General features: G+C 35.3%; 6 protein-coding genes and 1 long non-coding RNA gene across 12 annotated transcripts; 5 read left to right on the top strand and 2 right to left on the bottom strand.

The window, feature by feature from the left end:
- The first annotated feature begins 671 nt into the window (after positions 1–671).
- LOC144432053 (high mobility group protein 20A-like) lies at positions 672–14,950 on the top strand. Its single transcript, XM_078120072.1, has 7 exons — positions 672–816; positions 4,845–5,063; positions 10,016–10,145; positions 11,333–11,434; positions 12,242–12,457; positions 13,200–13,347; positions 14,515–14,950. Exons 1-7 carry the CDS (start codon positions 673–675, stop codon positions 14,531–14,533), a joined length of 978 nt encoding a protein of 325 aa, XP_077976198.1. The 5' UTR covers position 672; the 3' UTR covers positions 14,534–14,950.
- Positions 14,951–15,585: 635 nt separating this feature from the next.
- On the bottom strand, positions 15,586–26,957 carry LOC144431982 (LHFPL tetraspan subfamily member 2 protein-like). Its single transcript, XM_078119930.1, has 4 exons — positions 26,730–26,957; positions 25,851–26,061; positions 21,070–21,164; positions 15,586–17,962 (listed from the first exon to the last, which is right to left on the bottom strand). The coding sequence occupies exons 1-4, from the start codon at positions 26,940–26,942 to the stop codon at positions 17,801–17,803; spliced, it is 681 nt and encodes a 226-aa protein (XP_077976056.1). The 5' UTR covers positions 26,943–26,957; the 3' UTR covers positions 15,586–17,800.
- Positions 26,958–44,280: 17,323 nt separating this feature from the next.
- LOC120325771 (uncharacterized) lies at positions 44,281–47,890 on the top strand. 4 transcript variants are annotated; one of them, XR_013480430.1, is made up of 6 exons: positions 44,281–44,710; positions 45,441–45,568; positions 45,895–46,058; positions 46,439–46,559; positions 46,637–46,806; positions 47,578–47,890. It is a non-coding gene; the product is annotated as an uncharacterized LOC120325771 (long non-coding RNA). The 4 variants fall into 4 exon arrangements; XR_013480429.1 differs by lacking the exon at positions 47,578–47,890 and having other exon boundaries at positions 46,637–47,557; XR_013480431.1 differs by lacking the exons at positions 44,281–44,710; positions 47,578–47,890 and adding an exon at positions 44,825–45,014 and having other exon boundaries at positions 46,637–47,558.
- A 6,794-nt stretch (positions 47,891–54,684) lies between these two features.
- LOC144431954 (cerebellar degeneration-related protein 2-like) lies at positions 54,685–77,450 on the top strand. Its single transcript, XM_078119816.1, has 8 exons — positions 54,685–55,065; positions 55,767–55,897; positions 69,258–69,406; positions 70,086–70,237; positions 71,128–71,265; positions 72,580–72,734; positions 73,162–73,269; positions 73,616–77,450. Exons 1-8 carry the CDS (start codon positions 54,921–54,923, stop codon positions 74,162–74,164), a joined length of 1,527 nt encoding a protein of 508 aa, XP_077975942.1. The 5' UTR covers positions 54,685–54,920; the 3' UTR covers positions 74,165–77,450.
- On the top strand, positions 60,691–67,481 carry LOC144432103 (uncharacterized). Its single transcript, XM_078120176.1, has one exon. The coding sequence runs from the start codon at positions 63,823–63,825 to the stop codon at positions 64,942–64,944; it is 1,122 nt and encodes a 373-aa protein (XP_077976302.1). The 5' UTR covers positions 60,691–63,822; the 3' UTR covers positions 64,945–67,481.
- Positions 77,451–88,162: 10,712 nt separating the features above from the next.
- Positions 88,163–108,260, top strand: LOC120341455 (DNA excision repair protein ERCC-6-like). 3 transcript variants are annotated; one of them, XM_078119995.1, is made up of 28 exons: positions 88,163–88,387; positions 89,182–89,362; positions 89,799–89,900; positions 90,198–90,271; positions 91,442–91,622; positions 92,307–92,517; positions 93,057–93,187; positions 93,483–93,572; positions 94,853–94,969; positions 95,636–95,820; positions 96,103–96,197; positions 96,419–96,546; positions 97,122–97,226; positions 97,853–97,971; positions 98,480–98,599; positions 98,982–99,130; positions 99,519–99,619; positions 100,282–100,411; positions 101,081–101,137; positions 102,142–102,230; positions 103,028–103,120; positions 103,624–103,716; positions 104,975–105,067; positions 105,839–105,916; positions 106,305–106,384; positions 106,780–106,988; positions 107,318–107,436; positions 108,074–108,260. In XM_078119995.1, the coding sequence occupies exons 1-28, from the start codon at positions 88,320–88,322 to the stop codon at positions 108,158–108,160; spliced, it is 3,285 nt and encodes a 1,094-aa protein (XP_077976121.1). In that variant the 5' UTR covers positions 88,163–88,319; the 3' UTR covers positions 108,161–108,260. The 3 variants fall into 3 exon arrangements, with proteins under 3 accessions (XP_077976121.1, XP_077976122.1, XP_077976123.1); XM_078119996.1 differs by lacking the exon at positions 101,081–101,137 and having other exon boundaries at positions 88,164–88,387; XM_078119997.1 differs by lacking the exon at positions 104,975–105,067 and having other exon boundaries at positions 88,165–88,387.
- Positions 108,261–109,301: 1,041 nt separating this feature from the next.
- Positions 109,302–111,960, bottom strand: LOC120341253 (GDP-fucose protein O-fucosyltransferase 2-like). Its single transcript, XM_039409734.2, has 2 exons — positions 111,845–111,960; positions 109,302–111,341 (listed from the first exon to the last, which is right to left on the bottom strand). The coding sequence occupies exon 2, from the start codon at positions 111,327–111,329 to the stop codon at positions 110,070–110,072; it is 1,260 nt and encodes a 419-aa protein (XP_039265668.2). The 5' UTR covers positions 111,330–111,341; positions 111,845–111,960; the 3' UTR covers positions 109,302–110,069.
- Between the last annotated feature and the right edge of the window lie 276 nt (positions 111,961–112,236).

The following is a 112,236-nucleotide window of genomic DNA, read 5'->3' as shown; positions in this document are numbered from 1 at the left end:
AATTTATTTCTTATTGTTATTTTTATTATTATTACGATGACTGTTATTTTGGTTGACGAAAAAATAAATCTCTCTCTCTCTCTCTCTCTAATCGCCATTCTAATTTTCCATTCTAATTTTCCTGAATTGGAAATTGAGGCTGAAAGTCCGATGTGACGAACACATATCCGCCTGCTTACGGAAAGAGCTGTTCGAACAGTTGAAGACAACATATTTCAATTTCAACAGAAGTATCTCACACCTCACTGCTATGCTGAAAAGTTGTATTTATTCGTTGAAATTACCGGCCGACCCAACTTTGCTTCAATGGCCGTTTTTATTTTCTGGTTAACATTTTTCGTCTTTCAAGCTCCATAATGCCCTACTGTTAGCTCCATGCTGCGCTAGAAAAACATATGACATTGTAGGATTGTTGCGGAGACATTTTATAACCTCAAATTGGCGTATCACTATAAAATCTTTGAAAAAATGACCCAAAATGGTTCCACGCTGTGTTTGTGGTCAAATTTAACGCATTAGATAGATTAGATATCATATATCTTCAAGTTCAAAATCCAACATTCAGTTTCATTCTAGCCCTTATAACAGCGGACTTATTCGATTCGGTACAACAACACGACGAAAATTTCCCATAAGACTCCATTGTTTCTCGTTTCCCAAATATGGCACAAGATGGCGCCCATGAACTTGTTTAACATTAGGCAAGTTGGATGCCTGCCTGCCATTGTTGCTACCATAGTCAATTTTATATTACTGTACGAGTACGTCGTCGGTATCTGCAAGATGTCTGCAACAAATTCGGATGCAGCACAAGAGGTAATTTTAGTTTGGTCAAAATCAAAGGTTCTTGCTTTTTTTTTATGTTATTTTTATATATCTGCATATACAAATATAAGTTAGATCATGCCGACGATCACATGAAAGCATGATAGAGTGTACGGTACCGTACCGTCAGACCGTATTGAATTAGTTGATATTTTTGTAGCCCTGGAGTATCGGTAGCGTAGTGAGGAGAGTATTGGGTCTTCTGTGGTTTTATACCTAACGTACTTCTAGTGGGCGTAACATAACAATTTTTTCATGTGTCAATCCTAGGCTTACCATACGTCCCGCTTTAGGCGGGACAGGGACGGACTAAAAGTAGGCACTTGCAAATTAGGCACTTAGTAAAAAGGGCGTAATACCTTTTAAAACCATCATTAATTAGTTAAAAATGGTCAAATTAAATGTCGAAAACGCAAATTGCAACAGGCAAACTCAATAACAATATTTAAAATGTAGTATTAAAGGCAGTCGCACACGCTTGGTCACCACATATGATAGGCACATATTTAGGCACTTCGAAAAATAAAGAAAATGGCAATTATCACTAATAAAAGACAGAGACATAAACATATTACCCACACTGATTAGCCTGGGTAAATATTCAATAGATGCACTTGAGTCTAGTACTGGAATTTAGAAATAATAAATTGTTACCGGTAGGCACTTATTTAGGCACTTCGGAAAAAAGGTGAAATGGACGTAGTAACTCCTAAAAAGGTAATGAATTAGTTCAAAATATTTAAATTAAATGTTGAACGCGAAAATTGCAACAGTTATATCCAATAACGATTTTTAAAACGTAGTATTAAAGGGAGATGCACGCGCTCTGTCACCACGTATGCTAGGCACATATTTGGGCACTTCGAAAAATAAAGAAAATGGCAATTATCACTAATAAAAGACAGAGAAATAAAAATATTACCCATACTGATTAGCCTGGGTAAATATCCAATAGATGCACTTGAGTCTAGTACTGGAATTTAGAAATAATAAATTGTTACCAGTAGGCACTTTTTTAGGCACATCGAAAAAAAGGTTAAATGGGCGTAATAACTTTAAAAATGCTAATTAATTAGTTGAAAATTGTCAACTTAAATATTGAACACGCAAATTGCAATGGGTGAACCGAATAACAATATTTAAAACGTAGTAGTAAAAGGAATCACACGCGCTCGGTCACCACATATGCTAGGCACATATTTAGGCACTTCGAAAAAAGAAGAAAATCGGAATTATCACCAATAGAAGACAGAGAAATAAAAATAATACCCACACTGAATAGCCTGGGCAAATATCCAATAGATGCACTTGAGTCTAGTACTGGAATTTAGAAATAATAAATTGGTACTGGTAGGCACTTTTTTAGGCACTTCGAAAAAAAGGTGAAATGGACGTAGTAACTCCTAGAAAGATAATGAATTAGTTCAAAATATTTAAATTAAATGTTGAACGCGAAAATTGCAACAGTTAAACCCAATAATGATTTTTAAAACTTAGTACTAAAGGGAGACGCACGCGCTCTGTCACCACATATGCTAGGCACATATTTAGGCACATCGAAAAAAAAAGAAAATGGAAATAATCACCAATAAAAAAAGAAAATAAAAATATTAGTCAAAATGATTAGCCTGGGACTGGGTGAATATCCAATAGATGCACTTGAGTCTAGTAGTGATATTTGAGAATAATAAATTGTTACCGGTAGACACCTTTTCCGTGTTTCCCCGAATAGGCTAAATATTTTGACTAATATTTTTATTTTCTGTATTTTTATTCATGATAATTACCATTTTCTTTATATTTCGAAGTGTCTAAATATGTGCCTAGCATATGTGGGGACAGAGCGCGTGCGTCTCCCTTTAATACTATGTTTTAAAAATCGTTATTGGGTTTACCCGTTGCAATTTCCGCGTTCAAATATTTTGAACTAATTCATTATCTTTTTAGGAGTTACTACGTCCATTTCACCTTTTTTTCGAAGTGCCCACCGGTAACAATTTATTATTTCTAAATTCCAGTACTAGACTCAAGTGCATCTATTGGATATTTGCCCAGGCTAATCAGTGTGGGTAAAATTTTTAATACTCTGTCTTTTATTGGTGATAATTCCGATTTTCTTCTTTTTTCAAAGTGCCTAAATATGTGCCTAGCATATGTGGTGACCGAGCGTGTGTGACTCTTTTTAATACTACGTTTTAAATATTGTTATTCGGTTCACCCATTGCAATTTGCGTGCTATACATTTAATTTGACAATTTTTAACTAATTAATTATCATTTTAAAAGTTATTATGCCCATTTCACCTTTTTTTTCGATGTGCCTAAAAAGTGCCTACCGGTAACAATTTATTATTTCTAAATTTAAGTGCATCTATTGGATATTTACCCAGGCTAATCAGTGTGGGTAATATTTTTATTTCCCTGTCTTTTATTAGTGATAATTGCCATTTTCTTTATTTTTCGAAGTGCCTAAATATGTGCCTAGCATATGTGGTGACAGAGCGCGTGCGTCTCCCTTTAGTACTATGTTTTAAAAATGTGCCTAGCATATATCATTACAGTATTGGGTTTAACTGTTGCAATTTTCGCGTTCAGCATTTAATTTAAATATTTTGAACCAATTCATTATCTTTCTAGGAGTTACTACGTCCATTTCACCTTTTTTTCGATGTGCCTAAAAAAGTGCCCATGGCTAACAATTTATTATTTCTAAATTCCAGTACTAGACTCAAGTGCATCTCTTAGATATTTACTCAGGCTAATCAGTGTGGGTAATATGTTTATTTCTCTGTCTTTTATTAGTGAATATGCCATTTTATTTATTTTTCGAAGTGCCTAAATATGTGCCTAGCATATGTGGTGACCAAGCGCGTGCGACATCCTTTAATACTACGTTTTAAATATTGCTATTGAGTTTGCCCGTTGCAATTTGCGTTTTCAACATTTAATTTGACCATTTTTAACTAATTAATTATGTTTTTAAAAGGTATTACGCCCTTTTTACTTTTTTCCAAAGTGCCTAAATAAGTGCCTAAAAAAGTGCCTAATTTGCAAGTGTCTACTTTTAGTCCGTCCCGGCGGGACAGTCCCGCTTTTCAGCGTTTTGTCCCGCCGTCCCGATAAGTCAGCCAAAAGTCCCGCTTTTCCAGCATAATACACAAACATGTTCTCGTTACTGTTGTTTCTTCTCTAGTGCAGCGCTAGGCTACTTACTGAAGGTGAATGCGTTCGTTTCCCGCTGATTCCCATAGATGGCAGACGTATCGCATGTAAAACCAATACTAATTAGTCTTAAATCAATTCCTTCCTATTTTTCGAACTGAACCCGATATTTGGACAGAATATGCGCATGAAATTTCGATAACAATATGGTCAATAAAGACAGCCGAGACAGCTTTAAATGTAGGAATGTAGGCCTATGTCTGTATGTAGTAAAATCGGAACATGTTAAGTTACAAAATCACAGCTAAGGGGTCGTTGTCTTTTGAGGCGTCGCGATTTGAAGTCACAAAAATATGGTAACCCTAGTCAATCCTATCCCCAACCTACTGACCTAACTACGCCATCCAAAAATTTTGTCACTGTGACCTCACAATCACGTCATAGAGCTTGCCATAGTCAGATAGTATAACTATGATTGCTCGAAATGGCATCTGCTCTATAAAGAACTCACTAACGACAGCGATCTGTCTCATATGGGATCATTGCGACAAGAGAAATAGCTTGCTCGATTTAGGGTGATCTTCTGCGCGCCCTGGATGAGACAGTTTGTATAGTTTGAAGAACTCTATTACATCACGGTGACTTCGTAGTGACGTAATTCTTGGATGACGCAGTCAGGTGGGGGTTAGGATTAACATATGCAAAAATTGTAATAAAATCACTTAATTAGTGTTTTTCTTATTTTGGCTTGTACATTTCGGTATTATTGTATCCTGCTTATATTTCCCACTCAGTTCACAGTGGCATGATATATTTTAAATTCAGTTTAATTTTTCAATCTCTATGTCTACGTTATAGAAGAAAATTGACAGAAGAGGATGGGTCAAAGGAAAGAAAAGGAAGCCGTACACAAAAGAAAAAGATGACAATGCTCCGAGACGACCTGTGAATGGATATGTTAGATATATGACAGAGAAACGCGAGAGCGTCACTTTACAGAATCCTGATCTTAGTTTTGCTGACGTAACAAAACTTCTCGGAAATCAATGGACCAGTCTCCCAATGGAAAGTAAACAAGTGAGTTAATCCAACACTTACTGCTGCTCTGTAATGCAAACAAGTAAACAATATAGAGCTTTCCAAGTGAGATTTTCCTGTATGAAATTTTCTATATTGATCACCTGCTAAACATCTAATTGATTCATAAATTTGAAGGTCTGGGAAAGTTTGCCCATTTGTTCTCAGCTTCCATGAAAGTTCATAGAAAGACAAAAGCTTAATTTTTTCGCAGAAATGATATAGGATACTGGTTTAAATAATAAAGATGCCTACAGTAATCTTTCACAAATATTTTAAGTAAGATTCATTAAATAAGGCTCCGCCAAGTCTCTATGAAAGTCAGCTGATTCAGCCAATATATTTGTGTCTCTCTGACACTAGGGCATGGACTCTGGGAGATAAATGTTTTATGTATTCATAAAAAGTGATAAAATAGCTAGGGATGGGCAATATAGAATACCGAATCCAACGGTATCCGATAGCAGGATTCGGATTCCACCTCTCTGGCACCATATGTCAATTTTGGTGTTTCGGGTTTTTAATTAATCAATTAAAGACGAGCGTTTTTTCTCGCGTTGAAATCTCTCTCATTTAATTAAACTTTCGTCTGCTCGCGTAAAATCGGTAAACATCAAACACTGTAATCTCAATCGCTATATTCAGGACAAAAGTCGGGCGAAGTACACCTCACTACGAAGACTCGGTATTGCCCCATTTTTGCGTTTTCCTGCTTTGCTATCTAGCTATCGTATAATAATAATAATTATTTGTGCCAACTTACTGGCGATATTCGATAATCTGATTGCAAAAATCTTTAATTGTTTACAGACGTGCCTTGCGTCATTTTACATTACCGTAAATGATTTTTCGCAATCTGCTAGATTTCCCAGAAAATGATGCATGTAAACCAAAAGCAAGGCATAAAATGTTATAACTTTGCTTGCGATTAATTAGATCAAATGTTACTTACGAGTAATTTTATTACACCATTTTCCGAAATACAAAGTTATATCGCAAAACACGAAACTTTGTCACATTTAAATTTCGCTTTCATAATATTACACGTTTTTTGGTCCGTTTCTATCGTTCAAGAAATGCGCACGTTTGATCGAGTGTCTGTAATATTTTATTCGCAGATAAATTTTAAAAAAAGTTGCTGCATCTGGCGAAAATATCTCAAGTGAGTTTGAGTATGGCCAAGTCTGGATAGATAATGATATGTAACGATGATCATAGAAAATGAATTCGTCTTTAGATGTTTTACCTAATTAATTAATTACCCAACTACCAGTGAGTACAAAATCGTTATTACGGGAACTTGGTTTTACGAATCTTGCTCGCACAGAATAAAAAGTTGATTTTAATTGATAGTGGTTAAGTTTTACCTAATTAATTAATTACCTAACTACCAGTAAGTACAAAATCTTTATTACGGGAACTTGGTTTTACGAGTCTTGCTCGCACAGAATAAAAAGTTGATTTCAATTGATAGTGGTTAAGTTTAGGGTTGCCACTTCTGGATACATTTTTTTTCGAATCGAATCTCGAATCAAAACTTTTCGAATCGAATCTTTCCGAATCTGATTCCATTAAGCTTTTTTTTTTTTATTACATGCGTATGTTTGGCCAAACTCACAAAAAAGCTCAAATCTAGAAGAAAAAAATTTGAAAATGGAATAGGCTATATAGCAAGGGTGATGAGGGTTTTTCAGTGAATAAGCCACACTTATTTTCATCATGATAAAAAAGATGTAGGTCATAGATATCACTAATAAATGCATTGATGAAAAACTTGCTGTTGCAACTTATCTGTGAGTCTTACAATACTGAGTTATTGTGTTATACTTGTATCAGGGCTGAGGCAATTTGATGGAATTCATATGAGAAAATAAGCAGGGAACAGTTGTACTGTTATGTCGTAAACACAGTAACAGCACTGCTTTCCCTTGTCCCACACCAGTATATGTGACCGTGGTATTTCCCTTCTTGTTATATTGAATTAGGGACGGCCTTATTACCGATTCTTTATCTTCAAAATCTTAGTACAATATTTTATATTTATGCTAGCAGCATAGAGTAATACGACAAAAACATTCTAATTGCATCTGAATTACTATAAATGGGAAATGCTTACAAGAATATGATTGAAGACGATAAAATTAACCACGATTAAATTAAATTAATTTCGATAAAAACAATCGTTCATCCGACTACGATTGCGAACAAAAATTTCCATAAATATTAGAGACAGTATTATTTGTGGCAAACAGCGTTATTGGCTAACTCGGGCTTCATTATTAATGTGGACTACGTTTAATTTCGTAATTCAGAAAGTCCAAATGTGCATAATGGACGCCGCGCTGACGAGCGATAATTGGTTGACGCTTTATCTCGATCAAACATGGTCGCTGGGGCTAAAGTAAGACGACATTCGCACCGTATGCTCGGTCTGGTATGAAATCTGCCACGTGTTGATGTAAAACAGTGCACAAGTTGCCATTCCTCAAGTATTATTTACTCCCACCTGTCCGTTATGACATTTGCTCGAAATAATCCGAAATGTTTTATCCGCTTGTATCGCGCTAACAAAATTAAAAGTAAATACTACTTTTTTTGGTAACAGCTGAAAAAAGACGTGTATGTACTATTACATTATGTCCCCCTAATTTCGTTTACCGCCACTCGAGTGGAAGCCTGACAAACGCAAACAAAATAAAAATATATTTTAGGATGAGATACATTATTGTAAATTAACATTGCCGGCCGATGAACTCATTCAGCAATAGTTCTCTTCAAATGTACGCGAAATATTGCTCTCAGAACAAAGTTTAAATTAAATTTCAATCAAAATTAAACATTATCTAGACGTCGGTAGCCGATTCTTTATCCAATCATGCCAGGGCGTACAATAACTTAGTGGCAGCGCAGGTGTGCTGTTGAAAATTTTCATCAAAATTGTCACGAATTTTCAGGTATACGATCCATTTGAATTCGCGCATAATGGAAACTTCGGCTATTTAGTGGAAAACTGAACTCGCAGTTTGCTGGTAATTACGCCACACATCATCTCGAGTGATGCGTAAAAGAGTGTGTTGTGTCGAACTTGAAACAAATGACGGCAGACAAGTAAAAAAGTCAATCACGAAAAATTCATTTTCATTTATTTACGTCCCGTAATTTGTTGCTATTTGGAGTGCCGCATAAACGCATTCGGCAGTTTAAACGCCACCGAAAACAACGATTAACAAATATTCAATGTTTTTCTTTCGGTCCCGTAATTTGGTGTTATTTGGAGTGCTGCATAAACGCATTCGGTAGTTTTAACACCGCCGAAAACAACGATTAACACACGTTCAATATTTTTTTTTCGGTCCCGTAATTTGGCGTTATTTGGAGTGCCGCATAAACACACTCTGGCAGATTTAAAGCCGCCGAAAACGACGATTTAACAAACGTTCAATGTTTTTTTTTCGCTAAATCGCTCTCTTTTTCCGAATCGCGTAAATCTGATTCGAATCGATTCGGAAAAGATGCGATTCGAATCGATCCGATTCGTAAATCCGAAAGTGGCATCCCTAGTTAAGTTTAATATTTTACAACGGCCGCTTAGGTTGCAGTGGCCACACGCTGGTCCTGTATCTAATTAATTCTCAGCGAGTATGTTTTAGTACACTCGACAGACTAACATTAATAATGATTTAACGCCGTTTCATATCTATTTTTGTATTTTACCGCTTACTATTAACCCTTTCCATGCGATTTTTATTTTTTATTAAATAATCGTATTTGCTACGCCGATTTTATGCATTTGTACCCCCACAAATAATCGATCGACTAACGAAAAACTAATGATCCGCTGCTGCCCACTGACGGCTCGTTGGAAAGCTTATTTAAAGAGCTTGCAATTGGCGATTAAAAAAAAACTTTTTTTAAAAGTGGTGGTCTGAGTCACAAACCGGATAGAAAAAAGACATTTTTTTTTCTTGGGAGTTGAAAATTCAAACCGTGATAAAAAATAGAAATAGTCGCTAAATCCTTTACTGTTACCGCTTCGTGGTTGGCAAACAATAGCATAATATTGCTGTAGCAATTTCGTGATCTAACTCAAAATACTTTGGTAGATGGAAGGGATAATATGTCTTCTATTACCACCCAAAAAACACCGAAATTTGCATAAATTTAAAAAACACTCCCTCGTTCCGCCGCAAATAAAATTCCAGTCGTAAACGAAAGCGAGATTTACCGTCGCTTATGTTATTCTCGAAGAAGACTTCTTATCAATAAACTAAAACCCAGAAAAAATAGACCAACAGTTTGCGACCGATTGCTAAATAAAACAGTGGACAGTGGATAAAACACTTTCGTCGTTGGTACGTATATGTGCCCACCGCACGGGAAGGGTTAAAGTGTGTAAAGCGTGTCTTAATTTAGCATATCATGCAGATGCAGTATTTAGGGATTACATACATTTGGAACAATTGACGGCGAAAATTTTTGTAGTATTTTTATATTTTATTGTCCTGGGAAATTTGCCTGTTTAGTATCATATGAAATCCAATGTTCAGGACATTTCCGAATAAATAATACATTTACAATTTTTTAACATCTAAAACAGCAATGTGGAAATTCCCACTACTTGAATAAGTATGAAAATAGAATAGGATTCGATTCAACTATTCTAGACTAGTAAATTATTCTACATTGCCCTCCCCTAGGAATAGCCATAATCCAAGATTGAGTTATTCAATTTTATTTTATTATCTCGTTGTCATTTGGGGTCATGTTATCATCATTTTGGTCCTAAAGTTTCACACTTTCATAAATGCATCAATGGCAAGTACAATTGTAATCTATATGAATTTGAAAATCTGCCAAATTTTACCAAATATAAAAAAAAATTTTACAGGCAGCTGCCTCGAGCCAATTCAATATAAACATTCTTGTATCTTCTGATTTTGTTTTATTTTCAGAAATATCTTGATGATGCTGAAACTGACAGAGCAGATTATCTTCAAAAGTTAAAGAAATATCAACAAACTAGTCAATACAAAGATCATATGCAAAAACTTGCTGACAAACAGCAGGAAGATTCTGTTGCAGGTAAGATGATGTAAAATCATCATTAATATAAGTGTCTCGACCCACTTGGTATGACCAACGTTTTTCGCAAACCCAGGAACTAAAATAAAAATAAAGTAAAATTTAATAATACAGCAGAAATATAAAAAAAAAAATCAAAATTGGATATACTTTTATGAGACGATGTACTTGCATATTGTCGTACAAAATACCGGTTCTTGGCTCTATTTCGGTGATGGTGAAGTACTGGTTCCAATTCTCCCAAATTTGATCGAAAGTTTGTTTTAATATAATTTAATGTCGAAAGAGATTTTACCACAACCTCCACTGAGCCCTTTTGTGACCCACCAAAGGGTCGGGAGTCGAAACCCCAGTTTGAAGAGCCTTTATATTCGTAAGACTCATAAAACTGACATTTATTTGTGCAGAAAATTTCTGTTTAACAAATACACTAAATATAAACAATTGTATCTCAAAGATGTTGTGTCTCAGTCCCACGTATTTCTCTTGCTTCACACTTGTTCACTTATCAAAATTGTAGGAATATCACTTTATATGCTCCCTCTAACCTTCTGAAGAAAGTATAATATCTATCCTAACCTATAACACAGCTTGAACCCCATTTCATATAGTTTCCATTTGCTGCAGAATATATATCTACTCAGAAAAACTGTAGGGTGCCAAAAACGGGATAAGATGGACAGGAAATAGAATCTTTGTTAAGAAGTGAGATTTACAATGACGGCAACCATTAGTGACAGAATATCTATATATCGACCCAGAAAAACTGTGGCAAAGTGGGACAAGGGTCCTAAAGTGGGAACAAGTGAGACACAACATTTTTGAGGCATTATGAAATAGGAGCTTTAAATTCCGGTATAGCTTTATCAAAATAGAACCAAAGTTTTCAACAAATGAAATTAGTAGTTGTCAATAGCATTATCTATTACAAACTGGGATTAACAATTGTCGTCCGAGACCATATTTTTATTTGGTTGCCACGAGCGGCCTGTCCTCCCTTTGAATATTATCAACAATTAGTAATTTGATTCAGTTTGGTGGGGCCATATCTCCCAGGTTAACTAATATAAACTATTGAGAGAGTCTGTGTAAAAAATTCTTTTCCATTATCTTTATGTTTTTGGCATAGAAATTGTATCTTTGCCAAGTCTGTAGAAAACAGTTCTAGTGAAATAGTATTTTTTCAGGTCCATCAAGGAGTCCAGTACAGCGCAAACAATCAGTGACACCACCAGTTGGTAACAAAGATATTCCAATATTTACAGAAGCCTTTTTGGATCATAACAAAGGTAATGATATAAGTGATACCTCTAATCTAGCTTAACAGTTGATGCCTTGCTCAAGGTATTCAAAATAAGCTGAATTACCTTGTGTGCATTAGCGGGTTCGAATCTTGTGAAGGTAATTATGTGATAGAAGAGGATTGGCGAACCTTTTTACTGAATAGGAAATGTATTTTTATAATTATAAAGAAGAATGTACCATAAGTCATAGATTTAATCAATGTTTCCATCATCAAGAAACTTGCTGTTTCATTTCTGAACATCTCATTGGGTCCACAAAAGGCAGGATAGGCCACTTTGTGACCCGGGGTCAGTGGTTCGCCGTCCTTGTGGCAGAGTATTGCTGGACTCTTTGGTGTTGCAATGTGGTTTTTGTAACCACTAGTTGGCCCAGATTTCGTTTCCTTTGCTATTTAAATCCATTCATTTGGAATATTAACTAGACACATTTATGCACACACTGAAACTATTCGCGATAATATATAGAACGTGCTTTTACATCTCTTGAGATAAATACAAAATAATAATTGAGTACTCCAGTAGTGTGTGTACCAGGCTAGGGTTAAGCCATAATTTTATTCCAATTTTCCTTAATTTAGTTTCATTACTAGTTCGGTGCTTGTCTATGTTAGCCAAGTGAATATCCAACTGCCCAATGTTTCATTGCCTTTATACGACTTGATGTAAAGTAGGCGAACAAAATTAGTTCCCTCAATATTGGTACACACACTTCTGAAGCGCCGAATACTTGTTGTCAATTTCATTATTAATGTTGATTTTTTGGACATTGACTTTATTTTTCTATCATTTCAGCGAAAGATGCAGAGCTTCGACAGCTTCGTAAATCAAATGCAGAATATGAAGAACAGAACACAATATTACAACGTCATATCAAACACCTGCAAAATGCAATTACGAGACTTGATTCTGAGACTCAGATGCAACGACAAAGCAACTTCAAATTGCAGATGAAACTTCACACAATCAGAGAAATGGTCGTCAAAATGTTTAAAGATATGCCTTTGCCAGGTGTGCGAGTCGTTTTTGGGTACTGTCAAGTGGGTACACCCATAGCATGTGTACCAGGTTGGGGTTAGGGCACAATTTTATTCCGATTTTCCTTATTTTAGTTCTATTATGACTACAAGTTCGGGGACCGTCTGTGTTAATCAAGTGAATATACCCCCTGTCCGTAGGTTTCAGTCCCTTTACACAACTTGATGTAAAGTAGGCGAACAAAATTAGTTACCTTCATATCGGTACACACACTTCTGGTGTGCCGTTATGTGTAATAAGTGACTATAGCATAGGATTGTCGATTCTTGGGAGAGGGAAGGTGATAGACAGCTCAATCATATGGTGAACTATGATCTTTCGTCTGGTTACCAGTGCATTTTGGGTATGCGCATAGTTAACCAGTTATTTTTTTCATAAGTGTGGACTTTGTATTTACGGTAGATGCCATTTAAAGTAGCATCTGCTTAGAAAAAAAAATTTATCTTATATTCTTAAACCACCCTGAATAGATTTGTCCATGAATAAGTAATACGGAAAATGAGTTGTAATTTGAATAAACAATTAAAATGAATTATGAGGTATTTGAATAATATAATTTTTCCAGTTGCACCACAACTTAATATATTGGGGTGTGGTGGTGTCGGTGATACCTTTAGTGTTTTCACTTTTCCTTTTTTTAAATGCGAAGTTTGATTCATGTATCATATCAGCCCCTGTGTTTTACTGATTGATTTATCTCATTTCATTGTTTCAGAATCAGGAATGCTTCCAACCATGAAAACTGTTGATACGTATATGAAGCAAGTTCATCAAATATTACTGAATCCTGATGGAAAACACAAAGATTTTGCAGCAAGTGTTAAAGAAATTATGTTAAAAATCAGCAAGAATGATCTGCAATTGTAAGTGATGACTTCGTTGTTTCAATCCTAAAGTAGTTTCTATTGCACAATCTGACATGAAATAACTGTATTGTAGTCTGGGCTGAGTCCGAGAAAATTTACAATAGACTCTGATTCTGGGTCAGAAAAAAATTCTACTTCGGTTAAGAAAAGTTTTGACTCTGTCTCCTGTTTTAAAAAGTTTCGGTTCAAACACCGAATTCTGGGAAAGTCAAATTTTATAAAATTTGGTCAAATATAAGCTGTCTTTAATAGACTTTGGGGATTTCATAATTTCAACTCCCCACAATATGACTTGGCTTCGAATCCCCGGCCAAATTTCAGCAAAATGAACTCAATATGGTTGGATTTGTTACTTATCGATCTTAAGATCAATAAGTATGTTGATAAGATAAGATTGATGATAAGGTTGTCAATAAGGTATTTGTTTGTTTGTTTGTCTGTCTGTTAGATACACGCGATATCTCACGAAAGCGAGGTTGAATATGCTCCAAATTTTGCATATGCATTCATCATATCTCGGATCAGAAGCCTATTGATTTTGGATGAATTATGTCGTATAATTAGCGAGTTATTAATTAATTAGCGATGGGACACAAGGTGTCACTATGGAGTAAGAGCGCTGTTTTGGGGGATCCCCTAACTTTCGATCGATAAGTCTTCGGTCTCTGACCGATATTCTCGTTATTTTCTTGAAAGAGTGAGATACTCCAGATCTAGGAGAAAGTCTGTTTTTGTATTCACACTAGCCAATACCCTTTATCTACCAGTCTTGTCTTTTCAAGAGTTAACCTAGACAAGAGTCTGATTGATAGTCTCTATTTTTTTTGTTCAATGAATGATATAATGTTATGATATTACTGATTGATGTGACATGTTTGAATGCCATGTATATCTGGATGTGGCCTGTGGCATATCATTCATACTTATTTCGCTGGAGGATTGCTGAAAATCCTCGCTGCTGCAGGGTGGTTTACGTAACTGCTGTTCAGTTAAGCCCACCATCAAGTCCATGCATCTGAAACAAATAACTGGCTAACTCATCCCATATCTAACATGGACTGGTTGCCGAAGGAGAGGCTGTTGTTTGACATATGATTAAGCCATCTCCCGGAATAACTTTGTAAATCCTATCCTATGTTAATAATAATATGCTTGTAATTACAGGCTCTTTGTGAAAGTTTGATTCTGAAAAGGAAAGCCTTGGTTGGAACCAATGTTTGGACAACTGTGTCAGTTGGAGTATGGTTTTGAAAATATCGTTACTTGTCTGCAATATGAGGAAGGATGAGGATGATGCTATTGATGGAGGAAGCACTGAAAGAAAAAAAATTGCACATTTTTATTTATTTTCTAAAGTCCTGGGTGCTTGTGAATTGATTTTTGGACACACTAATAATATGAATCTGCTGTATGGCATGATATTCAATAACGATGGGGCACGCCCCACAAGGGGTGACGATTTTTTGAGGGGGCATGAAGCTAAATAAAAATATTTGTTGGATTCGATCTTGCCCGCCCTATTTGTCTTTGAAACTTTTCCTTTATTTCATTATTTACTTTCCATCAACGTATTTCTTGAATAAAACATACTTTCGCCTTACTATCTGGTATTTGTAACTTATTGTTAGCTAGGTATTTTTGAGGAGGGACACGAGTCTTGACAAATTCTAAAAAGGGGCTTAAAAAGTTTAAGAGGTAATGTTCTAGTTTGTTGCACGAGTTTTAAAGGACTGTATGTAATTATTTTTAAAAGACTGTATGTAATTAAACATTATACAAGTATCAATGGGTTGTGACTTCTATTTCAGTAAAGAACTAGTTACATGAGATGCTAGTGTCATTCAAAAAGTAGGTTATATTTTATATTCAGCCAGAAAGACACGCTTCAATCGATGCACGGCTGAATTTTGCTGCCCAATAACCTTTTGGATTTTGCAGGCTTCGATATGCAAATGTTACCCTCAGTGTTTTTTCAACTGCACGCTGATTTCAACGATCCCGGAAGGATAGACAAACACCAATACCTCGTAGAATTTTTGACTTGTCTCCTAAGAATTGCATTTGTTTGCATTCTGCATTTCATTCACACTTGTTATTTCCCCAAGATAAGATAATGATATGATCATATTATGTGAACTGCCTCTCTGCGCACCAGAATCCGAGGCCAGGGTCTTTGTGATATAAAACTGAACTTCTTAGCTCAACCTATCACCCGACTCACAAAAAAAAGAGGTATTTTCGGACACAAAATTGTCTAGTTTAATAATTAGACTCCACAATTGAACAAAAATGAAAAAAAAAACAGGAAGCGGCTAAGAAGCATCTAAAACTATGTGGCAATATTTATAGATAAACCAATGAATCTTCGTTGGCAAAAAATGAACAATTTGATTGCACTCTATATTCAAACCTAAAGTAAGTTTTTTGACCAGACTTTAATAGATCAAGTCAAAGTTATTTACAAAAACAATCGTTCGATGGAGCTATCAATGCACTATGAATCGCTTAAGTATTGGTAGCAACAGCTATATTAATGATTCGTTTTCCATCACCTCCCTGTGAGAGTCTACCCGTAACATATTCGCAAAGCTTTAAAATAGATTTACTTTGCTAAAGAACCAGAGGTGAAGAAATAGACATTTGCTGGAAATAAAACGCAACAAAAACTCTGAAAATTAGTACACATATTGATCACAGATATAATGACACAGCAATGATACAAATTTGGACTGGAAAACTAATTCGGACAGAGTGAAGTTCAGCTGCATATTTGCTATACATCAGTTTCAAACAATGATCATCCAAGCCAGAATTAATTAATTATAATTAATTATTAACCAAAATTTAATGTCCATGCTGGTATGAGAAACCAAGCCAGTTTTTATACTCTAAATCAGTGGTTCCCAAACTTTTTAGAGTTGGGACCCACTATTTATTACCACAGCTTATGGCGACCCACTTAACTTTTTATGACATAATACAGAACACAGCAATAGCTAACCATAGCAAAACTACCGTGTTTCCTCGAAAATAAGACCTAATTTGAATTTTAAAAATGATTTTAATTAAACCCTCCCTAAAACAAGAGAGCTATGCTCAAATATATGGACACGTAGCGCCACCTAATGGAAATAATTTTGATGACGTCATAGCAAAAAAAAAACTAATAGCCTTCTGAAGAAAATTTTTATCTAACCACTGAAAATTTCAAAGCAATTGGTCCAGTAATCAAAGAGATAAGCGACTTTTTAAAAACGTGTCAAAGAACAACAACATAATATTGAAACGATCGCTATGTCCACCACGTGTCCAATAAATTTAAAATGTGTGGGAGAGGGAAGGTTCAATGACCTGAGGTAAGGTGAAGATCACACCACTATTCAAGATTGTGTGATGTCACAACTCACAATTATGATATTTGTCACTTGAATTTGTATAATACAAATAAAAAAATGGATGTAGGTTTTTATATGTTTATTAAAAAATCTCGTGATTTTCTACAATGTGATTTTATTTTTGATAAATGAACACAAAAGACCTCTTCCAAAAAAAAACATAGTGTTATTCTTCAAAAGAAAATAAATCTAAATCTGTCTAAATTTCGGGGAAACACTTTAACAAGTGCTGTACAGTGTACAAAACTGCTATGCGTAAAAAAGCCACATGGTCCTAAAAAAGAAACTTTCACGGATTACATTTTTTCACGACCCACTAAGATTCCTTTTGCGACCCACCATTGGGTCGCGACCCATGGTTTGGGAACCGCTGCTCTATAAATCAATTCATACATAACCATCACACCACAACAGTGGGATGGAAATATACAAGAATTGTAGATACATCCACAAAGCTAACAATCTATCAGGATTCGTTGTAACCTAATGGTGAGCTGCGGTTTGCAATAGTTGCCAAGTAGATAGAAATATCCTAGTGAAAAATCTGCCAAAACATTTCAAACCATACAATTTGCAGTATCATATGAGCACCAAATGCAATGCAAAATGAAAATGCAATATAATAAAACATGATTAAATTAATCATATATTATGTATAGAATCCAAAATATAGCCATGAAATGGGACTTTAATAAATATGGTACCAAAGCAGCTGATTCACATAGGTTCGCATGCTTTCCAAGATTACTGTTGCAATTCCAGCCATAAGTGAGATACTTTATATTTTGCATGTTGCATCACTCTTAACAACCCTATAAAGCCTATTCGACAAGCTGAATTAGAATTCAAATTTGTGCTTTCATTCAATATCAGTTTTGATACTGAAAGTACATTTTATCCATAATATATTCAAAAGATGATAAAGCATTCATGATTAATGTAAGTGTAATAACTTCAGTTATTTTGCACCCAAATAGAAGCAGCACGGCCTGCATAAAGCGTTGTTGTGTTTGCAAGGAACAAGTTCCTAAAGTATTTCTATATTGAACTTCAGATCAGATAGCGCAGACTGGATTCTTTCCGTCGAGAATGTCATTTTCAACTTTATCACTATCTGCAGAAGCTTCAGCTTGGTGGGAGAGAAACGCACATAAAAAACTGCCAACCATTCCTGCTAATGCTGCATAGAACGACCATCCCAAATAGCAAGAACCAGGCTGTTAAAAAGAAAAAATATATTGTTATATGGTTTCTATGTGTTGTACAACAGGCAGTGTTGGGTAGAAGTCTTAAAAACAGGGGTGGGCAAGGTTTTTGGACCAGGGACCATGTGAGTGTGACGTAAAAAGTTGCATTTTATGAACAAAATTTCAATGTTGCAAAAGCAAAAGTGGAAAACAATAAAAATTGTACCCAAACTAAATTTAATCACAATCTCAACAAAGTTCTTGAGCTATTTTTTAGCTAAAACATCAAAATTTGGTTTTAGTTTGGTTGTGGCAACATCAGGCGGGCCAGATTGAATTGGCCCGCTGGCCGTAGTTTGCCCATGTCAGCTCTAATCCCGAATTTGCAAGTTGAGTCGCCGGCCATCCCAGAGTCAAGTCGAATCACCAAACTGGCAGTTTGTTGAGGACGAGTTAGTGTCACTCCATTCAGATGACTTCAGTTTTAGATAACTGGTTACTCATTAACTAAAGCCTGAAGTTTAAAAATTTTAAGATAGTCAATGGATTACATAATTTTTAAACAGTTTAATGTCTGTATAATAGGATTTTATAACACCACCTTGTTGTGTAATGAATTATTTGCAACAAGATCATTCAAATAAGGTGTTTGAATGAAAATAAAGATTCCTATATTAATGTCATGATTATTTAACCAGAATGATTTGATGTGTCATATGGAGATGCACTGACTGATCGTCTCGCACATATTATTAACAAGATTACAGAATGACAACATATTTCAATATGATGTCACATTTGCCAGTATATGAATAATAAAGCCTTATAATTATATTTATATAGGACAATTCTTAAACATCACTGGGTCTAAAACAAAATTAACAGTCAAATAGTATGCAAATAAACATCTGCGCGCTTCAGAATCAAACAAAAGCTTTTGTTTGTATTTCTGAACAAAGTACAGCACGGAAGCTTTTCTGTTTCGTTGTCTCAAGTGGCTTGTTCTAACATGAGGTGATATTGTTTGCACCACCTGCCCAAGTTTTACATATCTTATCATGGGAATAGAATCGCTGTGGTCAAAATAGAAAAATAATAATATTGAAAAGAAGTTTTATTGAAATTTAAAACTACTTTTTTTGAAAGTATAGTTTGGACAAATAACTCTATAGAGAGTAAGAAACTAAAACAACACAAAAAGAACTACCGGTAATTCAAATTCAGATTAAAAAAATGTCTGAAACTATATAATCATGGAATATAGTTAATTAAAAGGGAAGCAAGAACAAAGGCAGTATGGGCAGTATAAATTAGATCCATCGACAAGCTTTCATTCAAACGATAAATTGCATTCATTGTGGGATAATGGCGGACACCACCTGGAATGTTGCCAATGGAACAGACAATAGATCTAATTTTATCTCATTGCAGAAGTCAAATACACAAATAAGCCAGTTGCACTGCTAAAAAAAATATAAATTTACCATGTTTCAGAGGTAAATCGAATCGTTCCTGCATGGAATTTTTATCAGCAATAGATAAATTTTCCCAATACAATATGAATTGGTTAGAGATAATTATTGAAATACTGATTTGTCACAAACTGACTTCCTTAGAAACTTTATTTACAACAAAATTCAAAGTTGTAAATCCTAATTTCTTTAGCAGTATGTCAATCCAAAATCCCCAAAGGCAAAAAATTTGAAATAAAAGAGCAACTGTTGTTTCAGTTGCAAACAATAGAATATTCCCTGGAGGGATTCAACTTGTATTGTATAAAGTTACAAAAAGTGTGACATCTGCTTTTAAGAATGCAGACAATTTAGCATAATAATCTGTATTGATTGATGCCAGATATTGAATAATAGACTATATCTAGCAATAGATTTGAGTTCATCAAGGTTTCAAAATGAATGAGAAGATATTCAAAATCTGGCATGGTAATTTATGCTTATTTTTTTTATGAGCAATTCATCTCTTTTTTCGCGCGACATTTTTTAGTTTCTAAATAAAACGCAGTAAAAAAGCTGGAAGTGCGCAAATTTTCTCGATGCAATAATAAATAGACCAGATACACCGTAATTTATATACCGCTGTTTTTATGCTACGTTTTATCATCAAAAAAGTAGGATGACTCACACCGAATAATGGAGTTATTTTCTGCTTCGTTGCATATAGTAATAAGACTATATTTTGCAGTGAGCAAAGGATTTGTTGGCCAACTAAATTTATGGTTGTGCTTTTGATTCCATGTTGTGGAAAATAGGAATGACTGGACAAATAAATGCTTTGTTTTCATGTCGTCATTAGAGGGAAGAGTATGATAATGTTATGATATAGGGTTTTATAGTGTGAATTATTTTCAAATTACATTCAAATCTTAAGGGTTAATGAATTAATATGCCATGTATATAATATGGAGTATCTGAATATGCTCTCATTTCAAATAAATTCGACTTTCGGGAAAATGAGTGTCTATAAAATCTAAGTGATGTTAAAAGCCAATCTAAATATAAATGGAAGTTCGACAACCCTAAAATTATTATTAGAAATCCACCCGGTGGTGCGATACTATAATTATGGTGCAATTCATTGTGGGCTTACCATAACAAGCCCACACAGGTTGATATGATATTAATAGTAATTATAGTGTCATTTAACATCAGATAAAATGCAATTTGAACTCAGGCGGTTGCCAAGATCCAAACTATAAATATTTCACAATGATAAAATAATTGGTAAATCATATTCCTATGGGAATTTGCTTAGAATGTATTCACTTAAAATTGATGAAAGAAGTATTGTAAAATCAAAATATGAAGTGGTCCAGGTCAATATAACCACAAAAACACATCAACACAATGTTGAAAAATGATGGTTTCATCTGAAAAACCCTCATTTTTAATGCGTCTGATTTTCGCAAAGTCGGCCAGATAATATGGCGTGTAAAATATTGGCATAGCAAGGCGTCACTACATCAAAAGCGTCGTGCAGAAAATATCCAAACAGAAAATATCCAGAATCTATCACCCTAAAAAGTCCTCTACGGCGAAATACTATGTTTTATATTATATAAGTAAAAATGCAAATATCCAAAATCTTTATAAATATAAATGCAAAAATCTAAAAATTCTTACCCCAAAAGGTTGAGCATCAATACCACAGTCATATTTTACTTTATCTGATCCCCATCCAGCAGGAAATAATACAAGGCTTATTAGAAGAAGTAAACCTGAAAAATATTGAAAATATACATAAGTACCCTATATTTTTAACTTATTATAAAGTCAAAGCCGGTTACCCTTACAATTCAATAAATAGAAATTTTGTAGTCAAAAAAAAAGCAGAAATTTCATAAAAAAACAACTGTATGGATTGAAATTGTAGCAGAAACATATCGTCAGAAATAAAGAGATTTACCACATGCACAAATAACTCAATTTCAACTAAATACAGGTTGCAATGGGTCATAATGCAAAATTATATCTCGAAGTGTCTTTTGAAACAGACTCGTACCAGCGCAGCATATTGTTATAATACGTCGTGGCAGGAATATAAATATTGTGAAATTTTACACCAAAAAAGGTACAAATGAATATGTGAGAGGTCACCTAGCATTATAGGTCATACCAACTGTACACAATTACGTCATCAAAAATTTTGATGGCAATAATACTTAATAGTGAGTATTCTGCATTGAAATTTTGAAAATTATAATCTGAATAATACTTTGCCAGCATAAATAGTTTTTTGTGCAGTTAATTGAAGATTTGATAAAAAATAATATGGCATGTCAAAAAGTATTACTGTATATGAAACAGATTTGATAATATTAATTCAATTCGTATTCCAGGATGTAAAATTACTAGAACCTACTAAGCTACCAATCAGATAGCATTTCTAAACGGAACAAAATCTATATAGCACTCCAACCAAGAAATCTGCTTTCCAAGTGAACGATATAAGTAAAAATTAAAACATCGAAAGTGTGAATTTTATGGTTCAATAAATTTTTTCTTCGAGGCATCTATCATAACGCATTATGCTCTGCTGCTACCGTTAAAAAATCAAACAAAACAATTCAAACTGACTCCTACGTATTTTTAAAGCACTTCAGTATTTCCGATGAATTGAAATTCGATACTGTCTGTGTCAACAGTTGAGACTGTCAACACTCAATTTAAATGAAACATATTGAACATTAGCAAAGGCCGTAAGATTAATAATTAAATCAGATATGAATTAGAAAATCACAAATATCCTGTTTTTAAGCGAGTTTACAACAAAGTTATGGGTGTTTGATGTAGTAGAATTTATGTTGATACAAAATTCCATTATATATTTTGGATTACCGCATAATATAAAAGTTACTTCATGAAATATATATATTTTATCTCAATCATTCTATCCAGATTGAATAATAATTGTAACTAGTATTCAACAAAAACATGTTTTCGAGGCAATTTTGCACAAAATAAATCATTTATGATAGCATTTTCATCAACCTGATATGCAGACAGCCAGACACTCACTAAAATAACAAAAACCATAATTTATTCATAGTTATGATCAAATTCTGAATTTTAGAATAATTTCAGTATCCAATAAATATTCACCATATTTAAGTTTTCAAAAGCAAATTTTGAAATACTGTATATGTATATGGAATGAAAGGCTATTTACATCAATGGTTCTGAAATAGTGGGGTGTGCCCCACAAGGGCGGAGTGGTGCTAAATAAAATAAAAATATTTGATCTTGTCTGCATTATTTTTAATATTTACATTTCTTTATTGTTAAACTAAAGATTGCAATTCCATTGATATATTTTTGACTTGACTTTTGAATAAAACATACTTTCGTCTTACTATCTGTTATTTGTAGCTTGGTAATTTTTTAGATTGGGCACGAAACTTGACAAATTCTACAATGGGGGCGCGGCTTAAAAAGTTTTTGAGAACCACTGATTTGGGTGGTTTATTTTCATTGTAACAGAGCAGACTCTTTAACATTTAACTTGACTAGAACAACAATCATAACGATTAGGCAGACTAACAATTTAACTTTCATTATTCAAGTTTGTGTGAATATGATACGCTTCATGAGATAATACAATCATTCTTTGTTAACAATCCTTAAAATCTCATAAGACGAGAAATAATCCCAGGCTAGCATACTTGTGGTTTTAACACGAAATATAATTTACTATAAATCCTATTATTTCTTAAAAGGCATTACGCTTGACTGATTCAGACAACATGTCTATGCATATGATACCGTTTAAAAGTCATCCATCTAACTTGGGTTACATTTTGTACCACAAATGTGAAAATTGATAACGATTAAACGTGTTAAATGAAACATGTTAGCAGGAAATTCATATTTATTGAATTGCATAAAATAAAGCTAGATATATGGATGGCTATGATTGTAGTTCAAGAATAACACTAATTGGAAATATTCTAAAGTGATTCAAATAGGAAATAGGATTTAAAAGTTTGAAAATTGGAAATATGTTCTTATAGAATTTGGATAGTCAAAACAACACATTTTATTTCATGAAAGTTAGCACATATTACTGCATTGATGCATAAATCAAAAATCTTAATGATCTGCAAACATAATTTGAACAAAAATTTCGTTATTGGGTTCCCTGCTCACGACTTCAGCTTTTTCAATTTAACGATTGGTAAACTAACTGTAAGCATCACCATATAAAGCATTGATCATTTGACTACATTTTTAACAAATAAAACACTTTAAAACTCGAGTTCAAAATGTCCTATTATATTCTTCTTTTTGAAATTTATTCAGTTTTTGAAACATAATATTATTCAATTATGATTTCATAGAAAATAGATTAGTAACAAAATAAAATTATATTTCCTAAGTAGGTGTATTGAAACTATCAAGCTGGCCTTTTTTTAACAAGAATAAGATGGGTTTTCCACATACTTAAAATTGAAACTACATTCAATTTAGGGTTATATAGGCGTGTGACTCAAAATGCTCCATCAGACATGAAACGATGGCAGCTATTATTTGTGTCAAAACAACTTTGAAAATGTTCTGACTGATTTCAAATCAAAAGATCAAACCAGACTTGTTAAGAAGTTATTTTAAGTGTGATGATGTAATGCTGAAGTGAAGAAGAAAATTGGCAGCTTCATAATGTTTGATACTTATGCTTTAAAGAGTATAGAGTGGAGTACAAGCATGAAAACCAAAATATAGAAAGTAAAACAACTATCTTGTTCGACTGGCAAGATTCTGATTCCTTAAGAATTGTAACACTTCACATATCAGCGGTTCATTGGAGTGAACAACATAAACACTGTATAGCGATTTATTTTTCAGAGCATTATTTAGAGTTAACAGCATAAAAACGTCGTATACAAAATGTCCAATCATCCGATTCAAAATCCGCCAACTGGGTATGGTAATTTGGTGAGCTTTAATATAAACCAGATAGTTTCCAATCCTTACAAAACATAACAGCTCCCTACAAGCCAGTAGTTGCTGTCTAGAGCCTTGCTCAGAGCACAAATCTGGGACGATCCAAGAAAAGTGTTTTTTAGTTCACCCCTATAACTGTCTACAATTCCCAGCTGACAAAGCCACATGATATTGATGATTCCACCATAAACCAGAATGAGGATATTTAACGGGAAGCAATCAAGTCATCAATTAGGCCATAAAGTGTCATTCATGTTGGCTTATGGCAATAAAGCCTATTCATTGGAAGGTTAATACCTTAATGAGTACTGAGTTCTATTTATGGGTGATTTAATGTCAGGAGCAGTGCAACTTTAAAATATAAATTGCTGGGAATATTTCGTTTATTTCTCACTATCAATTTTCATGACATTGATTTGCGATTTTTTTTATGCAATGATCATTTTCTGTGCAACAACACCATCAGTTATTTGGATTCAATGAGCTCAGTTCGACCAGCCCTAAACATGTACAACATTATGGTACAAATATGAAACAAACTGTCCCATTGCGAGTTGGTTATATGTCATCAATCAGTACAACTAAAATGCAAACATTTTTGAATATGATACTGTGTTAACGACTGATGTTCTACACATCAAAGACATGAAGATCGCCTTGATAAAATACCAATAAATATTGTTTGCACATGGTTTATATAAGCATGAATTACAGGTACTTTCGTAGTGTGTATCAGGTTAGAGTTAGTGCATAATTTTATTCCAATTTTCCCTATTTTAGTTCTATTACGAGTTCGACTGTTTGTGTTAGCCAAGTAAATATACCCCTGCACATAGGCTTCCGTCCCTTTACACAACTTGATGTAAAGTAGGCGGAAATTAGTTACCTCCATATTACAAGCTAGATAAAAATCATAAATATATTCTCCTATGTATATACACTTGTATATATTATGTGGCAAGGTGTACAAAACAAAATCAAGCTGATGCTGCCTTATATGTAAGAAAATATAAATATACCCAGACATTTTGATTACCTAAATCTCATTATAATAGATAAGCTGGCCCTGCAGGCACAAGTGTTACGTACGAATACATATTTGGTCACCAAATCTGATCGACATAATGTGAAAATTGGCTTCAATTTAGATGTGGATAAATGAATAGTTTGTTACTCTAGAAATCAGTTTTTCCATTATATTACATTTTTGTGTGAATATATGCATCTGAAATAAGATGGATGCCACTTTTTGTTTCTTAATATTTGTTACTATTTATTTGCACCATCAGATGGATAGATTGATGTAAATTATGAAAATTATCACAAACCAAATAAGGAACACATCTTTGTATTTTCTATGTATTTGAAAGTAAAGCCAAGCCAGTCTTAGAAGTGTAATAGTGAAAATTTGAAAAAAAAAGCTGTTAATTGAAGAAATTTTCAGGTAATATAAAATATCTTACCTGCGATTCCTTGAAGAAATCCAGATACACTGAAAATACTTTTCTTTCCAAGTGATCGAAAACAAAGTGCCGCAACAGAAAATAAAGCAACTATCGTTAATATAAGAATAGCAAGCCCCATTAAAATCGTTGATATTGCCCAAAACGGAGAAGCGAAATCTGTGAGTCCTCGCGGATATACTCGACAATTCTGTGATGTTGTGTGAATATTCTAAAACAAAAATTTCCCCTTTTTATTCAATTTTTAAACTTCATTTTGATACCTTTGGTTCAGTTCAAACTCCGACAATCATGATTCAGACTCATTCATTTCATGCGTCTATGTTTTATAATTAATGACTATTATCTCACAAAATCCGAATATTGTTTGTAATTTTCATATTGTTGAAACAAAATTTTTCCCTGAACAGTTTCTCAGAATATTTTCTCTGCTCTATTTGGCTTATATGTAACTTTTTTTAGAAGCACAAGATACTTTTTGGCTACCGTTGCCAACCCAATTTAATTCGCCCTACTGGATGAAGTGGTGGGCATGAAAATAGAGACTTATAATCCACAATCAGAAATGTGCTTCTGGGGGTTTGAGAATATTGTGATGTTCAAGAAAACCCCTCTTGTTTAGTGTTGCAGACATTAGATGGCCACAGCAAATGAGTTAGGTGCACCTGCAGCTGATGACTAGAGTTATATTTGGTAGGCTATTTTATAAGATGTGTATTAGATTAATATAAGGCATGTCATTTCAATGCAGATTAGGTAGTACTAGTGACATACCTATATGCCATGAAACAAGAGAACCCGTTGTTAGTGAGCGATGCCCGCAATGCCGAAATAGTAAAGCCCTTCCATAATGATAAATAAGCAACGACATAAATTTACCTCTGGTGTTGTCTCAGTGCATCTGATGATAAGTCCCAAAGCTCTGACATCATTTTCTGAGTATGGTCTTGGATAGGAAGCATTTGCACTATGATACGGAGGTGAAACCAGCCAGTGTGCACTCATCAAAGAAGTGAGAACAACCATACAAACAGAAATACTCAAAAGTGACCATAACAATGTACGACAAGTTACGATAACAAAACAACACATTGTTGTGTTCTATATTTAACTGGTTATGAAAAGAAAAAAACAGGAATTATTGTAGAAAAAAGCCCAAAAACATTTGAACAGCATATAAAAAAATCTTCGGACAAGAGTCTTTAGAGCATTAGTCATGCCTAACGAAACTTGTGTTGATATCTATATTATATAGGTGGCTTTGTGGAATAGGAATAGCTAAAAAAATAGAGACAAGACACTCAATAAACCTTGATACTTCTTTCTCATTATATAATGTTCCTCTAATGACAGTAGGCATTATATATATGAGAAGAATTTAGTTGAAGGTACAAAAATAATAACCAGAGGTTTTGTCCAACAGCTGATGAACTGTATTCAAAATTCTTATTTTATAAAATTAATATTATTGAAATTTTTACTAAAAAAGTCCAGAAAGTAACCACAGCTGAGTCAGCAGGTGCAGAAATAAACTTAAACCCAGCATCTAGAGTACATCTGAAATCCGTGAGAAAATATTCTAAAATGAGCTACCATACTAGTTACGTGAACAACTTTTTGCTCACAATACTTCTTGATTCAGTGATTGCATTCTTCAAAATGTATGAATGTTGTTTGTGGTATACGCAGCTACATAAGTTTTTCTACTGAAATGACCCAAAAATCAAATATTTTCAATCATTACTGAGAATTAGTCCTGTTCATCAAACAATTCTCTATTTTAAATCCATCGACTAAGATTTGTGAATAGTTCTTCACGAGCATAACAAAATATTGACTTGAATTTAAATAATCCCAGAAATTTCTGAATACGCTATCCCACCGCGTACAATCATTTGAATATTACTAATGAAATAAACACCGACACTGTATAATATTTACCACCACCAATTCCGCACCAATTTACCGCCACAATCCCCCTTTCCTTCCTCCGCCGCGTCCGCATATTAAGATCGATAGCTCAAAACAACCAAATATTTCACCTCGGTACTTCCATGTAAAATTAACATTGGTAACAATTCCTATTCAAGCTATAACGATTGAGTGGCTAACTTGTCACTCAACAGCAGATCGAGCGCGCCAACACGCGCGTTAACACTATCGACTGTAGTAAATATAGCAAATACCATGGAAAAAGTAATATCAAAATGCAAAAAACAACTTGAATCTTTAACGCGAATGTATAATATAGTAATCAGTTGCGCAAAGCGCGAGGAACAATAGCAAACATGGGCGAATGAACATACATACATACAAACCGTCTGAAAAAACTATTATGGATATGTTCTTCTGGTGCTCCTGAAGTATACTCACCAAGATGTCGCACAACCTGAACCCTAACCTGGTACACAACCTGTGTTCAGGTTGTGCGCCATCTTGGTGCGCATACTTCAGAAGGTCCGTTCTTTTATAAAAATTCTAAACATTGTTCTTGTCAGCGTTGTCGCCCTATTATTCATTGTTTTTATGACTGTTTTATTCTGGTTGACAAATAATAAATCTATCTATGCCTCTCTAACAATATCACGAGATCCCTTAAAATATATTTCACTGATTTTGTTAGTAATGCATTATAAAAAAAAATTACTGATGGGAGCGTTTCAGACTGAAATGAAGCCCCTAGAACAAGTATCCATTGTTCTGATTATCAAAAATAAAAATAAAATGAAATTAAATACAAACCATACAGGCAACGAGTACGGGAATTTTTTTCTCTTGAATTAGAAAATACATGGAGCTAAAATACATTCTAATCATCACCAAAGTAGTTTTCCGCATAAAATTTTCCTTGCTAGACTCACAAATATTATTAGCAATGAAGTATATGCAACGCAATACCTACAAAATCACCCATTGACTGACATATGGACAATCGTATGTTGTCAAATTTCGTTTGACCAAGAAATTAGGTCAGAGAAAGGAAGGATAATTAATTACAACATAAACAATTAGAAATCGATTAGATGTTTAAACACCAAACATTTGTGGATAATTTGCGTTCGTTGTTTAATTGCCGTGTTATTTAATTTGATCGGATTAGAATGGCTTATGTATGTAACTGGAGTCCGTGTTAGTAAATAATCCCTTTCTCCATCAGCGAAATTTGGATTACGATAAACATATGTACAATGGGCAAACTTGTGTATTCTTGTGAAAGAATCACTGATGGGTGATTCTCGAAAAACAAAACGTCTATTGAAAACGAATTTTTCGCTGTTGCCATCCTACATTTCAAAACTTTTCAATAAATCTTTTAATATCGTTCATATGCTGGACAACAATGGATGCTTTCAGTTTGTTATGCGTAAGTAAGAATCACATTGATAACCCCGGCACTCTCGCCAATATCCTACCACTAAAATATCATTTAAAAACTTAGATTTGATTTAAAACTCTGATCTGGAATTGCGATTTGTATTTTGTACGGTCCAGAAATTAATAAAAATACTTAATATATAATAAATTAATATAACTACAATGAACGCTGCTCTATAATAAAAACTACAAAAAAAACGAAATATCATGTCCTTGCTGGTATAATATGTTACAGGCCAATCGTATGTAACGCATGACTTATCATATTTCCCGTAATAAAATTCCACAATATCGCAACGGCAACTGATCATTTATTGATATATATCGAACTTGGACAAAAACAGCTAGTTCAGTTCAATTAACATCATATAACCAACCTTGAACTTCACCGTTGTAATTTTTGTTTTGACTTTATACAACACTATTCTACACAAAACACTCCCTTTCCTGCTGAGTATTGCACCCACGCTCCAACTTTAAGTTAGAATACGTCATCGTATCGTGTTACACGATGAATCAATTGTGTAAATTGGGAATAGAAGTGTTTAATTTGAAACATCCTACACAAAGCAAACAATCACGAAGGGAACTAAAATCCCATGAGAATCAAAACAGCAAAATATGATCTATAGATTTATAGAACATTCGGATAAAAATGAACGACATATAAATGGCCCATGAAGTCTCGCCAGGTGGTTCACGAAACCGACTGTCATTTTTACGTATTCCGTTATCTTTCTATGTAAAATGCATTTTTTTATTAAACTAAACGCGGATTTCTAACTAAGCTAATTTCTATAAACCACTTTTGGAGGCGCTAACAAGGTTTTATTTCCATATGCACCGAATGGAGCAAACCGTGGTAATAATAACTATGCATTGCTAAAGGATAAACATTCGATAAACACTCAAAATAAAATTAGGTATTTCAGCACCATTTCTTCCGTTTCAATTATAAACACGATGGCCGTCAAGGGTGACAGAACCCATAACTTGGCCATATACTATGTCTAATCGAATTTCTGCTTGTCATTTAAAAATTGGATTTTAATTTCATGTCAGGGTGTGATTGTATCATATACATAGCCAGAAAATGCGACGTAATATATCTACACTTCAAGCAAAAGCAGACATTATACTTTTAGCTTTCGGAACATTTATAGCTAATGCCGGACATAGTATTTCTCACGAAACTCCAAACCCAGCAAAATTTCTGTCTCTATCTATTCAAATGAGCAATGTATTTTGGCATCTAAGACCATACATACACCTCACAGCCTCGAAAGAATGGGTCATATCGCGAACCCTGTGACCGACAGGCCGCCCACATACCAACAGTCTGACGTACACTACAGAAAACTATTGAAATCTTACTTGAATAACTACATAATTGCAACTACCATTGGAATCAAATCGTTAGAACTGGAGGTGGAACAGGAATGTAAATAACTTAGTGTCGTACCTTCCTGTTGCCCTAACGTTCCGCCCAAATTGTGTACTACAATTCTTAATATTACATTTGATTCGCTTCGAAATGGCTGTTAATTTTACAAATTCATTATGTCGTAGCAACTAGAAAGGTTCTGTATTTTAATTCCATTACATAAGTATATTTGCTTCGGGTAAATAATGGGCTGATAATAGCGATTTTTCGAAGTTAACAACTTGGTTAAGTATGGGCAATGACAGGAACGCCATTTTAATATCCGTTCCAGCGTTGGTTACATGTAGCGAGCGACCATTCATGGGGTGTTTCGATATACAGTCGAAATTTGACGCAATCGCTGGTAAACTTCGTACATCAGTCTTCAAGTGGTACCTGTTTTATAGATTTGTCTTAAAGGCGGCTACTTGTTTAAAATTTCGGATACTAATCTAGAACGAATCACTACATAATTTTCTGTTAGAATTGAATTCGACAAGACTCCAATACCGTGTGAAAATAGTCAAATGCAGAATTAGTAGTAGGGAATGAAAATAAATTTATTTTGTGAATATTTCGACTTTTTCAAATTCTTTCAGCGGCGATCTTCCTAGAAAGCGCCAATTAGATATCTCAAACATATAAGAGGAAAGACCCAAATTCTATTCTAGGCTTTTATCACATTTCTGAATTTTAAATGTCATCTTATGTCGATGTTTACCTCGCCAAAAATTATTTACATCGCGGTGGCTTCCCAAATCACAAACCCACCGACCAATTTATACCTACTAATACAAAAAATTGTGCGTACCAATATGGAGGTAACTAATTTTGTTTGCCTACTTTACACCAAGTTGTGTAAAAGGGACTGAAACCTATGGGTAGGAAGTATATTCACTCGGCTAACACAGACAGTCCTCGAACTCGTAATAGAACTAAAATAAGGAAAATCGAAATAAAATTATGGCCTAACGCGAACCTGATACACACACTACGAGAGTACCAAAACCAACATCTATCACCTGTCCAGTCGTGTTGCTCAAGCGACGAACCGTTTAAATCACGTTATGGGATAATCATCTAAATGTCGAGACGAATAACCTGCGACAGCCACAGGGCATATTCGAATGCGACGAAACTTCGTCACAAATCGATAGTAGACGTCGTTACCCGATTTTCTACAGTTATAAATGGTCGTAAGAAGAAAGGGACTTCTCGTTACGCTAGTTAACTGAAGGGATCTTTTGTACAAAGTCCCCGCCAAAAAACTCTACCGCCACCGCTCAAACAAATTAGTAATTATCTAGGTAGGGTTAGAGTAAGGGTTTGGAATGCAGATTGCAATGGAAATTCAAACTGGCTAACTAATCCCATATCGGACATGAACTGATAGCCGGCCGAACGACCAGGATACGTAATATAATTAGGCCGTGTGGCTTTGCTCTCAACTAGGTTAAAAAAATCATATCGTAACTAATTGGTTGACATGATTCTATACCTGATTTATCTGAATCTACCTAGATGAGACTTGAATGATCTAGTATTTTATCACTGATATATGCTTCTGCTCATATACACAATCGTTCTACATATACCAAAAAATTATACCCCAAATGTTTTTTTACAAACAACCCTTGTTTCGTAGAAGTGCTTCCTGCATACCTAATAAAACAGATATCCAATGATATATCAATGCGTAGTGTGCGAGTAGTTGTTTAGTACCGCTCTCGCGTACCATCCAATTTCTCATATAAACTGATAATTCGTACGCAAATAAAAACTACTCACTTAACAAGAATTCTTTCTTTATTTGGCATAAAATTATTCAATAAATCGCAACAGGAGTTCGTTTAATTAATTAAATAGTGAGTGAAACCATATGGCCACACTTTCCCTATAGTATATATAAAAGCGCGATGGCAGTTTTCGCATACGATTTATATATAAAAAAAAATATTGTTTCATAAATATTGTTTGTTCGGGTTTGGCATTACTGCATTATACTGTTATAAATAAAAAAAAATTGTGGAAAACCATTTTTAACGTTGAGCGAATTGAATCAGTCGTACCATCATCACAAAGCAATCTGTAGACTCGATATTTGGTTATTTTATCAATTAGCGCAATATACTATATTATATACTATATTAGCGCAATATACTTTCTCAAGTCCACTATTCGGCGCAAGAGCTCAATGTATAGGTCAGGTGTGGCCGACCTGCTTTCGACCGCGATCCTGCTGCAATGAAACCAAGTTGCGAAAATTGAAATGCGATCGAATAAATGAGTTTGTATAACCTTGAAAAACTCACTTCAACCTTAAAAAACATAGTATGCCGAGCATAAATTAACCAAACAGTATTAACCGTAACAATGACTTCATTTTATGAGAAAAATGTCAATACATGACCTCGAAATCCATATTATGGCGTCATAACAGATTAGTTATGGCGTCTTTGCTCGGAGGACTCTTACAATTAACATAGGCTTTAGAAGTGGTTCTCAACCTTTTTCAGTTCGCGGACCGGTAAAATTTCAAAACAAATTTCGCGGACCGGCGGACGGACCTTCAAAATTAACCAAAAATGTCATGAACACAAAACATAATCAAAAGAATGCAATTACGACAAAAGAAGAAGGTGCAAACGATACAATCCAATCTAATGAGAAATTTGCGGCTGTCTTTTTGATATTATTTTTTTCGTTGGCTTTGCGAGTTTTATTGCATCGTTTGAAAGAATTTTGGCGCAGATTTTGCACATGGGAAGCGGTACTTTTTTGCTGCTGGGAGCAATGGTAAAACCTAGCTCCAAATACTTCTTATCATACCAGATTCATATCAACTTTCCTGAAAGGTCGTTTCGGGGCATGTTGTAAAGTTGATGTAGCAGTCTTCATCTGTCCTGTCAACACCACTAACTTGGTTTTCACCGCTGGGTTTCTTTTGGAAGAAATGAATAATACTTTGTTGGTTATTTGTCTCCATTTTACTATTAAACCTCGCTAAATATAAGCCTACTGTCAAATTACGGAACGTGCGAACTGCAAAGTTTTCAATCAGGTACCGTATTGTGTGCAGGGATTTGTTCAAAAAGAATTTTTTTTAAACAATTGTTTAAATCCATTTTTTTGCCTGTTTTGTTTAAAATGACTGTACTATTTGCAGGCGCTTTCGTAGTATGTGGACCAAGATGGCGGACATTAGGATTAGGGAATAATTTCATTCCATTTTTTCTAGCCAAGTGGCTTCCGTAGTATTTGTACCTAAAATTATGACCTAACCCCAACCTGGTACACATACTACGTTCCGGTGTCCGCTATTTTGGTTCACATACTCCGGGAGTTCCGATTTTTTTGTATTCAATGTGGTAAAGAAAAGATGCCAAGCGCTTCTTATTTGCAATAAATCTTGCGAAACGCTTTAAATATCGACGAAGGCCCATACAAGCCTTCTCAAGCTTTAGTTCAATGCGTCCGCAAACGTGGTTGGCGCAGGAGGACGCAAGCGATAAGACGATATTACGTGATACCGATATTACGTGAACGACCCTGCGACGAGTACGACCTTGCAAAAATTGAAATACGACCGAATAAATGAGTTTGTATAACTTTGAAAAACTCTTATCACTTTAAAGTATGCTAGGCATGAATCAACCGAACAGTTTTAACCGTAATAATGCCTTCATTTTATGAGAAAAATGTCAATACAGAAACTCAAAATCTTTATTATGGGGTCATAACAGATTAGTTTTGACATCATTGCACCAAACGTGTCTTACAATAAGCATAGCCTGACTCATCGTTTAAATCAGGTTGCCACCGATATAAGTATATTATTCCTTATCGTACCGCACTTGTTTTGCCGAAGGCTGTCATTAATTTAATAAATTTCATGATTTTTCTTACTCAAAACGTCTCTCTGGTATCTCGGATAAATATTCCTGTTAAAATCGTATGACTTTGGTATATATACAAACTTGGTGGTAGGTGTACGCAATGAGCATATATACAATGAGTGGAAACTTGCAAAGATTTGCTCATTTTGGTATTGTTCCCTGCATTTTTACGTCGTCCAGCTAAATGGTTCGTTGCATATTAAGAAAACGCATTGCTCGCTGCCAAAATCCCTTGCTTCAGCCGAGTCGGGTGCGAAATTGGCCGTATTGAGGTCTGTAATTCTTCAATACATATTTGGTTTTCGAAGTATGGTACGCTGAAAGCATACAATTATGAGCATATGCTTATTGGGAATGCATATCTATTAGGCAGAAAACGTATCTACAGAACAGAATATGAACCAGTCGCCGAGAGGGGTGCGGTTATTTATGTATTTATTCATTGATATAACATGGGATTTACATATTTATCCATGGGAGAGGAAAGCCGAGAAGAATGCCTAAATATATGGCGAACCACGGCCTCTCACAATCATAGCTCTGTCCTCCATATGAATCACATGGCTCTGCGAGCTATTCGTTTACCTATTAAAAATACTGATTTTAACTATAAATTACTCTGGGATATCTTGCCTTTGAAAACAAAAGCCAGAAATTGGAAGAAAATCAGGGAATGAAATGTGTGTATTATGTAATGGAGAACCTGAGTTTGTTTCACATATTTTCATGTATTGTAAATTACAAAAAATATTTATGAAGAATTTGTTTTAGATATATTAAAATTGATTAGAATACATTTTGTTATCAATATGATTCTTGCATATCATTTAATTTTAATGATCCTTTATATAGTCATATAGATACTGTTGATTTGGATGCAATTATACTTTTGTTATCAATAGTGAGAAATATTTCAGGACTGCTATTAACTATGTGAGCTATTTTTTCTGCAATGCAAAATACATCTTGCGTCTGCTATTTACTATGTGAATTAATTTTTCTGCAATGTAAGTATTTCCATAACTGCTTTTACTATGTGGGCTGTTTTTTCGGTACTCTTGTAGTATGTGTACCAGGTTAGGTTACGATTCTCCTTATTTTTGTTCTATTAAAAGTTCGGGAATTGTCTGTGTTACACAAGTGAATATCCCCTACCAATAGAATTTAGTCCATTTACACAACTTGATATAAAATAGGCGAACAAAATTAGTTACCTTCATATTGGTACACATACTTCTGGAGCACCATTTTTTTTGTAATGTAAAATATTTAATATGTGAACTAATTTTTTTGGAATGCAAAATATTTTCTACAGCTTCTGTATTTTTCATATGTCACTTTTCATTTCATCGATAATACACATGGTCTGGCACATTGTTCATTCTTTGTGGAGATTTTGGTAAATTTACAGATGGAATAAGACCGACATTCAGCTTTTTTCTGTTTTACAACTGTAATACAAATTGAAGTATGTAAACCCAGTTGCCAACCATGTGTACCAGGTTAGGGTCTACTACATACAAGCATTCCCAAACTTTTCAAGCCGCACCCCCTTTTTAGAATTTGTGAAGTCTTCCGCCTCACCTCAAAATAGTTAGCTAACAATAATAAGCTACAAATAACAGTAAGGCATAAGTACGTTTTATTGGAAAAACAGTTGAAAATACATGGATGGAACGAAATAAATGACAAGTTTTGATATGCAAATATTTACAAGTTTTGATATGTATAAAATTAGCCAAGTCCAGAAGTCAGTATTTTAAACTAATAGAGAGAGAGAGAGTTTATTTCGTTCGTCAAACCATGAACATATATAAATTATAATAAAAAAAAAAGATGCTCAGGTGTTTGACTGGGAGACAACGTTACAACATTTGGGGTCATTTAACAGGTTCGGTGTTAAATTCTTCAATAGCTCTCATATACCGTATTCACTATATACATTATTCACAAGAATTTTTGATTTGGAAAGTACTAAATAATCATGTTTTGTCCTAAGATCATCATTTATTCAGCTGATAAGTTGACATGTATTGCATATCAACTGCATAAAAATGGGTTAGCAAGGATACCTATTATTTGGAAAATTTGTCTACTAAAAATTAATGTGATAGGACATGGGTTTTTTATGAGCAAAGATGAGGAAAATTCTATTATTATAGCACTTTAATTATAAACATTTGATAATAGTAATGAAATCATGAGTATATTTCTTTATACACTATAATTTGAACACATCAAATTATAATACTTGATTATGACTGGCAAGTGATTTGGAGGATAGTGACACACATTAATACATGATCAGGATTTGACCCTTCTCCAGCAGATATATATATATATATATGAAATAAAGTGCTCATGTACATATCTATATTCGGCTACAGAGCACGTATCATAGAATGAATTTTAAGGCGAAATATTGATAATATACTGAAATAGCAATGATAAACAATAGGTTATTTTTAAATAAGTATTACCGGTACTAAAAAATAAATAAAGTGCTCATATACATATAGATATTTGGATACAGAGCAAGTATCATAGAATAAAATTCAAGGCAAAAAATTGATTAAATACCAGAATAGCAAGTATAATAAACATTAAGATACTTTTAAACGAAGTATTACTAAAAAATAAATAATGTGGTCATGTACATAGATATTTGGATACAGAGAAAGTGTCATAGAATTTAGGGCGAAATATGGATGCAAGTATGATAAACAATTTGATATTTTTATAAAAAGTGTTACCAACAAATAAAATAATAGATTATGGAGTTCCAGCAAGTGTGCTCATAACAAATAAAAAGATAGCAATTCATTTACCACAGTGAATTAAATTCATTACACATTACTACTTGCTATAACACGGCGGGCACATGATACTCATCGTGTTTTAAACTTTTTTAAAGGTTTTGCTCGCTCTCCAGAACTCTCCATTTTTTATGTGTTTGTATTGTCAGATTGTGGACTTTTCAAAATAAATTATCTATATCAATGAATACAATATCCCAGGTCACCACTTGGCTGGTTCATATTCTGTTCTGTAGTTAAGTTTTCTGCCTAATAAATGGTATGTATTCCCAATAAGCATTACAGTATGCTCATTCGTTCACTCAATGAGTGATTTTAATTACGGTTAATATAAATAAGTTCATATTCCATGTTGCATACATGATTCAGTATTTATTTTGTTCAATTCCAGTAGTAATCCATACCATAATTAGGTTATTTTAATAAATGCATTGATATAAAACAATAAAAATGAAATTAGTAAATATAAAATACATATCATGAACATATAATTTTCTTTTTGAAATAACGCTTTACATAAATTTTTCAATTCCCTCTCAAATGGGTTGTTTATTCTATAATTCTCTATATTTTTCTACATATTATGGCCATTTTTATCTGCTTTTTGAGAAAGGCAAAATGGGGTGTTTTATTTTCGAATATAATAGAATTTCTCATGGTCAAAATTTTATATCTCACTATTGATTACAAAAGTATAATTGCATCCAAATCAACAGTATCTATATGACTATATAAAGGATCGTTGAAATTAAATAATATGCAAGAATCATATTGATAACAAAATGTATTCTAATCAATTTTAATATATCTAAAACAAAATCCTCATAAATATTTTTTGTAAATTTACAATACATGAAAATATGTGAAACAAACTCAGGTTCTTCATTACATAATACACACATTTCATTCTCTGCTATTCTTCCAATTTCTGGCTTTTGTTTTCAATGGCAAGATATCCCAGAGAAATAGTTAAAATCAGTATTTTTAATAAGTAAACGAATAGCTCGCAGAGCCATGTGATTCATATGGAGGACAGAGCTATGATTGAGAGAGGCCGTGGTTTGCCATATATTTAGGCATTCTTCTCGGCTTTCCTCTACCCTTGGATAAATATGTAAATCCCATGCGCGGCGGTGTGGCTCAACGGGCTAAGCGTTAGGAATACGCTCGCCACCGCACCTCTAATTACTCTGCATGGGTCCGCAGGTTCGAATCCCATGCAGGGATGGTTATGTGCAAAAGGATTGCTGGACTCCTCGCCGCCGTTGGGTGATTCACGTAACCGCTGGTCGGTTACGGCTTCCTCCACCAACAAGTCCATGCTCCCGAAAACAAACAATATAACTAATCCCATGCCCGACTTGGAATGGTAACCGGACGAGAGGCCGTGGTTCGCCATATGGATAAGTCGTCTTATCGGCTTTCCTTTCCCCCGGGATAAATATGTAAATCCTTATCCTTATCCTCATTATCCTAATAAATACATAAATAACCGCACCCCACTGGGCGACTGGTTCATATTCTGTACTGTAGCTACGTTTTCTGTCTAATAGATACGCATTCCCAATAAGCATATGCTCATAGTTGTATGCTTTCAGCGTACCATACTTCGAAACCCAAAACCAAATATGTATTGAAGAATTAAAGACCTCAATACGGCCAATTTCGCACCCGACTCGGCTGAAGCAAGGGATTTTGGCAGCGAGCAATGCGTTTTCTTAATATGCAACGAACCATTTAGCCGGACGACGTAAAAAATGCAGGGAACAATACCAAAATGAGCAAATCTTTGCAAGTTTCCACTCATTGTATGTATGCTCATTGGTGTACGCAATTGAAGTGAAAGTCAAAACAAGGATTTTCACTTACATTTTTGAAAATATAATTCTGGCAGCTTATGCGGAACGCAACGTTCTGGAGTAGTTTCACGGCGATGCAAGGGGTATCTCAATAAAAAAAAGCCCTTGTTTTAAAACAGGGTGTTTTTTTATAATTGCTGAAAAACAGAACCCTAGCTGTGTGCTATCAAACTCTCCGATAGGACGTTAGCCGCCGTTATGAGGCCTTAACGAACATCCAACCGTTCAGGGTTTGAAATGGGCAGAGGACCTCTCACCGAGTTTGGTTGTTGGACGAATACCGGTCTACGAATCAGTTTAAAAAAATAACCATAAAACTAACGGACATGACGTCAATACATTGTATTTTGCAATTTTCTTATAATAAATTAATATTGGAAAAATATTTGGCGGACCGGCAGCAAAGTTGCCGGACCGGCGGTTGAGAACCACTGGGCATAGGTTAGGGCAGTGGTCGGCAACCACCGGGCCGCGGCTCATCGCCGGTCCACGGAAAGGTTACTGGCGGTCCGCAGAGAGGTGACACAAAAACGGCTAATTCTATACTCCAGAATCCGGATAATCATAAAGTTAGCACATCGGGTAAAAAAATTGTTTTGGCAAAACAAACATCAAGCAATACAGAGATCAGAGTCAGAATGTTTACAGGCATTGTTACCTTTACCAAAATCCTATTAATGTGAGATCTGGTTTCCAATATTGATTATTAACTTCAAAAACGAAATACCAAAGTAGTCTGGATGTAAGAAACACGTTACGTGTGTCAATGTCGACCATATCTCCAATATGGGAACAGTTGATGGCCAGCAAACAAATACAGATATTGCATTAAACAGCATCACTTTTGTTTATTAGTATATTGTAAACATAAATTTTCTAATGCGTATAATTTATTGCATAGGATTAGTTAGTCCGTTTGTATATAGGTGGTCCGCCAAAAGCTTGGTCATGCTTTGCCGGTCCGTCACTTGAAAAAGGTTGCCGACCACTGGGTTAGGGTGTCTCATCGTTCATGTCAGTATATTACCGCCGATATAAGCATATTCTTCATTATCGCAACCCACTCGTTTTGCCGGGCTGCACTTGATCGAATTGCTTTTGTAGCAGGCTCGTGAGCTAATTTTCATGATTTTTCTTACTCAAAACGTCTCTTTGATATCTCGGCTAAACTTTCCGGGTAAAATCTTATGATTTTGGTGGAGATATAAAGTGGCAATACATGTACGCAATAGTGGTAAAAGTCAAAATAAAAACATTTTTGAAATTATCATTCCGGCTGCGTGTGCAGTTGCCAGAATGCAACGTTTTGGCGTAGTTTCGCGGCTATGCAAGGGGTATTTCAATGAAAAATACAGAAAATTTTTGATTTAAAAAACCCTACGTAGGTCCAATTCTACAACAACAAACTAATTTAATTTTGTATTCTTGGATAGTCTTTCACGATTAACATAACTCGATTTCACGCCTTTTTTATGCATCAACGGGGCTCAAATGACACAAGTTCTTGACTGATGATAGCTCAATAACGCATACAATCAATTATCACCGACGACGTAGCTCTGTGACAGAGATCTACCTCACAGACGCTGAAAGCAACGATCGTCTACATTTACAACAAATTTTTCACTCCTGCTGTTAAGGTCTCGTAACAATTACCATTTGCGAATACTTACATACAGACCTTCGAATTTATCTCGTTTATGAATATCTAAGTAACAGTGTATATATGTTAAATGTATATTATATTTCAGACTCTCAATATCACTGCGAACCCCCTGTGTAGTCGTCACGGATCCCAGTTTAAGAAACCCTGCTCTATCGGACTTGTTCATACCAAATTTTTCGCATGTACAGTAACTATATTCTTCCTGTTTAAAAACACACAACAGGCGCTGTATGAAACTGTTTCAAGGCAATTTTTGGGGGTATTTTATTAAATTTACTCAACATCCGACGCGTTCGACTACTCGAGACGTGATGATCGATCGCGATCGACGTGTTAGCCACCTCTGGTATTGGTATAAGTTTATTTCGATCCATAATCAGCAATAGACGATTAACTAATTGATAAAAATGGACAAGACATTTAGCCTTGATTTCACGTCAGCCGAAGAAAAACTCAGCGATGCTCGGTTTCAGGAAATTATGATAAATTTTTGCTGACAACAAAGTTTTTGAAGGCATTTTGGAAGTTTCCAAAGAAAATTCCGGAGTGAAGTCAACCTATTTGGTTTGGGGACCGGTAACATTTCAAAACTTATTTAGCTGGCCGATGAACCTGCAAATCCAACCCAAAATGTCAATAACACAAAACATAATCAATCAAACGAATGTAATTCCGACAAAAGTAAGCAATTTAAAAACATACAATTCAGTTCAATGAAATATTTTATGCTGTCTTTCCGATATCACGCGTGTCAAACACAGTTCCAATGAAGTTTCTGCAAGGTGAAGTAGAACGTTGAATTTCACACAATTTCTTTGCTTGATATTAATAAGATATAACGATAAAAAGTTTCTCGCATAAGTTAGTTGTACAAAACATCAGCAGTAATATTATGAATTTAATCCAAAATTGTGACAATGGTATCCAACCGATCATAGCTTGAAAAAGAAAAACGTAGAGGTAGGGCTTAGGGGTCTTAATATCTAGGCAAAAATCAACTCGCGATTTTTTTTTTCTTTGCGGCCACATCTTAGTTACCAAGTAATGTTGATCATCAGTTGCATACGTTACCTGAAGAAGATAGTTTGTCTTTCGCAGCTGTGGCAGAAAATGCACCTGATGTTTCAATTTCAATAATTTTCAAGGAATCAAAATCTCAAGTACTAGGCTGCGAGACGAGGCCGTTTATCTTTCAGTTTCGTAGCGCACATATGGAACTAACTACCTAGAATTAATTTAAAAATGATCCTTGGAAATTTAGTAACAAATATTACCTTGTTCCCATTTCCAAAAGTTGCACGTTTTACGAAAAAGACGCTTTTACGACAACAAATACATGCTATACGATCTGTCCTATATATTTAAAATATTTTCAATAATTTTAGAGAAGTTATGCAGTTCAGATCTTCAAAATATTGCGGGAAATAATAAGACCCAAGGGATCATTGAACAGCATTTTGGCCAACTAAAAAATATATATCTACAAGGCCAGAGGATATCAAGAATTTATAAATTCATAAAATTATACAAAGAGGATATAGAAACTAGGAAAAAAATATTTACAGATCAGCTAATTCATTTCGGCTACAATTCGAAAAGAGAAACACACAAGAATCGATTCGAAAATGGGAGAAAAATGAAAACACATTTGGTTAAGGAAAAATTCAAGAAGAGAAAAAGGTGAAATAATGGCATCGGATATTACGGAACGACAGAATCAGCAAAAAGAATACGTTACGCCAATATTCAATCAGAAGAAAGCAATTAGATCTTGCTGAAATACTTTATCCTTACCAGGTCTGTATCGTCAGACTGGTTACTTTTGCGTAGCAGCCTAGGCATTTCCAATCAAAATTTACATCCAGACTTTCCAACAATTTGTATTGCGCCCTGGACATTTCAGAAAAGTTACAATTATCTTACTAATAGGTAAAGATGGCACATATATACATATTTGAAAAGCCACACAGAAAAATTACATACATTCCCCAGTAAATAAAATAACATAGATAAAACAGTAAATGTAATTGATGAATGAGATAAAGAACAAATCCTTAAAACCTGCTTTCATGAATTCTGCATTTTCAAATAAAAACATTAAATTTGACAATATTAGTTGGTCTGCGAGTGGCCGGTTTGCAAGACTCCTCACCTTTTGCCTAGCTTTAGTTATAGGTATTTCGTATTCAAAACCAGAATTTTTTTGTGTGTTTAAGGAGTGTTTCTTGCATTATCCAGTGATATAATGCCCGCAGTTCACGAAGGCCATTCGGGATAATGCTTTATTACAAACAATATATGGAATGCAACGATTATAGGCTAGTTTCTATATAGATGACATTAGAATAGCAATGGTAGAATAGTAAACTGCCACCTCTAGTTGGGCCGCAGTGGCGGCGCGTCAATAGGGCCAACCGGGGCAATGGGCCCCGGTTGTTTTTTCGGTATAATAAAAAATATTCGAAAAATACCTCAATATCGGTTGCACAGACTGTCTACATCTACACTAGCCATATTCTCCCGACATGGTTCATTTTTCGCTCGCAAAGCCTTCGCCGAACGTCGACGGGGCGACGCCGATTTTGCCCCGGTTGCTCATTGTATATCGTATTCTCTCTTTTATCTTCGACTCGCCGCGTTTGTTTTCTGTTTCTTTTACTAAATCATCGGGGCCGATCGGGGCTAGCCCCGAAATTATGACGACACAATGCCGACGTTTCTTACAACAACGTGTTGACATATTCACGCATTCCTTCTCGTTCGTTGGTTGCTTGAAGAGTTGATATTTTCCCGCCTTCGTTTTTGTCGCTTGTTTCGCTATTTGAATCAGTTGGAGATCTTTAGTCCATTTGCTTTCGATTTTCTACATTCCTTTTGAGCTCCTCACTTCTTTCCGGCTTCGCATTTCTTAGCTTTAGACTTCATAATGAATAAGGTTGATGCACTACTTCGCACTCCGTTTTCGCAGCTGCCGCTGGAACAAAAATTAGAGGTACAACGTCTTGGGCCTTATCAACCAAAAAATTGTTCACTGGAACAATCCCATGACGGAGGAAAGCGTCGGCGTACATTCTGCGCAGAAACTTGGTATAAAAACACGAATGGTTGTGTTACAGCGAGGACAAAAATGCAGTTTTTTGTTTTTATTGCCTACTTTTTGCTACCGCACGTTGGTGTAAATTTGGTTTTAGAGATCTTAAACATCTTTCCGAGCGTGCCAGGGATCATCAATCTTCTATGGAGCATCTGGACAATGCAGTAAAATACCGAACATTCGGAAATGTTAATATTGCAGCACAGTTGGATGAAGGACGCGCGGTTTCTATTCGTCGGCACAACCAAAACGTCGAGAAAAACCGCCATGTTCTCGGTCGATTGATAGATGTTTTGAAGTCAAGTCAAGTCAAGTTTATTTTTTCCAACCAGTAAAAAACAAAAAACACATGCAAAAATATATAGAAAAAAATGATATTTAAATTACTGGGGAAGGGAAGCCGCGGGGAACCAAAACTGGTTATCGAGCTGCGACACCCAAGGTTCTAACACCTAGTTTGACAGATCGGGGAGAAGAGTTTCAACGAATAGATACCATATAAATTTTACAAAAGAGCTAACTAATTGCAATTGTTATATATTATTACTAAAAATTACCGTGCATTAAATGTGCCATAATAGCAGCGAATAACGGGGGATTTCCCGTTTGTATAGACCTAGCTGTAGCGAAATGTTGTTCTGTAGAATAACTGGGGAATTTTGAAGGTGACCTGACCACAACGTGGTTGTGCTATGACAGTATGAAGCGATATAGCAATGTACACCGATCAGGTAAATAAATAAAGTGAAATTAGCACGCTGGATGTTAAAATAAATATTCACCTTTGGGGTCCTGACGCGTTATCTCAGTACCGGTACCTAACTGCTTGTAAACTAACAAGAAAAATATTAGGAACAAATATAAATGATTTGATACTGTCAGACTGTGATAAGAATACAATGAAAAAACAATATTGACATTTGTTGAGGTGAAAATAAATGTTGGTATAAAATCACTAGACTATGGAGTCCTTCAATGATAGAAATATCTGAATATAGGAAGCACTGTGATAGGAATACTCCATTGCTTAAACTGGTAAATTGATGTTAACTAATACTAAAATATGAAACATAGTTTGTAATACTTTTTCATGTAACATAGCACAATTAATAGTTTTTGTCCATCCTGAAGTATATATTGAGACACTAAATGTCTTTTTAGATTTGATTTGAATATCTGGTGGGACATGCTTTTTAACTCACTTGGTAAATTGTTCCACATTTTTGCTCCAGTGTACTTTAGGCAATTTTGGGTTATGGAATGTGACAAACGACGTAAATAAAAAGAGTGTGTGGAGGCTGATCTTGTGTTATGTGTGTGTATAGTACTTTGTCGTATAAAATAACCATCAAAAGCACTTGGTAGACAGTGGTTGTGATATTTGTGCATAAGCTTGCAGATCTCTAATTTATAAATATCTGCAAGCTTTAAAACATTAATTTTGTTATAAATTATGTTAAGATTTATGCGAGCAGACGAACGATAAAGGATTTTAACCGCCCTGTTCTGAAGTACATTGATTCGATGTAAAATTGATTGAGATGTGGATCCCCAAGCTACAATAGCATATTGGATATATGTTTGAAAAAGTGAGAAATATACCAATTTAAGGGTTGCTGTATCTATATAGTGTTGAAGTTTACCTAACATACCTACAGTTCGAGAAAGTTTTTTACGAATATCATTAACATGGACATCCCAACGTAAGCAGTTATCTATATTTAGTCCTAGATATTTGTAAGAAGGGACAGATTCTAGCTCTGTTCCATTGATGTTAATAGAAATTGCGGTGACTTGATGACGTTGTTTAGGGCATATATGAACAATTTTAGATTTATTAATATTGATTGTTAGCTTGTTGCTAATCATCCATTCGAATACCTTTGCCATCTCGATATTTACATGTTTTTCTAAGGTCAACACAGATTTCGCACTGTCGAGAAGACCGGTGTCATCTGCGAACAATTTTGTCAAGAGGTCAGAGCAATTTGAGATGTCATTGATATATAAAACGAAAAACAGTGGGCCAAGACAGCTGCCCTGGACAATTCCTGTTTTTATGGGAAGCACTTCAGACCGGTTAGTGCCAATTTCAACATATTGCTGTCTACCCGTGAGGTAGTCTTTGAAAAGGTTGTTGGCACAACCGCGGATTCCGTAATGGTGGAGTTTATCGAGTAGGATATCATGGCTGACAGTATCAAAGGCCTTTTTCAAGTCTAAAAATACGCAACATATATGTTCACCACGTTCAAATTTTTCGTAGATGTATTCAACTAAGTCGATAATAGCATGATTTGTAGAGTGATTATTCTGAAACCCAAATTGGTATTTATTAATAAGGTTGAAATTTTGACAAAAATCCATTAACCTGCGATATAAGAGTTTTTCAAAGACAATAGCAATACTTGATAAAATAGAAATGGGTCTGTAATTTGATGGATCTGTTTTATTCCCAGATTTAAATAATGGAATGACGCGGGCTAGTTTGAGGGCTGATGGGAAGATGCCCATTATTAAAGAAGCATTGAAGAAGTACACAATGATCGGGGAAATAATGTCGGCAATGATCTTGAGAAAGTAAGAGGAAATGTTGTCATCCCCAACCGCTTTTCCCTTTTTCAATGCTAATATTGTGTTAAAAACCTCATTAACAGTGGTAGCTCGGAGGTATATTGATTCCTTGGTGGTGGAGCGAAGAAATTCTTTGAAATTTTTATTAGAAGGTGGCACACTGTCAATAAGATTTTTACCGATGCTTGTGAAAAAATAGTTAAGTTCGTTGGCAATTACAAATGGGTTGGTGCTTTTGGAGCCATTTCTAAGGGTAAGTTCTGGAATTGAAGTACTTGAATTCGATTTTACATTCACAATTTCCTTAATTGTCCGCCAAGTGTGTTTTATGTCCCCCCTATAATTTTGTACTTTAGTAAGGTAATGATTTTGTTTGGATCTTCTGATGATGTGGGTTAAAGTATTCTTATACTTTTTGTAGTTTCTTCGTTGACTTGGGGTGCCTAGTATGTAATGCTTTTTATGCAACAAATTCTTGTTCCTTATCGATATTAAGATACCTTTGGTTATCCATGGTTTGTTTGCCAGTCTAGTCACTTTGCGTGAGCATTTTCCCATGGGTGCGTTCCTGTCAAGTATGCATTTAATTATGCTAATAAAAGTGTTAAACCTCTGATTGAAGTTGGTATTAGATAGTTCTGTGGCCATGAAGTTGTCAAAGGCGTTTTCCGCATCGTGTCTAAAATTTTCTTTATTAAAGTTTGACATTTTACGTTTTGTGCGAGCCGTATCAATTCTATTCGCTACATTAATATTGGGAATGCAACATATTATGGGAAAATGGTCAGAGATATCGTCTAGTAAAATGTAAGACGAGTAATCATGATCTATGATGTTTGTGTAGATGTGGTCTATTAGGGTGTGGGATGTGGGAGTAACTCTTGTGGGGTGAGTAATTATGGGAATAGCCAAGTGAGATAAGAGCATGTCCATGTATTGAATGGTTTGTATATCATGGGCTAGAAGATTAATATTAAAATCACCCATAATTATAAATTTACTATTACGATTCTCTAAATTGCAGAGGCATTGTTCCATCGCTTCAGTGAAGGTCATAATGTCACTACGAGGGTGTTTGTAAACAACGCCAATGATGATGTTTTTCTTGGTATAGGTAAGTGGAGGACTAACCTCAATCCACAGTTCCTCACAGTTTGAGTAACTTAGGTCACATTGGTGAATTTCAGTGAAGTGGATATCTGATCTGATGAACATGCCAACACCTCCAGATTTTGTGGGAGAAGGGTTATGAATAAAGTTGTATCCAGTAATTCTAATGTTGCAGATAGGTGAATTGGACAACTTGGTTTCACTTAATGCGATTATATGGGGGGCCTGATGGAAGCAAGTTAAGAGTTGGATTAGGCTATCAATATGCTTTGAAATTGATCTAACATTCAGGTGAATTATAACTAAATCAGAGGACTTGAATCCCGAAGAAGTATTTTTAATGTTACTGGAATCTAAATAATTACATATGCCTGGGTAAATGTTCGAAGGAATGGTTAGAGTTTTCCAAATGGCGTCGGTCATGGGAGTTTGTTGTTGATGAGAGTTAAATAAACCTGTGTTATCTATAGATGTCATGATCTTTCTATTAATAACATAATATACATTAATAACATAATATACATACAAAGTTTAAGGACTGACGGTAATGAAACAACTCCAATGTTGGAGTAATCTAAATATTTTCTTGCTACAGGGCATATAGATGGAGGTCGGGCTGAGGAGACCTCGGAGGAATTATCTGGACCGGACAGAAGGACGTTTAAATCAATGGATTTATGACGGAAATACCTACAGCTAGAGGGAGGCAAAAGTATACAAGTAAAATGAAATTTAAGATTACACAATTTACAATGCATATAAGAATTGCTACGGCATGGAGAATGAATTACTGAACACAAGTTATCGAATGTCATGGAGACTTATGATAATGTTATAAAATGAAGACCGATAGAAAGAGTCTGACCTATTTGATTTTGTGAAGATCGTCTTCATCTAGTATTTCTAATGTGTCCGTCATTCTATTCTTTTTTATTCGGACTTTTCCGTTTGAAGTCCATAGATACGCATATCCACATTTGTTTTTCAACACTTTCGCTTGAAAAAATAAATCCTTATTCCTGTTTGTTAAATTTTCGGCAATAAAAACCTTGGCGATGTTTTTAATATTTGTGGTGTTAGGAGCAGTCTTTAGGTTCTTGCGATTTTCAAGGATCTTGTTGCGTATTCTTCGATTTGTGAACCGCACGATGATGGGCGGATGATTTTTCGGATTGCGTGTTGGGAATCTGTGGCTGTGGGAAATGTCACTAGGTTCAACATTAACTTTTGCGAGTTTAGTAATTTCCATAACAATTTTGTTAGTGTCTTCATTGGCAAGATATGGAACTCCGTGGAATTCTAGGTTTTCGAGCCGAGATCTCCTTTCCTGGTCTTCCGCGTGCTCAGTAACATACCAGAGATCTTCTTCCAGATTTCGGACTCGTTCCTCCAGACTCAGTATTTTTTTGTTCTGGGTTCTCAGTTCATCATCTACCAATTTCTGGCGACTCAGGAGCTCATCAAACTTTTTTGATTGAAAAGTTTGCGAATCCTTGATGAATGCCAGTTCCTCTTTGATTTCTTTTAGAGACTGTGTTTGGTTATCCATGAACTCTTTGAGACCTGGGCTTAGGGGTATGTAGTCTGATGCACTGCTGCTGGTGAAGTTTTCAGAAATACAACGGGCAATTATACCGGGTAGTTGTATCTCAATATTTTTTTGAATGGTTTCTTGGATTTTTGGCCAACATAGGGAAGCGGATGTTGCTTCTCCAAGCCTGGCCAAGGGGGAAGCAGGTAACGGCACTGGCACTGATGCAAGAATGGGTGATAGTCCGGGATCTGGTGGACATGTCTTGCTTGATTTTTCTGGTGCAGTGTTCTTTACAGAGCTGTCCATTTTTTTTCTTGTGTTTGGCATTTGTAGATGTAAGAATAATGCTAGTTATTTATAAATGTTAGATGAATCTAGAACCTTAATCAAATAGCGAAGTTCATTGGTTGTCACGAGCTGTCCCTCCGTGGGCACGATGAACGGGCTGGCTCTTCTAATAGAGGGGTATTTTTGGATATGGTGGAATACACCGCATCCCTAGATACAGTATTGAAATATCATCTTGATGCCGCAACTGTTTCGAAAGGGACATCTTAGGATATCCAAAATGATTTGCTCGACTCAATGTATAAAATTTATTTACAACATTTGGCTCTGGAAATTGAGAATTGCCAGTTCCTTTCGATTCAGTCTGACGAGACAACTGACATCACGTGCGTTTCCCAACTGGCTGTGATTTTTCGGTTTGTGAAAGATGGTAAACCTACCGAGAGATTTCACAGCTTTGTACCAATCGTTGATCGCAGGGCTTGCGGGATATCGGCTGTACTGAAAGAAGTGTTACAGCCTTACAACGCGAAGTCAAAATTGATAGCTCAAACTTATGACGGCGCGGCAGTCATGAGTGGGTCGAAACATGGTGTTCAAGTTTATATAAAAGAAGATTTTCCTTATGCGCATTTTTACATTGTTATGCACACCAATTTAACCTCGTTATTAAAAATATGTGTCTTGATACCCCTCTCGTCCGTATATTTTTTGCAAATGTTTCGGGGTTTTCTTCATTTTTTTCCGTTTCGCCGAAGCGCTCTGACCTCCTTCGCCAGATATGTAGCCGCCGTCTCCCAGCTTGTGCACCAACACGTTGGAACTTCCAATCACGCGTGGTGCAGGGCGTGTCCGAAATTAGGTCTGAGCTCATTGAGTGTTTCAATGGCATTCAGAGCTCTCCGGTTTGGGACGAACGCCATGTGAGGGAGGCGGCAGGTCTAAAGCGTCTGCTAGAAGATGGTGAGTTTTCTTTTTTTCTCGCTTTTTTCTCCACAATATTCTATCACGTGGATGTATTATACGGCGCATTGCAGTCAAGGCTAATGGATGGAGCGTCTGTGCAGTCGTGTATTTTAGACTTCTGCGATGCTGTATCTCGTATCCGGGAAACAATAAAATACGACGACACATGGAGTGCTTCATTACGCCGCGGCAAACAACGCAGCGTTTGATTTTGTCTGCAAAGGAATGCTGTGACATTCTGGTAAATCAAATAGGCGATCGTCTGCGCACTGAACACCTTGCCGCGTTCTCTTTGATGAACCCCAAAAATTTTTCAAAATTTGCACGTCAATTTCCCATCCATTTGTTGGCTACTGTCTCCAAATTTTACCCCATGATAAACGTGGATAAATTGGAAAATGAATTGCGATGTATATACACCAATCAAACTTTTTTGAACATCACATCAACTTGCGCGCTCTAAGGGTTCCTCATAGATAACACTCTAGTAACTACCTTTGCGGCGTCTGCAAAATTTCTGGACATCATTTTGACGACGCCTGTTTCTTCCGCCGACGCAGAGCGAACATTCAGCACGCTGAAGCGTATTAAAACGTATCTCAGAAACACAATGAAGCAAGATAGATTAAATTCTTTGGCTGTTTTATCCATTCACAGAGACGTTATTTCTGGCATGACTTTAATCAGCGCGTTATTGAGCATTTTGCTTCCAAGAAACCGCGGCGTGTTGCATATAGGTTCAAGCAGTAGAAGTCTAGCAGCATATATATCTATGAGTGAGCGACGCATGTCCTTATCTTTGCATTAACTTTCCTTTCTTCATAGTAACGTTTTAAACCTTATTTTAGGTTTTGTCTGCTTTCCTGAAGTTTCTGTTAATATGTCATTGTATTTATCTGGGTAAATATTGCCTTTCCTTTTGAAAGAGGTTTCAAAATAAACTATGTCTATATTTATTAATCCCTTGACTTGGACCGGTTTTAAAGACACTTTCTTATCGTTAAAAATTGTCGCTTTTGCCGATTGGTTGTTACCGATGGAATGGTTTTTATACTCATAAAATGATGGAAGAACTTACAGCGCTCATCCTGTCCCCGTAGATGGGGGTGACTTGGTCCCGCAGTAGCTTGCCCCGGTTGTCAAAATGACCACGCGCCGCCACTGAGTTGGGGCATATCCAGGGAGAGCAATAGCGGAATAATACACCATTATAAAATAGTGTTTTAGTATATTTTCCAAAATCTGGAAATTTCATCATACGTTCAACGAGGAAATTCACACAGACCATTGTGAATTCATAGAAATTGAATTTGGTAAATGCAGGATGTTTGAGATCAAACTTGTTCATTTTATTTCATACAATATAGAAAAACCAACTTGCCAGTAAGAATAAGTCTATTCCTAGAAACAGCATGAAATACTTCCGTAGTTTTGGAAGGTTGTCTTTCGTCCAATATGATGTAATCCCAGACAAATTCTTGCCGAAATTTTGTTTGACAGTTGCTCTCATTTGGTTTGCACTAATCCATATCTTGTCATTAGCACTGGCGGTCAAGTGCCTGAATGAAATGGAGTATAGTTCATGGTAAAAGTTAAAATAACCATAACTGATATACCGTTACTTATTATCCGTCGCAGCAGAGCCAAATTAGGTTATGTCACATTTTATGTCAAAAGTAGCATTTTTTTTAATAGTTGCGACCCTGCAGGTTTGTTTGATGTGTTGGTTAACTGCAGAAGGATTAATATGAGATCAGTTAACCAACAAAGTATTTGTTATTTTTTAATAAGAACGAGGTGAATGAGTTTCTTCTGGAGAAAGATTTACTTATTTCAACTTTCTGCCGGCGCATTATTCGTTTTTATCCACGTGAAATGTTTTCAAATGCCCACCATTGCGTTACATTTCGCAAATATGTGTTATTATTTTCTATTCCACTCATTTCAATTATTTGCCGGTCCGCGAGTACATTTTTATAATTTTACCGGTCCGTCATAAAGGTTGAGAACCACTGTTTTAAATGATAGTAACCAAAAGTTTTCATTTCATTAATACTCAACATCAGTGTGGAGGCTGTACCTGTATACCGGTATTGCATATAAGTTTTTCAATTCGAGGAGCAAACAACACATTGTCTTTTGAGATTTCCCAGTTTGGCTGCAAAGCTGTGGATTTCACCTTGTTGAGTCACAACAACGCACGATCAGAGAAAAGTCATGCTGAGTTTCAATCGGCACGCATTTTTACTCTGATAGTGAAGGACATTAAAAAATAGCAACACATAAAAACTCAAACGTCATTCAAGTACCCCTGGAAATCTTCTCGTGTCCCCTAGGGATTCGCGAACCCCAGATTGAGAACCCCTGGTCTAGACTCTATATATTTCTGTCGTTGATAAAAAAAAATGGCAAATATCCTGACAGTGTGTAAGGGAATAACTATGAATTTCAGCTAACTTTGTATTAAAACAATATCAATCAGTCAGTCAGTATAGTTTATTTTTTCACATACGGAAAATCAGATACACATTGTACAACCATAATTAAGAAAGGTAGCATAAGGAAAATGCATTTCAGTGTGAAGGGAGACGTGATAAACCAGTGATGGTTATCGAGCAGCGTCACCTATGAGGGAGTGGATCTAACATTAAATCATAATGAGAAAAAAATTAAACATAAAATACTAGCAAAAGCCGGACTTTGAGATACATTTAGGCAATCCGATATCCCGGGGTCACATATATACACAATCATTCGTATGCTTTAACAACAATATCTGTTTTCAAGTATGAATGCCCGCATTATTCGAGAATAAAATTACATTCAACATACATTTCATAGCCTACATTCAAATTTACAGTTAATGCGCATAATAGTGAAATAGATCAGCAGCATTTTACTGGTGGCTAAAATATCGGCAAAGAATTGGGAATAAAAGTTGTTATTATATATACACTCTGGGGGGTGTCAGCCGGCACTTAACAAAAAATAGCACAGTTACTAATGAGCACATATATACATTATTTATGCTACTTTACTATCCGGTTAACCTCACGATAATATCCAGATGTCAGATAGGAAAATACCTTTCGGTTATACGGTTACCCCGGGTCCAGTCCTAATGAACACCTCATCCGTGATGTGCCGCAACAGAAAAAAGTTTGAAAACCACCGGTCTGAGGAAAAAAGCTTGCATACGCCAACTTTGTTTAGGAGCTGGATCGATTTTTTCAACTCTTTGTGAAGTCAAAATTTATCCCAACTCGGGAATAGCGCTAAATTTTTCTATTCAGAATCAAATTTTCTCCCGGCACCTCGGTCCATATCCCAAGCAAAAAAATCACTTTCTGTTTTGCATCAAAATGTGTTATTCTACTTTTTATATATTTTTATTATCGGTGTGCGGCTGCATTTAATATTTCATGTTTTAAATTCCAGTCAAAGTTTTTGCTGTAGGCTATTCCAGAAAACTTCTTATCTGTGTTGTTTAAGCTTATTCTTGTATTATGTGATTCATTGTATTGTAAGTCAACTTTTGTATTGTATTATCGCGGTTGTTTATGCTGATCATACTCAGGTATTTCTGTTGCTTCAATTGACTTGGTAGTTCAACTTGAAGTCAGTCGAAGCATGAATTGTATCTACATTGGAGACAGTTGGAACGTACGATAACTTCGTATCGGTACCGCGATATCATTGCAAATGCAGGTAGTTCATTGAATTCGATTCAGTCAAGGTCAAAATGAGCGATAGTATGTATCTCACGCACAGCTATGTATTAACGATTTCCCATAATATTTGGAATTGCTAAATTTCAAAAGTTGCCATTTGCTTTACATGTCCATATCCACTTCCTTTTTTGGTTCAGACAAAAAAGTTTAGTATTTTGCTTGCTCGAAAATTTGTGCATAAATATTTAATTTTCAATTTAATTTAATAAATGGCGAAATTTCCGTTTATCAGTGAGAAACTGAGAAAGTCCTAAAAATTGTCCCGATCGCAACGAAAATCAGTTAAAGCGCTTGTCTGCTGTACGCGATCGATAAATGAATATCAATGAGAGAAAAACCTTCTAAAATCAGGAAGCATGTCCAAAACTTTGCCCGGTGATAAATATTCATCATGGATGTATAAATTTAAATTTAATTAATTGTATATTTTTGTAAGAAAGGGAGTATTGTGTGCGAACATAAATTCGATTTAATACTTTTGATCACAGGACATATTCTATACCGGTATAATAAATCAACCCAGGTTTGTTTTGCTGGTACCCAAACTGTGCAGTGGGACACGTATAGAAAAGGTTGCGCTGAGATAATATACCTACTAATCGAAGCGGCTTGTTGCTATGATTGCGGGAATCGTCAAAGCGTTAATTTTCAATTTGTTCAAGGTATCGATATCAAACAAATAGTGTGAAAAGTAGGTGTTTATTGTTTTCAAATAAACCAAGACGGACTGAAGATTCAATGTATTCGTTGCCATTGCTAAGTCGAAGCACAGGGATGGAGGGAGAAAGGTCTTTTTCAAGTGCGAGTAACAACAGTGCAAGCAATGAAGAACATGAATATGTGTGGGACGGATTTACACATGGAGATCAATTAGTCACACCAAGTGAGTAATCTTCTTCATTTTTTGGTTCTGAATTTATTGTTTTTTTAGCGGTTTTGTTGTTAACCTTACTGCCTTACATGCTGCCAATGACTGAATAATGCTTACTACCTGTAATATCAGACTATAGTACGGTACTATGATTGGGTCAATATTCAGACATTAGCATGATTTGACCTGTTACAGCTTCCCAATACATGTTATACTCAGTCTTTGCAACTTTTAGTTGATTGTTGTCATGGTTGTTCGATAACCCAAGTTTCCTCATCTAGTCCTATGTCTGTATGTTGTTGGAAGTTAGCGTATACACTTTTTTATGATTTCAAAACTTCATAAGATGCTTTGCTCATTCTCCTGAAATCTACATTTCATATAATGTGTGTTTTATTATGTATGGGAAATTTCAAAATGAACTAACAAATCTGAGGAAAAATACCAGCACTCATACTTTAGAATGAGATTGTTCTGATTACTTATACCCATGACTGGATTGGGCTGTTAGTACTGTCTCACAAAAGTAACTAATTTCACTGATTTATTAAAAACTTTGATTATACAGGTATATGGTTTGAAAAACATTTTGGTATATTTATAGTAGCTTAATAGATTCAATTTGAGGTTAATTAAGTGTGGCCTGAATTTTTTCAATGTAGCTGGCAGTGGATAATTTCCAGAAGCACAATTTCAATTTCGCTTTTTATCAGGTGATGATTATTACGAAGATCTTGAGCTCGCAGCCAGACTTGGTAAAACTTTACTTCAGAAAAACAAGGAGCTCGATACTTTGAATTATCAACTGAGATGTTGCAATGAAGAACAAAGCTTGGAAATTGATGTGAGCATTTTATATTTGACAATGTCAAATTATCATTCAAAGTGAAATATTTGGTTATCTAGTGTAGTTGGTGTTATTGATGGAAGGTTGAAGTCAATCATAGGTTTCTGGCAAGGTCATGTCCTAGACAGATCTTCATGTGTTTCGTAATATTTATTGTAAAAACACATAAAGTGGTGATTTATACCTGTTTTCCATCCTTCACACCGTTGTGTTGTACTTCTTTGTCCTGTGTATTGTACTTGTGCTTATTTGTATATTTCATGTCAGTTGTCCTGCTACAACTTCAGCCACCCCAAACTGCAGTTTCACTTGTTAGGTGTAGCCTACATGTCGCACATCTGTGTCTTAGGCCAGTAAGGTCTTGAACATGTATACTGTCTCTTTAATATAGTTTATTCAATATGCAGTTACTGTTACATTTTTGAGGCAAATAAACATATATACATACATACATGTAAATTTACTGCTGCCCAATATCACAAGTTGTTGAAGAACTGGACCTTGTCTATTTTGCGGTTTGTACTCCATAATGATTACTTTATACCCGGACATTCATATGTAGGCTACTTACTGGTAATGATATGAACTTATGGATGAATATGTAGCGAATGTGTTGCTTTTGAAATAACAAACACAGGGAGAAGTTGCTGAATCATTAGTTTTGTGAGAGTTCACATGATATGTATCGAACACAATGCTATACAATACATTAAAACAAACTTTACAAAAATCAAAATTGAGTGAATAACATTTTAAATATAAATCAAGAACTGAAGCTTTTGCTTTCATTTCTGCCCTTTTTCCAACACTGCTGTTTCCACGGAAAAAGTCTTTTTCTCCAACTTTTAAACGATACAATAACTGCCATAAGTTCAATACACAGGTTGACATCATGCACATATGTCACTATAATGATCATCTCTCGGGAAACGAAACTTTTAACAAGGGTCGTTGCACAATTTGCCATGATACAAATAGAAGAAGTAACAGCTGCTCTCACAATGACTTTATTTATAGATGAATTTGTGTTGGTTGCTGATGTTCTCATATTTTGTTTGTGTTTGATCAGAGGGTATACAAACAGACACAGAAGAATAACTTGCATTATAAATGCAGATCCGAACATTAATCCCCATAATGATGATGCAAATGCTTCCTCTTCAATAAGGCATCCATCTGGTGTTCCATGGTACTTTTGAGTCGTATAAAAAAGAATTTGTGTTCCTACAAACCCTAGAATGAGTACCACTGCAGTTGCACCGCTGAGAAACTTAACAAAAGGCGATGTCAGTTCTTTCAAACTTGGAGATTTATAGAAAATTCTCTGACGAAGCCACAATACCAACCATAGTAGAGTTAGTCCCAGTCCATATGTGAAACCTTTGAATACAACTGTGATGCCACAATTGTAATCAGAATTTAAATCCAAAAATTCTTCAATTGGAATTCCAACTCTCAGAAATACTAGGAAAGAAGCAATAGCACATAGGATATTAGTTGCATTTGTATGTTTATCAGAAGATGTTGCCCTCAGTTTTGAGGCACAGTATAATATTTGTGTTATCATAACATATACGAACACTACAGAGTTTATTCCTGACAAAACCCTCATACTTATCCACGCTGTATGTAAGTCGAAATTTTCAACTTGACTTGTAGCTGTTGATGACACATTGTTACTAATGCTTGTGGTGTCATTGCCCATGTTGTCATCCAATAATTGTTTAATCCTATAATAGCATTGATAAATGAAAAGTATTAAGCTGGAATAATGTATACTATTTTGGTTTTTGTATTACTCTTGGTACAATACCAGTAATCTTGATAGAATGAATAAACTATCAGTAAATAAAAATACTTTACGTTACTATTCTTGGAGTTCGATGTTTAAACATTGTAGTCTTTAATGAGTTATTATGTTTTGAAATGTGATAAATATAATCACTAATTCCACTGAGTACCTACAGCTATACAAATTTTCCGTCGGGGTGAGTTTTCATGAGATTTGTCTATTATGCGTCCCAAACCGATCTAAATCATTGCTTGAAAAACCTATATCTTTAAATACTTTCTGTCTAACCTAGAGAATTTCTTTATTGCTAAGAGTATCATGGAATCAAACCCTAGAAAAATTTCAGATATTATTTCAGAAATATATCCTGTCATCTTTCATATTTGGGTTCAATTTCTTTGATATTTTACGCAGGCATGCAACAAATTGCAAATACTGCCTTATACAGCACAATACCTTACTCTTGTTGTGTGTGTGTACCAGGTTAGGATCAGGGCATAATTTTATACTGATTTTCCTTATTTTAGTTCTATTACGATTTCGTGGACTGACTGTGATAGCCAAGGTTTCCGTCCTTTACACAACTTAATCTAGAGTAGGCGAACAAAATTAGTTCCTATATGTTAGTACACACACTTCTGGTGCGCTCAATACTCTACTCTTACGTCTGTTCTTTACTCTATATTTGAGTTTACTAAGATTGAACAACGAACCATAGATTAGACGCAACCAATGTAAAATATCTTGACGTAAGTGCTCGATCGTCAAAGCCTATTGTTTTCTTGTAAAATATGACGTGACTCAAAATTTCTTTCTCCATCAAAGTTTTTGCAATATTTTAATTCTTGTAAATATTTATGTAGGATTTAGTTGCTGTCAAATTGTAAAGTTTCAAAGAAATATGTACTTTTTGCTTTTGAAAGTTTTTAGTTGATGGAATCATTTATTCATTATTGTCATCGTATATTGTCAATTGTCATTATTGAAATAAAATGAGTGAACAAGAAGATTCTGGATTTTTCAGTCCTAATAGTGTTCTTTGTAAAGGTGTCTATCCAGCAAAAGTCATGTTTTAAGCCAGCTTAGGGAAAAACGGACTTGCATGGAATTGAAACTTCACTGTCTGATGACGATTAACATGATCAGAGCATTTCATTCAAAATTCTTTGAACTTTTTCGAGACACGAATCTTTGAAATTAAATATGGGGAATTGTACACCCAGATGTATTAGTAAATGGGTTTCATATTAGACTCTTGGGTATATTCAATAAACAGCTGATTGTGAAATGTGATATCTAATTGAATTAAGGTTCCTTATTATGTCTGCGCCTGAGATGGCCAGTACTTTAAGTAGGCTAACACTCTTATATATCTCAGATTGAGTCGAATATGGACTATAATAGAAAATGGCTCGATTATCATCAAATCCTTATTCAAAGAATTTAAGTTACTTAGAATTTTCAAAATAATCCAATTCGGGAAAGTTATTTTTACGAATTCAGATGATTCAAAATATTGATTAAAATCTGACTTTTCAACTAAAATTATGTCGTATGCAATAGGAATGGCACAATATATAATTTTGTTGCAAACTAATTCAGATTTATTTGTCAAATTATAATTAATCATTGGCAAATTGACTATACTACTAGTGTACTAGACTACTATTTAAGTCTGGTATCAGTGATTTTATTGCTTCCCTCTCCCAAAGTGTTACCTTCCACCATTAGAAATTGGAACCGAAATCAAGTTGAAGTATGATTCACTGTTAGAAACTGTCAATTACTGTGTCAAATAAATTCTTGTTAATTTATTGCATTGGGCTATTAATATTCTATTTTTTCTAATGACTGTTATATTCAGGAAAGTGTAATGACCTGAGTCACAACGGAGTGCTTCAGTTTCTAATAAAAATTTTCCAACATCTTGTCACTTCCTGGTTGAAAATGTCATTTAATCAGCCTGATGCATGTGACTAATTATATTGGTTGTTTTATCCAAACACAGTGATGCTTATAAAAGGAGAAGCGTTTTCTATTTTTTCATCAGATTTACTATATTTGGTTTTGGATATCAAGGAGATAATATTAGTTGGCGAAGTTCAGTCGCATTTATAGTTTCTTGATAGAAATTCAGGATTGAATTTTAATTAAATAGTTGGCATCATGTAGAGAGAAACTAAATTTAGTTTAAAATTCCATACATTTATGAATACATCTCAAAGCTCTTGAGTGTGAAAGCAAATAATTGTCTAGAGTTTGAGAGGCTTGACGAGACATTGTTGAATTGAGATTACTATAAACAGAGTACTGTGATCTGATGTTCTAAACAGTTTCCTAGATGCCATCTTCTTCAAAAGAAACATCCAGGAATTATATTTCGGAATATTAGAGTTGTTTTTATTGACCTTGAGTAGAAATATAGCCAATTTTAAATATCCGGGATATTAACCTCAACGTCATATCTTTCAATATCAAAATTGCTGACTGTTTTAACATATTCATAACTATTTCAGCAGTATCATTACTAGAGCATTTTCTCTCCATTATTACCATGTTAATTATTAAGAGTCTGTATTTTCCAATAGTCCTATTATATGTTAAGCTTTAAAGAGTGAATAATTCAATTCGGTATACCGGTAGCAGATTTTAAATATCCGGGATATTAACCTCAGAGTCATAACTTTCAATATTTAAAAATGCTTGCTTCTGATTCTGATTGTTGAAATATTCATCCCTGTCTCAGCATTATTACTGAGGAAGTATTATTTTTTCATTACTACCATGTTCAGAGTCTATATTTTCTGAAAGTAATGTTATATGTTGAGCTTTACAGAGTGGATACTTGGGTACCCCCGAAGTATGTGAACCAAGATGTCGGACACCGGAACGTGGTATGTGTGCCAGTTTTCCAATTTTCCTTATTTTAGTTCTATCACAAGTTCGAGGACTAGCCAAGTGACTCCCATGGTATTTGTATGTTAGATTGTGGCCTAACTAACCCTAACCTGGTACACATACTACATTCCGGAGTCCACCATCTTGGCTCACATACTTCTCGAGTACCGATAATTCAACTAAATTTTAATCTAAGAAACACTCTTCCTATCTATCCATTCTGTTTTTGGATTTTTTTAAACCTATTTTTTAAGATGTCTGTACAAAATGTGTATGAAACCATGATTCATAATTTTGTTCATCAAAGGACTTCTAGTTTCTTTATTGTATCTCTGTGGGAGGTAATACTAGGTAGTGAGAGTTTCTCTGGTGGGAAACTGCATTGAAAGACTTGTGTTTCTTATTGTCGATACCCAATTCAATTTTATTTTGATTAGCATTGACTCAAATCATGACTATGCTGCATATCTGAGAATCTAGAATCTTAATAATGATAAATATATTTACGGCAAATTCAAGAGACTCCATGCTTACATTTTAGTTATTTTATAAGTTCATATAAAAGCAATTAAAGAGTATAGGTAGAGTAGGGTTTTAAAAAAATATCCTCTAGTTCAGGGGTGCACAACTTAAATGAGGACACGTGCCAAGTTTTTCAAAATAATCTTGTCGCGGGCCATACACAATCGTTGGTATTGTAAATTAACTCCCATAAAACACACTTCAAACGAATTTCAATAATAATACATAATAACGAATATCTATTTATTGAAACAATTTACCGTAATGTCCTGAAAAACTGCTGATTTTGATAGAAACATGATATTTTAATGCATATCATAAATACAATTTTTATTTTTACAAAACCATTCGCATGCCAGGTTTGAGCGTATGGCGTGCCAAATTTGGCGTTATGCACCCCTGTTCTCATTCATCTTACAGCAATAAGATAGAATTTTTTTTTGCTGCCGGTTTCTCTTGCCTATCAGTTTACAATACAAAAACATTCTCCTTCAAAACAATTCAGTATTGGAACTTTTCATCTATGCTTACGGACAAATTTTTTTGAAACGATTAGGTGATTTTTGTATATGGTTATAAATAAATTTTTCAGCATTGCAAAGTTGTTCTCTGCAGATTTTAAAATTAAAAATAAAATCTATATTTACATTTAATATCATACAGGAATAGATGCCACGGCCCACGGCATTGTAAAAAAACATAAAAAAAAAACACATTTGCATTTTTTTTTTCAAGTCATGTCCAATTCATTGCTCATCATACTCGTCTTTCTTATAAATTATGTTCTCATGTTACTACGGCATTGTCAAAAAAACATGAAAAGAAAACAAATTCCCATTTTTCATTTCCAGTTCAATTCATTGCTCATCATACTCATCTTTCTTATAAATTATGTTCTCATGTTACTATTGGGTGAAATCGATACTCCGAAACTCTCTAATCAATCTTGATTGAACGTATTTTTAAAAATAGCATTCTTGAGAACAAGGTAAATCTTTTAATATTTCATTTTGTTGTCGATTTGGTGGAACGAGAATAAATGACCAGTTATTTTGAGACTGACTGGGAATATAAAATGGTGCAGGTCACATTATTGCGACTATAGTATGCTGTGCTCGTCAGGGAAGCATCCTGTCCAAAGTCTTTTTGCAGGGAAAATGTGACTTTTAAAAAAGTAACAAAGAAATAGGGAATGAAATGAATCAAATACATATGTGGCATGAGACAACCCGATACTCTATTTATGGATAATTTATAAATGTAGATTCGGCTGTGATATGACACATTTTGTGTCCCGATCTGCAAAATCTTAAATTATTTAAGACTTATTTTAAATGACAAAGGATGTCTGCTGTTACATTTTCTAACGTTTCATTGAGTTCGCAAATTCAAGGGAGAAATGCTTGCTCAGGGAATAGACTTGGCATATGGTTTCATATGCTTACTCTGCTGAAATTTGAAGAGCAGATTCAGTTTGTTAGGGCGACATAAGGTGCTTGTGTATGATTTTAAACAGGCAGGCATTTTAAGCTTTTGAAACTAGAAAATTCCATGTTAAATTTTAGTCATAAAAACGAAAAAATGTATATCTACCCTGATTTTATTTTAAGTTATTATGCATTTGTCAGCAAATGATAATGATTGATTGATACGGAATTTCGCTCATACTTGGTAGAGTTTTAACGATACCAAAGATCAGCCGTGAGATCTAAGCCTGTGATCATATTTCTTGATATCTCAGACTGGTTATAATATCAGTTATAAAAAATGTCCGTAAAAAGCATAAAAATGTCATTAAAAAGCAATGCATATGTTATATCAAGAAATTTTAATAATATGGAAATTTTAGCAAAATTCAATTTTTTAGGAATGTGTTACTGTTGCCATCTATCAGAAGCATCAGGTAAAACATTTAGAAATACAAATAAACTCTGTTTTAGCTATTTATTTTATTTAGAGTTATAGCAACTGGACTATGGTTAGCTCAAATAGATGGAATTTTCGTTGACTCAAAATACCACCAAGCTGCGAAAGGGTTAAAATTGTTTTGTATCTATAGCAGTTTTCAAAAAACAATAGAAATATTTTTTAAAATTGAGATTAGTTGGCTTTCTCTTCCTTCTGGAAAGTTTGGTATCTCAGACAATGAATTTAAGATTGAAAAGGCCTTTGACTCATCTAGATACACAAGTGAATCACAAATAAATTATGCACAGTGTGCGTTGGAATATTATTTCCTCATTGTCTCGGTAATTGAACAGAAACCAACTGATGTAATGCAGTGTCTTTCATTTCAGCGGAATTATTTTGTCATTTTTTCGGTCGAGCACGTACGCTAAATGATGCGGTCTTTCAGTAATGTCTATACTACTAATGTTGCGCTCTATAACGATATCCTCATTTCAATTGACTAATGGTTAGATGCAGTATTAGAAAAGCTAGTTCAGGAAGGAAGGAATAGTCTTTAAGTTGTATAGCAATCACTACGGTAGTTTTTTTTATTGCGCGCTTTGTAAAATTAGCCCATGTCAGTTCTTAGAAATTATTAAAAAGAAAATTAGTCAGCTCATGGGAAATAAATGTAAAATTTTAGCGACAGAATCATTAGGAATACGCATTAAAGGAGTTTCTCGTCCACGCAATGTTACCGTTGATTATTTTCTAATTTGTTTGTAACATATTTATTTTATTATTTAATGAAGGTTATTTTATGGTAAACCAGCGTTCATTGATTTATTCAATTGACTATTTTACGGAATTAACAAACAACGAAACTCAAGAAATGGATACATTAACCAAAACATATGGGAGTGGGAATGGTACTACAAACTATTATAAAAACACAAGCCGTATTATGTTTTACGATGAAACAGCTGGTACTATTGTTGATATAATATCAGTATCCATAGCTGTGATTTCATTTTACATTTTCATAGCGCAGGCTTTCTATTGTGCAATGAGAAAAAATGTGAAAAGGGATTCCACAGGAAAATATAGACTTGCATTCCACATTTTGTGCATATTTGCAGCTTTTAGCACATTTTTAAGAGTTGTGATTCCTGTTAATCTCGCGATAAAGAATGTCTCCGACCAAGTCTGTAACTCAATATATGATTTCAAAGTCGTCATGTATTTCTTTGCTTCTTTATCTCTTTGGACAATCCTCTGGGTACGACAAAGATATTTTTATTCGTCATCGGCTCTTATAAAGTTGAATTCAACTTTCATTAAAGTTGTTAGTAATGGAATCGAAGTGATCGTTATTTTGGGAGCATTAGCTGGAACGATTCAATACTTTCCGACGCGAAAATATTTTGGGACTCCTCATGGATGTCTGGAAGATTTAGGGGAAACTGAGTCGTATATTTGGGCCGTAGATTTCGGGTTTATGTTTCTTACACAACTTACTTTGTTAGCTCTGTTTATTTACCCGCTCTGGAAACATAAAAGACGTGCCGGAGATTGTGCATCAAAACGTACTAACAGCTCATTGAACAAAGCAATGACACGAGCAGTCGTTATATTAGGAATATGCATGGTTATTAACTTAGCATGTATTCCGATAATATATGTTTTTTCTGCTGAAGTTGCATTTGTTTTCGACCTTCCTTATGATGTCAGTCTCGTTATGCAACTGCTGGCAGAAGTCGCTCTTTTCAAAAATTGGAGAATTCGTTTTTTTCCTTGGCTGTTACCGTTTCAAGCAAGCCGATTGGCTAGGAGAAGAAGTACTGTCATCACACATGAGTTGGATAGTTCATTGAAAGACACTTATAGTCGTCGAGAGTCTCACGGCAAGCCTCACGTTTCCAGCGTAGATGTTGTCGAATAATAGCTGATATTTGTTGAAAACTGCAAGCCATGAAAATGGAAGCGAACTTTATCTCTGTGCACGTATCTCTGAGGGATATTTCAAATCTTAGACAGATGTGGGCTTGCTAGCAACTGCATTTGTTTAAAAATAATCAAGGCAGTGACGTGTCCATGACATGGGGACTAAAACATTTTGAGTTGGTGGAATAATTCATGAATCCTCTGACCGCACTATGTCAAGATTGCATTACGGTTTTGTGGTTTTGTTTAAATCTATTTTTGAAATCACAATTTCTGCATTCATTTCCGTTGTACATGGCATGGGCGCACTGGAATAGAGACGACTTTAATCTGTGTACTGTTTCATGAATTGTCTCGCTATACACTGTGGCAGAAATGCATTACAAACTTCTAGAATCCCAATTGTACATTCAGTTCCTATTATTAATTCTGTAAACAGCTTTTCTATATTTAAGTTATTTATTTGTTATTTGTGTGTTAATCAATATTCAGTTGAGAGATGGAAAATTTTTATCTTGCTTTTACACTTCTTTTTGTCCATCACTGCTCTTAAGAATATTGGTTTAATAAATATATATTTATTTATGTTTTTGATCATACCCATAGATAAATACATCTTCTCAGTCTGTGGAGAAGTGAACTGTATTATTATAATCATGGATGGAGATCTTGGTATCAAGTCCATACTTTCGAAAACAAATAACTGGCTAACTAATCCCATACCTGAATTGGGCTGGTAGCCGGACGAGAGGTCGTGGTTCGCCATATGATTTGGCAATCTTATCGATTTCCTCTCACCCAGGATAAATATGTAAATTCTATCATATAATTTCGAACGAACTTCACTCAAATTTAATATGCCTATAATGAAATTTGGTAAATCAACATGTATAAAAAAGTTTACATTATCATGGTATAATGCAGTTTTGGTGATAAATCACTTGAGCCCACACACTAACATAGTAGTGATACAATATATTAACCAATTTGCGTTTTGTCGTAATTATGCTCTATATTCACAATATATCTACATTTTTCAAATTTTCCTAATTATTTTGATAAATTGTGTACAGCAAGTTATGTGGTTATGTTTTAATATACCTGTTCTAGTTCATTTCATGAATCAATTGAGAGTCACTGTACAAATTTGAAAATATTGCAACAAATTAGAATTGCTTTTTTTGATATGTAATAAAGGGTACTCCCGTAGTGTATGTGTACCAGGTTAGGTTTAGGCCATAATTTTATTCCGATTTCCTTATTTTAGTTCTATCATAAGTTCGGGGAATGTCTGTGTTAGCCAAGTGAATAGGTTTCAGTCCGTTAACACAACTTGATGTAATTAGTTACCCCCATATTGGTACACATAGCCTACTTGTGAAACGCCTAATAAGGGTTATAATACTCACTCAATCATTTTGGTCTTCAGAATTAATATATGAAGTTTGTTCTGTTGCTAGAACTATTTAAATTGCTTGAATTTGTTTCATTTAGTGGTATTTCAGAACTGCCATTTCTGCTTTTGATTTTTATTTGGGTTTATTAATTTATTATTGGTGTAACAAATTTTTATAAAGTGAAATATAAAGTTATATATAAAAGTTCTGAATTATTAGACGGTTACAAATTTTAATGTGTTTATTCATACACCATTTCTGTTAAATTTTATACAAAATAAAACATTTCAAAGATATTAATTGCTGAAATCTGGAATCAGTTTTTTAAGATTAGTACTATTGATGTGGAAGGGGAATACAGTGATCAGAAACGCGGTTTCTCGAGATGACTTTACTTTTTGTGTGGGATCTCTATCATTCCAGCGACCCCATTTTGTAATTTTCTATTGGCGATTGAAGACATTTTGTTACTTATGGATGCAAAAAGAGTTGTATCATACAAAAGGTTTGATCAGTTGACTGTGTCTGTTAGTAATGACAAATTATGAATGCAAAATTCAACCAAGATTATAGAGTTGTATCATACAAAGGGTTTGATCAATCGACTGCGTTGGGCAGTAATGTCAAATTCTCAGGTCTTTTCTTGTCACTAATTTTCACCTCAAAAAGGTGTCAAATGCCTGTGGAGAGGTCATTAAGTGCTTTGCTATTCATTTTTCATATGTAAATGCTTGGAATTTCCCAATCCTACAAATTCTGCAAGTTAAATTTGTTGAATTTTCTTTTGTTTATGTCAATTTAATTGGGAATTTTTCTCTGAAAAGGACATACAGTTACACAGTGAACCTTTTTGACAGTTTATGCCTAACTTGGAAACATTTCCTGCAGAATGCTGACATGGTATGATCAGTCAATTTTTTATGTGCGTCATTTAGTATTGTTATGCTGAGGTTTGATATTTTTATAAAAACATTGCACTGACCTGACCACTCACTACTAATTGTCATACATACTGGGTTAAAAGGTGAAAAATATGGAAGATGCCAAAACAAATATCTTTACTTTTTCGTTAGTTCAGCAGAATTTTTGTGGATGGTTAGATTGATTGGCCCTTTCAAAATGCGACAAAATGAAGATATCATATTGCCACAATAATATTAGATGCAGATATCCTCTTGAATATGGCAATTTTTGACAATTTGAAAAAGAGAATACCAAAGTTATTTTCCAGTTTTTGCTGCTTCGAGCAAACAATCATTTAACAGTTAACTAATGTTCCCATGGTTAGAAGTTTTATATGCCATTCAAGAATCTCACGATTATATATTATACCACGAAGGTTGGGGTTATACATGAACGCTAGTTTTCTATTTCTTGATTATTTTCATAATTGACGCATATACTGTTGAAATTCAATCATTTTTCTATTATGCCCTGCCAATAGCCTACTCAATAAATTGATAAGGTAAGGCCCATAGGGGGGAAAGCTGAAGCTAAAAACAACTCGAGTGAGCCGAGGCCGCCAGGGCATTCTACGGGGCAAGACCTGAATATTTATCCCTAAATGTTTATATTATTTATACTCTTAGTAGATTTTTTACAGGAACCATTTCAAGTTGGTTAATATTAAAATCATTCTGATGTCAAACTATATAATAATCACACCCAATTATAGCTTTCTTTTTGTCATTTACCATCAGTCATAATTTTTCACCGGATATTGGAATCATTTCCTGTTGACTATATGCATAACTGTTTCCACAATTTGACTTTCCATCCCAAACATTGACTTGCAACCTTCAACTTTATGTCATAGTGAAGATGTTGATAACTTCATTGCCTTCTGTTAACTAGTGCAATGTATTTTTAGTCTTTGTAATCTGAAATTTGGATCATAATCCACGCAAACTCCAATCAGATATGATACATTCTAGCATTATTGGACACGATGTGGACATAACGATCGTTTCAAAATTTTGTTGTTATTGTTATTTGTCTCCGTCTCCATTTTTAAAAAATCGCTTTTGTCTTCGAATACTGAACCAATTGCTTTGAAATTTTCAGTGGTTGAAGATAAAATTTTTCTCCAGAAGGCTATTACTTTTTTTTTCGCTATGACGTCATCAAAATTATTGCCATTGGGTGGCGCTACGTGTCCATATATTTGAGCATAGCTCTCTTGTTAGATAAAGAACTTAATAATACCTTTGACATAAGGCTTGCATAAGTATTTAGTCACAATTAGGGCTGTCCAAAATCGAATATTTTTTTTTATTCGGATTAAACCGAATATTTTCCTCGAATCGAACAGAATTGTCAAATATTATTGTGTGATCATAAAACTGTCTCAATTGCGCAATGAAAACTCACCCCATTCAATCATGCTTAAATTTACACTTTTTTCGATCTGAGTGACTCAAAAGTCAGACAACTCACAATATGAAAGCATTTTGTTTCTTTCAATCTGGTAGGCAAATTAGGTGTGTGGGAAATTGTGTCAGGTCATTTGTGTGTGACTGTGGTCTAAGTTGACCTGTATTCTTTTTGATTGATGATTACCAATACTCATTCTTTGAACTAATGTCCTATGCTTTGTGTAATAACAAGGAAATAGTGGAAACTCGTTTCAGTACAAGATTTACTTGGCTCATATTAAATATAATTCAACTATCGTCTACAAGTCTAACTACATTTTCTTGCTATGTGCGTTTGCACAAATGTAGGAAAAGTCATTAGCTCCATAGGAGAGGTTTTGTTTTGAAAGAAATTGTCACAAAACTGGTTTCAGACAGATTTACTGTCAATTGATTTTGATAACCTAGTGCTCTACAATAATGAATGTTGAAGGTTACAGTAGGTCCGTAAATTACCTTAGTATCCGTAAATTAGTATTTTTATTCCACTTTTCTTTCAGCACTTGAACAAACAGCTGACATGGCTGAGAGAAGTCAATGAATCAAAGACTCGAATGTTTGAACAACTGGACGTTAATTATCAAGAACTTGAATCTGCCAACAGGAAGTTAAAGAATGAGTCAAAAGAATGGAAGGAAAGAGTGACAAAGTGAGATTCAATTACTAGTCTTGCGATTACAAAGCATGTACGGTAGTATGTTAATCCCCATGCTGTTATTATTTTTCTTCATTGCCTTGTTACATTACACTTCTTAATACTCAGTCAGTCAAGGTTGGTTACCTTATTCATACTAAAAAATAAGAGATAAAATCAATGTCAACATGGAGTCAAGCAAAGGCAATTGACTCTTATCCTGCTGCGATTTCGGTCAGGATAACAGGTCGGTATCTTAAAGTTCTGCATAAAAAATTTCATTGTTATTTCATGTATACTTCTCAAGGTTTTTGGACCAGGAGCCAAATACTTTGCCCCCCTAGACTGTCGGACGAAGTGTGATGTAAAAAGTACATTTTATGAATAATATTCACAGTGTTCCAAAAGTTGAAGTGGAGAACATCAAATTTTCTCACAATACCAAATTCCTTTAGCTATTTTTCATCTAAAACATCAACATTTGGTTTTACTTTGGTTGTGGGAGCATTAGGCAGGCCAAATTGAATCATCCAACTGGCCGGATTTGGCCCACAGGTTATAGTTGTCCCATGTCAGTTCTATATACTCATATCTATATGAGAATACTGAAATGTCCATATTTAGTAAACTTGCAAAAACATTCTCAAAAAATTATTTTCAATCTGTTAGTGATTAATACAAACAATGTTTTAAGGTGTATGAGTGTCTGTGAGAGCCAAGAAGATCAAATTCAGACATTGAAATCCGAGATTGAATCAATTCGTAAATTACACGAAGGAAAGAAGGCTAAAGAGAAAATGAGACGACGAACAATACATGGTTGTTTGCCAACATTCCAACAAGAAGGTGAGAGTATTTTTGTTCATCTGCAATATGTGAAAGCAAGAATGCCCGAACCGAATATATTATTCGATTTCGTTTGAAATTGGGGTACTGAGGTACATAATTTTATTCTGATTTTCCTTATTTTAGTTCTATTACGAGTTCTGCGACTGTCTGTGTTAGCCAAGTGAATATACCCCCTATCCATAGGCTTCCTCCGTCCCTTTACACAACTCGATATTGGAACACCAAATTTTATTTTCAAAAACTTCAGAGTTATTTGGCTTTTTAGCTGTTTTTCTGATTATGTTGACAATGAACTGTTTTAGAACTCGTGTCGGTTGGTGTTCACTGATACACACGTCCACTCTGTAATTTGTAATAGTTCTTGGCACTTTGGTGGTCTTCTGTAACGTCGCTCAATGATAAATCTCTATTATTTTTGAGTGAGTTCACTTGAGCTTGCCTTGAGCAAACTTTTGCACTGAGAAAAATAGAAAATCAGGCTTGACGACTATTCTGCATTGACAAATACAAATTCTATCTGTATATTCACCTAAATTTGTGATTTATTTTGATATTACATGTTGAAAAATTTTATTTTGAATGTATTCTAACTAGCGAATTTTTCAATTTTGGCCATTCCTTGTACGATTCGTATGTCATTTTGTAGTGAACTCACATGTATGATAGCCTAGCAGCTAACACATTGACCAGCCTATGTTCCCGTCATGAATAGAATAAATATAGTGATCTGAAGGATACAAATCTTTTCCAAGTAATCTGCTATCTTTGTAAAGATCAGTGTCCGCTTTTCTAAATTTTGTTTCAGGTGAAGATATGAAGCATCCCATTAAATATTTGAATACAGGCATTGGAAAATATATCTCATTAAATATGCATTAATTTCATAGAAGTTGATGTTCAGAAGTTACTAGAGACTTCATCAGAATTCAGTCATTCATTGAATGAGAGAGAAAGGAAAGATTCGACCAATGATGCTGAAATGGCTGCTTTACATGAAGTTATTGGAAATTTGAAAGCACAACAAAGTAAGTCAATAATATCTTAGAATTTTTTTTTTACGGAATTCAAATGCTCTCGAGATCGCGATAAGTGTTGGGTAGTGGTCCTTAAACCCTGAGTAGTCAGTCAAGTCGAGTTATGGATTATCTGTCCATTGAGTCAGAGTTAAATTAATCACTAATATAAAGTCTTACTGGCGGTTGCTTGATTACGAGTCGATGCTCCAGAAGTGTTTGTACCAATATGGAGGTAACTAATTTTGTTCGCCTACTTTACATCAAGTTGTGCAAAGGGACGGAAGCCTATGGACAGAGTGTATATTCACTTGGCTATCACAAACAGTTCCCGGACTCGTAATAGAACTAATAAAATAAGATAAACCGGATTAAAACTATGGCCTAACCTGATACCTGGGATTAGTCTGAGTTTGAGTCATTCCAGGTAAACAACTTGATTCTTCGATAAATGGTGATGCTAGTCCAACTCTAGTTAAGTTGATCATAAAGTTAGGCCTCATTAATGACAGCTTCGAGTTTTTTAATATAGAGGACTCCGGTCACTTCAAGTCTCTGATGAATAATAACTTCAGCCTCCTAACACTGACCGTGATATTTTGCTTCCATATCGAATTTGGAAATTATCATTAAAGGAAATGGAATATATCTATAGCTCCCTATCTATAGTTTATGCTTTCAATTTTTGGACCGGAAGCGTCCTTATTTTGTTGAGTATTCCAGACTTTACTTAAATCGTAAGGAGGTAATATACCATGTTAGATAGCTGGATTGTTGATTGCTAGTATTTGGTATGTGATTTATGGACACGATGGCCCAGTGTGCAGTGGTTCTCAAACTTTTTTGATGCATGGCCCCTCTTGACCTGCCTGACCTGCTCTACATAAAATATCCACAGGTTTCCATCAGTCATTCACCACGTTTATTAAGAAACGCCGCCAAGAAACGGAAGTGAAAAAATAAATGAACTATGGGCAATAAGCAAACAATTTTCTTTGTATTAATGTAATCATTGATAATGGTATCTAGATAAGGCCTTTGCGTATGTCCCCAACAGAACCTGTCATTTGCCCCCTAAGGGCACAGAGGGCCAAATTTTATAAACAATGGTGTAGAGCAGGTGTTGGCATGGTTTTGGAACCAGGGGCCAAAAATTTTGACCACCTAGACTGGCAGGTCATTTAAGTTTGACGTAAAAAGTTACATTTTATGAACAATATTTCCTCACATTCATGAAATTGGTTGGATATCAGTGGTGCTTTTCCAGGGCCCGATACACAGCAAAGACATGAAATTATAATTACGCTTTGATTATTTTTATTTCAGTAATGGACAAAAGAATGGTAAAAGAACTTCGCAAGGAATTAGAATCAGTTGTTCAAGAGAATCAAGAGTGTTCTGAGAAACTACAAGAAGAAAGAGAAATGACGCAAAGATTGAATAGAATTATTGAAGAATATGATAAAGTTGTTTACAGACAGGTAGAAGGGAATTTCAATTGTATTAATTCCATTTTATATGATGTTTAGCTCATCTGTTTTGGCATTGCATATTACCCATCTCAGGGCTCTCCCGTAGTATGTGCAACAAGATGGCGGACATTGGAACGTAGTATGTGTACCAGACTAGGATTAGGCCATAATTTTATTCCAATTTCCCTTATTTTAGTTCTATTACGAGTTCGGGGACTATCCAAATGACACCCACAGTATTTGTACCTGAAATTATGGCCTAACGGTAATCTGATACACATACGACGTTCTGGTGCCCGACATCTTGTTGCACATACTACGGGAAGACCCATCTCAGTTCAAAGCCTAGGGCAGTGCTTCTCAACTTTTTTTTTTAACGTAACACTTTTGATAACATAAATACAATTACATTAAATTGCGTAATTTTTCTTTCTAGGCATTTGTTGCTGAGAGCACACCAAACATTACTGCAGAACTTACTAATAATGAGATTAATTTTTCTGATCACAGTGAAGATGAAGAAAGTATAGAACAACAGAATGGGGTAAGTTTGTTTGACTGTAAAATGTTTTATTACGCTCGTTTTAATACGCTTGCCACCTCACCTCTGATTACCCTGCGTGGGTATGCAGGTTTGAATCCTATGTGGGGATAGTTATGTAAGAGAGGATTGCTGGACCCCTCGCCGCCGTAGGGTGGTAACAGTAACCATTCTTCCACAACTAATAACTGGCCAACTAAACCCATACCTGGCAGGGACTGGTAACCGGACGAGAGGCTGTGATTCGCCATATGAGTAAGCCGTCTTATCGACTTTCCTCTTCCCTTGTGTAAATATAGAAATCCTATATTAGTTCCTCACTTTCATGTATATGATTCTTATTTTTCAGATCAACTTGGTACCTCGTCTGGGTCACAGAAACAAATGTTCTTTTAATTCACCAGGAATTCAAGTTTGCACTCCTATGTCGCAGTATCTACAAATCGCAAACAGCACACCCATGAAAAGCCCAATACTATCTCAAACTTCCAATATCAATATGAATGACTCTTGCACAAACCATGCCACAAAAAGCAACACCAGCGCCATGAATAACTTGTCAAAATGCCACCGTAGTAGAGTAAAATCAGAACCAAAGAATGTATCATTAGTACAAGAGCTGGATACCCAATACAAAACATTGTTGGGAAAATACGAAATGCTTCTACACAGTATTGAATCAGAAAGGGTCGCGACCCCTACATCTGAAGCAGGAAAATCCATCACCGATGATACTTCAAGCTTTTTCACAGAATCTTCTATTGCTTCCGAAGCCGGTACAAGCATAAATACTGCAGATATCAGCAATGTATCAAGGTGCAGCAGTGTGGAGGCGATTCCAGAATATAAGAGGTTATTCAGGGAAATATTCAATATGATCAATGAAGCAAAAGTTTGATCATTTGCTGACGGTTTTAGAATTTATTCAGTTTAGGCAAAGGTATTTCATCTAAAATTAGTTTAATGCTCCTCTAGGATTTATATAACTGTTGTGAATGACACATCTCGTGAACAAACCATCCTTTTTGAAAAATGCAAATTTCATTGGTTATATGGTGTTCGCGTCATTGATAATAATCACAAATTGAGACTGCTCAGTTGGGCATTGGGTGGACATTATTTTAAACATTATAAAACAAAACCAAATTCAAAAAACTTATTGTCAACATCGAACATAAATATTAAATAAAAATTATTGAGTGTGTTACTTGTAAGGTACTTAGCTATAAAAATTGTGTAAATGCAGTTTTTTTGTGTTAAATTTAGTCGTTTTTCCAAGTGTTATTTTTGTTTATAAAAGTATGATGTTTTGCAGTATATATCTGTAGCCTGTATCTTGTCCTTTTTCCTCATTTATATTTTGTGTTTATTCACTGCTTTCCTAGCTGAAATTTTCTTTCTACTCGCCATTCTTGCCAGCTGATATTGTTTCTGTAATCTTCTTTGTGTCAGTAAATAATCCATTCTCTTATTTTTCTTGTGTTCTTCCTATCATGGTATGTATGTTTTCTTCTATTTATAATGGTACTGAATTTTGGGTGCTCCAGTAGTATGTGCATCAAGATGGCGCGCAACCTGAACATAATATGTGTACCAGGGTTAGGATTCAGGTTGTGTGTCATCTTGGTGCATATACTTCCGGAGCGCTGATTTTTGGAGTGCAGTTACTAGGATTGAAAAAGATTTGTTCGTGCTTCTTGTATCTAAACTGCTGCCCTTCAACAGAAAAGTGATTTCTTACCGTTTCTGTTTTGTCACAGAATACGACGCTCCCCAAGTATTGCCGCACGACAGGGCAGGATTCAGGTTGTGCGCCATCTTGGTACACATACTTCCGGAGCGCCCAGAATAAAGCCTTAAAACTGTCAAAATGTAATATTGTGACCTAGTTAAGTATGAAAATAATATTGTAATCGATACGAGTACCTTTATGATAATACATAGTATTCTCTCATTTCTCACATTAGCAGAAAATATTTTGAATATTGTGAATTGCAATCAGTCTTATTCATAGTGAAACATGCAAGCAAGAGCCTGTTACTCAATACTAGTATTCATGGGGTGATATGAAATGGTAAAAGTTAGTTTTGCAATATCAATATGTATTTCACCAGTTTTGTTACATGTTTTATTATTTGAGGTACCTACGCTTTGGGGTATATATATATGATTGCATAACATGCTCTGATTTGAAATACTTTAGGCATAAAATTGAGTCACTTGGACATTTTTTATGGATGGTACCAACCATTTTCTTAGGTTTCTTTTTGTATTGCTGAATTATCCCGGTTCTCAGTCAAACGTTTGCTCAATATTCTTCATTTGTGATATAGGCTATAGCTTTTTTTGTACAACATCATGATCCATTCATGCAAATTTTTCTTCACAATATTCAGTCTTGTTGAGGTAACTGTCCTGCGTTTCCGATACACAGAATGATAGAATCAGGTGACTGATATTCCTATACTTTGGATGAATCACGCCTCTGCCAAAAAAGCTTCAAAATTTGCAATTGCTTCAGATAATTTACCTAGTGGATATTTATGTTTAATATTTTGTATTGATAACTTTATTTACGTGCATATTACCTTCAATAGTATAGAGAACTGTAAAAAAATATATTTTTGCCTTGCGGAATTGTGGTGCAATTAACAAATTAACTCTTTTAGTTACAACTGTTTTTGAGCAACCTTGCCTAATTTAGTTATTTGCTGTATGTAACTATGATGAAATGAGGATAAAAGTGCTAAACAACTTGATTGCTATTTATACCATTTATTCTCAAATCTTCATGATTTATGGCCTTTATCCAAATACTTTCGACACTTATGGTGCCCAGTTTTCCTAGAAATATAGATAGTTTTGCTTTTAACTCTCTTCCATCATTTATTTCATTTGTGACATTTAAGAACAAAAAAGCTTCTAAATGAAAGTAAAAATTAGTTAGTCATTTTCTTTAAATAAATGCACTCATCCCGAATGGCATGTAGTGAAAGTTATTGGTGTGAGGAGCGAGGGGCCAGTTTGAAAAGCCCTAACTTTGTAATGTGTGAATCCTGAATTTGTTAAGATGTGTTCACCATCTCTCCCGTTAGCCAAACCCAATATTCCCAATAAATAAGAAATTTTTTATTATATTTCAGTGCTTTTTCTCAGTTACTTTAAAATTCGAAGTTTTCTGTTTGCAATGTAGGTAGCTAATAATATCAAATAGGGAAATATGCATATTTCCATCTAGCTTTTTTCAATAATTTTCTATTTCTTCCATTTTCCGCCTCTTGCCTTTATAGATTACTATTTTCAGTTTGTGATAGTTGCAATGCTTTAGATGTTTCTGCATACTAACTGCCGAATATTAGTTTGCCTTGAATACCTGAAATGTTTTTGAATCACTATTTAGCACAAAACTGTGTTTCCAAAAGTGCCTCAAAATTGATAACCATCGAATTTTGTTGTTGTTATTAAAAATATTTGACATGCAAATATTTGACATGCAAAAAGTTTTTTTTTCCCCAAATAGACAAATTTCATTGCTTCTTCAACCAAATGTATTGAATTACACTTACAAGTTGTTTCCCTTTTCCTGATTAAATTACCTTGCCAATAATCCCCAATCACGATTAGAAACCAGGTCTTATTTATTCTACAAGATGTAACCAACTTCTTTGTCCCTTTGTTTGATTCATGATTCATGTTTAAATTACAAAAGACTTATTTGGAGTAAAAACATATTAGAAATATTAAGGTGCTTTCATTTAAAAACGATGTCAACATTTTGTCAAGTATTTGCATCTTGAAGTTCAGGCTTTAATTTTACCTGCTCATTATTTATTATCCAATTTATATTATTGTCTGCAGAATATTCCATATTGCAGTTTTCGTATTTAAAATGTTAACTTGCTCTAAAGTAGACAAAATTAATTGACCAATATGAAAAAAATTACAGCTCTGGTTTGTTGCAATTCCCAAACAAATTGAAACATACCGCGTCTTCAAATGGCTTTATATGAATAGCAATTTTCTGACCAACGCCTGTTGTTAATATATTAGTGCACTACTTAGTGTGTTACTTCAGATATTTATTTGTGTTTTTTTTTTTCATAGTGACCTAGAGCAGAGTCGTCCAACCCGTGGTCCGCGCTGTATTTTTCAGAATTGAATAAAAAAAAAATTGAGAAAAACTATTTTTCGAGTGATGTAGTAGTAGTAGTATGTGAAGATGTGATACAAACAATCTGTTTATTTTCCTGAAATGCGCTCTGTCAGCCCTTTCAAACGAGCCATGAGTGCCATTTTGAATCGAAACCAACTAGAAGATATCTATACATAAAGGTGCCGCTTCAAACGAGCCATGAGTGCCATTTTGAATCGAAACCAACTAGAAGATATCTATACATAAAGGTGCCGCTTCAAACGAGCCATGAGTGCCATTTTGAATCGAAACCAACTAGAAGATATCGATACATAAAGGTGCCGCTTCAAACGAGCCATGAGTGCCATTTTGAATCGAAACCAACTAGAAGATATCTATACATAAAGGTGCCGCTTCAAACGAGCCATGAGTGCCATTTTGAATCGAAACCAACTAGAAGATATCGATACATAAAGGTGCCGCTTCAAACGAGCCATGAGTGCCATTTTGAATCGAAACCAACTAGAAGATATCTATACATAAAGGTGCCGCTTCAAACGAGCCATGAGTGCCATTTTGAATCGAAACCAACTAGAAGATATCTATACATAAAGGTGCCGCTTCAAACGAGCCATGAGTGCCATTTTGAATCGAAACCAACTAGAAGATATCTATACATAAAGGTGCCGCTTCAAACGAGCCATGAGTGCCATTTTGAATCGAAACCAACTAGAAGATATCTATACATAAAGGTGCCGCTTCAAACGAGCCATGAGTGCCATTTTGAATCGAAACCAACTAGAAGATATCTATACATAAAGGTGCCGCTTCAAACGAGCCATGAGTGCCATTTTGAATCGAAACCAACTAGAAGATATCTATACATAAAGGTGCCGCTTCAAACGAGCCATGAGTGCCATTTTGAATCGAAACCAACTAGAAGATATCTATACATAAAGGTGCCGCTTCAAACGAGCCATGAGTGCCATTTTGAATCGAAACCAACTAGAAGATATCGATACATAAAGGTGCCGCTTCAAACGAGCCATGAGTGCCATTTTGAATCGAAACCAACTAGGAGATATCGATACATAAAGGTGCCGCTCACACACTTATTTTTTCACCACTATATACGATCGAAGCCATTCTCAGATTGAGTATTCATTTAGCGGTGGGTTATCACGCAAACATTTTTGTAGAATCTACATAATTTTTGACGTTTACCGCTTGCATAAAGTGGCCTTTGATGACGTAGTAGAGAGAACTCGTTCACAAACTTGATTTCGCGAGTAGGGTGTTGATCTTCTGTTTTGACGTTTAATATTAGTTCTTCATCGTGTAGTTTCTTGAAGATTGAAACAATAAAAGAAATTCTAATGCATAAAAAGCTCTGACTGGAGGAGATTAGGAAATGGCGTTTTATGCATTAAGCGTACCGGATCGCATTGAAAAACTGATTATGGAGTACCTAAGAAGTAACGGCTGTTTGATGTACGGTAATATTCAGTTAATGTATAATGCTAGCAAGTTAAATATGCGCTCGCGTTGAAATATGTAGCCCATCTAACTCTCATTCTATTGAGTTTGTAAGAAAGAAAGTTCAAAACTTTTTTGTAGTAAATACATGCGAGAGAGTAAAAAGTGTTATGTCTGCTGTAAATTACGTCACCTTTTTAACAATTCCTAAGTGAAGTACCTGTATTTCAAACCAGATGCTAGTTATTGAATTGAAAATTACGCTGACTGGCTCACTATTTCTTGTAGCACTCGTTGTTGTAGCTTGTAAGTTGCAAAGTGAAATAAAACTTTCACATTGTCAATGTCAAGTATGTAACAGCCGTTCTTTGTGACCTGGACGACACCGACTGCACACTAGATATTTATTAACAGTTCAATAACGCGGTCTTTCAGGCCCCAAGTTTGTATCCTCATTCCAGAAAATCACACAACTCGAAGTATACAGTTGACACGGTTATCTTAATACAAACGTAAAAACAAATCAATACAAAATACTTGCAATAAATAAATAACTATACACAATTCGGCCTTTAGAACAGCGGTTCCCAACCTTTCTACCCTGGCGGACCGGTAAAATTAGATTAAATGTACTCGCGGACCGGCAAAAAATTAAAATGGCCGGAACAGAAGAGAATAACATATATTTGCGTAATATAATGCAATGTCGGGCACTCAATATGCTTCTAGACAAAAAAAGCACACTTCAAAACATTTCACACGGAGAAAAACTATCAAATAATGTGCCGAGCACATATTTAAAATGGGTGAAACATAAAATAATACCATATATTTGCGTTATAAAATGCAGTGCTGGGTACCCATTATGCGTAAGAAAGGCACGCATAAAATATCTCACATTAAAAACATGCACATTTATGGCGATGGGTATTCGTTATCAGGAGATATCTAAAATGGTGATAAGTAATTCTCTTTTAATCTGGACTGTAAAGTAGAATCACCATTTTAATAAAGCCTTTTCTTTTTTATTGGGTTCATCTTAATCCCTCTGATCACTGCGGCCCGTGCTTTTTTTGCGCGTTTCGTGACCACTTGTGGGGTCGCAACAAGTTCATATCTCACTGGAATATTGTACTGTTCTTGACGGTTTTCTGGCTTAAACAAGGAGATATGCATTACGTTTTATATGGGTGGTCATATTAATCAGGAAAAGCACGCAGAACAGAAAAAGCACGCGTGCCGATTTTTAGGCTTCTTAATTTTGCGAGATTTGATGGAGCGCATTCGCGATGAACGGAGCCAAAAAGCGGAAAGTGTGAATGATCGGCGCCAAGATGTCACGTAAGACGACGCCAACATGTCGCGTAAGACGGCGCCAACATGTCGCGAAAGACGTCGCAATATGACGGCGGAAGAGAATTGCGTAATGAGCCAACGCAACTTTGTCTACGGTAAAGCGATTGAGACGGCATAAAAACAACAAAACAACGAAATTTCTCGCGGACCGGCAAAAAAGCTTCGCGGACCGGCACCGGTCCGCGGACCGGCGGTTGGGAACCACTGCTTTAGAAAGCCTACTCAAATTTATGAACACAATTATCAAACATAGTTAATTATTAAGTCGAACCATATTACTATTGAATAACTTGCAGCCTTCAAATCAGAAAGAGTTACAAATTATAACATACCGAATTTGTCTGCTATTCCAGGCTTAAATTATCATAAGTTGAACATGAAATCATTCGTCAATGAAATCCGAACAAATCGATTAAATAAACTATAACTTTAAAAACAATCACAAAAGGCCATTTAATGCTCATAAAATATCCTTAACTAGGCCTATGTGGGCAGCCATAATCTACATTATTTAATCGTCCTACAGTCAAAACAGAAAGCCAAGGTCGCTGAACAAGTTTAACTTATTTACAAATTACAACGAAACGAGCGCCATTCTCTGCAAAAGTAAAGCGCTATCTAAAGCAAATTACCGAAACTATCCATGTCTAAGCGAGACATGTCTGGGCAAGCAATTGCCACGAAGACTCTTTCAATTGTTTTGTAACAAAGTGTGTGGAAGCCCACTGTCAATCAAGGGAAATTACGGCGTCAACAATAACAAATAAATTACTACACAAGTTAAACGGACGCAATGTTTAAGTCAATACAAAAATCAAGTGAATGCGATTCTCGATGTAACAAAGTACATTCAAAAAAATATTAAAGATGACAATAGGGAGTGAACTCTTGTTCCAAACTGCGCTTATCAATTACGCTGGCTGGCTCACTATTTCTTGTAGCACTCAAAACAGTCACAGAGAGAGAGAGCGATTTGTTTCTCGTGAACCATAAAATAAAAATACTGAAATAGCAACAATAAAAATATATACAATAACTAACATCTGCAAAGTTTGTCGGTGTAGACTGGGAGGAGCGATACGACCACTTATTAGGTTAGTGTATGATGTAAAAGGGAATAATCGTTGTAGAGTTGCCCGGTTTTCTACATGATATATATTCTGGTTGTGCTATATAATTGTTTGATCTTTGTACCCAAATTGGTACCGTGTAATATGATACAGAACTAGGTTTCTAATGCAAAAAGGCCCACAATTTTTTTTTTCTATTACAGAAGATTATCTAACAAATACAGAAATTCTGACATCTCAAATAGACATCTAATATTGAGTAAATTGGATTTTCTGTTCAATATGCCAGCTGACAACAAATCAGTGAATATGTGCTTGGGGCTTGGAAGGAGCGACGATGTGGAAAACAGTTACAGAAAAGATTTGAAGAAGACTGGAAACCACTCTTGAAAATCATGATCACGATAATTGGTCCCAAGTCTGGGAATCTATATCTGAGAAATGTGTAAGACTAAGTGCTTCCTGTATATTCGTGGGGCATATATTTATACGGATTGTCATAACCCGAACCCGAACGAATATTTATGTTTGCTGACTCAATGCTGGGAGAAATCTTATTTGCTAATAAAAGCTGAACCCTTGGGTTATGTTATGTATAAGAGTCAGAAAATTGCTGTTTGTGGGGTCTGTATTGAGAAAATAGATTCGAAAGGTGTACTAGGAATCGGTGGCGGCGCGTGGTCATTTTGACAACCGGGGCAAGCTACTGCGGGACCAAGTCACCCCCATCTACGGGGACAGGATGAGCGCTGTAAGTTCTCCCATCATTTTATGAGTATAAAAACCATTCCATCAGTAACAACCAATCGGCAAAAGCGACAATTTTCAACGATAAGAAAGTGTCTTTAAAACCGGTCCAAGTCAAGGGATTAATAAAATAGACATAAGGCCTGATTACATGTCCATCAAAACCAGTCCAGTGAACCGGTTTGATTCGGAAATGTCAAAGTAGTCTCGGAGACCACTTAGCGCCCTCGATTACATGTCTAAACTAACGAGATCAGAGAACAGTTTTAGAGCTGCCGGACTAAAGAAAATGAGTCGTGATTTGCAAACACTGCATATATATTTTTTTCAATACAAATGTTAATTAAAGTATCAAAACTATATGCACGTTCTTGATTGAAGTTCTGTGAAGTTATTTGCAGAATATGATGAGGTGTTGCTTTCCCGTTGAAATTTGCTCATAATCTAAGAACAAAACGTCAAATTAATTAAAGGCATAAAAGGTAGACGAGTTGAATTATTTTGGCCGTCCGTTCAGCGTTCAACGGCACCTTATGTCACACGATCCATTAACAAAAAATTACGGTAGGCCTACAGTTACCAGTAATCTACTGAGAACCAAATTTAAACATTTATAGTTTATCAATCGAACATAATCATAATCATCATATGTAAATAGAAGCACTTTCATTATTTAATATCGCCCTACTACTGCGACGTTACCGACACTGAAGCATTGAATTTGTACCGGTATGTAGGTTACCGGTGCCTGCTAGGATGAGGTATGGCTGTATGGTGGAATTCCTCAATGCAAACTGAAGTTTATCAACATAGGTCGTATTGCGCTCAGTTCCTATCAATGATCTTTAGACATTAAAATTTTATTTTCTATTTCAAAACAACAACCCAGCATGCCGCACCGGGATCCCACCAGTACAGGTACCGGTATTTCACATTTGGATTCAACAGCGACCTAATAGATGCGGAAGATGTTTAAATTAAATTTGCACTATCTGGCTAAATTTTTATTTGTTGAAAAAAGCAACTCACTTACCAGAGATGAAAAGGAAAACAACTTTCATACCCCTTCGATCAACGTACGTAACTGCGATAGGCTCGAGTAGCAGGATGAGGCAACTGAGCAAGACCAGTGCAGCTCACTTCAGACCTCCTCGATAGGTGGTCTGATGTTGTTGACCGATAGCACGGATTTGAATCGCAGGCGAATCACTGAAGCGTGAAATAGTTCCCATATGTGGTCTGCTGGACCGGTCCCAGTGGCCATGTAATCAGGCCTATAGTTTATTTTGAAACCTCTTTCAAAAGGAAAGGCAATATTTACCCAGATAAATACAATGACATATTAACAGAAACTTCGGGAAAGCAGACAAAACCTAAAATAAGGTTTAAAACGTTACTATGAAGAAAGGAAAGTTAATGCAAAGATAAGGACATGCGTCGCTCACTTATAGTTATATATGCTGCTAGACTTCTACTGCTTGAACCTATATGCAACACGCCGCGGTTTCTTGGAAGCAAAATGCTCAATAACGCGCTGATTAAAGTCATGCATCCCAGAAATAACGTCTCTGTGAATGAATAAAACAGCCAAGGAATTTAATCTATCTTGCTTCATTGTGTTTCTGAGATACGTTTTAATACGCTTCAGCGTGCTGAATGTTCGCTCTGCGTCGGCGGAAGAAATAGGCGTCGTCAAAATGATGTCCAGAAATTTTGCAGACGCCGCAAAGGTAGTTAATAGAGTGTTATCTATGAGGAACCCATAGAGCGCGCAAGTTGATGTGATGTTCAAAAAAGTTTGATTGGTGTATATACATCGCAATTCATTTTCCAAATTACCCACGTTTATCATGGGGTAAAATTTGGAGACAGTAGCCAACAAATGGATGGGAAATTGACGTGCAAATTTTGAAAAATTTTTGGGGTTCATCAAAGAGAACGCGGCAAGGTGTTCAGTGCGCAGACGATCGCCTATTTGATTCACCAGAATGTCACAGCATTCCTTTGCAGACAAAATCAAACGCTGCGTTGTTTGCCCGCGGCGTAAAGAAGCACTCAATGTGTCGTCGTATTTTATCGTTTCCCGGATACGAGATACAGCATCGCAGAAGTCTGAAATACACGACTGCACAGACGCTCCATCCATTAGCCTTGACTGCAATGCGCCGTATAATACATCCACGTGATAGAATATTGTGGAGAAAAGGTGAAAACTCACCATCTTCTAGCAGACGCTTTAGACCTGCCGCCTCCCTCACAGAGCGTTCGTCCCAAACCGGAGAGCTCTGAATGCCATTGAAACACTCAATGAGCTCAGACCTAATTTCGGACACGCCCTGCACCACGCTTGATTGGAAGTTCCAACGTGTTGGTGCACAAGCTGGGAGACGGCGGCTACATATCTGGCGAAGGAGGTCAGAGCGCTTCGGCGAAACGGAAAAAAATGAAGAAAACCCCGAAACATTTGCAAAAAATATACGGACGAGAGGGGTATCAAGACACATATTTTTAATAACGAGGTCAAATTGGTGTGCATAACAATGTAAAAAATGCGCATGAGGAAAATCTTCTTTTATATAAACTCGAACACCATGTGTCGACCCACTCATGACTGCCGCGCCGTCATAAGTTTGAGCTATCAATTTTGACTTCGCGTTGTAAGGCTGTAACACTTCTTTCAGTACAGCCGATATCCCGCAAGCCGTGCGATCAACGATTGGTACAAAGCTGTGAAATCTCTCGGTAGGTTTACCATCTTTCACAAACCGAAAAATCACAGCCAGTTGGGAAACGCACGTGATGTCAGTGGTCTCGTCAGACTGAATCGAAAGGAACTGGCAATTCTCAATTTCCAGAGCCAAATGTTGTAAATAAATTTTATACATTATAGAGTCGAGCAAATCATTTTGGATATCCTTAGATGTCCCTTTCGAAACTGTTGCGGCATCAAGATGATCTCTCAATACTGTATCTAGGGATGCGGTGTATTCCACCATATCCAAAAATACCCCTCTATTAGAAGAGCCAGCCCGTTCATCGTGCCCACGGAGGGACAGCTCGTGACAACCAATGAACTTCAAAACATCCATCAATCGACCGAGAACATGGCGGTTTTTCTCGACGTTTTGGTTGTGCCGACGAATAGAAACCGCGCGTCCTTCATCCAACTGTGCTGCAATATTAACATTTCCGAATGTTCGGTATTTTACTGCATTGTCCAGATGCTCCATAGAAGATTGATGATCCCTGGCACGCTCGGAAAGATGTTTAAGATCTCTAAAACCAAATTTACACCAACGTGAGTCACGCGCGGTAGCAAAAAGTAGGCAATAAAAACAAAAAAGTGCATTTTTGTCCTCGCTGTAACACAACCATTCGTGTTTTTTATACCAAGTTTCTGCGCAGAATGTACGCCGACGCTTTCCTCCGTCATGGGATTGTTCCAGTGAACAATTTTTTGGTTGATAAGGCCCAAGACGTCGTACCTCTAATTTTTGTTCCAGCGGCAGCTGCGAAAACGGAGTGCGAAGTAGTGCATCAACCTTATTCATTATGAGGTCTAAGGCTAAGAATGCGAAGCCGGAAAGAAGTGAGAAGCTCAAAAGGAATGTGGAAAATCGAAAGCAAATGGACTAAAGGTCTCTAACTGATTCAAATAGCGAAACAAGCAACAAAAACGAAGGCGAGGAAACTATCAACTCTTCAAGCAACCAACGAACGAGAAGGAATGCGTGAATATGTCAACACGTTGTTGTAAGAAACGTCGGCATTGTGTCGTCATAATTTCGGGGCTAGCCCCGATCGGCCCCGATGATTTAGTAAAAGAAACAGAAAACAAACGAGACAAACGCGGCGAGTGGAAGGTAAAAGAGAGAATACGATGTACAATGAGCAACCGGGGCAAAATCGGCGTCGCCCCGTCGACGTTCGGCGAAGGCTTTGCGAGCGAAAAATGAACCATGTCGGGAGAATATGGCTAGTGTAGACAGTCTGTGCAACCGATATTGAGGTATTTTTCGAATATTTTTTATTATACCGAAAAAACAACCGGGGCATTGCCCCGGTTGTTCCTATTGACGCGCCGCCACTGCTTTTTACTACCTTCTTACAATAACGTGACTAATAATAACTGAAAAAGACTATGGAATAGCTACTCAACTCAACGCAAAAATATCCATTCGACCACGGGGATCCACCTACAGCTGACCAATTTTAATTGTTACGCCATGCAGAAGTCTGCGTTCATTGGCCCATGATACCGGAAAAAAAGAATATAGGACAGATAAAAAGCACATATTTATTGTAGTAAAAGTATTTTCCGTGAAACGTGCAAATTTTGGAAATGGAAAAAGGTCATTATTTGTTACTTAATTTCTGAGAAACATTTTAAAATTATTTCCAAGTAGTCTAGTAACATGTTTTCCTGAAAATAAGACTGGGTTTTCTTTCAAAAAATAACACTAGGGCTTATTTTCGGGGGATGTCTTATATTTTCATTTATCAAAAAACAAAATTACTAAGTAGACAATAACGAGATTTTCAAATATACAAAATATAAAAACCGATTTCCATTTACTTATAAATAACACCTTTTTTATTCAAAATAACTGCAAAACGTAGAGATTTATTGGTAGTTCCCTTATGTGCGCTACGAAACTCATTTTCTAGGCTTTTTTTTTTTTCATCAATAAAAGCATCACTTTTTATCCACACGATAACACATAAACACAATTGCACTTATAAAAATGAGTTTATGATAAGTTTCCACTTCTTAATGTGGTTCAACAGTTTACATTTTCTAGTTGCAATAATTTTTTCACAGTTAAATATACTTTTTATCATATATAAAATTTGATCAAATTGAGGCCTTTCATAACGTAGTTTACATTTATAGATATAATAACTTGCACTCAATAAAACACAGTTTATACCTTGGTTTTGCTCTACCCCCATTAAAATTTCTCTATATGTCAGATTAAGATTTAAACCATATTCAACGGTTAGCCATGCATTAACTTTTTCCCAAAATTGTTGCACAAATTCACAGAAATAAAATAAATGTAACACGGTTTCAACATTCCTTTCACAAAATGTACATTTCGGACTTGATGTTTTATTTATTCTAAATAATAGGTCATTTGTAGGTACTGCTCGCAAAGCAAATTTAACATGGAAAGATCGAAGTCTCGATTCAATAGTGCAATAAAAAACTTTTTCATACTGCGTCAACCAATTATCCAAGTTCTTGCACAGTTCTTTTGACCATTTTTCTATTTTCTCCTTAAGCATCAAGATTTTTACATTACGAAGCTCATCATATATGTATCTGGAAGTTTTATCGATGCTTCTAATATCTTCCAATAGACTAATATGTGGATTGGCTTGAGTGGTTTTCACTAAATTGTTTTTCCATGCTTGGGGTATGGACCTTTCCCCGACCTTTGACCCCCGAAAAATTCTTCCTATACTTTACCATTGCAAAATTTTCGGGGCTATTTTAAGAGTGCTTTTGCGAGTTGGCGCCTGTGAAATGGGGTATGTGTTTCAAACCATAATTATGATTCATCGCATACAACAATCTGTTTTTTAAAAGTATTGTTAAAGAATTTTAGCCTAGTCTATCACAGCTATTTCTACACTAATTTTTATTACTGCAATAAAATTAAAACTCCTAGGAAGACAGGGTGACCATTGAATTATCTGATTTACATTAAAGTTTCCAAAACACAACTGAAAACTAACGAATAGAGTTCAAAAATGCGAAAATGAGGTAATGTTTACGACCATGCTTGAAAATCTGTCTGAGTGAGAAAAGTGTCTGAGCGGATGCGATGCATTGTTACGTCACTTTATGCAATTTGCTGATTGGCCATTGTCACGAAGTAAACAAGGAAGTCGATGCTCGGGGAAAGGTTCATACATGATAAAATTTTTAAATATGATTGCATGTCATTATAAAAATCAGAAAAGCAATAATGATTGGAAACATTGCAATTTGGTGTTTAGCATCACAGATATCTTCAATAAAACAAATACTTTCTAGGCGTTTTTCTAGGGTCGCGTCTCACGGTCCGGAAATCAGCTGAAGACTCCGTGAAGTGATCAAGCGGAACGGCGAAGAAATCAAAATAGTCTCGGCGGGAAATAAATAAAAGGGAATCGGGTTGTTGATCCTTATTGTTTAGTGGCCTACATAACGCTTACATTACAGCGTTAGCGCAGGGTGATTTTGAAGACCGATGAAAATACGTTAGACAATAACAAATAAGGAAATGGATGAAAGACAACCGTTTTCACTTCTGCAGCCATCACTCCACAATGGAAGTGTGATAAAAACAAAGTAAGATAGTCGTTATTCATTTACTAAATTAACATTGTGTGTTGGTTCAGTTGGTAATGTTGATCATGACTCCGTGACTGCATTACCGGTATACCGTATCGGTACAGGTACCGGTACCATATACAGATACGGTATACGGTAGCTAGTGGTGGGATTCAGCCGGTTCTATAGAACCGTCTCACGGAATTTTATGAGATCATTGAACCAGTCTAATTGCTAAAAATATGACTTTTTGTAACAGAACAGCGGAAAAATATGACATGCAGGCATGTGGTACAGTACTTTTTTATGTGACATATTTGAACCTTATGTGAATCTGAAATTAAATTCTGTATGTTTGTCTTACATTCTTACGTGTTTTTGTACCATAGCAGAGTTCACATTTGAATCCTGCTAAGTTTTATTCTACAGCTTAATACATTAGATACAGTTTACAATACAGCATGCTAGGTTATGGACCTCGAATACACTATTAGTTATTGTAAACTTAATTAAATTGGTGAAACTTTATACTGCAGTAGGGCACAGATTCTAAATTCCAAGAATGTCTCGTCATTTTAGTTATTTGCACGAAGCACAGTGCTGGTTTACCAATTTATGTCTATACGGAAGCCCAGATCGTCGCCTAATGGCGGGGCTTGCCCTCACTGTTATATTTGTCTTTTTAATGTGGGGCTTTTCTTGGAATCCGAGAACTGTGCGATTTTGTTATAAAATAACACAAAGAAAACTCTATGAATGATTCGCCTATTTTATATTTTCAATCTTATTATGTCTTTCTGTTTTTGAACAAGGCTAACTCCAATAAAGGGATCCGGAGAGATTTCGGATTTAACAATGGGATATAAAGAGTTACTCGCAAAAGGAAAGTCTGCAGCTTCTGAGGGAAATCTTATGGAATCACTTGATGCGTACAAAAAAGCTTATAAAATGAAACCAACTGATAAAATTGAACAGAGGATAAAGAAAATTGAGGTATTATTTAACAAATGGTCAATGCCCTACTATGTTAAAGTAACAAGTTGAACATTTTAGGTTAAAAGTGATGTTAGTCAATTGTTGACTACGACTATGACCAGGGTGCACTAAATAGATTATAAAGATTTTTTTCTTAGTAAAGTTGCGTAACAAAAATTTTCATATTAATATAAATGACCTCATTCATGATTCACAAAAACTAGAAAAAAACGCAGATTTATGCTCTGGTGTCCACATTCTCCACACGCGCTAATGTTAAAATTGTTTTGTTTATGCAGCTTTAATTTTTTTTCATGTAGGTTTTGAATTATTGTATGTGAGAAGATTGCATGACCATTCCAATTATGTATTCACAATTTCGATATGCTCCATTTATGTGTATGGCCAAACTATTTTTTTGACTGACATTAAATCTCGTGTTTTGTTTTTACAGGACGTGTTGAAGGAGATGGAAGATGACAACGAAGAATTTATTGAATTGAAAAATAATTTAATTATCTACAGAGATCTTGCTGAAAGACTTTATCCTCACCAGGTCTGTATCGACAAACTGGTTTCATATTCTAGTATTCTACCTTGAGTTTGATTTTAAGTGATCTGAATAAATTTTTTTGCATGAAAAGTTCACTACAAAACTAAAAATTTTAATTTAAATCAGTAATTTTGAATTTATATAAATTAAAAAAAACTTTCCCAGCATTACCTTAAAAAGAATTCTAGTGATATGTTCAATGTGATCGTTAATTTTGTATATTTAAGTATTTTGTAGTTTCCTCGAAGAACATTGTAAATGTAATCATGTAAATACCAAATTGGGCTGTTTTTGTCACAGATTGAAGGTGTTCAATGGATGTTTGATTTGATGAAGTTCAAGAAAAAGGGTGGAATTCTCGCTGATGACATGGGGTGAGATTGGTTGATTTTTGTAATAAAAGCTTTTATATTTCCAACTATGTGGTGAGAATCAGATTTTACGAGGCAGTTGTAATTTGTCACACTTTTACTCTGAGCCATCAAAAGGTTCGCAGTTTTCAAAGACATCATTGCATATAAAAAACGAATCCCACAGAATACGCAGAAACTTGAGCAAACAAGGTATCACTGTAGTCAGGAGCGCAGCCAGGGGGGTTACATGGGTTGTAACCAGTAGTGGGATTCAACCGGTTAGAACAGTCTCACAGAATTTTATGAGATCAGCGAATTACATGACTTTTTGTCACAGAACCGCCTGAAAATAATATGACATTTGTATGATGGAACCGGCTGACGAAAAATTTGAATCCCACCGCTGGTCGCAACTCCCCTGTTTGAGAAAAAATTTTGATGCTAAATTTCTTCTACAAAAAATAAAAAGCGACGTTTTACAGTCGCGCATCGTGGTTTTGTGATCGAAACGATATTATTCTGTGTGCTATCAACGTAGCGCTTTTTTCGTCTTCATGATATGTTATCTTTTTAGTTGGCCGTGATAAATAAGAATAAAGAATATAATAAAATAAATAAGAATATGTAATTGTTAATTGCGACTCGGTAAGACGAATTTCCCTTTCTCTCCGCGTAACATACATGAAATGAATTCAACCGCCGCTCTGAAGAAAAAGGGTTATAAGCTAATTAAACTACCTTCGAAAAATCAGAAGTTGTTATCATTAATTTACGAGTTTCGAGTAAGAATTTACATACATGCCTCATGCCTCATTTCTAAATGCGGGTACCCTGACTACTAATTTAATGGTCGATGTTTTGAAATAAGACTTGCAAATATTCACCCAACACCGTCAGGCAAAGAGAGGCGGTGTACACGTATCTGTAGAATTTCGCTATGAATGACGCATAGTTTTTAGTTTATTGAACGCCTTACGTCGTCGTGAATTGCACTTTTGGTGCAATATTTTAATTTCACCATAACCCTCCTGTCGGAAAAATTCTGGCTGCGCCCCTGAATGTAGTATCAAATGGTACCTGGTGAGGGTCTTCGCTCATTCCTTTTATCAAATCCCCCCTGGAGAGACAAGGGCCCAGTTTGTGAAACTGTAAATTTAGGCTTTTAACAGTACTGTAAATTCCTTATTCTAGTCTGGGCAAGACTATCCAGGTTATATCGGTCCTTTCTGCAATGTTTGATATGGAACTCATACAGCATGTTCTCCTGGTTCTTCCACTCTCTCTTATTCCTAACTGGCAGAGAGAATTTGAAAAATGGGCTCCTGGAATTAAAATCAAAGCTTTTCACGGAAGTGTCAGTGAGAGAACAAGAGTAAGAATAATTTTCTCATTTTTAATATTTGGCTCAAAGTGTTTTCATACAAGCATTAGTAAAGGTACTCTCGAAGTATTTCAACCAAGCGGACACCGGAACGTAGTATGTGTACCAACTACCATGTTAGGGTTAGGCCATAATTTCAGTATAATACTATGGGAGTCACTTGGCTAGTCCCCGAACTTGTAATAGAACTAAAATAAGGAAAATTGAAATAAAATTATGGTCCAACCCTAACCTTGTTACACATACTACGTTCAGGTGTCCGCCATCTTGGTTCGCATAATTCCGGAGTACCATCCTGTTCCCTGGTGAAGATTAGTACCAGGCTAGCATTATTAAAATTTCTGCCGTCTAAGTCTCTGTATTTAACTATTACCATCTGGCCAATATAAGGTCCATGCTTTTAAAAACATATGGCTAACTAATCCCATACTCGTCATGAAATTGTAACCGGACAAGAGACCGTTGTTCGTTTAATGGTTGAGCCATCTTATCGGCTTTCCTCTCCCTCGGGATAAATATGTAAATCCTATCAAGTATTACAGTCAGAGATGTACTATCAAGTGATACAGAACCGCAAATCAGAGATGTCTATGATTTTTATTTCTGAATTCGATCGTGGAAGCGTTTACTGCTGTCATTAACCATATCTTCTTCACAAATGACAATATTACCCAGGCACTGGAATACAGTCAGAGGAGGCCATCAGTGCTAATGACAACATATGGATTAGTGCAAACAAAATGGGAACAACTCGGTCAAACTAAATTTCGACAAGAATTCATTTGGGATTATATTATCCTGGATGAAGGACATAAGATTAAAAATCCGTCTAAAACAACCAAAGGGCTGCACGCTATTCCTTCCAAAAATAGGCTGATTCTTACCGGTTAGTTCTTCATTTTGTTGTTATTAATATTTTTAAAATAGTAGCGCATCGTTTTTTCGCATAAAGTATATAATCTGAGTTTCAATGATGTCTGTACTTCCCATTTTTACGGTGAGCTATGCTCTGAAGAAAGCTGTAGACAAAAATCCATATATATGTATGCAATGTATCTACTGGGTTGGAATGGTCATAACGTCTCTTTTTTAGCATAATATGACACCTTGAAAGACAGTGTAAAAAGACTGTAGATTCCAAACTTTAGAATATCAATTTTTTCAAATTACATATTTGAACCTCTGGTGTCGCTGCTCGATAATCAACTTTGGTTCACCACGACTTCCCTTCTCCAGCAAATCTGTGTAAATATTATTTTTTCATAATTTGTGTTTGATTGTTGTTGATACTACTGATTGAACAAAAATGAACTTGACTTGACTCGGTTGAAATGATGACCAATGACATATTCAGTAATTCTGACATGGGCTAAACATCCAATAAGGATATTGATCAAAATTGTTTATGATTTATTATTATTTCAGGCACTCCAATCCAGAACAATCTTCGGGAACTATGGGCATTGTTCGATTGGGTAATGCAAGGAACACTCCTTGGAACACAAAAAACTTTCCGCAATGAATATGCGACACCTATAACCAAAGCTAGGGAAAGGGTGAGTTGCCAACCTGCCATTCGCAGGCCAACTAATTTTGTCCAATTTATTGTTTTTATTTGAAGATGCAGAATTCATCGAAGCAGTAAGTTTCAAGTAATCATTTTTTAACTTATTCATCAATTACATTTCCTGATATACTTTGTTTATGTTGTTTTATTTACTGAGGAATGTACCGGTATGTGATATTTCTGCAGTATTTTCAATGTTGTTTTATAAATATGTGCACATGTGCCATCTCAGATGATTGTAACTTTTTGCTTATTTTATCATAGTTCTTCATTTTGTGTTCTAGGGTGCATCTTCAGCTGAGATACATCTAGGGAATTACATGTCCGAAAGTTTGAGGAAAATAGTTGATCCTTATATTTTAAGAAGAACTAAGGTATCGGTACTTTCTAATTCATAAGTCTTCTAATGTCTGTCAAACTACAGGGAGTCCTTGGGATACGACGGTCGCGACGTACACTGTTTCGAGGTTACGAACGCACTCCATAACGCTGTTTCGAGGTTACGAACTTACTCCATAAAAATATAAAAGATAATAAGCCCTTAAACTGGATCATTGTGATAGAGAAAATCAGTGCTTTGGGCTCATTGGATGTAAATGACATAGACAATTGCAAACTATTACGATTATGAACGAATAATCACTAAGCTTCAGTCACATGGTACACAGTTTCAGTGATACTGTTCACCATTTTGGTTGTTCCTACTTGCACTGAAATTCGGGTTACACCGCGTCTCAAGAACGGAACAACGCCGTAAGTCGAGGACTCCCTGTAGTTTGCCCCTGCTGTCCTGTAACTCAAATAATTAATTTCACATGATGACTCACATCTAACATTTTTTATTCCGTACCTGTACCCCCAGAAAAAAATGCATTATTTTTATGGCACATATTCACGCTGTTTGGCTTGGAACAAGGAACAAGGCACCTAATTGGTAATGTGTGACCTTTGATCCCAATACCGTTAAATTTAATTACTGTGCTCCGGCTTGTTGTACGAATATAATTTATTACTAGGGCTTGGCATTTTTGAAAACCTGATGATTTCAAAATCGAATATTTTTTTCGAATCGAATCTCTAATCTATGTTTGTATGCGACTTTTTTATTGTAATTAGCCCTATCAACAAATGAATTACTGAAAACATAGAATACATCACTCAGACAGATTGCTGAGTGTTCACACACAATAGGAAACACGTTTCATCAATAACTCACTACAGAAAATAGTCATATGTCAGAATTGCGTGGAAAAAATATGGCTTCACTAAAAAAAATTAAAGAATTCACCTCTAACATTGGCGGAAGGAAAAAATAAGATGGCCGTGATTCGAAATTTTGCTCCGAATCGATTCGAATAATTTACTATTTGATTCGAAATGCCCAGCCCTAGTTATTACCAATGATTATATTTACCAATGAAAGGCCCAAAGCTACTAATGATAAATTTTACATTTTTTGTTGAGGGCTAAAGTTTAAACTACAAAGTTTTGTAATATAAATATTGAATATATATCATCTGCATTTTTTAAAATATATGTATCCCCTTCCAACTTCAGCAGTCATTGCTACAAATGAGTCAGTTTTCACAATAATATTCCTAATCCCATCTATTCAATCTATAGCCTTTACCACTTCATACAAACATTATTACAGAGTTCTGTTTCGGTACCAAAACCAAATGAAAATGGCGAAGAAAGTCAAAGCGAGGCTGGAAACAAACTAAAACCAAGTTTTCCAAAACTCAAAAAAAAGAATGATTTTGTTATTTGGGTAAAATTCTTATTTTTTTCCGTATCCATTGTATTGTTATCAAATGGAAAGGAAAGATTCTTGATAATATCTTTTCCAGCCCTGGGGTGGGCCAAATCCGGCCTGTTGGGGTATTCAGTCTGGCCCGCCTGATGCTGCCACGCCCACAACCAAACTAAAACCAAATTTTGATATTTTAGCGTAAAATATATATTAAGGAATTTGTAAAGGTTGCGTTTAAATTCAGTTTTGGCATGAGGCTTATTGTTTTCCACTTTGCTTTTGTAACACTGTATAAACATTGTTCATTTTTAACTTTTACATCACCCTCACATGGCCCGCCAGTCTAGGTGGGCAAAATTTTTGGCCCCTGGTACAAGAACATTGCCCGCCTGCCCTAGATGGTATGAGAATAATTACGGTTGTTAGCTTTGTGCTCCGAATCATACACCTTCATTTATGAGATGATTCTGACTCAAACAAACTCAGACAAGCAGACTAATATACAATTCTACAAACAAGAATTCACTTACACACAAGGATCTACTATCTTAGGAAGAATTGTAATTTTTAAAGTTTGCCTATCAAGAGTGTACTACTCGTAATTTGAACCCATGATCTTATAAGACTACGAAAGGCAACTGCAGAAATGATTTGAATACAGGGATGTATTTATTGTTTGTTCAGACTTATTTATCATCTGTGCAAGAAGAAATATATCGAGATTTTCTTGGTCAAGACAGTATCAAGGAATTACTTGCCAGTAAGCGTTCTCCCCTCGTTTATTTGACCATATTGAAGAAAATATGCGACCATCCCCGTCTGTTGCCACGGAGAGCTTGCCATCAACTTGGACTGGAGGCAAATGATTCGTAAGTGCCTTGTAATGTAATATTTGGAAATATTTTAGTTGAGCTCACACTTGTTTACAGTATTATGAGAAGTTAGCTAGTTTTGATATTTTCTTGTTATTCCGTTAACTATGTATTGCATAGTTAACTTAATGGTCTAATTATGTCGCTATCGTGGTATGTTTGTTCAAGTATTGCTATAAATTCCATTCCATTTGTCTGGGATGTTGTGATTGTTTCTATGCTTTTGATTGATGACGCGAATCTAGGAATTGTTTTAACAAGTTCTTTTTTTCTATACAGCCTACATGAAGATGATTTTCATACTGACAAAGGAAAAGAATGTGCAGCGAATAGAATTGATAATATTTCTGATCAGACATTGATTGAGGAATCTGGCAAGTTCATATTTGTTACTTTGAGCATTAAAAATTTTTCTTTAATATTTACAATATTTCAAGAATGTCAATTTCTCATTTTAGGATAAAGTTGGCGCTTTACTAGGATGTTAAATGGTACCAAGTTCAGCGAATGGACCATGAAGTTTATTATTTGACTGCTATTCCTTTATTAGTTCCGTTCAAACTTTTTCATTAACAATGTTTCATTTTTGATTCAGGTAAACTTCAATTCTTATTGGAGTTGTTGAAACGTTTGAGAGATGAAGGTCATCGTACTTTGATCTTTTCATTGTCTAGAAAAATGTTGAACATGATTCATAGGATCTTATTGAACAACAAATTCAAGGTTAGATCATCACTGGTACTTTGGTAATCTAGAATTATATCTCTCAACTAATTTCAACCTAGACTAAAAAGTGTGATATGCGCTATTGCAAATTTTATGCTGTGGAACTGTATATAAATCATTATTTTACTACTAAATGACAAAATTTGGCGCTTTCAGAAGTTTGAAAATAAAGCTATGACTACAGTGAGACAATGTTAAGCAGGCTATGTATGTCTCCACAGCTTTGGTTTATGGGACGATCAGATAACAAATTTAAGTCCAGATTTCAGTTTTTCGTAGACTATCAGTACTGCGCTAGTCGGTACTCCCGTAGTGTGTGTACCTGGTTTGAGGTTAGGCCATAATTTTATTCCGGTTTTTTCTTATTTTAGTTCTATTACGAGTTCTGAGACTGTCTGTGTTAGCCAAGTGAATATACCCCCTGCCCATAGCTTTCAGTCCCTTTATACAACTTGATGTAGAATAGGCAAACAAAATTAGTTACCTCCATATTGCCACACATATTTCTGGAGCACCCACTGGTCATCTGGCCTTTGTGTCCTTGTATTTGAGCATTGATCTCCTATTTGAAGGTTATGAGATTGGATGGAACAGTCAGTAAACTAAGCGAACGGGAATTGAGAGTCAAAAAGTTTCAACAAGATTCAAGCTATGATGTTTTCTTGCTCACAACACAGGTAAGATGCAACAAAGAGAGATGGACTGTGTATATAAAAATCAGAATATAACCCAGGATTTCTCAACTGGAGAGGAAGCTTGCTATTGTATTTGGTTGTGATATGAATATCAGAATTCATTTGCTTATTTAGTATTATTGTGATGTATATTTATGCACACATTATGAATTATTCCAACTCTACAAAAATAAGACAGCGAGTTGCTTGTATCACTAGCCAATGATAAATAGTGGAAAAAAAATTTGTTTGCGCTTCCATTTTGAATGATTGTTTTTTTTTTTCTTGACATATATTAATTTTAAGTAGGATATATTGTTTTGTGAGAATATCGCAGTGGACCATGCAACTGAGGATCAAGTTCGAATCCTGTGAGAGAATTGCTGTACTTCATTGCTTTGTCGGGTAGTTCACGTAACTTGCTATACAGCTTCTCTACGTCAAGGTCATTCATCTGAAACAAATAAATGGTCTATTTTCTTAACTAACATGGACTGGTAACCAGGCCATGATATTGTTATTCGGTCGTCTTATCACCCCCACTCTCCCCAAAATAAATATGAAAACCCTTTTCTGACTTAATTTCTACTCCATCTTTGAAAATGATTGAATCCTGGTATTTTTTTCAGGTTGGAGGAGTTGGTTTAACTCTGACTGCTGCTGATCGTGTTGTTATTTATGATCCTTCATGGAACCCTGCTACTGATGCTCAAGCTGTTGATAGAATATACAGAATTGGACAAGAAAAGTTTGTGCTTTTGGTATTTTTTTACATTGTAAAATTTCGTTGAGCTTAGTATCAAGTCGCTACCCCCGCTCAGACCTACCTACAACAATAAGAATCCAGGGATCCTATCTCACATAATTATCCACTACAAGATCCAAAGAAAACTGTGCAAGGTGGTCTCTAGGTGCGATGGCAAGCACATTCTTAATGCTTAGCACTCAAAAACTGAAACTGAAATTTCTGATATTTTTAATCAGATATTAGAACCTTGGGTGTCACTGCTCGATAACGAGCAATGGTTTGGCGCTGATTCCCTTATCCTTCAAAATCGTGAGATTATCATTTTTTTGTTATTTGTATTCAATCTTTTCTACTGGTAGGAAAAATAAACTTGTTTTGACCTATGTTCAAACAACTACTTTCTTATGCATTTCTATTAGATTCTTCAATTTAATCTTAGATTAGAATTAAAGGTACCTATGTGAATGTTACTCAGACTTCTTATATTAGATAAAATTTCTGTATTCAGAAATGTTGTTGTCTACCGTCTTATAACTTGTGGAACAGTGGAAGAGAAAATTTATCGAAGGCAAATCTTCAAAGATTCAATTATTAAGCAAAGTACTGGTGATAATAAAGATCCTTACAGGTTTGATTTTTCTCATATATTATAGCATATTCATTTTTAGCATGGAGGAGGGGAATTCCGTTAATAAGATGACTTTATCTTATTGAGAACCATGGTCTCTCCTTCGGTCGCCACACTAGTCTGTAGGAAATGGAGTAGTACCAACTGCAATTCGAATGTGACACATTCAGTCAAGTTATATGTTAGGCATTGGTGAGACATTTCGTCAAGCTAGACCAGGGTTTAGTAAAATTCCCTAAATCTATTGTCTCATTGGCGGTTTGTTGCGAATGAGATCCAAGTCATATTATTTAGGGGTGGCGTGAGCTCAGCTCCAGTCAGGGATACCCAACACTGGCATATTTACATGGCAGGTTGGTAAACTCAAGTTGTCTACTTCTAGATATTTCACAAACCATGAGCTGAAAGAATTATTTCAACTTGAAAGTACGACAGAATCTGTCACACAACGTCAACTTGAAGATCTACATCAACAACAAAGATGTTTGGATCCGATATTGGAGGAACACCTGGCCTATCTTCATACATTACGTAAGTGTTAAGATGGTACTAGGAAAATTCTACTTGTGAAAAAGTTAAACCACCCATTAGATATTCAATCCAGATAAAAGCTAGAGTTGCTTGATGGATCTTTCGCCAGGCATTGAATTACAGCAGTAGTTGCAGGTTGTGGAATAGTAAACTAGTTTTCAGATGTATGGAATTGATCGTGGAAAGAGCCTCAACCAACCAGCAATTACCACCTTAGCTATGATGGTTAGAAGTCCAGCAATCATCTCTCACATAATTGTCTCCTACAAGATTCATGACTGCGAATCCACTCAGGGTAATCGAAGATAAAATGTCAAGCATAACTTGAGCGCCGAAGTATACTATGATGATATTAACTCCTTCAAAGTTATTTAAAATCTCGTTTTAGCCATATTTGGAGTGAGTGATCATGATCTGATGTTTTCACAAGATCCTGATGATGTTGACGGTGATGTTATGGAAGAACATGGAGATGTTATCAGAACCAAGGTAACAGGGCACTCCAGAAATGTGTGTGCCAATATGGTGGTATCTAATTTTGTTCGTCTACTTCACATCAAGTTGTGTAAAGGGACTGAAACCCATGGGAAGGGGATAAAGGCTATTTACTTGGCTAACACAGACAGGCAGTCCCCGAACTCATGAGAGAACTAAAATAAGGAAAATCTGAATAAAATTATGGCCTGGCTCTAACCTGGTACACACGCTACAGGAGTACCGGCAATAGTTTCTGTATTTTATGAATTTTCTTTTCACTGAATATTTTATTTTTATAATAATCTTATTAGCCAACATTGAAACAAAGGCAGTGTAGTTCAAGCCAGATTCGTATTTTTGAACTCTCTGCAGTCTTAGTAAAAAATCTGAATAAGTGAGACTCAATGAGAGTTGGACAGACTCCTAACGGTGATAAATAGAGGAAAATTTTTTTTGGCAAAACATCCATAATTGACCTCCCTAGCTGTTTCTATGCTTTTTTCAGAAACTATGAAGAACTATTCGAATATTCAAAAAAATTGTTTGTTTGTATAAACTGTAAAATACTTATTACTTGTCTCAGATTAATATCCTACATTTCTGAGCGAGTGCGTTTAAGCAAACTTCCTAAAAAATGATGAAATTCTTTTTATGATTCTTCTTCTATTGAACAGGTCGCTGAAGCTCAAAACAGGGTTGAACTTGAAGCCCAAGGATTTACTGGATCAGAAGTTCCTGAACAAAGATGGGGAGATTTTCATGTCGAAACTAAACCGTATGAACCAAAAACTAAAGAAACTGAACGTAAGTTTGAAAAATTTGTTTTTGCTCACAGGGTTGGAGAGACCAGAGTGGAACTTATCGTAATCGATGGAAATGGAGCCGAAGATACAAGAAATTTTATATTTATATTTCCAATACAAAATTTATCAATTTCAGCTTAAAATTGTACTTTTATAGCAGACATGGGCAAACTGCGGCCCGCGGGCCAAATCCGGCCCGTTGGGTAGTTCAATCTGGCCCGTCTGATGCTACCACAACCAAACTAAATTTTGATGTTTTAGCTAAAAAAAAATAGCTCAAGAATATGTCGAGATTGTGATTAAATTTAGTTTTGGCACGAGGCTCGTTGTTTTCCACTTTTATTTTTGTAACACTGTAAACATTGTTAATAAAATGTAACTTTTTACGTCACACTCACATGGCCCGCCAATCTAGGTAGTAGGTAGGTAAGATTTTGAGCCCTTGGCCCACCCCTGTTCTTTATAATGTTATTATAATTATTCAATTGTACATCGCCTACCCTACATTATACCTTTTATAGTAAATGGAAATAAAAATTATTCAATTTAGACCCTCATTACTAACTTAAAGAAAAACTGCAGTGTATTCCATTTTTTTTTTAAGTTACATTTTACTCCAACCATACTCTTTATGTATTCGTGTTTCATTTCATCCTTCCAATTATTTTAGTATCTGATAGTGATTCCTCGGTGACTGGAAAACCTCAGAAACACAAAGAAAAAGAACGTAATATGAAAAAATAAAACACATTTTATCACGTACTTTGTACTCATCTCATTTAACTCCATTCACACCACGTTTGAAAGCACAAAATATTTTTGGATTTTTCTATGCTTATTTACACATTTTGAGGATTTGGATTTGGTCACAATTGTATTTTTGAATTGTGAGTTTCCCATTTATTTGCACATTTGGTTTTTTTTAGTTTTGATTTCATGTCTCCTGTGGAGAACAGCCAATCGGATTAGCAAAGTTACTTCTGTCAAATTTACTGTGCCGTTGTGGTTTTACACAACGCACTGGAAAATATTTGAGGGTGTTCCGAATCTCTGACTCCTGAATCTGGGTTAAGCAAAATTTGGTTCTAAAAAATTTCAGCTACCGACTCCGAACCAGGAGATTAAACTTTGGCATATGCCAGCCTTCGTTGTTAATCTTAATAAACATAATACTTTTTGAGTTTCTGAAAAAAAATTACCTGGTTTTTCACCATTATAAGTCTGAAACTCCAACTCAAGAGGGTACTCCCGTAGTGTGTGTACCAGGCTAAGCTTAGGCCATAATTTCATTCCGATTTTTCTCATTTAGTTCTGTTAAGAGTTCAGGGACTGTATGTCTTAGCCAAGTGGATTTACTCCCTGCCCATAGGTTTCAGTCCCTTTACACAACTTGATGTAAAGTAGGCGAACAAAATTAGTTACATCCATATTAGTACACATACTTCTGGAGCGCCCGCGAGAGAGTCAAAATTTGACTCCCCAACTTCATGTAGTTTGAAAGTTTGATGAACGACGCCAGTGAAAGCATGTCTAAACCCACGGCCATGGGTTAAAGTCCCAGATTAACTCCAAACTCCAAAAAACAGATTGACTCCAAACTTCCTGTAGCTTGAAAGTTTAATAAACGACGCCAGTGGAAGAATGTCTAACTTCACGGCCATGGGTTAAAGTCCCAGATTAACGTATATGCAGTTAATTTCAAACTTATCATCTCGGTCAATTTTATTTCAGCACATTTCGAGATTGAAGGACTCTATGATCAATTGGATTCACTCAAAGTTGAAGATGATGTTGTTGAAAATATATTCAACAAAAGCAAAGTAAGCATGTTAGCTCAGTTCTTTTGAAATTAAGTTTATAATATTTGTTAACTAGGAAAAGCCGAGGCAGTTTATGACTTGTGTTCTTGTTAGGACGCTCCCAGAAGTGTGTGTACCAATATGAAGGTAACTAATTTTGTTCGCCTACTTTACATTAAGTTGTGTAAAGGGACTGAAACCTATGGGCAGGGGGTATATTCACTTGGCTGACACAGACAGTCCTCAGCTTGTTACTAGACTTAAAAAAGGGAAAATTGGATTAAAATTATGGCCTGAACTTAACCTGGTACATGTACTACGGGAGTACCCTTGCTAGGGCTGGGGAGGTGTCAAGTATACTCAAATTTCATTTTTTACCTCAAAACTTAGCTCTGGCTACAAAGTAAGGTTTTTTACTATTACCACTACCAGGAAATATTAACCCAAAGGCAGTTTCGAGGAAGCGAGAATCAATATTTTAAAATTCAACTTTAAACTCTCAAATACACAAATTTAAGTTTCAAACCTCTAAACTAGAATATTCCATGTATCAGGACCAAATAACTCTTCAAATATTTCCTGTACCCAACACTGAATAGAATTCCTCCTATTCTGCTTCTTTCTCTATGGTAAGTAACCCCTTCTATCACTGAATGCAATGTATATAAACAGTCAGAGGCTACTGTCCTACATTTTGTGAGGACCAGAATCCTTCCGATTCAGCATTGCCTACCCAATTCATTACACCCTGGGTGAGTTTAGGGGACATGAGATAGGGCCCAAAAACTTTTAAGTGACACCCACAATTTTGTTTTTAGATTTCCATACCGAGTGATGATGAATCTGACATCAAACCAAAGATTGAAGATTTCAAGCAAATTCACATCCTTGATTCTGACGAAGAAGGCGATGTGAGTTTATTGTTTTTCATTTATCTATAACTGGGCAAACTACGGCCCACGGGCCAAATCCGTCTCGTTGGATTATTCAATTTGGCCCCCCTGATGCTGCCACAAACTAAAACCAAATTTTGATATTTTAGCTAAAAATACCACAAAGAATTTGTTGAGATTGCGATTAAATTTAGTTGGCGGCATGAGGCTTGTTTTCTAATTTTGCTCTTGTAACACTGTGAATATTGTTCATAAAATAAAACTTTTTATGTCACACTTGCATGGCTCGCCGGTCTAAGTGGGCAAGGTTTTTGGCCCCCAAGATTTTGACCGCTACGACGAAACACTAGTCAATTTTGCAGCAGTGGAAATAAAATGCATTCTATATTTTCGAATTAAATATTTAAAATACGAATTTAGACTTTTAAATTATTATTGGGAATTAGATATAGGAAAAATTATGAGCTGAATAGAATGGATTTCATTATTTAATTGTAAATGATTGATTACTTTCCATACAGCAAATGAATCGTGCAATATCTGAAGATGAAATATTGGCAGCCGATAGTCCAATGAGAGTTGATAAAAGTAACAACCAAACAGGAACCTTGGAGGTGAGAATAGTATTTTTTTTTGATGTGTTTTATGTTGTTTGCTCTGAACAAGGTCATGTTAAAGCAGACACTGTAATCTGACTTGTAGCAATATTTGAAGGACTTGAAACTTGTCAACTAATTGCCTTTCAAGACTTAAGGATTTACTTGAGACACTGGTGACTAGGGATGTAAGTTTCAGAATTTCGAATCGAAGCGATTTAAGAAAAAACTGCTTGATTCTATTTAAAAAATATAATAATTTGGATAACACGCGGCGATTGCACGATGTGGCAACGAGTCACAACATCAACCAAAAGCGTTTGTTCTCCTTGCGTTTAAAGCGTTCCCAAGTCGTAATACTTGGGGGTTGTTATAATTCATTTCATCGTCGACCAAAAGCGTTTATTCCCCCTATGTTTACAGCATTTCCGAGTCGAACACTATGTGTATTTTTTATGGGTCACAGCTTTGATAGATACAATGTTTTTTAGACTATTTAAAATGTTAAGGAGTTTAACAAATCTGGCATTATATAACTTTTCTCTTAATTACATATGTAATGTCATTATAATAACAACATTATAACATTATTCCTCATTTGAAACATAGGTCTGCGATTTCTTCCTTCGGTATCATTTGCTTTCCTCTAAAAATACGGCACAAACGGTACTAACGCATGTTTTACTGGCGTTTATCATTTGAATTAATATTGAAAGTTTATTTTAGAAGAAACAATCACTATACAAACTACACAAAATTTCTCTAATATTTTAGGTGCGGTAGTTTATGTAACCATTCAATGTGTTTTTCCATTAACTTGACTCATTCTGCAAGTTCATCATTGATATTTGATCACACTTTATGCTATTAAGGAAAGTTAACGATAATATGATGTTATACTAAATGGAATCAGATTCAGAAATATTCAATCGGAACATTCAGATTTGGAATTTGATTCGAAAATAAAATATTCGGAACTTACATCTCTACTGGTGGCCCATCACTACGGGTATAGATAGGATTACTTCAACAAGCTAGCACAGTGGAGGCAAGGTTTTTGGCCCCCAAGATTTTGACCGATACCGTGAAACACTAGTCAAAATGCAATTTCACAGCAGTAGAATTAAAATGTGTTTCATATTTTCGAAATAAATATTTAAATATACAAATTTAGACTTTTAAATCAATATTGGGAATTAGATATTGGAAAATTTATGAGCTGAAAAAAAATGAATTTTATTATTTAATTGTAAATGATTGACTACTTTCCATACAGCAAATGAATCGTGCAATATCTGAAGATGAAATATTGGCAGCCGACAGTCCAATGAGAGTTGATAAAAGTAACAACCAAACAGGAACCCTGGAGGTGAGAATAGTATTTTTTTTTGATGTGTTTTATGTTGTTTGCTCTGAACAAGGTCATGTTAAAGCAGACACTGGAATCTGACTTGTAGCAATATTGGGAGGACTTGAAACTTGAACTTGTCAACTGAGACATGGCTACGGGTTTAGATAGGATTACTCCAACAAGCTAGCTTATTTTGTCCAAGTACAGGATTGTGTTAGATCAGGAGTGGGCAACTTCTCTAGTCGGCGGGCCAGATGTGGGAAAATGAAGTTTTCGGCGGGCTGGATTATTACAGAAAATACTTCGGTATCCAATCTTTATTAAAAATGTTCGACACTCTCTGTCAAATTTACGTTTCTTGGGATATTCCATGGTTCATAAAACTTGATATAAAATCAAATTTCTAAAATCTATTTATCTTCAAATTCTAAATTTTAGAATATAAATATAACTGATAACAGTAGTGGGGAATGTTTACAACGCTCTCTGCTTTGACCTTATATTGAACGCAATTGTTTGTTCCACCAGCTCGCACTGACAGGGCGGTGAGTGTAGAGCGATCGGCAACTTCCAGGAATGATGCGTCGGACCACATTACAGAGTGTGGCTGGATACAGTCAGCGGGCCGGTCAAAATCTCGTCGCGGACCGTATGTTGCCCACCCCTGTGTTAGATACTATTACAACTACAGTAATGTTTTTTGGTTATTTTTTGCTTTTATTTAAAAGCTTTTCTTGTGCTGCACTATTTCTTTAATCTCATTCCATAATATAAATTTTTTTGTTTCAGATTGGAGAATCCTTTCTTGGAGAATCCTTTCTTGAAGAATCGAATTTGGTTATGGATGAACAAGATGCAATACCGGAGGTGTAATAAGTTTGTATAATTATAATAACTTGTTGGGATATTACTTCCGGCTTATGAAGTAGGAGTCTAAATCTAAGTCTCCTGAATCTAAATAAATAATATTCATTAATATGTAAAGATATGCAAGTAACTACTATTTTGTGAGTGGGAGGGTTTTGGCACCGAGTGCCCAATGTGATCACTCACGCTTCTAGAATAAAGAAAGTTGGAATTTTTATTTGGTTGTTTAATGTTTTTTTTCGGCATAGGAAAATAATTGACAAATGTAAACATGCAGTTTTTAAGCGAAAATTGAAATGGCAGAAATATATATTTTTTAACTGATTAACAGTGTAATGAACTTTAGATAAGTCAAACACTAAAATATATACTTTCTTTCCCAACACAGACTGGAAAAGAATCAAACAGTTCAGAGAAAGATAACCTCGAATTATCGTTTCCTAGTAGCGTTGAGGAATCTTTCACTGCGTGAGTGTTGATCAAATATTTATTTTATAGGTGCATTGTGATATTACAGTTGCCATTGTGCCTATGATTAACCTGCCCGGGTTCGCAAATTCAAAGTCTGTGGGTGATTATTAGGTAAGAGGCGATTGCTAGCCCCTTAAGTCCATGCATCTGAAACAAATAACTGGTTGACTGTTTTCATACTTGACATGAACCGGTAACCAAACGTGGTACCGTTGCCACATATTGAAACCGTTTTATCGACTTTTTCCCACCACAGAATAAATATGGAATAATACTACTAAATACTGTTTTAAAAAGGTAGAACTTTACAATTTTACAATGTCATTGGTTTAGTGCAAATAGTTTCGGTATAGGTAAAATTTTCATCCCTACTTTTTATGTGACCAACATAGACCAACCAAAAAAAACAGAGCCAGACTAATATCAGATTCTGGAGAATCGGAACCACCAGAGGGTGAGACTATTTCAAGCGAGGACAGGAGCGGGGATGAAGATGGTTTTACGGACATGGACGACTTTATTGATGATGAAGAAGAAGATAATGTTAGGAGGCAGGATTCTCTTGCTTCTTTTGTGCAGGAGGAAGTGATTGATGATTTTGGTTAGTTTTATTATATTTTATATTCTGATTCAAGGAATCCTATCGTATTTATGAATCAAATAATCGAATGGTATAAAAATTTGATATAATAAATTGTTAAGAATACTTCTATGTCAGAAGCACTACATAGAAATCTATCATTTTAATCTATATAAAGGGTTATTGCATCAAACGTTAATTCAAAAATTAGTAAGTTAAGGGTATTAGATTTAATTTAAATAAAAAGTACGATATTTGAACAGTTTTTATAAAGACTTTCGCGAGTGCGAATGCATGATATTTTTGTATATATGACTCCATAAGTCATTTTTTTGTCATATCTTGTCAAGATTCACCTTGGAATAGTTCAAAAAGCAGGAAAGCAAAATTGAAACGTCGATCAACAGCTTTACCACAGAGAAACCTCATTGAATCAGATGAAAGTGTGGATGAATCAAAGGAATATAGGGTATGTATGTATGAATCAGTGATGTGAGCTTGGAATTTTAACCCCGAGCCACCACACTCTATTTGAATCACATGCGAGGATGGTTTGTGCAAGAGGATTGTTGGATTCCTCGAAGTCGTAAGGTGGTTCACGTGTTAAGGCTTCCTTCGCCATTAAGTCCATGCTTCTAAAGACAAATAACTGGCTAACTAATTGCATACCCGACTTGTACTTGTAACTGAACGAGAGACCGTGGTTCGCAATATGATTAAGCCATCTTATCGACTTTCCTCTCCCCGCGGAATAAATATGTAAATTCTATCTGAAGTCACAAAGTGGAAATTCTGAGTTGGATTCCAGACATTTTTCAATGGTGATAAAATAAGTCAGAATTTTCCAAGAAACTTAAGTTTACTAAGTGTTCTTAACAGTCTATCAAAGAAGGCCTGCACATACAAAAGTTTGTTTTTAAAATTTGACTTCATCAGAGCTCGTGTCTGAGTCGACATTTTTCCTAGCCCGGGAAAAGAAATCGGGAGTCTGCTATTCGTATCAACATTTGGGTTAGACAAATAATTGAGACATTATATTGACCTCCCTTCCTCCTGGATACTTAAGAATATCAGATACAAAATAACATTCTAACTCTGAATTCCAGGAAACTGTTGAATCGCCAGACGAAGACGATGGGGAAAATGACAAAATGTCTCTTGCTCTCTCATTTCAATCTGATGATGAACTATGAATATAAAACCAGTTGGACTTCCTCCTTATATTTCAACACATCTGTACATATTTCGTTTCTCATTCCGAGCAGCACTATGTCTAAGAAAATGATTCCAATATGTAATAGCATTCACTCTTCTAGGAAACTGTTGAATGGTCAGATGAAGACTGTTAAGAAAGTGATGTTTTTCTGAGGACTTGAGTTACCATTCATCAAAATAAATGACTGGAACAGAACTAACCGCCAGTGAGAAATATTGACTTGGACTTAGGATTCGACACGGATGACCCTCACCTCTTATCGATTCGTGGTTTAGGGACTTTCTACCCAACACTGTATCGTCATTCGAGAAATCAGTGTTGTGCGCATAGAATCCCCAAATTTTTAACATTTTTTTAAGTGCAGTTTTGCAGCATTTAACACCTGTGCACATTTCATTTCCTATCTTCACCATGACTTAAGAAAATGATTGTGGACTTCGAAGAATAATGTTTGTTCAAATCGTTAAATCACTCTATTTCAGTACTTTGCTGAATATTTTTTAGGAGGGGACTATTCAATTATCGAGAGATCAAGACATAATCGCAACTTTTTGATTAGCTATGTTCACTGGAACTTTCTGTGTATCAAAACTGCCATGTTCCCTTCTTTCTGCCTTGTGCAATGATCTGTATCATGTAATTTCATTCATCTTTGCTTTTCTCAGAAATACTTATAACACTTGCATAAGTTTTGTTTGTTTGGGCAAAAGGTTATTGTAGTAATTGCGGTTTAGACTGACTTGACGGTTGGGAAAAGTTGTGCTACCTGCTCTGATTCACATTTTTCGAGTCGTTTTGGTGACGGTCCCTACTTTCCATGCTAAAAAAGTAGGTTGGGTTGGTTCAGGAGACTGAGCCGTTATGGCTTCATGAATTAAACTAGAATGGTGACCGGATTGATTGATAAAGCTGTTGATGTAACATGCCGATTAGCATGAGAAAGAACTGCTCAATTACAGACTAATTGAGTAAGCTAGCTAGTTTGTCCGCAGACTCCCCATCTTAATCTATTTTTCTTTGGGCATGATTGAGAGAATTAATCATGACAAATACTAGTTTGGTCTGAATAAAACCCTACTGATTACCATCTCCACCGATTTTGAAATGTAGCACACAAGTAAATGCAAAAGGTGTAATCTCAACAGCAAAAGGCAAGAAATGAATCAAAGCAGTACTATCCTGCAATATCAAGAAATTCAATAGTGGTCTCCAGTACAAAATAATCTAGACGCTTCAATGATATTTAGCTCTACAGATACTATAGTATTTTAAGATGAACCTTTGATTGCATATGATTTCAAAAAATTATAAGAGTACCATAACGTTCATATGAATCTCATTTGGACGTTCTTTGAAAATTTGATGTTGAAAGACCTTGAAATGAAACCTCAAGAGTAAAATGAAACTTTTCCTGGTACTCCAGTAGTGTGTGTACCAGGTTAGGGTTAGCCCATGATTTTATTCCTATTTTTCTTATTTTAGTTCTATAACGAGTTCAGGTACTGTCTGTGTTAGCCAAATGAATATACCCCGACCATAGGTTTCAGTCCCTATGCACAACTTGATGTAAAGTAGGCGAACAAACTTAGTTATCCTCATATTGGTACACACATTTCTGGAGCACCCTTTTCCCTAGTTTGAGGCGGGACAAATAGATTTCAAAGTGTGAGGATGGTATAGATGTCTGTGTAACGAAATAGAATTCCATACAACATAATATATAAGAAAGAGACTCAATAATGAACATTAAAAAAGGGAAACATTACAAAAAGGCAGCACCCCAGTTTTAATAAGCAGATACATAAACTAAAGGTGTTAGAGGCATATGATTTGAATTTTGAACAAAGATAAATTTTCTAAATCCATAGTCGTTTTCAAGTCTGGAATCACTGCCATATTTCTTTGTCACTATTCCAAGAAATCCTCCATTTTGTAAGTTGTTGGCAATCTTTTTCATCATCGCCACAAAATCTATTGTAAGTCGTTTCTTTTGAAAATCCCATAATTTCTCTTTCTTCGGTTATGCGGAATGTAAAAGTCGATTCATAACTTCCAATAAAATATCGAGCATGAGAGCAAATGATTTGATCAATAATAGCAATCCCGCCCTTTTTGTATTTCTTATCTTCTTCAGATGTTGGGATGTACCTAACCATATTTGGCAATAGTTTTTCGAGTTCTGTCATCTCTTTCTCCGTACCATCAGAGGCGATGAAAATTTTATCAACTTTATATTCTTTCATGACGCTAGATAACTTCTCTGCAACTTTCTTTATACTTGGAACATGTTCTTTTCTTGCACGTAGAAAATCTTTTCGTCGAACATGAGCGGCAATGTAAGGCCCACCTACAGCAGAATTATCTTCTCTTTTATTATCTTTCCAGTTATCTGGAAGTTTAGTTTTATCTTTTTCATCATCAGAATCGAGAAACTTTTTTCGAAAGTCAGCAGCGAAGTTCCGCAACTCTCGAGAAAACACCATGCTTCTTCTAGCATCCCAATAGTCTTTTCCACCATAAGTATCGTGTAAAACATTTTCTCCACGATCAATCATCACAGATTTCGCAGTTGTGTTTTTGCCAAGAAGAGGTTCCGATAAAATGCGAGCGTTACCAAGTGCTGAAACACATTTGAATTTCTTTGCATATGTCTCCTCATACCCCCAAAACCAGCCTCTAATTTTTCCGTTATCATCAGACTCATAAACAGGAGGTTCAATACATGGTCTTTCATCCGTTTTATCAACCCAATTATTAAAATCAATACCCTCGGCATATGTTTGAAGATACCATATTTCATCAATAGCTGCTTCCCCAATTTTTTCAACATAATCCTCATATTCCATAACATTCACATGTTCGTTCAAACTTCCAACGTCAAAGAATTTTGACCATGGTATTTTACTTTGTTCCATGTTTCTCTCTTTCCAATGGTAACCAATTCCTCCCCAAGGTGGTAGAACCAAAGTCCATTTTTCTTTCGTGTTCAAATATTTAACCAAGTTGACAATTCTGATAAATACATCTCTTCTTAAATTGAAGCCTTCTCCAGGATTGCAGTCGTATAAAAGATATCGACCTTCTTCAGAATTTGCCAAAATATTTTCAGAAAAAATCAACAAGAGTGTGAAAATACAAACCCTCATATTTATAACATTCTGAAAAAGTATTAAACGAAGATCACATCTTTACTCAAAAACAGAATGAAAAGATTTGATGAACTAATCTGTATTTCCAAATATGCATGAAAAAGATTGCATTAATGATATTCATTTATTTCTAGAGTGATTAAATTTTTTTGTTGAAGTGAAAATAAAAGTAACCAAAATCTTTATAACAAGATCATTGCCACATATAAACATATTTTGGGGAGAGAATCACCAGCTCAACTTCTAAATCACCGGTTTAAAGGGATGATAATATAATGACTGAGCTAATGCGTTGGCAATACTGCACAACCTGGGAACATCATATTTTATGAACAATAACAGGGAGCTTGCTGCTGTTTTAAATTCCGAAAGTTTCCCCTACCAGCTTCCAGCTAGTCATCTACATGCTGACATATAAACTAAACAATTGGCCTATCCATCCCATATGGCTGTATGGTATAAAGGTGCAATCTTCACAATATACAAATCTATCAGATCTATACCCTTCTTACCGGTATAGGTTGTTTATCACTGTCGCACCATTACCGTGTATCCGCTACAACTTTACCAGCCTAATAACGTATGAATGCAACCAATGCATTTAATAACAAACCCCCACATCATCCATGATAAAACAACCAAACCTTCGGAATTGTGCGGAACCGAATACAATTACGTACCAGTACGGTACCGTAAGTCGGGGAAATGGATATCCGTATACGTGGACAAAAGGATTGAATGTATACGGATTGGCAATAGAAAATTATACATCGCCATAGTTAGCTATCCCTATAAAATGATGTTTGTAGATGGTATGCAGGATATTGTCGTTATTACTGATCCTGATATCTGCCTGATTTATGTCGGCATTCACTAGTTTATGCTGCAACCAGCAACTAACGCA

The sequence above is a fragment of the Styela clava genome, chromosome 14 (genome assembly GCF_964204865.1).
Source record: "Styela clava chromosome 14, kaStyClav1.hap1.2, whole genome shotgun sequence".
Classification (NCBI taxonomy): Eukaryota; Metazoa; Chordata; class Ascidiacea; order Stolidobranchia; family Styelidae; genus Styela; species Styela clava.
The sequence above is the reverse complement of the archived record's forward strand: the minus strand, read 5'-3'. Positions and strand labels throughout refer to the sequence as shown.

Coding starts and splice junctions, on each gene's coding strand:
- LOC144432053 (XM_078120072.1), top strand. CDS start 673: ATGGCGCCCATGAACTTGTTTAACATTAGGCAAGTTGGATGCCTGCCT. Junction 11,435..12,241: donor CTTTTTGGATCATAACAAAG/GTAATGATATAA, acceptor CTATCATTTCAG/CGAAAGATGCAGAGCTTCGA. Junction 12,458..13,199: donor TAAAGATATGCCTTTGCCAG/GTGTGCGAGTCG, acceptor TCATTGTTTCAG/AATCAGGAATGCTTCCAACC.
- LOC120341253 (XM_039409734.2), bottom strand. CDS start 111,329: ATGAGGGTTTGTATTTTCACACTCTTGTTGATTTTTTCTGAAAATATT.
- LOC144432103 (XM_078120176.1), top strand. CDS start 63,823: ATGGTAAACCAGCGTTCATTGATTTATTCAATTGACTATTTTACGGAA.
- LOC120341455 (XM_078119995.1), top strand. CDS start 88,320: ATGGATGAAAGACAACCGTTTTCACTTCTGCAGCCATCACTCCACAAT. Junction 89,363..89,798: donor AGAGGATAAAGAAAATTGAG/GTATTATTTAAC, acceptor TTGTTTTTACAG/GACGTGTTGAAGGAGATGGA. Junction 106,989..107,317: donor GGAAGTGATTGATGATTTTG/GTTAGTTTTATT, acceptor TATCTTGTCAAG/ATTCACCTTGGAATAGTTCA.
- LOC144431954 (XM_078119816.1), top strand. CDS start 54,921: ATGTATTCGTTGCCATTGCTAAGTCGAAGCACAGGGATGGAGGGAGAA. Junction 70,238..71,127: donor GCCAACATTCCAACAAGAAG/GTGAGAGTATTT, acceptor TTAATTTCATAG/AAGTTGATGTTCAGAAGTTA. Junction 71,266..72,579: donor AAATTTGAAAGCACAACAAA/GTAAGTCAATAA, acceptor TTTTTATTTCAG/TAATGGACAAAAGAATGGTA.
- LOC144431982 (XM_078119930.1), bottom strand. CDS start 26,942: ATGTGTTGTTTTGTTATCGTAACTTGTCGTACATTGTTATGGTCACTT. Junction 26,062..26,729: donor GCACTGAGACAACACCAGAG/GTAAATTTATGT, acceptor TTTTTGTTTTAG/AATATTCACACAACATCACA. Junction 21,165..25,850: donor ATTTCTTCAAGGAATCGCAG/GTAAGATATTTT, acceptor AATATTTTTCAG/GTTTACTTCTTCTAATAAGC.